Source organism: Colossoma macropomum, unplaced genomic scaffold (genome assembly GCF_904425465.1).
Source record: "Colossoma macropomum unplaced genomic scaffold, Colossoma_macropomum, whole genome shotgun sequence".
NCBI classification, from domain to species: Eukaryota; Metazoa; Chordata; class Actinopteri; order Characiformes; family Serrasalmidae; genus Colossoma; species Colossoma macropomum.
Window position 1 is genome coordinate 611,543 of NW_023494808.1, and position 130,093 is coordinate 741,635.

The following is a 130,093-nucleotide window of genomic DNA, read 5'->3' on the forward strand; positions in this document are numbered from 1 at the left end:
AGGTCAAACATAAACAATCACTACCCTGTTTTTTCTGATACAATTTACAACAACATAAGATGATCTGGGTCTATTTACTCTAAACATCCATCTGAGGAAATGATTTCTCCTTACAAATCGATACTTCCATGACTACATAATACCTGTGACTGCCTAAAGATATAATCACGCGTGATCTACTAGGCCCAATCACTCAAAAAAAAAAATATATAAATATTATAATAATATTATATTATATAATATAATAATAATATAATATATATATAATATATTATATATATATAATAATATATATATATATATATATATATATATATATATATATATATATATATATATATTCACTGACAAAAGTCTGTACATCTATGTCTGCATTATCAGTGTGGTTAGCTAAGAGACATATCCCAAACAAATTCATAAAAAACAGGCAAGTTTTAGTTCTTTATTCAGTCCTTGTTCATACAGCTTTCACACAAATCAATACTGCAGTTTTGTTAAGTAATTATTTTCCAGTACTCTTGGTAGCACATTAATAGTTTCATCTGGCAGGTTTCAGAATGGGTGTTAAAAAGAATGCATATGGTTTTTTTTTCCCTTAACCCTGCAGAGAAGGTGCAGTGGTGATAAGTCTTATTGAATTGACTGTCAATGCAGATTAGAAATTAAAATGAGGTACAAACTGCAACATCTTAATTCACCTGCTCTCAGAATAACCAAGATGTCTGTATCAGAATTGTGGTGGGCACCTATAGATTGAAACCCTTTGGTCCATGTCCAGAAGCATTTTGGAAGGTCTATCAGAAGAAAGTATGAATGAGTCCAGCCTACTACATGTAAAATTCACCAAAGTTCAGCCGGTCTTGGAATGCTTCTGCCACCGTAGTTTCAAGCTGAACGTTTGAAGCCAGAGTGACCTAGTCACAAAAATCTGAGAAATTTGACTCAGTTCAGAGGGGCTGTCAGTCCCTGGAAGGTTCAGTGTGCTCCCCCTCTACTTCTGACCAAACCTGAAACTAAACAATGTCCCCCAGGGCTATTCCAGCTTCTCTTAAGTCAATTTCAGACATTCCTCACATAAATAAGTATGAATGAATGGGCTGTTCAGAGCTTTGTTTGTAAGCCAATTTTCAGAAATACTCAGAAAAAGCACGTAATTCTTCCGGTGTTCCACTGTTCCCGAGGTCCATGTGACATTGCAGAGGCGTGTCAACCATGACAGCCCTACAACATCCAGAGCCATAATCTCATCCACCCATGGTGCTTTGCCTCAAAGGAGCTTGGCAACTACCTGAGAAGCCTTTGGCCTTTCTTTGGCCTGTCTATTAGGTTTAGGAGTTCCACAGAATGCTCTTTCCACCGACCGACAACATCCTCATTCGAAGTCAGATTTTCTCGAGCCCTGTTAAATACAGCTTGAGCGAAGCCATTATGACCACTCCTGAGTCGCCAGACAATTGTCCAGAGCCTCCTGGAAGCCAACCTAAAGGCTTATTCCATGTTCTGGATTTTTGAGAGCTCAACACCTCTCTTCACCCTAGTGTCCAAAACATATGGTGCTAATTCAACTGAAATGACAGCAAAATTGATCATAGACCATTGACCCAAAGAGCTCTGGTACCAGGTACACTTATGAACATCCCTGTGTTCGAACTTGGTGTTGGTCATGAACAATCCAGTCCTTCTTTTTGTGGCCCAACTTTGTAAATTTTTTTTGCTGAAGAAGCAGAACTCTCTAATGTAATCAGCTGCCATTCTTTGTTCATGTCACAGTAAAATGAGTTGTGCATTCTTGTTCAGTATTTCAACAGCTGTTATACTGACCTGTCAGTTCACTAGTTGTTAACTGTCTGTCTTTAAGCCTTCTTTAAGATTATTCAGGAATTAGCCTTTTTTTCAACTCTAATTTCTACTGAATGTTATCTTTCAACTTATAAAACCCCATCACGGATTAAAATTGTCTTCTTTCTCTCTTGCTTCCTGAGTCTTTCTTGTAGAACTACTGATACTTAAATTATTAAAAAACTTTCAGGTGATTCTCAGTTGATTATCAACCACATGATGGTTAGGGTTAGATTTAGGAGTAGTTGTAGCTTAGTTTGAGGGTTGGGGTTAGATTTAATACAATATTTCACACTGTACCTCACATTCAGTTGCATTTAAAAACAACTGAAAATCTTTAGCTAAACATGTAGGACTGGTGTGGCTTCAAGTTTTCATTTCAGTCATGCAGAAACACACCTGGTTCCACTTGTGTAATTAGTTGCTTTTTAGTCTTTAAAACACGCGAGTTCATAAGGTACATAAGGTGTGTTCCTGCTCGATTGGAATGTAAACCTGCAGCTTTTGCGGATATGATTAGTGACCCCTGCTCTAGACGATGTTTTTATATAGTGCTATTTGTTTAATTTTTAAACAATATCCGTACCTCTTAATGTATGAAACCAATTTATAAGCCATTTAAAGCTTTTAAAACATTTTTTCTGCCATTTGCCGTGTTTGTAGAGGGGGCTCTAAAGGTGTGGTCTGCAAAAGAGCACAGTGTTCTCTGCCTCCACCTCCTTTATTAAATGTTTTGTGTGTTAATGTCACTGTTCATTAGCTAAAGTTGTGTCTGTGTGTTTATTATTTTACTTTTTGTGTTGGGCTGAGGGTTAGTTAGCATCTTGTGTTTACCATAGAGTGAAGAGCTATGGCTATAAGTGACCTTTGCCTTTTCTGCTGGTGTTAATAAAGATCATGTCTCATCATGTCTATCACAGTTTTATTCATTGTAAGTTTGGATGGAAATGTTCACATTGGATGGAGATTTATTTGTAAAAGTCAACAGTACTGTTGTTGGCAACATGCAAAAATTTGAATATTTTGTAGCACCTGAGGCAGGTTGCAATTGCAAAGTGACTTTTTTAGGGGCATTCAGATATGATGGTCAGATGGTCATATGGTCATAGCAGGCAGGGGTCAACATACAGGCAGGCAGGAAAAGACGAATATCCATACCCAAAAATGAGAAAAAAAGCAAGGGTCAAAACCAGTGAAATCCAACACAAAAACCAGGCTCAGAACTCAGGTAAGTTACACAGGTAGCAACACAGAGACTTTGCAAAAACATGGTGGAAACAAAGGGGTATATAAACCAGTCCCAAAAGGAGCTGCATCTGTGTGGGAGAGGAGGAGAGTGGGTAGAGCCTGGGAGAGTCCAAGTCAGTCTCCCCAGAATGGGGGTGCATTTTTTTAACAAATAAATGCACTAAAAATTTACTTGGCTTTGGATAATGCACTCGATTTTTATGCATGTATTTGTTGACAAACATTCAAGAGTGTAAAAACTATTATTTTAAGGTTTATTTCAGTCTGAAATGAAGCACCAGAAACTGGCATTCAGAGCACCTAAAAAAGTTGGGGTTCTCCTGTAAAACTTGGATTCACCTGTTTAGTCTAACTCAAGGAAAGTGCAGGTCTACCTGTGTTTGGTGCATTCAGTGTGGACTATAATTACACAATGCCTACTAGAAAAGGAAAGGTGTGCTTTAGCTTTGTTTACTTCATGCTGATCTTCCTATTTGGAATCATTCACATTCCAATGCAGTCCCTCCAAATGCTGATAACTGTGGTCAGCAAACTACTAGACAAGACCTTTGTAAACCATAGTTAGCTAACAATAGGCTATAGCTGTAGCGGGGGCGGGGGGTTAAAAGGCTGGTGGGGGGTGGGAACTCTTGCTGAACCAGTTCTTCGTGGGAATCTTGAGCAGAAGAGAAATGCTGTCATTCAAGTGCTTCCAAAGCACGTTTCTATACTGACTCATACTCACACTATAACAAAACTGACAAGATGACAAACACCCAACATCTTAGGCAGACCTCAGACTATATCTGAACAAACACAAGAGCTGCTCCTCCCTTTATTGTTATGTTTTATAGCGTCACCAATAAGCTCATACACATGCAAAGGTTGTTTTTGTTTGTGTCTTTTACCTGGCACAGAATACAAACAGGATTGAAAAAGACCAGCAAGGAAATGATGAGGCTTTGAGAATTACTTTTGTGTGTTACATTCAAAATATCTTTAAACAATTTCTAGTGGTACAAACTAGTGGTACATTTTTTATTCCTTAAATGGTCAGGGCCCACCTGCAGGCCCAAAGATTCATAACACACTTTTATAACCTAAAAATAGTTTAACCAGTTTGCATTCGAGTTCTTTGGTATGTAGTAAGCCTGTGATTTTAAAGAGGTTAAAGTTTAATGGCAAATTCCTCATCCAATTAAAACATAAATACAATTTTCAGTCAGTGTTCAGGCCTCATCATACTAGAGAGACAGCATTAATTATTCATTAGTGAAGATAATAATTATATTCTTGGACCAAGGCTACGTGTCTTGGCTGGCTTTGCCTGTTCTTAGTGCAGCATTTGACACCACAGACCACACTGTCCTACTGTACAGCCTAGGAATCCTTGTTGGGGCCACACGAATAGCCCTCTTTTAGATCCAGTCCTACATAACTGAATGCTATCAGGTCATTAATGTAAACGTCAAAGTGTCCATACATATGAAAGTAGCATTATACATGTTACCACTGGGTATGTTTATCCATAATCATGGCATCAGCCTTCACTCCTATTCCAATGATATACGATTGAATTGGATGATAAGACTGAGGACTGTTTAAAAGAGAAAAAAGACTGGATGTCGAGTAACTTCCTCCTACTCAACTCAGACAAAACAGAGGCTCTACTTCTTGAATAAAAAGCTGCTAGAAGCAAACTGTCTGATTTAATGCCTTCATAAAGTCTTCATAGCTTCAGTTGCATCAGGTATATCTGTGAAAAACATTGAGTCTGCTTCAATGCACATATAAGTAATTTTACTAGAATAGTAAAAATATAGTTTAATATCTTGAACATACTGCTAAAAATACCTTACATGATGCAGAATAACTAGTTCATGCCTTTATAACTTCAATTGTTGGATTGCTGTTATGCCCTGCTGTCTGGATGTTCTAGTAAGTGCCTAAGAACCTATAAGATGCTGGTTCTCTGTTAGTACCTACACTTATGGAAGTTACACCAGGGGTACAGTCTTCTCATACAAAGCCCCTCAGCTTTGGAATAACCTTCTTGTCAATGTTTGGGACTCAGACACAGCCTCAGTTTTTTTAGTCTAGACTGAAAACCCACTTGTTGAGTCGAGCCTTGTAATAGAGTTTTTCCACTGGATAAATGGTGCAACTCTGGGGGTTCATGGATATAGAGTATTTTGGTAAACTGAGAATGTCAGTGCTGTCATCCTGCCACTCTGTTTGTTGATGGTGGAGCAAAGGGGGACTGATATCTCAGGGAACTCTCGTGTCTCTGGTACCTACTGGCTCTTCCATTTTAGCTAAGCTGCTAAAGCTTGGCCTGTCACTGCTTGCACACGATTGATCCTAGCACTGCAAGATCAACTTTGACTGGGTGCTGCTGCTTGCCTTCACTGTCCAATCAGTGTTCGGGCCTCAGACAGCCTCAGTTGCATCTGGAGCCAGAAAAGTGCTGCTTTGCTAGAAAACCACACCTGAATGTGGCATGTGAAATTGAAAGCCTCTGTAATGGAGGGTTTAGTGAATTGTCCATCATTACTTTCACTTTAACTCCTGGCCAGAGTCTGTGTTTGGGGTGGTGACAGTTAATCCCTACATGGACTCAAACCAAAACTGTTAGACACTGTACTCCTGCCTCACAGTAGTGGCTTGGACCTGGAATTCAGTGAGGCTTTTTTGGACAATGAACAATATAAAATGCACTATAAAAAATAAGTCAAAGATGAAATTAAATCATCTCTCACCAAAGAGACGGAACGTGACTGACAAATTAAGCATGAACATCAAAATACTGACAGCAGACTCTGCTTCCTTCTTCTGTTCTTTCATGTATTTCTAATTACTGATTTACTTGTCTAGCGACATACCCACCACCAAGCACAATCATATATGCACATTTAGAGTTAGTCATGCAATCTGATCTACTATACCAGATTAAAGGTGTAGATGCATTTAAAGCATGGTGCATGTGCAGTTACCACCTAAGGGACACAGGCATCTGAGTATTCCAAAGCAATTAGCAAAAGTTGTAAGACATCAAGTCTAGTCACGGATAGGATTTAAATCCGCAAAGCTGTGACGAAGAGTATGTGATCACCATATTACCACTGGAACAAGCGAGCAGCCCTAACACCTAAGCCAACAGCAGAACATCCAAACCGCATTGCAATAAGGAATATGCCAGGCTACTCCAACAGACATAACTGTACCCTCATACCATGTAAGCCAAGCAAACTAACCCGACACCAGCAGTTAGTTGAAAGTAGGGAGCAACCAACTAAACAAACCGATGGACACAGCTAACCAAGAGAGTAAATATTCACTCACCAACCATGCCGTGAAGGTGCTAAGGCAGCTGGAAGGGTTTGCAGCAGGCAGCGGGATCAGCAACAGTGTGCTTCCCCAGACCATTGAACCGTTTAGGCTGTTGGGGTGCACAGCAGAAGAGCAAAGGCCAGTAACAGTCAGCTTTCCCAAAACAGTCCAACAATCCAGTGTGTTCAAATATAGGCAATCCTATAGTCCAGAGATTTCAGAGACCAGGCAGGCCAGAGCTGAGCAGGACTATGGACCCCAGTCTCCCCTTTATGGTGTGGGTCTGCTGGCATGCTTGGCTGCTACTTCCACAGGCACTATACTGTTTGTCGTTATCATTTTTTTGTCTTGTCCTATCTGTTGCCCTAACCCACTGAACTGCTGAATTGTCTGTAGTGTTGAAATGTATAGAGATGCTAGGTAGCTAACTGTAGCTGGCTTCACTTTTCCTTTGCACAGGTTTATCTGCCTAATGAACCCACTCTGAATCACGTAAGGAGGCTATCCTCTTGGAGCTTCCAAGACCATCATGAAAACGTATGAGTGTATCAAACTTTAGCACCAAAAGTGAATGATATGGCAAATCTTGTCTACTTATTTTCCATTTTCTCATGGCAAACAGAAAGTCATGGATGCTAGCAGAAGAAAAACACAGTAGGCCGATCTGATGTACCTAGAAAAAGAAAATTTTAAAAGGATCTCTCAGCAGCGGCCCTTAGGACATTCGGAGAATTCCAGCTCAGGGCCAGGTTTGGTATGCTGTAGAGCCTTATCCAGCCATGCTTGGCACAACTACCAAAATCTGTGACTCGTCTACAGAGGCTTTGGTTTTTTTAATTTGGGTTAATGCCATGGAAGTCATGTGAAGTCTCCCAAGTATGGCACTGCTAGTATGTACATGAATGGACAGATGAGGATGAATAACCGTGCAACCAGGGCTTTGCAGGCAGCCTTCTGTTTTTGCTAATTTAGTTTAATTATGAATGTTCCTCAAAAGTATCATGTTTACTTTATATCCTTTGACTTTATTTATACTTGTCATGTAATAGTTGCATTGAGTCTTTTTTCTTTTTTTTCCACTGAATAGATGCTAGTGCTCTCCCATTTAATCATTGCAAATTCCATTAGGTAGCTGATTCTTCCCCATCACACAATGCTACCAAGCTGGGAGAAAGAGACCCACCCAGAGGGAGGGAGAACAATGATCTCTTGGACTCCTGGAAGTGTCATCACAGGAGACTGCAACTGCAATCTCCTGATGACAGGCCCAAAGCTAGTTATGTATCTGTAGCCTATTTTAAAGAAATGAAAGCTTTAGCTAAAGTGCTGCCAGGAATTCTCTAATGCTACGTCATTCATTCATTGGTCCTGATCAATCACTGGCCTACACTGGTCTTTAAAATGACTCGACCTTCATACCTATTCTGCTGTTTTCAGGTGTCTATGTTTTGACCTTCCCCTACTGCCTTCTCTATCCAGTAGGATTAGCAAGGATCTCAGCGCTCCAAGACCTGCACCAAGGACGAGGCCTGCGCCAAAGACTGAGTCTTTCTGGCAGAATTATCATACACCATATTCACTTTGGAACTGGTGGAGAAACCTCATTGTCTTTACTTACATTAAATCTTGTTTTTTTCATAATTCCCCCTTCTACATCAAGTAATTAATGGTTGCTTGTGGAAATTTGTGAGAATTTAACTACTTAAATGTCTGGCAGACCCTTAGTTTACAGATGCTCGCAGAGGAGGCTAGTTTCATGAGCTTTATTTACAAAGGGGCTGTCGAAAACCAAAAAGACAATTCTAAAAACCAGAGATCCACAACAGAGCCAAAGGACAAGGCAAACAGCAGAGTCAAAAACAGAAAACATACATGGAATCTGACTTACAGACATGGAGAACGACTCGGTACACACAGCAAAGTATAACAATACTTTGCAAAGAACAGATACCAACAGCTTATATATACATGTGAACAGGTGAACATGATTAGAAATCCAGAAAGGCTGAACGGTGATATGTGGATCTTGGGGAGTCCTGAGTCATGTGAGGGAGCGAGGGGTTCTGGGAAATGCAGTCCGAGGTGGCTGTAACTGAAGAACAAGAACATAGCAAATAACAATGTAAACAGTCTGTTCTAGGGGGGTGCAAGGCTACAACCCCAAAAGTCCCTCTCTGTCTAAACAAAACATTTTCTGAATTATATTATTCATTTTTTCATCTCAATGTTCGATCCATGTACATCAAGGTTCATTCAATATTGATATATATTGATTGAATATTGATATATATGGATTGAACATTGATATATATTGAATGAACATTGATGTACATGGATCGAACATTGAGATGAAAAAATGAATTCATAAAATGTTTTGTTTAGACAGAGAGGGACTTGTTGTTGTTCTTCAGTTACAGTGTGTGTATGTGTTTACTCTGTTATTTTGTGTCCAGCTCAGAGTTAGGGAGAGTGTATTTGTGTTTGGTGACCATCAGAAGAAAGAGCAGGGCTAGGAGTGACCTACCTCAATTTTCAGTTGCTTTTCAAGTGGCACTGTTTTCCCTTGCTCTCAATGAAAGACCGTTTTTCAAACAGAAGTTATGGCCTCATCTGACTCTTCTTCTGCACCATGTCAAATTATGTATATATTGAAACTCCACCCATCTGTGTCTTCACATCATGTATTAGCCACTCTCAGGTCACTCTGTCCACGGGATCACTGTGTATAGATACTGGTCACTTTATCAGAATTCCCTTCCTTTAAGCTCCACCTGGAGTTTGTTATGCCCATTTATTGATGTACAGTTTTTCTTGGCCATCCTCAACCCTTCAACAGCGACTTCCTTTCAATATATTTCAATGTTCATTCCATATATATCAATGTTCATTAAATATTTCCTGTTTGGCTTGCCATAATATATATATATATATATATATATATATATATATATATATATATATATATATATATATAGTATAAAATATAGTATAAAAAAATCTTAGTTCTCTTATTGGGAAATCTCATGCATTATAAAAAAATCTCAGGTTTATTAATGTATTTACATGTACAGTTGGAATGCTGTGCAACATGACTGACATCTTGTGGTCGTCTGCTGATACTACTGACTCTACGGACTAACTGGAGTGCTACAGTGATGACGTTCATGTTTAAATGTGTTTATATGTCAGTGTGTTTTAGATAGATAGATGTATGCCTGTATGTCTTTCCAATTATTTTAGAGACCAGTTCATTTTAAAATCTTCATAATTGAAATATTCAGAACCTGAGAGGTACGCAAACAGAAACAGTTTGCATCATACTCACTGTATCTGGACAGGTCGCAAAAAAAATCAAAATATATGTAACAGTACTGGGCCTCAATTACTTGTGTCATTGGGAACTGATTTAGATGCAGATCCTGTTTCACTGATTAAAGGCACTGCTTTTTATTCAGGATTTTACTTATTATACTGATCACACAGTAGGCGCTTATGCCATTAATCACAAGATGACAATGCTTTGTGAAGTAAATGACATTGTATTGACATAAGTGGCCTTGATAACACAGTTACAAAGCATCATTCCTACGTAATGGAACTTAAGGCAGAGGTCTAGAAGGTCATTTAGGTTCTAGGTCATTTAGAGCCTTAAAAACTAGGATCAGGATTTTACAGCAGATCTGCTCTTTGAGAATGCAGTTTATTTTGAGCTGACATGATTCCTCATACATTCCTCCTCTTAGGCATCAGATTCAAGGATGCTGATTGGCTAAATTTGTATTGCTATGTACGTATGTTGTGTCAGCAATGGTCAGCGATTGGCTGCACTGCTGCTCTAAAAAGAGAGGGAATACAGAGGAAGTTAATTTCCCCCAATATATTTTATATATTAGACATTATTGTGTATTTTTAACACACATTTCAATTAAGTAGTCGCTGATTACTAAAAAATGTGTATTTAAAAAAAATAAATAAAAAACAACAATTTCCACCAGGGAGGGCGACGCCCCTAGCACCCTCTATTGGCCAGCTGCCACTGTTTAGTATTGTGGGAATTGTTTGTGGTGTCCTTAATGACCAGTGTAGGCCTTGTTCTCCCTTCATAGCTAGAAAAATCGGGGAGTGGTAGAAATTGAGGGTCTATAGCATTAAAAGCACTTAGCTGCCTGCTGTTGATGCTACTTACCCAACTGTTCTTTATTACCGTTACACCCAGTCACTGTAGTATATTTTATTACGTAGATTTAAAAGCCATTAATTTTGTACTAGAGTGGAAGTTCTTTTTTACTCAAGTAATATTTTGCATGATATTTGTTTAGGTATAAGTATGTAAGTTCAAGAGTAAAACAGTCCTCCATAGGACCGATGAATGGGGCTGTTAACTAGGCCTTTGTCTTACAATCTCCACTACTTGCAAATTAAGCTTTACAACAGTGTTGGAACAAATGTCCTTCATTGTAGTTTAAGGCCCTGAATGTCACTGTAATGTCATTTATTTAATAAAACATCTTCCTCCACCCTGTAAATTTGTTTACCTCAGCTGTTCAGAGCTCTATAAAACAGTTTTAACCTTTAGAACAGGTGGAACACACTCTGTGTGGAATGAAGCAGGACGGACCCAGCAGTGAAATATACTGTCACTGTTCATAGTTCTTAAAAAGACAAGTTTAGCAGGCTTTAGTGAGGAGATCACTAGCCTGCTGTAAATTTCAGTTTGTTTGAATGTTAAAGCTGATGAAGAAATCGTAGATGAAGCAGAAAGCAGAAATTATGCACATGCCAAATTAAATCATTTAATTGTACTGCATTGTTTGTTTATTTATATATTATTTGTTATTTATTCTTTCTGCTCTGTATATACTAATTATTGTCGTTTATTTTCCCACATTAAAATGATAAATAATAAAAACAGACACATGGGTGCAGGCCCCTAACAAGCAACTTATTCTTACATTTTTTAGAAGCAATGTTTGTCATGCATTGTTGAACTGATGTCTCTGTTTCTCCTGACCTGTCTGTGTATAAATACCTGTCTGTTTGAAGAGTTTCTTTGCGAAGTATTGCCGACCTCACCCACTGCGTACTGAGCATTTATCTCTTTGTCTTATTTTCCAGAGTGTATGACCCGTTTCTCGACTTGTGACTTTGGATTCTCCTGTTTGATATTGTTGTCTCGGACTGGCTACTGTGTTAGTTTTTAACCTTCGCCTGTATTTGACTTACTCTTTTCAATTAGCGCCCATGTTTCTATTTTTGCTCTTCGTCAGTCTGACCTGGTTTGGCTTTGACACTCTTTTTGTTTGTCCACTCATTGTTATATCTGCGAGCATCAGTCAGACATTTGTTACAATGTTTTATAATGACTAAATTTTCTTAAAAGTCCTCACTGAAAGGTTTTTCCCCACACTGTCAAGCTGTTAAATAACAATGACACCTTTGTCATAGCTGTCAGGAAGTCTTCACCCTCAGGCTCTCTGTTCTGAAATCTTCTGGCACCTTTTATAACGCCTGTTGTCACAAAGCACCTTTAAAGAAGTCCTGGTGCAGATCTCTAATGAGCAAACCAATAACCACAGTCTCTAAAGAGGCATTTAGAAGAAACCTTGAGAAACCCTGATAATCGGTGGTGTCTCTTTGAACTGTGCTCCTTCTGCCTGATATGATGTTGATGCAAGATCATGCTATGATTCCTCTTTCTCTCTGGACCTGCTTGAACGTTTTGGAACCATCTGCATGAGCCGTTCACACACAAGTTGCAATGAATCTGTTTGGTCCAGAGATGCTAATGAATTGTCTACTACAACGTTCTTCTCAAACTTGTGACTGCTAAAATGTCAACTTCAAGTAGTCAGTAGTAGTTAAAGTGACCAAAACTGCCTTCTTTCACGCCTTCATCACATCCAGGTTAGATTACTGTAACGCTCTGCTTTCTGGTTGTTCCAGCCAAAACCTTAACAAGCTTCAGATAGTCCAGAACGCTGCAGCCAGAGTTCTCAGCAAAACCAGGAAATTTGACCACAGTAGCCCAATTTTGTGTACCTTACACTGGTTGCCAGTTAAATTCTGCATTGAGTACAAGATTCTTCTACTGACGTATAAAGCTCTGAATGGCCTTGATCCTCAGTACCTCAGTGACCTTATTTCCTATTATCAACCGACACGCCCACTTAGATCACAAGGTGCTGCTCATTATTAGTACCCAGAATAAATAAAGTTACGTCAGGGGGAGGAGCCTTTTCATACAACGCCCCCCAGCTTTGGAATAGCCTACCAGTCAGTGTTCGGGATTCAGACACAGCCTCCATCTTTAAGTCTAGGCTAAAAACGTACCTGTTTAGTCGAGCTTTTGGTTAATTTGTTTTCCTAACTATGTCCCTCTTATCCCCCCCTCCCCCTTATATTATACTGGGGGCGTGGACCCGGATTCTCTGTAAAGCTGCTTTGTGACAACATCTGTTGTAAAAGGCGCTATATAAATTAATTTGACTTGACTTGACTTGACTTGCCTTCTTATTGCCAAATTACATCCGTTTTTAAGTCAAAAAGAGGCTGAGAAGCTCATTCAAGCTTTTACCTCAGTAGACTGGACTCCTGTAATGCTCTGTTTACAGGTTTTCCAAAAAGTAATTTGAGAAACTATAGCTAATTCAGAATCTGCTGCCAGAATTTCAACCCAAACTGGCATGAAAACATATCACTCCTGTTCTAGCAACACTGCACTGGCTCCCTGTACCCTTAGAATTGATTTTGAAGTCCTTTTACTTGTATACAAAGCTCTTAACGGTTTACCACCTTCTGATGTCACTGAGTCTCTATTGCTTTGTCCCTACCTCAGGTCCTCCACAGCCAGTCCATTAGACATTCCCATAAATTTGGGAAAGCAGTCTTCCTCTACCTCGCACCCGAACTGTGGAACACTGTACCAAAAAGTATCAGAGAGACTCAGTGGACATTTTAAACCTAAAACATTCCTTTTTAATCAAGCTTACAAATTGACAAAATGCTCTTTTTTGTTAATTAATGTATTTTATCTATTCTTTTAATTTTTTGTTTTTATTTTCAAACATGTATTGTATACATGTTGTATTTTATTGTAACTTATTTTGTTTAAAAAATGGATAATTTTGTGCCCTTTTTCTATTATTACTTTTATTTATTGAATTTTTAATGAATTGTTGATCTATTCTTGATTATCCTTTTACTTTTCTTTCTGTTATTTACTCATCTTTCTTTTTTTTATCTTTCTCTGTTGCTTTTACTGTAAAGCACTTTGAGCTGCATTTAATGTATGAAAGGTGCTATATAAATAAAACGTGTTATTATTAAGCAGCTTTATAAGTAACACCCCCTCATTAACTCACTCCAATTTGTTTCTTGATGTTGTACAACTTGCTTTAATATGTAAGATGAGTTACTGTTTTAACTCGATTCCTTTTCTTTCCCTCTTTTAGGAACTTTTCCTGCTGCTGTCACCCTCAGCTGTTCACTGTGTGTCTGGTAAGATTCTTGTAACACCAACAACCTAACTGAGCATTTTGGACATCAGAGCTACAAAAGTATACTAAATTTCCAAAAGTATGTGGACACCCAAACATATCACTCCAAAACCATGGGCATTAATATGGAGTTGGTCCTCCCTCTAACATCCTCCACATTTCTGGGAAGGCCTTTCAAAATTTGCTTCCACTCAGCCGCAAGAGCGTTAGTGAAGTCAGGCACTGGGGTAGAAATGTACTGCTCTGTAATGTGTTTAGTGTTGTGTTGTATGTCATTATATTCTGTATTGTGTGTCTGTACTGTGACTGTATTTAGAACATTCTCTTCTGCCTATTCTTGTTTATCCCTACATGGTCACGTCTGTCACACCTGTCACTTGTCATATCTAGGCTAAGACTAATCTTGGCATCAGCCCATTGTCTTACAAGCTGGCTAGATGTCTGGTACCTGCACACAAACGAATAAACTTCACTTCTGCAGACATCAGGCTGGTTCCCCTGGTTAAGTCAGGGTTCGGATTCTTCACTGGTAATAGGTGCTAAGGCCTGGGTCACATCCCAAAAGTGATGAAGTTCAGGGTACAACATCCATTCATTGCTTTGTGCAACTTTACAGTTGGCACTATGCATTCAGGCAGGTACCATTCTCCCAGATTTGTAAGACAGGCTGTCAGATAGCAAAGTGTGATTCATCACTCCAGAGAGCACATCACTGCTGCTGAGTCCTGAGCACATTACCTTCAGGGACAGTTTGGCACTCACTTTGGAAGACACTGAGCTCTTCAGTGCCCACTCTGCTGTCATTGTTCATCTGTGGAGACTGCACATGTCACGGGAAGGTCAGGGAGCGGACCCAAGAGCAGAGAGGAAAACCCGTGGGAATGGGTCTTAAACAAAACTGATAAGTGGAAATATTGAAATATAAAATATGGACTTATTTATTCACCTTCTTGGTATTTCTATAGTATAAGGGGGTGTAATAAATAATGTTGTGGAGACGGTGAGTGTGTTGTGCACAGCTGGAGGAAAGTAACTCCCAGCTGGATTCAAAGCAGCGACCCTGGAAAACGTGCCAAACGGTGTGACTCAAACAAAGGATTAATTCATGAAACCACCTAAAATGTCCAAACCAAAACACCTTTTAAAAAGACAGATGAGAAGCTGACTGTATTATAGCCTTCGTTTTCCTTTTTTGTCTTAAATCAGCACATTCTCTCTTTTTTCTTCTCTCCCCCCCCCCTTTTAGTGTAGATACAAACCACTGAGCACTGTACCAGTCACCCCTCTACACAGGAGTAACAAGGGTGAGCTGTTTACCACAGCCTTACATGCCAGTACCAACAGGTGCGCCTTGCTGGCACTGATTAAACCTTAGTATTCAGAGATTTTGAGTATCCTGGAATAACAGTGCCTCGCTGCTGTCGCCCTCTGCTGGCAGCACAAGCTGTATGCTTGATTTAATGCACCTAATCAATTCTAGTGCATGTTGGGGAATCAGCCACCTTTCTTCTCATGGATTCCCAGTCAGACTGAGATTCATACACACAAAAAATTAGGAGACTACCTCTGTATCTCCAGCGAACTGCACATGAACAAAAAGATCAGTCTGGGTATCACTGTGAACTTCCATCATGCTTTGGTTCCGTCTGGTTACCCAAATAATCAGTCTGCCCTTTTGTATGCTAACACCACATTCATCAGTCCATTCAAAGTCCTGAGGGTAACTAGGTAATCAGGTCAAATATTTCACTTCTGTGTTTCCTCTCAGGTTGGTGGTTTTGGTTCCTTTAAAGGACGTGACTCTTTCCAGGAGGGGGCAGTCAGAGGTAGTGTCAGGGCAATTAAATGATTTTATAAATCTTTTTTCCTTTCTCTGCCTATTTGATCCACTTTCTCCCTTTCACAGTAGATTGTTGGAGACCAGAGAGGAAGGAGAGAACGTTCCTCCACTGAGAAAACTGTTCTTTCATTTCTTGCTAGCAGAACATGCTCCTGCGGATTAGTACGGTATAAACTGACCATACAGCCACACTGAGAAGTCTGCTGGCCTCAACCACAGTGGGATCCAATGAACATCACTCCGTCGTGGCCAGAGTGACGGGCTGGAAAAATGGATTTACAAATCCCTACTTTCTCTTTTTATTTGTAACATTTTCCAACTGAAATGTTATTTGTAATTGTATTGCTATTTAAATCAAGATTTAATACAAACACATTTTCATGGAACTGAGTTTAGTCAATAGAAAATAACTGTGTAGGTCTGTATTTAAATTTGAAAACAGTTATGGTCTTGAGAGAATAGGAGGAAGAAGAGGAAGGCCAAACCCACAATCCTAGTTCATAAAATACAGAGTAGAATGATGCATTATTTACCACTTTTCATTTTCTAATTTAAAGTAAGATTCATTTATTTGTGATTTTTCACTTTATTGCAATGAAAAGTGCTACTAATTGCACTAATAAGCAACACTCTTGAAAAAAATATTTGCATGTTAATTTTATTGAGAATCAATGTGAAGTTAAATAACAAAGTATAGATTAATCAGGGATAAAACATTTCATAATTGACAATCATTTTATTTTAAGAATAATTTTTAAATTTAAAAATTTAAGTTAGTCCCACTCCAATATTTAGAATCAATATAGAACAACAGATTAATTACGCTAAAATATTAAGAAACAAAATGATCAAAGACCTATGAAAAATACATAAATATTACTAGTATTTTTGATTGCATAGTAATAAATACATAAAACAAATCTAATACCTGTGAAAAATTAATTTTTAAATTAAATTAAAGTGCAGTATATTAAGAATATTAATACTCAGAAAAACATGGTGAGTAACTATAACATGGACATGGTTACAGTGCCCAGTGTGAGTGAAAGTAATGAGGCTGTTAGATGGTTATTGTAGTGTGTGCAGTGTGATGGTCAGAAGTCCTACACACAGAGAGATGAGCCACAGTCCTGAACCATGATGTACAACACCTGAACCTGGAACACACACACACACACACACACACACACACACACAAACACACACACATTAATGTCAGTTACAGCACTCAAAGTTCACTTCAGTTCAGTTTCTGTTCCTCTCTCAGTACATAATGGGCACTACGGTCACTACAATAGTAACGTGATATGATATGAGGAATATAATAACTGTTCCAGTGATGAAAATAAGGAACTTAAATCTTATCAAAGTGATAGCACATAACAGTGGAGAGAATGAAGTGGAACCTTACTCCTTCTGAGACTGACCCTTTTGAGGAACAGTGTCTTACCCTGAGCTGTAGCATTGACTGTGTAGTTGGTCTGAGTGATGGCGGTGTTAGTTAGTGGTGTCATAACATTAGTGATGGCTGCAGCTGTAGAGCTGACGGGGTCGTCTTTGCCTCCCACAAGTCCGATGTTCAGGGTGGCCAACTCCGTCTTGTACTGCTGAGAGATCCAGGACTGCACGGCTGTGGTGTTCTCAAAGAGCTTCAGGCTGTCCAGGTTCATTCCCAGTAGATCACGCACTGTGGTCACACTCAGGGCCTGAAACACGAGCGCAAATATAATACACTGTTGTATTGATGCTGTTTCCACAGATTGTTTTGCAAAGTACTGAATTTCCTCATGGATCCTGGTTTAAAACTAAAACTTGAGAAGTCTGATTTCTGCACCTCTTTTCATTACCTGGTATTCAAGGTCATGTCTGGGTGTTTTAACCCAGGTAAAGAGAAAACAAAGAGAACACAAAGGCAATTGTGGAACTCCCCAAGGCCCCCTCAGGCGAACAGGTGAGGCAGTTGCTTGGTTTAGCCAGTTATTACAGAAAGTTTATCACAGTCATGCCAAGATGGCAGAACTGAACATGTTTTATCACTTAAAAAGCTCTTGTTCATGAAAACTGTAAACGATGGTAAACAACTTTGATTTTTCACTTTTCATACTTCTATTTTCTAACATTGTGAGAAAATTCTATTTCTGTTGTAGACAACTGTATTATTATTTCATACCGTGAGCACAGCAGGGTTCAGACTCATGAAGGTGTTGATGTCCATGCTGACGTTCTGAGTAGAAAGAGCTTGTATATCATCCACAGGAGCTCCACCTAAACACACACACACACACACACACACACAAACAGACAAGCAATCTTAATTTAGGAAGACCTGTATGAAAACAGATAGTGAAAGAACCTGTATCCATTAAAGATCATAAACATGAACCCAGCCCAAGCTGTGCATGAGACAAATTAACTTGGCCTGTTTTATTAAGTGCTTTCCAATAGATTCTGATTCTTAGGGGTTATTTCACAAATCAGGATTTCTCAGTTAGCCAGATTACTTAAGCCCAGAGATAAGGATTGTCCAGTAGGAATGTCCTCCAGCTGTTTTCCTATTAAGCAAGCTTGACTTTGAGCTTAAGTTAACTGACTAAACCAAGAAAACCTGCTTTGAGAAACTACTCCCTGGCAACCGAATGAAGAATGAGGCTTTATCTGTTCGAGGACCCATTTGTTTGTTATTGTTCTTTATTGTCCAAGTACTCTCAGTCTTTGCCAACACCATTCGCATGTATGAAGAACAACACACAAGACAACAGCCTGGACAGTTCTGATCTTTGTAGAGACACAATGTTAATAACTGATCCAAGTAGGCGGAAGCTGGCCAACACTTCTACATCTTCACCATCAATGGCAAGTTATTGATGTTTCTTGCATCCTCAATCATCTTTCTCAAGTCCTGCTTCTCTTATAATATGTTCAGCACACAGGTTGGACAAGTACGGTCACAGTGGGCAGCAGTTTCAAACTCGATATGGAACAAGTCTGTTAGTCCATTTTCTGTCATGACTGTGGCTTATTGATCAGTGTTCTGCAGAGGTTCCTCATTACAGGAACAATGAGATACTCAGGACATCCTATAATTTCACCAGGTCAACACAGTGGAAGGCTCTGCTGTAGTCAATGAACATGTTGACATTCATTTTGAATTACTTGTTTTTAATTACTTGTTTTTTTTACTTAATCCTGGGATTATTTAGGTCCAGATGTGATCAGTTAATGTATTATTACATTCTTTTGAGGCAAAAAGGATGTTTACCAGCTAGAAGCAAAAATTATACACATCATGATTTTATATCATGTATAAAAATCATGTATATCAGGATAAATGTCACCAACTGGCCACTTCATTAAAACCACCTCCACTTTCTACACTCATGTCCATTTAATTAGTTCCAGCAATGTTCTGGACCCTCACAGAGCAGGTACTATTTGGGTGGTGGATCATTCTCAGCACTGCAGTAACATTGATGTGGTGGTGGTGTGTTAGTGTGTGTTGTGCTGGTCTGAGTGGATCAGACACAGCAGTGCTGCTGGACTTTTTAAACACTGTGTCCACTCACTGTCCACTCTATTAGACACTCCTACCTTGTCAGTCCACCTTGTAGACGTAGAGTCAGAGGCAACAGCTCATCTGCTGCTGCACAGTTTGTGTTGGTCATCCTCTAGTCCTTCATCAGTGGTCACAGGACGCTGCCCACAGGACGCTGTTGGCTGGATGTTTATGGTTCTCAGTCCAGCAGTGACACTGAGGGGTTTTGAAACTCCAGCAGCACTGCTGTGTCTGATCCACTCAGACCAGCGCAACACACACTAACACACCACCACCATGTCAGTGTTACTGCAGTGCGGAGAATGATCCACCACCCAAATAGTACCTGCTCTGTGAGGGTCCATGGGGGTCCTGACCACTGAAGAACAGGGTAACAAAGTATGCAGAGAAACAGATGGACTACAGTCTGTAACTGTAGAACTACAGATTAAAACTATATGGTCAGTGGAAGTCACTGCTCTGTCGTGGTCCATAACATTGTTGGAACTGATAAAATGACAATGAGTGTGGTGGTAGTATATTGTATAGCATTAGTCTGTGTGTAAGTTATGTATATTTACCCAGATAAGAGTTGATGAGCTGGTAGAATGATGTGGGGTCACTGCGTTGGGCGCTGAATGAGGAGTTGGCGATGCTGTACAGCACTAATTTCTGATTGATGGAACATGAGGATACATTCACAGAGTTTGCTTTCCTGCAGAAAATAAAAAGAAAACTTCAGATGGGTGTATTTTACGGAAAAGAGCTCTACAACTCAAATCTGTGATATTCCTACATTGGTTACTGGGTGTGAAACATCATGAAGCTACAGATGAGAAAGCACTAAAATCTGTAGACCAATGAGATCACATAGAACATCCATCCAATTCTTCAAACTATTTTACTCTGAGGTGATCACAGCAAAAACATGCAAACATTCCTGTTCAAAGTGTCATGTCTCATCAATATTGACTTGCAGTTCGAGATTAAGCACAACACAATTTGTAATCAAGCAATTAATCTGAACTGCTTTTTATTGTCTGTGATTGCTTTTATTTATGGATGCCCACATTTGCACATCTTTACTTGTAAGCATTAATAAAGTGCTTTGAGCTCTTGGAGAAGAAGCTATATTTAAATAAAATTATTATTGTCTTTTTATTGTATTATTATTGTCATTCTTGAATTAGCAAAGCAGCCATATGGAATGTTCATTTTAATATTATGTTGTGTACTTGGTCCTACAATAGAAAATTTGTCATTTTGCTGCCTAATTATGCCCAATTCTGGGAGCAGCAGTGTTGCCAGCAGGGCAGTGCCACCTAGGGCAGTGTGGGGAGGGGGGCTTTGGGTGCCTTGCCAGGGTATACCTGGTCAGTGGTGGGATTTGAGCCCACAACCTTCCGGTTGACGGCTCACTTTTCCTACCACCAGACTACTGGCTACTGGCTACCTCCTCCCCCACCCCTCCTCACCCCCCTCACCCCCTCACCCCACCTGCTAAAAGGAAGTCCTCGATATAACATACACATATCTGTGTATGTTATATAATTCTGATATGCGTGTACTTACCTCAGGCTGTCAGCAGTGATAGTTTTGAGGACGCTGACATCCAAAGAACAGAGGTTGGAGCCGATTGCATTTATCTCAGCACTTCCCAGAGTGTTACCAGCCACACTCAGATACCTCATAATCACTGCAGCACTCTACAACACAATCACAATCACAATCATATTAATCAGTTTTCATACAAACTTACAAAAAATCATGCAAAAAACAGGGTCCGGATTCTCCATGTTACCAGCTCCTCTTTACATATATCTGTGAAATCACAGCCAGCAGTAATAATCATCCGATACCTGTAGTAATGTTTCTAACCCACACTGCAACACCAAATATTCCAGTACATCCCACATACAAACACTTGTAGATGTGCTACCTGCTCTGAGGTCCAGTCTCCATTATCTGGGTTCATCAGAGAGGACAGTGTGTCAATTGTGGTGATGTTCCACTTGCTGATGTCATCAACAGTGGCCACACGAGATGTGTAGCCCAGTAGCTGCACCACACTCTCTGGAAGGCCTGATGGGTACAGCTGCAACACATACACATCCTGTCAACAACTCACAAACCACAACTCAAAACACTAGAATAGGTAGAACTTGATCACATGCATGCAGCATCATACAGACGAGTGACAAATTAGAAGAAAAACCTGAATAAATGAGCGGAGAAACATAACGAGTGCAGATGCTTTGAGACAAGTAAACTGCTGCTGATACAATTAAATAGCCAATGAGTAGGCCCAGTTGACCTCAATTTTGGATCAAGACAGCTCAAAGTGATTGTGAAAGAGATTGTTTTTGGACATTGGGCAGGAACTTCAGTCACAAAGACAACTGACTAGTGCCTCAGCAGGAACAGTAATATAATAAATAATACATAAAATTGGTATAGCAGCTTTTACAACATCAAAAACACTAAGACTTGGAAAAAGAAGTGGTCTAACGTTTAAGAGCAGCAGCTTCTGAAAGACCTAAGAGCAGCTGTTCCTCAGGTTACTCAGCAAGGACAGTCTATTCACATCTACATAGAGCAGGACATTACTAAAGTAGAGCTGCAGTGCTTAAATTCCTTGTTACAAAGGTGAATGACCATCAGAGAGGTTAATGGTGTAAAAACATCAACACTGGTCTACAGAAATGTGGAAAACAGTAATATGGTCAGATGAGTTGTCCTTCACCATATTCTCCACAAGTGGGCAAGCGCATGTGCAGCGTAGACCAAGAGGACATTACAGACCTGAATGCTTGACCTCTACAGTGAGGGGACTAGTGGACCCAAACCATGTAAGCAACTTGCCCCGCTTCCCACCCCACAGCATAACTGAGCCACTTATGTTGTGGGGGAAATTTGCTGGTACGGTTTGGGTTCAGTGATGCCCCTAGGAACAGTGCTTCTTAAACTATGGCTTGCAACCCAGTTTGGGTCGTGGATGTGTTTGTGCTGGGTTGCGACATAAGGAGCTGATAGCAATTAGCCAGTTTTAAGAAGCTGTAGTATATTACTTTTCTTTGGATAAATCACAAATATCTTACCAACAACTGTCTCCTGTGACAACTAAAACAATTAACTATATAATACTTGTATAGGTGCATTGAACATATATTGATACCAAACTGTAACCAAAGCCAAAAAATTATTACTTATAGCAATAATTTTCCAATAATTCTCTTCTCGGGCCCCCATTGGGTATCAGTTTTCTATTTTGGGATTTGGGTCACAGACTTTAAGAACCCTTGCTCTAGAAGGAAAGGTCACTGCAAATCTATACACTATTTACTCTGACTGATCACCTTTATCCTACACTGAAACATCTCTTTCCTGATAAAGAGTTGTCTCTTGGAGGATAATGCCCCTACAGGACATGAGGGGTCACTGAACAGTTTGGTGAGTGTGAAAATGATGGAAATTATATGTTACAGCCTTATCAGTCACCAGATCTCAACCCAGTTGAACACCTATAGGGAGACTCTGGAGCCTGCATTCTCTACCACCATCATCAAAACACCATTTGAATGAATATCTTTTGGAAGAACAGCGACCCATCCCTCCAGTACAGATCCAGTTCCTTGTAGATTCTATGGCAATGCACACTGAAGCTGTTCTGGTGGCTCAGGGTGGCTCAACACCTTACCAAGTCTTCTTTATTTGCTTTAATTTGTCATCGTCAACATACAAACCAACACACACTGTCAGTAAGTTCAGATTACTATACCTGACACACACAACCACTCAAACAACCTAATCAACGCTGTACTGTTCATACTGATATTAATGCTGACCTGGTTTAGTTTGTTCAGAATGACTGCCAGGAAGCTGGTGTCTATCACTTTCTCAGTGATGGCTGCCAGATTGTTCTTTAGGAATGTGTTGTCCAAACATGCATCAAACTGGGTGAAGTCGTAGCCAAGAGGGAATGAGGGATCTGCAATTGCTGCCTCTGTGATGTTGCCTGTAGTGCATGCTGTCAGACACAGAGAGAGTAAGAGGTTTTGGGTATAGTGGGAACCAGGAAAAAGAAGAAGTCACTTTCGCTATACTTTTTTTACTTTGTAACGAGGTCAGCTTCAATGCCCCAGGTAGCCACCAGAAGATGGTGCCTATCTAGAACTAATTAAAGTTGGTCACCTAAACCTGTGCTCTTGAGACTGCACACTCAAGTCCACATCTGAGAAGTCATAAAACTATTTCTTACAGAAAAGAGATTTCTTATACTAAGCTTGTTAGCTAGTTAGCTCTTACAGGGGAGTGGTTTATTTTCTGAAACTGTTGGATGGCCTTCACTTTAGTGCGAAGACAAATTCATTGGATAGTTTTTGTCTGTAAGGCAATAACTGGTCAGCTTCCTTCTTATTTGTCTGCATTCAAATCAACAAATAAGTCTTAATACAATTTACGTTCTAGTAGTTATATTCAGCTGGATGTTCCGATACGGCAAGGCAGCTTTTAGTTACAGAGCTCCAACTGCATGGAAGGATCTGCAGAAACATTTGAAATTGGAGCAGTTTATTTCCTTGAGCGAATTTAAGATGATTGTTAAACAGCTGTATCATTCTGTTTGTTCTTGTTTTTAGCTTGGTTTGGATCCTGATTTGATTCTGTTGGTTGTGGTCGCGTTGTTTCTTTGTTGATTGTTTTGTGTGCTGCCTTCTTGGCCAGGGCTCACTTGTAAAATAGATTTTTAATCTCAGTGTGATTACCCTGGTTAAACAAAGGTAAAATAAAATAAATAAATAAATAAATAAATATTAAAGAACTGAGAGACTTGGGTTTAACCCTGGCTTTGGATCACCAGCTTAGCCACAAGAGACATTCAGCATTGGTGGACTTGACAACAATCTACAACCCCTGTGTGTCAGTGTGTGTTTATACTGCAATGTGGTTACCTGTTATTGCACGTCCGCTGACTTTGAAATTAATGTTGAATTCTGTAAAGAATCTCCTGAACTTCAGTATCTGGACCTTCTGCTTCCTCAGCAATGGAATGAATGACTTCAGGAATGTTTTCTTTGTAGTCTTCAACACACAAACAGGAAAAGGGTTTTACATAAGACATCCAACTATCAGACAATGAGCCTTCAGAAAACACTTGATAAACAAAGGAGAATGAGTGCACAAAGTGGAAATAAACTATTATGAAATGAACAGGTTTACATACAGAGCTAAACTGGTCCCAGAAGTCTCGTTTGAGGTAGAGGGGCAGGATGCCCAGCTTGTTCAGAGTGTCTACATTCCATGATGAGCGATTACTGCAGATAAACACAATGTGTATATATAACAACAACCAACAGTATATAGTATAGTTTATTTCAATCATGCCTACAATCACTCATGTTGATATTGTGCTGAAAAATAAAACCATGGGTAAAACTTACAACATATTTTGAAACATGTTTCTTATTTCTACAGCTTTGTACCATAAGCACAAAACATATCTATATCTATCTATGTATATCTATATATATGTATGTAAATGTATGTAGTTTAAGGTCTTTCTCACCCATAAGGAGTGTTGCCAGAGTAGAGCAGCGTCTGTACAGGCGGTGACCTGAGAGTCAGAAAGGTCTCCACAGTTCTTCAGTTTCTCCAGGATGAGTGGGTCAGAGTTCTGGATGTAGATGGGATCCAGTGTGCAGACCATATTACCCAGAACCTCCACCTGAGACCTGCTCAGACTTACACTAGATATACCCTACAAGAGCACAGACGACAGAAGAGTGTGAGAAGGGCTGAGAGTGTGCTTGTGTACAGAAATCAGTATCTATATTTAAGAAAGACACAAAGGATGCACAATAAAAGACAACTAGGTTGTCTTACAGTTGTAGAAACCTGAGCTCCAGTAGGAGCTGATTGAGGCTTGAAAAAAAGTGTGCACATCAATTCTCGGAAGAGGAATGCATCAATATGTTGCAGACCAAAGGACACTGTTAAGGGACGGCAGGGAGGCGGACCCAAGTGCAGAGGGGAAAACCCATGAGAAAGTGTCTGAAATGAATTTATTGAGGTGATGGAGTGTGAATTTGGTGATTGTGCACATTGGAGTTGAGGTGGCTCAGAGCCAGACTCGAACTGCCGGGAAGCACAGGCAACAATGGGAAAAACACCTCTACGAATGGGAAATAAAAAAGGCGGGGAAAGGGCAACAAAATGGGGACGCTGAAAGCACAGAGACTTCATGTTTCACCTGTTTGGTGTTTGTGGAACAAACACCTTTTGTATGGCTTGGAGCCATGCGTTGCTCAAGGCTTCTTTTGGTTTTTTAAGTAACTTTGGGACAATTTCCTTCTTTTGTTGTTCCCAGCCTTCTTTCCTTTCTTTTTCTTTTTATTTCCTTTTCTTTTCACTTAAATATCCACCTGGGCTAAGTACCGTACCGGTCACCCCTCTACAGAGGTGTGACAAAGGGCTGGTGTTTGTCACAGCCTTAAGTAGTCCACAGGTGTGCCAGGTTGGGCCTAATCAGCCCGAGGGCTTCTGGGAATTGGATATCCCTGAACTTATGGCATCTCACTGCCGTCACCCTCTGCTGGCGGCTGGCTGCAGAGGCTGGGCCCTTACAGACACCTACTGGTATGAGGCTGCATACTGTTGTGCTGGTGTAACTGTAATATTATGTATTTACTTAATGCTGCTGTAGCAGACAGTGCTTGGTATACACAGGGGCAGCCATGTGGGTGAGCCAGAGGATCAGAAGTAGACTAAAGACAATGAAGTACATCTATCTTTAATATTAATAATATTATTTATGGTTTCCAGTTCCCACAGTGAGGGGCGACACCTCAGTGGGACTGTGAGCAGAAAACATGGGGATATGAGCATTAAAAAAAGGTGCAAAGCTGGACTATAATTTGAGTTTTTTAAAGATCTAGCTCAAGTTATTTTTAAGCCCTCTTTAGCTCACTCCTTGTCTGGTCTGCTGTGTTCTCTGAATTACCACAGTTACACATAAAACTTACTTGTATCTTCTCTGTTGTTGCCTGAGGAAGAGTTTTGACTAAGAATTCACCCCGACAGTAAATGTTTTGTAGCTTGACTGGTGTGCCATAGCCTTTCAGTGCCAATAAAGTGTGTAAACATTTTGAAAACATAAACATTGTGAAAACACTTTTCTTACTTTAGCATTATAAGTGGTCTCTCAAGTTTTGAGATACTGTGTGGGTATGCAAAGGTATATGTTTTACCAGGCAGTTCTGTGCATTCTTGAACAAGATGGACTGTCTGCTGAGAACACTGGAAAGAACCGAGAAATCTGCTCCAGCCAGAGCACCGAAATATGACTTGCAGTTCAACTTCTGCACCTTTTCATAGCTGCAACGCACAAACACAATAACACATAACAGATAAACAGAATCCACAATAGTATACATACAACCAACTAAAACAGACACATTCGGTAAAGGTTGGTAAAAGAAAAAGATCATTGAAAAATTTTCTTATGGTTAATTAGCTTAATAAGTCTCCCTGTCTAAAACTACAATTAGTCCAAGTCTCCAAAACTACAATTAGACAACACCTCCATGCCAAAGATTTATTTGAAAGGCATGCCAGAGCTTTTCCTTTCATCTAAGCACAAACTAAGCGTGTGGACTTTGCTAGATGCTACTTGAACTTTGGAACAGGGATCTGTGTTATTTAGGCCTGTTTTTCCTCCAAAGGTCCTGGGAACCTTGTTAGGATGCATAGCATTATGGACTCCATGAAGCACCAGGAGATTGTAAATGAAAATAAACCTGCCTCTGCCAGAAAAACTAAAACTGGGTTGGAGTTAATCTTCCAGCTGGACAATGATCCAAAACAAATGTCCAAATACACACAAAATAGACCAGCATTATAGGAGGATTAATTGCTGTTATGTTAGCAAAGGGAGTAACACAAAGTGCTAAATACAGGGGTGCCTATAATTTTGGTTTTGGTAAAAAATATTTCTGACAACAGTTTTTGTTTTTCTGAGATTAAATTTACTTCATTTTTCTTTACGTCTTTAATGTGAGATTGAACTATTGATGAAAAAGCTTTCTTCTGGCACTCCTTGTAATAGTTTATTGGCATGAAGGTGGCAGTTCATAAACTTGTAAATTAATTTTAGACTCTGATCACAAACACAATATTTTTTGTAATTTAACAGAAATAGTGTTTTCGTTCAAAATGGCACTTTCTACAACTGCTAAGCGTCTGTTTGCCTGATAGTCACTTTAGTATTGAATGCATGTCTAATGCAGAATAAGCATCGTGTATGGATAAGTTAATAACTACAACCCTCTTCATGTTTTCTTTAGTATAGTTTACATACAGACAGCAGTGAATACTGTGTTTGTGTTACACACCTGTAGTAGAGAAGCATGTCAGAAGGTAAATCAGTGAAGTTCAGAGATGAATCGTCTTTCATGTAGTTGTACATGCAGGTCAGCTGCAACACAGAACACACTAAGTTACATCATTGTCATACTAGACATGCTCTTTCACATCCTCCTTCACTGACTCCAAAATACCACCTCACTGTCCCAACCAGTACTAATCTGAAGTCTCAAAACAGTAAGACAGTCCTAAAAATATGACTGTTTTTGGGACACTGTCCTGATGACACTTAATTCTGGAAAACACCATCGACTATAAACACCAGCCCACTGTAGATCAACCTCCCTGAGAAGATGGGCTTTTAAACCCAAGCTTTCACATTTTAGCAAAACAGAACCACTAGAGCCTTGCATGACTGGCAGCATGGCGTAGCTGTAGTTCAGCTGGTGCTGGCTCTGAAGAAGGCAACCTTACAGACTGACTTTGGTCTCACTCTGGCAGAGCAGCAACCTACTTGGCTCTAATAGTGGCAATAAACAGATGCTCTATGCAGCAAATAACCACAGCCAGCATGAAGGAACAAGTGGCCAGTTGGCATCACCAAGAAAGAGGAAGCCTGAGTGCTTTGGTTGATTTTCACTACTGCACACTACCCATAAATCAATGCTTCCACCCTTAAGAAACCAATTGCTTCTTGCCTTCTTGTAGGCATTCACGTCAGAACATCTAAGACAGGACACTCATCTCATCACATCTGGGGCAGTCGTGGGCTGGAGGTAAGAGAACCAGCCTTGTGACAAGAAGGTCGCTGGTTCAATCCCCTGAGCCGACCGTACGTGAATGAAGTGCCCTTGAGCAAAGCACCTAACCCCCAACTGCTCCCCAGGTGCTGTGGATAGGGACTGCTCACTGCCCCCTAGTGTGTGTGTGTGCATCCACTAGTGTGTATGTGGTGTTTCACTGCACTTTTCAGACCCTACTGCAGATGTACGCCTGTATTTAATCGGTAGAGGACAATCAATGCAAAACCAGCCACCACTAGTTGCACAAACTGGTAGTGTTAGAAGCCTAATGTGTATGTGCACCCTCTTTTTGCACAGCCTTCTTTGAAAAGCATATCCATTAGGAAGAGAAGGGGATTGATTTGCATTTTAGCTGTCATATAGCCCATAAACTGTGCGTTTAGGCTCATGTGCCAGTTTCAAGCACAACATGTGAGCAGAATGTGTCTGATTTTTGCCTAAAACTTGCACAAAAGGCTCAGTACATCAGGCCTTAATATCAGCAGAGTGTGTATCAGACTGTATGTACCTGAGACTCTTTCAGGAGGACCTTGCTCCTGCCAGCACGTGATCTACAGGCTTTCACCAGCTGTATGATTTTCTGCCGTGGTAGTTTCTGAACTGAGCTGCAGGTGAATCCCTGCAGTATTGATTCTGACAGCCTGCAGGGGGAGACACGTGCACAATTAAAAACAAAAACCTGTAAATTTTAGTACTGAAAATGGCAATTAAATGACCAATGTGACTAGACAACCAAAGACTCTCGCATTTTCTGCTTTGTTTGCGTTCACTCACTCTTCTGCATTGTCACTGGCGCTGGCCACTGAGCTGAACAACACCACAGCCTAGAAAAAGAAAACAAACAAAAAGACATTTAAACATTTATTGGATTTTTCATACTTATACTTCAAGCAGTGTTACATCATTGCTACAGAAAACAACGTATTTTGAGTGCATGTGTTCTGTTACCTGTTCTTGTCTCCAGCTCTTCTTGTTGATGAGTGTAACATTAACAGAGGTGGGAGATGACAGTAGCACAGGTGGGATATACCCTGCCAACGCATCTGGGACATTCTCCACCACTTTAGTCTGGTCTACAGAGACAATCTGGGAGACAAGGTGGGAGAAGAACTGACTGATGAAATTTTAGTTGATTTTCTTGTAGAGTAAACTTTATAAGATTCTTCAGAAATGAGACAGCATGCATGGACTGGTTGACTGTGATAATTTCTAGATGTGTCTAGCAGAATTATTTGGATTGACAGAATTCTGTAGAATGTGTGTACTTGTCTATGAATGAGTACCTTCTGGACGTATGTCTGTTGCAGAACCACTGGTGCTGACAGAATGTTGTTGATGAACGTTGGATTCTGGGATACAGACAGAAGCTCAGTGGATGAGATGTTGGAGAGGACTGCTGAAGGAACGCCTCCTATGAGTGTGCCCAGGGTCACCAGGGAGGAGCCTTTGTTGATCTGTCAATCAGTAAATCAATTCTGATTAAATATTCAGCCAGTCAGCTTTAATTTGAGGCTATGGACATTAGGTCAGAACGGCAACATCTCTGAACAGCAAGTAGAGATCTGGTATTATAATTTGGCGGAAATGTAACTCTTCTATTATAGTACTCCTAAAATTCATTTAAAGTATGACTTGATAAATGAAAACCTGTATACAGCTACAGCATCTGCCCCCACAGTCAGAAACATCTTCAGAAAAGTCTTTAAGCCCAGATTACTGCATAAACAAATGTTGATCGAGAAACATGTCCTAATTTAAGAAATCATGTTCACCCCAAATCTCTCCAGGACATTATGTATATAAAAGGCTGTAATTCCTGTATGGTTTACCTGATACAGAGAAAAAATACTACTAAATTACAGCTAACATTCTTAAACCTCACAGACCTTGTCTATTTTTATATCCAATGTGCTGGTGGATAAAGCTAAAACAAAACAAATAAAAACTAATATTTTTGGACTGTACTGAAGGTAAGAAAATTGTGCAGGATGTAATTGCTTGAAGTTATGTACCCCGTTTTTAGATATAACAAACACTCAACAGACTCTCAGTAACATCAACACCATATCAATGATGTAGCACATGTGAACCCATGTAGATCATCAAGAGACTTCCAAGCAGGTAAGTAAATAAAATTGGTTTCTAATCTGCTTCATTCATTGAATTCATTTCACATCTGTAGATGTTTAACCGAGAGGAACTGAACATTAACAGGTTTAATAAAGACCATCACCATCCTCAACAAGCTGATACAGACACACAGACACCATCCTGTACCTGGAGACACACTGGATTAGGGTTTGGCTAAGGTTAAGGTTAGGATTAGGGCCACTGTTTGAGTTAGGATTAGGTTTTGAGTTAAGGTTAAGGTAGGGATTAGGATTAGGGCCGACGTGAGGGTTAGGATTAGGTTTTGGGTTGAAGTTAAGGATTGGGTTTAGGATTAGGGCCAGGGCGATGGTTAGGGTTAGGTTTTAGGTTGAGTTTGGGGTTACTTTCAGGATTAGGGCCAGCGTGAGGGTTAGGATTAGGTTTTGCGTTGAAGTTAAGGATTGGGTTAGGATTAGGGCCAGGGCGATGGTTAGGGTTAGGTTTTAGGGCCAGGGTGAGGGGTTAGGATTAGGTTTTGTGTTGAGGTTAAAGTCAGGGTTAGGGTTAGGGTTAGGGCCAAGGTGAAGGTTAGAATTAGTTTTTGTGTTGAGGTTAAGGTCAGGGTTAGGATTAAGGCCAGGGTAAAGGGTAGAATTAGGTTTTGGGTTAAGGTTAATGTCAAGCGTAGAATCTTGAGGCACACCATAATTAATATCTTAATATCTTCTGAAGTAATGGACCCACACTAACAAAATATATTTCAGGTAAATGTGTACAACCATCATAAGACAGTTTTAGAAAAAATCTGTATAATGTACACTCACGTTAAACCCTGCAGTAATGATGCTCTGGATGATGTTGTTGACCTGACCCTGGTTCCAGCCTGTGATGACGCTGAGTACTGGCAGGGTACTGTTAATGACACTGGGGGTAGCACCGCTTATCTGGCCCTCAGTCAGACCAATGCTCTGGTTGCCGAGCGACTGGATGGTGTCCGTGGACAAAGTGGGGAAGTTTGCCACAAGAGCTGCTGTGACCTGAGTGAAGAGGAGGATTATGGGCAACTCACATTATTAGAGAAAGACTGGTTAAGAAAGAGACTGATCACTGAAATGGTTAAAAAATTGGCTCGATTTACCTCTGGACTAATTTGTTGGCAGGATATTCTGATACTCTCAAGGATGGTCTGGCTGTCTGCAGCTCCAAGAGACGCAAACATGGAGCCAGGAGCTCCACACAAGAGCACACCTGGCAATCTAAACAAAAAACACAAGCTCAAACAGATAAACACCTATATGTACATAGACACAAACAGATGTACAAATAAGTTAGGATTCTGGATGTATAGCTGTAGTATTTAGTTTGTAGTGTGGTACCTGAGGGGACTGAGGTTAGGATTCTGGATGTATAGCTGTAGTATTTAGTGTGTAGTGTGGTACCTGAGGGGACTGATGTTAGGATTCTGGATGTATAGCTGTAGTATTTAGTGTGTAGTGTGGTATCTGAGGGGACTGAAGTTTGGATTCTGGATGTATAACTGTAGTTATTTAGTGTGCACTGTGGTACCTGAGGGGACTGAAGTTAGGATTCTGGATGTATAACTGTAGTTATTTAGTGTGTAGTGTGGTACCTGAGGGGACTGAGGTTAGGATTCTGGATGTATAGCTGCGTGCTGTAGTATGTAGTGACATCGGCTGCAATCCCCGAGTTGTTAAACAGCTGAAGATTCTCTGAGTTTTCCAGAAACACACTGATCTACAGAACACAATCAGACTCAGTAAGTTATAAAAACATTATGTGTATGGTAGTGTGTGTACACCATTTACTAGTAACATAAATAATTAACATTCAAAGTAGCATGTACACGTGTGTGTGTGTGTGGGTTTGGTTGTGTTACCTTGCTGTCTGATACGAAGGACTGGAGGTCAGTGAGGGAGATAAAAGTGATGAAGAATCCAATGTTGTTAGCAAACCATGCAGTGGAATTCAGAAGAGGATCAGAGGAGTTATAGCAGCGGGGAGAGCCATCTGGAAGGTACCACAAAAACACAGACATATACTCTACAGTACAGATAAATATACAGTAAAGACACAATGAGGAGAAATGTAGCTGTGCTTACCGCTGCTGTTCAGATAAGCCTTTATAGAGCTGTACACATCAGCTGGGGTGAAATCAGTGGCTGAGTAATTATAGTTCTTCCCCAAGACTGACACCCTGCTCATAAAATACAGTAGTCATTTTCTGCAGAAATTAACTGTTTTAAATAAAAAGATGTCATTATTTGTGCTCAAAAAACATTTTAACGCTGCAATGAACAAAGACTCACAGTTTCCTGTATGACAGGCAGGAGGCGCTGCTGAGCTGGGTGGGGCTGATGAGCTGAGAGCTGAGGAAGGGCAGGTACTGAGCCAGTCTTACATTAAACCACTGATCCACCTCATCCTGAGACGAGGCGCTGAGAGCACGAGACCAAACGCACCCCAACGTCTGTCTGCCCACAGCTGCAGATACAACCGGCTGCTGCACAGAGAAACAGATGGAAAGAAGAAGAGAGAAGGAGAGATTTACATATGGATCACTGCATTAAATAACTCTCAGAGAGTGAAACTGAGTGAGAAACAGCAGAAATGAATGAAAGAAAAGCTGTACCGTCTGCAGGTACTGGTTGGTGCTGTTGTAGTTGTTGAGGAGCGTGCAGAGATCTGACCCGTTCCTGACTGTGTTCGGCCCATTTAAAAACTCATACAGTTCTTTCGGAGAGATGGAGCTCAACAACTACAGGACAGAGAGGAGAGCAACACAGTCATTATACTGAAAGAGATATGTGGATACATTCTCACCATTACTGACTGTTTAAGTCATGGACCATTAACTAATGTATTACTGAATGACTCATTGACTGTATTTCTAGCTGAATCCTGCATTTTCCTCAGCAGTACCTCTTGCTGTCGGTTGGCTGGTATAACGGACAAAAAGGCACTCAGGTCAGGAAATCCAAAACTGAGGAAGGAGTTCTTGAGGAAGACATAGAAGCTCCCTCCACCATAGCAACCCAAACTATTTGGCCCTGTGGAGCATAAACAACATAACAATCAAAACCAAATCTCAATGTGTTGACTTTTTTGTTTTAATTAGTTCTTATTAATTTGTGAGCAAAGGGCATACCTGTAAGGAGTTCCTGGATGTTGCTGTAGATTTGAGTCTGTGTGTCGCTGTTGAAAGATGATCTCAGAGAGTCCAAACTGCTCACTCTGTTACAGCACAGGAAGAAGTTCATCACAGTCATGCTACACAAACAAGACACACACTTCTTCCCTCTCTTTTACTTTTTACATAGGCCCATATTAAACATTCAGCAGAAACAAAATGCTGCATTATTTCTGCTCTTAGAATATTAAACATAATCCTAGAAACATTAATTGTGTTTCTGAATGTGTTTCTTACGCTGCCTGTCTGGTGTTGCAGCTCCTTCCTTTTATGATGTTGAAGTATGGTGTTACATCTGCGGCAGAGAGGCTGGAGAGGAGGGGCCTGAGCCGAACATTCACCCACTGCAACACTTCTGAATCAGGCACTGCTGAAGAGGACAGACCACCTCTTGCCAGAACAGCCTGGAGGAAAGCTCCCTTCACCTCACTGGAGTACAGTGATGCATTCAGCTGAGATAAAGAGATTTCATCACACAAACAAGGAGAAGGAATTAGAATTACATCACGAAAGTCTACCGGCTCACCTCTGTTCATCACTCAAACCGGCATCGCATTACTGGACTCATCATGCCTCATATTTACTCTTGCCTTTATCTTCATAGTGTCTGTTTGCAAAGTTTCTCACTTTGCTTGCAGGTTACCTTCTCCTGTCTCCTGTCTCCTCAGCACTTCTAGATTTGGCACGTTAGGCAACTTTATCAGCATTGACCTGGTACACACTCTCCATATATCAAGTTGTCCCCAGTAACCACTCGTTTTCATACAAGTTCTAGATGGCAGATTGGTCACTTTGATCTCCAAACTTGTGTGCCTCAAATTAAAGGCCATTCAGCACCACAAGGTGGACACTATGAGTACCTCATTATGCCGTTTGGTTTGTAAATGCACCAATGGCCAAAGGCCACAACTGCGAAAAACTCCAAAAGTTCTTGAGGTTCGCCCATTTTTATCAAAGACGTTCAACAGGAACATCGGTACTGTGGCAGCCCTACTCACATCTTCTTTAAGTGGACATATCTGCAAAGTGGTGAGGATGGACAAAGTAACTACTGCCTTTCTCAATTTCAAGGTACATTTTAACACAGTATATTCAGAGTTCTGGTGGCCTGCTATGATCTGATATGATGTGAGTACCTATGGTCACTTCTGTTCAGTGCATGCCACCATAAAATCACTATCCAAAGCTCACAAAATTCAGCCCCACTATAGTCCCATTCCTGATAACACAAGAATCACAAACATATATCTCTATTTTGTTAGAGACCTGCCTACATTTGACAGATACACTATCCTACATGTGGTTGTCAATAGAGTCATGCCACATCTGCTTTTCGTCCATGCCAACAGACCTCCATGTGGTTGAGGCCATGTTCCAGCAGGTATTCTGAGTATCTTGGTCTTCCTGAGGACATTGTTTACAACCAGGGTCCTCACTTCACCTCTCAAGAAAGTAGACGGACTGGGGATCTCTGTCAGCCTCACTTCAGGATACCACTCAGGCAAACGTACTCATAGGCAGTGGATCAGTTAAATCAGCAGTTAGGAAGGTTTCTGTGTATCTGATGCAAGCAGCAACATGAGTGATCTCAATTTCTATGTGTACAGAGACAACACACTGAGGCACTCTTCGAATGGATTAACACCTTTCTTAGTGTCACCCCAGTGGCCTTTTCCCAAGGAATCCAGTCCAGACAGCCGATCTTGTGGTTGATGGATTATTTCTGCAGGTCTGAAAGGGTTTGAGAGGCTTCCAAAGCACAGCTACAGAGAATGGTTTGATGGCAGAAAGAACTGGCTGACTGCCAGCACAGTGTACCTTTCATATCTCATATTTTCTCCATCTGCACTGATCACAAGGGATTGGAACCTCCATCTGCACCTGAGTTTGTCAGCCTCTGCCAGCTGCTGTTTAGGGCCAATGTGGCTTTCTATATAATGCAGTTGCCACAGAACTATCTTCTGACTTATCTATCTGTACCTAAGCTTGAGACACATGGTTCTTCTGTTTACAAAGTGAAGATCCTTCTAGACTCCAGGCATCACAGCTAACCCTCAGCCTGACCCGCTGACTGATGTGCCATTTCCATGTGCACTGTCCTGTTCCTTGCAGCATTCTGAAGCTGGAGTCATTCATCAGGTGGGAGATTCTATTGGACTCTGCGAATTTTACTGCCTCTCTATGGCACTCTGCATTGCTGGTCTGCTGATCAGTGGCTCCTCACTGCTGCTCACCTGCATCACTTTACTCAGTTAAGTACTCAATCATATATACCCCATACTTTCCGTTATGTTTCTTCATGAAATTTGTGAGTTTCTGAGTAATTTCTGCTTGCTGTGTATTCTCAGGTGTGCAGTGATTAGACAAATCTAGTGCATGCATTCTGCATTTTCCAATAGGAGGAACTAAAGCACAACCTCAACCTAAAGAAAGAATGAAGGACTGAATTAGTTGACTCCAAAGAATGGACAAGCATCTGCTGAGAATTGGTAAGTACCAGTATGTTGGGAGTGACGATGTCAAAGAAGGAGGCAAACTGGTTTGGGCTAATGGCTGCCATCACAGTGTTTACATCCTGAGGATCATGGAGTTGAGAGGGGTTGGAGCAAAGCTCTGCCAGCTGAGATGAAGTCAGAACCTCTGCTGCCTTCACCTAAAAGAATGAGAGAGAGAGAAAGCATGTGTGGGATGGAATTAGAGACTGAGAGGAAAGAACAATAGCACATATTTCATAAAAGGAGACATTTCAGGTACTAAAGCGAAGAATTTGAACAGCAACTGTGTTACTATTAAAAACCCAGTTCAGAAATTCATAATAATCACAAAACAGCTTTTATAATCTTTTGTTTCTTTGACTGTACTATCAGAACACTTATCAGAATGTGTGGTGAAAGTTGTGTAACTCACCCCATTGAAATCACTCTTGAGACTGATGATGTCAGAGAATGAGGCGAAACTCCTGAATTGGCCAAAATTCTTCACCATCCAGTCAGAGTCATTGCTCACTGACTGCACACAGGACTGACCTGAAAAACGGGGTTATATTACTTGGACCACTACCTCATACACACAAACAAACAAACAAATAAGTACATGCAAACATTTAACAAACCTTGGCTGGACTGGTACTTGAGGTAGTCCACTGTGTAACTGAAGACAGTTTTGGACTGTGTTGTAGACAGATCACTGTACACGTTATCAAGTCCTTTGACTCTGCAAACCCAACCACACAAAAATGAATTAATAAATGACACTACATGGAAGTGCATTGTGTGGATATGCCTATATGTATGCATATGAGGCCTTTTCTAAATTAAAGTGTTTATTCCTGTAGACAAGACTGTGCATGCAAACACAGACATGAGTGCATGTAGAGTAAAAACTCACATTTCCCTGTAGGAGTCGCAGCTGATGTTCTTGGGAATGACTGACAGGGAGCTTGGACCAATCCCAGGAAGGAAGAGATGGAGATAGGTCTGGAACCACAGGGCAAAGTCCTGTGGGCTGAAGGTCTGGGAATTGGCGCACCAGAGCTAGCAGTGTCATGTTCAGAATAGGGTCTGACACTGCTGTAGGGATTCTAGTCATGTTCATCTGAAAACACACAGCATTCTGGGTGAGACAGGCATTAAAAGTTGATACACTGGACAGCATCATTCATTGTGTTTAGTGGGATTATTGTGTCTTTCAAAGCTTAATATATTCATTTTTGAAAGGCTATTAAAAGTATGTGCCTGTTTGTGGACACAAGATGAAGAACACCTGTACATGTCAGCAGATCAAAGATACTCACCTGTACTGCACTCTGGCTGAAGGATGTAAAGAAGGTGTTAAGTTGTTTCTGATCTGAAGACTTGAGCACACTGCTGAACACCTCTCTAACCACAGACTCATTTCCCATCACTCCTGAACCTGGCTGCAGGATCAACTGTGCCTTCTGTTCACCGGTCAGTACATCTAACACCGCCACCTACAGGACAAAACATGCACATCATATCTTCTTTAGTTACTGAAGGAGGGGTATTCCACAAAGCAGGATTTATCCTAAGCCATAAATAAGGACTGTGATATATTACTAACTGGTTATCTTTGATGAAAATATTACTGATATGAAAAATAGCGGTAAAATGTACTTGTTAACTGTAGAAAAAATTACCATAGTAAAAATAAAACAAAAACAAAGTATAAACCAAAAGTATAATATACAAACTAAAGTAGAACTAAAAACAAAAACTAAACAAAAATCAAGAAGTAAACAATTTGGTTTTGTATTTTCAGTGCATGAAGGGAAGTTTAGAATTGGACCCCTTATGGGTTTTTAAAGAAACTTGCAGCCTAGTTTTGCAAATTCTCTTGTTGTGCAACTTTAGCATTGATGAAGGAGCAGCCTTCACCAGTACTGAACAGAACTAAAGTCCAGTTTGGGATTACTCTGTATACAAGCTGGTTTCTGACTGAAGCAGATGTTTGAAAGGAGCAATGCTAAAAGGAACACTAAAAAGAAATAAAGGAAACCACATTTTGAGATGCTCCCTGTGTGCATGAGGGGATGCATCTGAACATCATAAGTCTGAAGACATATTGATATAAATGCTGTTAGAGACAAAGGGGTCACTAAGACTGTGAGTATGAGTATATTACCTTAATGAATTATGTTTGTCAGTTTATACATATAAAAATTGTGTTTGAGTTGTAACAAACATCACTTGTAGTGCATAGTTTTGTAGTTCACATTGAAATTGTGCATTATGAACTGCTTATCCTACCATTGTCAAACACCTTCTAGCACAGCTTTCACCATAACGCTAAAAACTAAAACTGAAACTAAGTAAAAACGTGAACTCTTGCTTTCCACAAAATAAACACTGAACTAAAACTACTAATGCTCCAGTAAAAGTACAAAGACACCGTAATCAAAGACAAAACTAATTTAATTTTCGAAAACTATAACAACCCTGCTATGGAAATTCTCCTTTGTAAAAAAATCACACAGATCGACTGAGCTGTGCTTAAAAGCAATATAAGGACGATGGAATGTTGCGGCTCTCTTCAATAAAATTTTATGACACTAAAATAAAACTGCTGTCAGATCAGTGTGCTCTTCGAAGTGAAAGAGGCTAATTTACCCCAGAAATGTTGAACTGTGTCAGCTGAGCGTAGGACACATAGCTGGAGAATTGGCCGAGGTTAGCAGTGAGCCAGTCTGCATCCATCTGGACATTCACTCTGCAGGCTGCATATGACAAATGAATGTTATGTTAGCAAAGCTTGTAGTTAAGGAATATTGATGTTGGTTTTCACTGTGTCTAGTGTGATGGTACTGACAGGTAACATACCTGGTTGATTAATTTGTTGTATGTATTGCTTCAGGTGTGCCAACAGAACAGCCACAATTCCCTGTTTTACATTTTCTGGCATTTTTGCAGAAACACTGCTTAATCCCCGAACACTGGAAGGAAAAGAGAAAGCTGATTTTAAAAGAACAATCAAAGGTACAGAGACACAAAAGTGCACAGGAACAAGACAGCAATCAAGTCACCTGATGTGAACTGACATAATTTCGTAAAGCAACCTATGTTGTGCACCCAGTCCCCGCCTCCAACCCCGCCATTGTAACAGAGTCTTTTCCTGTAATGCTTGATGCCACTAAAGAATACAGAGCAATGAATCTGAAACCACTCATCAATACAAAATCTCTTCAGATTAAAAAAACTTAATTATAAGGTATTTGACCCATTTTAGTGTAGACTTTGACAAACATTTTGGTTCTCTATATACTGGAAGACTTAATGGAGTGCTTCATGCCATGTACCGTAGGAAGGGTGCAACATCTTTAGAGGAAAAACAGCCTAAAAACTTGAGAGATTTTCCACCATACTTACCAGGACGGATGAGGCTCTGTTCTTTATAAACATCCTTCTTTTTATGCCACTATAATTGTGACTAGCAAACCCCAGATGCTCATATTTGTGGTTAGAGTTTGTTGGTATGGAGGTGGCATCTAGCTGTAATTTTAAAGACCTACTGCAAATCTCCCATCATGGTCTTTAGAGAAATGTTTGTCTCACTAAACATCTTCCATATGGTGGGCAGGGATAAAATAAACATGCAGGCATATTCATTATGGCTCTGGTGGTTTCACACTTTTAATTATTTTCAGGTGTGTAGCCATTGGCTGATTCATGCAGGTCAATGGACATATTTAATTTGTGTATTTTCTAATTTTCCCCATGTTGATGAATGATGATTAAGGGAATTTGGCCTCTGTATCACCTCTTATTTATAACCCAAGCCATTTTTTCCATGATATTATCTTACTCATCTTTGCCAAGGGTGCCAATAATTATAGAGCTGACTGCAAAATAGCATATTTGAATGTTAGTTTAATAATGGAATGTTCCTTTAAACTCAGTATATCATATGAGGACCAAATTTATTTAATGTGTTTTCACAACCTAAAGAAACAAATGTCTTTAATTCTAACTTGAACTGGACAAATGAAAGATACCAATGCACTCACATCACTCGGTAGTTAGTGCAGTTGGTGTTGCTGATGGTTGTTACTAGCATCTCTGCAGTGAAACTAGGAAGGACAGGGTTCAGCTTGACCTCAAACCACTTGATCCAGTCAAGGGTTTCAAACTGTGGAAACTCAATGCTGATGATTTTAAAGGTTCGCTTCATCATCACATCTCTCACAGCAGGGATGATATCGGCAACCTGCTGAGAAACAATGCAACAGGTGGGAATGGTACTTGAGGTGAATGCCTCGGGTCAGGTCACAGATGCCACCCTACTGCAAAGCTTGTTTGTGCTACAGATTCAGATAGTGTAAGCATGTCACTTACCTCCTGTTCAGTGAGGGCTGTGAAAAACTCATCCACATTCTTGAAAGCATCGCCTTTCTCTAGTCGATCGAACACCTGGTCCATCTGACTTGTGCTGTTCAGTGCTCCAGAGGTCAGAGTGAGTTTGGCTGCTTGGCTAGGGGTCAGCAGGTCCAAAGAATCTAACTGCAACATGACACACAGACCAGTGGTTAGTGCCCAGGCCGACACATGACATTAAACCCACAGTCAATGTACAATTGGTGCAAGTCTGATGTTACTCACGCTGGAGAAATTGGTATTTAGACTTTGAAGTTGTTTCAAGGTGACATAAGCAGAGAAGTTGCCAAAGTTCTTTTGCTAGCCAGTCACTGCTGCCAGAAGTGCTGGAAACACAACTGGGATCTAAAATCGTAACAGAGGAGCAAGCAACACAATCAGAACATTAATGCTTTCAGTTAGTTAAGTGTCACTTTTGATGAAATAACACAAATATCCTTAAAAAGGGAAAACTGGTCAACTGTCAGTTAAAGTAACATTGCTGTTTAAATACCTGACAGGTCGTCTCTTGAGAGGAAGGGATAGATGAAATCAGTGACGACAGACATTTTTTGATTCTCTTCCATAAGTGTTTCCTGCATGCTAAGAGCTTCCACCCTAAGTTGGATGAGATCATAAGTTGTGATAGACTGCTTGCATTTTCTTAAAAAACTTAATGCCATAAATCTCAGCTGTGACATTCCACTAGCTATACTTACACAACTTGGTAGGTCTGACAGCTGAACTTCTTGGAACTGAGACTGGAAAGGAAGTCTGCAGACACTGATGACAAAAATGGTCTGAGCCTCATCTGGAACCACTTGGTGATGAAAGTGGTATCTATAAGCTGTGCAGCACTGAAGTTGTTGATTTTCACTTCACCGATTGCATCGAGGACATATGGGTCAGGAAGACCCGTGTTAAAGGTCTGAAAGAAGCAGTATATATTTAATATATGATTCAAAAAATTGTTTCTTACTTACTAAGTGCTAATCAACAGTACATACCATGCTGGAGCACTTATCCAGTGCTTCGTCCAAAGACACTGAAAATCTCTGGAAGAAGAGCGTCCAAATTTCTTTGGAGTAGACCATGTTGCTTTCGTAATTTGCATGTGAGAAGTGTGGTCAGATCATTGGAGGACAGAGCAGCAACCTTGAGAGACAAGAATGTGCAAGGAAAGACAGAAAGAGAGGTTTATGTAGTTGAGTAATTGGCATTCTGTTACTTAAAAAGGGTTTGACCTATGGAGATATGTTTTGCATCCAAGACTCACTGATGAACAGGCATAGTCAGCGATACTGAAGTTGCAGAGCACTGCAGAGAGACTTCCTGACAAGAGCTGAGTCTCAAGCAGATGACTGTGGAGGAAAAAAAATTATATATATATAAAACATCAAATACATTTGTAAAATATCATCTCTTAATGTTTCCCACTCAAAGCTCACCTGTCTACACCTTGACAAGCATTTTTTGCTGCTGTGGTAGCTCTGTTAGTGATGGCAGTAGTGGTACTGAGGCCAAAATTGGCAGAAGATGCAATTCCAGTTGGGGTGGTGATGTTGAAACTAGCAATGGTCGTGGAACCAGTGCTGATAGTGACAGTGGTGTTGACAGTGGTGGCTGTTATAGTTTCATAGTTGGTAGGGACGCTGGCAGTGGTTTCAGTGATGCTGGTGTTATGTACTTCGCTGATACTGACAGTGGTCATGGCACTGTAACTGATGACAGTGGTACTGGCAGTAGTAGGGGTGGTGGTTAAAGCAGTGGAGTCATTATTAGTGACTGTGTTGTTGATATTTCCATTTAGAGTGTTTACAGTGGTGGTGTTGACACTAGCTGTGATTATGGTGAAGCTGGCACTGGCAGTGGTGTTGAAACCTGCAGTGGTGTCGAGGCTTGCGGTTGTGGTGTTTGTGTGGCTGGCAGTGTTGCCAACATTGCCATTTGTGGGGCTGACAGTGGTGGGGCTGAAACTAGTAGTTATGATGGTCGTGTTGGCACTGGCAGTAATGTTCAGGCTTGCAGAGGTGGCATTTATGCTGGTGTTGTTGACATTGCTAATTATAGGACTGACAGTGCTGGTGTTAGCACCTGCCGTGATGATGGTGGTGTTGGCACTGGCAGTAGTAGTAGCAGTGATGTTGAGGCTTGCAGAGGTGGCATTTATGCTGGTGTTATCGACAATGCTATTTATAGGACTGACAGTGGTGGTGTTGACACTCGCAGTGATGATGGTGGTGTTGGCACTGGCAGTAGTAGTGGCAATGATGTTGAGGCTTGCAGAGGTGGCATTTATGCTGGTGTTGTTGACATTGCTAATTATAGGACTGACAGTGCTGGTGTTAGCACCTGCCGTGATGATGGTGGTGTTGGCACTGGCAGTAGTAGTAGCAGTGATGTTGAGGCTTGCAGAGGTGGCATTTATGCTGGTGTTATCGACAATGCTATTTATAGGACTGACAGTGGTGGTGTTGACACTCGCAGTGATGATGGTGGTGTTGGCACTGGCAGTAGTAGTGGCAATGATGTTGAGGCTTGCAGAGGTGGCATTTATGCTGGTGTTGTTGACATTGCTAATTATAGGACTGACGGTGCTGGTGTTAGCACCTGCCGTGATGATGGTGGTGTTGGCACTGGCAGTAGCAGTAGCAGTGATGTTGAGGCTTGCAGCGGTGGCATTTATGCTGGTGTTATTGACAATGCTATTTATAGGACTGACAGTGGTGGTGTTGACACTCGCAGTGATGATGGTGGTGTTGGCACTGGCAGTAGTAGTGGCAATGATGTTGAGGCTTGCAGCGGTGGCATTTATGCTGGTGTTGTTGACATTGCTATTTATAGGATTGACAGTGGTGGTGTTGACACCTGCTGTGATGATGGTGGTGTTGGCACTGGCAATAGTAGTGGCAGTGGTGTTGAGGCTTGCAGAGGTGGCTTTTATGCTGGTATTGTTGACACTGCTATTTATAGGATTGACAGTGGTGATGTTAATGCTAGGCTTAACAATGGTGGTGCTGGCACTGGCAGTGGTGTCGAGGCTTGCAGTGATGGAATTTATGCTGGTATTGTTGATATAGGCATTTACGGGACTGACCGTAGTGGTGCTGACATTAGCAGTGCTGGTAGTGTTGGCACTGACAGTAGTAGTGACAGTGGTATTAAGACTTGCAGTGGTGGCAGTTATGCTGGTGTTATTAACATTGTTATTTATGTTGTTGACACTGGCATTTATTAGGCTGACAGTGGGGGTGTTGAAGTCTGTAGTGACGGTGGTGCTGGCATTGGCAGTAGTAGCAGCATCAAAGCTTGCAGTCGTAGCATTTATGCTGGTGTTATTGCTATTGCCCTGTACAGTGTTGCCAGTGGTGGTGTTGATGATAGCAGTGATAATGGTGGTATTGGCACTTACAGTGAGGGCGGCAGTGGTATGGAGACTTGCAGTGGTGGCATTTATGCTGGTGTTGTTGACATTGTCATTTATGTGGCTAACTGTGGTGGTGTTAACGCTAGCAATGTCAATGGTGATGTTAGCACTCACAGTAGTAGTAGCAGTGTTGAGGCTTGCAGTGGTGACGTTTATACTGGTGTCATTGACACTGACATTTATAGGGCTAATGGTAGTGGTGTTGACAAAATCAGTGACTATTTTGGTGTTGGCACTGGCAGTAGTAGCTGCAGTGATGTCAAGGTTTGTGGTGGTGGCATTTAGGCTGCTGTTGTTAAGACTGCCATTTATGGGGCTGACAGAGGTGGTGTCATCACTAGCAATGATTATGGTAGTGCTGGCAGTGGAACTGGCAGCAATATTGAGGCTTGCACTGGTGGCATTTATTCTAGTCTCACTGACATTGACATTTATGGGGCTGACTGTTGTGGTGTCGACAAGATCACTGATTACTGTAGTGCTGGCATTGGCAGTAGTAGCTGCAGTGATGTGAAGGCTTGCAGTGGTGGCATTTAGGCTGCTGTTGTTGATACTGCCATTTATGGGGCTGACAGAGATGGCATCAACACTAGCAGTGATCATAGTGGTGCTGGCAGTGGAACTGGCTGTAACGTTGAGGGTTACAGTGGTGGCATCTCTGCTGGTGTCATTGACATTGACATTTATGAGGCTGACAGTTGTGGTGTTGTCAAGATCAGTGATTATTGTAGTGCTCTCACTGGCAGTAGTAGCTATAGTGATGTCAAAGCTGGCAGTGGTGGCATTTAGGCTGCTGTTGTTAAGACTGCCATTTGTTGGGCTGACAGAGGTGGTGTCATCACTAGCAGTGATCATAGTTGTGCTGGCAGTGGAACTAACAGTGATGTCAAAGCTTGCAGTGGTGGCATTTATGCTGATGTCATTGACATTGACATTTATGAGGGCTGACAGTAGTGGTGTTGACAAGATCAGTGATTATTGTAGTGCTCGCACTGGCAGTAGCAGCTGAAGTGATGTCAAGGCTTGCAGTGGTGGCATTTAGGCTGCTGTTGTTGACATTGCCATTTATGGGGCTGACAGAGGTTGTGTCTTTACTAGCAGTGATCATAGTGGTGCTGGCAGTGGAACTGGCTGTAATGTCGAGGCTTGCACTGGTGGCATTTATGCTGGTGTCATTGACATTTATGGGGCTGATACTAGTGGTGTTAACAAGATCAGTGTTTACTGCACTGCTCGCACTGACAGTAGTAGCTGCAGCGATGTCAAGGCTTGCAGTGGTGGTATTTAGGCTGCTGTTGTTGAAACTGCCATTTAGGGGGCCGACAGAGGTGGTCTCATCACTAGCAGTGATGATAGTTGTACCGGCAGTGGAAATGGCAGTGATGTTGAGGCTTGCAGCGGTGGCATTTATGCTTCTGTCATTGACTTCAACATTTATGGGGCTGACAATTGTGGTGTCATCACTAGCAGTGATCATAGTTGTGCTGGCAGTGGAACTGGCTGTAATGTTGAGGCTTGCAGTTGTGGCATTTATGCTGGTGTCAGTGACATTGACATTTATGAGGCTGACAGTTGTGGTGTTGACAAGATCGGTGACTACTGTAGTGCTCACACTCGCAGTAGTAGCTGCAGTGATGTCAAGGCTTGCAATGGTGGCATTTAGGCTGCTGTTCTTAAGACTGCTGTTTATGGGGCTGACAGAGGTGCTGTCATCACTAGCAGTGATGATAGTGGAACTGGCAGTGGAACTGGCAGTGATGTCAAGGCTTGCAGTGGTGGCATTTATGCTGGTGTCACTGACATTGACATTTATGGGGCTGACAGTAGTGGTGTCGATAAGATCAGTAATTATTGTACTGATTGCACTAGCAGTAGTAGCTGCGGTGATGTCAAGGCTTGCAGTGATGGCATTTGGGCTGGTGTCATTGTCATTGCCATTTATGGGGCTGACAGAGGTGGTGTCATCACTTGCACTGATCATAGTGGTGCTGGTAGTGGAACTGACTGTAATGTTAAGGCTTGCAGTAATGGCATTTACGCTGGTGTCATTGACATTTATGGAGCTGACAGTTGTGGTGTTGATAAGATCAGTGATTATTGTACTGCTCGCAATGGCAGTAGCAGCTGCAGTGATGTCAAAGCTTGCAGTGGTGCCACTTGGGCTGGTGTCATTGACATTGACATTTGTTGGGCTGATTGTTGTGGTGTTGACAAAATCAGTGACTATTGTAGTGCTCACACTGGCAGTAGTACCTGCAGTGATGTCAAGGCTTGCAGTGGTGGTATTTAGGCTGCTGTTGTTGAAACTGCCATTAAGGGGGCCGACAGAGGTGGTGTCATCACTAGCAGTGATCATAGTGGTGCTGGCAGTGGAACTGGCTGTAATGTTGAGGCTTGCAGTTGTGGCATTCATGCTGGTGTCAGTGACATTGACATTTATGAGGCTGACAGTTGTGGTGTTGACAAGATCGGTGACTACTGTAGCGCTCACACTGGCAGTAGTAGCTGCAGTGATGTCAAGGCTTGCAATGGTGGCATTTAGGCTGCTGTTGTTAAGACTGCCATTTGTTGGGCTGACAGAGGTGGTGTCATCACTAGCAGTGATCATAGTGGTGCTGGCAGTGGAACTGGCAGTGATGTTGAGGCTTGCAGTTGTGGCATCTCTGCTGGTGTCATTGATATTGACACTTACAGGGCTGATAGTAGTGGTGTTGTCAAGATCGGTGATTATTGTAATGCTAGAATCGGCAGTAGTAACTGCAATGATGTCAAGGCTTACAGTGGTGGTATTTAGGCTGCTGTTGTTAAGGCTGCCGTTTATGGGGCTCACAGAGGTGGTGTCATCACTAGCAGTGATCACAGTGGTGCTGGCACTGACTGGAGAATAAACAGTGGTTTTGATGCTGGTAGTGGTTGTATTAAAAATAGTCTGTGTGGTAACATTCAGATCAGTGCTGTTGATAGTGGTGGTGTTGACACTATCGACTGTGGTCACAGTTGTGTTTGCACTAAAAGTGCTTTTAGTACTAGAATTAATGGCAATGACAGTGACACTGGAAGTGTCAGTGCTGTTCAGGCCAGCAGTGGTGGTAATACTACTTGTACGGATGCTGGCAGAGGTAGTGATTGTGTTGGTTGCAGCTGCAGTAGCAGTGACATTTGTATCAACACTGGCGTAGGCATTGTTCTCATTGTTGGAAGCAGTGGTGCTGGTGCTTGCAGTGGGTACTAGTTATGGTGTTGTTATAATTATTACTGTCTATGTTGACAGTGTTGGTGACGGGTACAGATGTAGAGATGATGACATCAGGTATACCCAACAGCAGGTCAATATTCAGGGTGTTCAACTCAGACTGTTTCTGCTGTTTCTGCCAGGACTGAATCACAGAAGAGTTCTCAAACAGCTTCAGATCAGCCACATTTGCCCCCTAAGAGATCACGCACTGTACTCACACTCAGGGCCTGAAACACAAATACATTTTTGTTTCAGTATAAAACCCAGTTCTCAATATGTATTATTTTAGCTCTTTATTGCATATTGACTAATACCAAAAATACATTTTATTCTTTTGCTGTTTCGCACCATAATGACATCAAAGTTCAGACTTAAGAAGATATCGATGTCCATGCTGATGTTCAGAGCAGAAAGAGCTTGTATATCCTCAAGAGGAGCTCCACCTAAACACACACACACAAGTCAGTAAATAGAATATACTTTGTTTCCAAGCTGAGTGAGTAACTCAAAGAAACACATAAAAGTCCCTTTACATATATAAAGAAAAAAAAACAACAGAATTATGAAGTGGAAAGTATTCACATAGCACTGTTGTTTTTTTTTATTTGTCATTTTCTGGAATATTTGTTATGTTTTATAAATACCTCATTATATTGCTGTTTTCCATAGATTTTAAGTAATCAAATCTGTGAAAATGTTGATTATGCTTTTAGCTATTTCATACTACTTTGTTTCTAAAGCACATTTAACAGTGCCAAACTCTTGAGAGAAATTGTGTAAAAAATTACAAATCCATTAATGGTCTTACAACAAACCTCAACTGAGAAGATCCAATACACTATTTATGTTCCACTTTATTTGGATAGCCCCAGTGGATTATCTACAGATGTTCAAACTGATAACAATATAGCTGGTGATTCTCAACACGGTTGAATTTCAGCAGTGTAAGGGTTAGGAATTGGACCAGGGTTAAGAATTGCACAAATTAAGAAGAATTTAACAGATAATTTGTTGGATAATAGTTAAACGCAAAGTAAGCATCTATAAAGCATCTACAATTTCATCCAAATACAGTGTTATCATTAAACTTTGTTTTGGTTCATTCAAACATTCTGTATTTTCATATATCTTAAATATTTTCTATGTAATTTTTATCTTTTTTATATACCATTAAACTATATGTCTTGCTTTTAGGTCAGTATGCGCACAGAAGTTTTTATTGTGCAAATTAAAAAACTGGTACGTGGTAAAGTTATTCTACTCTAATTTCTGGATTAATTTGAATCACAGGTAAGTACTGATGAGTTTTATGGATGTTGGGCACTGAAAAAGGACTTAACTGAAATGTGTTTGTTTGTGAGTTTGCATGTGGGTGTTTTACCCAGGTAAGGGCTGATAAGTTCGTAGTATGTTGTGGGGTCGCTGAGCTCAGTGCTGAATGAGGAGTTGGCGATGCTGTACAGAATTGATTTCTGATCAACAGAGCACGAGGATATATCCAAACCATATACATTCCTGCACAGAGAAGAAGAAAGAAGGCTGCATGTGTACTTCACCTATACAATATGCAATAGACCACACATGATATACAACTTATGAAGCATACTTTAGGTGCAGGTCTGAATATACGTACCTGTCTACTCATGGGCATATGTGTGTGCTGGTGTACTTACCTCAAGCTATCAGCAGTGATGGTTTTGAGGACAATGATATCCAAAGAACAGATGTTTGCGCCGATTGCAAATAGTTCAGCACTTCCCAGAATGTTACCAGGCACACTCAGATACCTCATAATCACTGCAGCACTCTACAACAAACAATCACAAACATTCATTTTTCATACAAACTTACAGTTGTATGCGAAAGTTTGAACCCCCTGTCAAATACCAGGTTTTTTCCACATGCAAAATACCTTAACAAATTCTCTACAAGGAGCAAACTGAATTAACTTAATGATATGTTTCTGCACATTTTTGTATACAATTTATACAACCCCATTTCCAAAAAAATTAGGACGCTGTGCAAAATGTTAATAAAAACAAAATGCAATGATATGCAAATCATTTAAACCCTATATGTCATTTACAATAGTGCAAAGACAACAACTCAAATGTTGAAACTGAGAAATTTCATTGTTTTTTGAAAAATATATGCCTATTTTGAATTTGATGCCAGCAACATATTCCAAAAAAGTTGGGACGGGGGCAACAAAAGGCTGGTAAAGTTGTGTAATGCTTAAAAAAAAACACCGGGTAGTTAATTGGCGACAGGTCAGTAACATGATTGGGTATAAAGGAGCATCTCAGAGAGGCGGAGTCTTTCAGAAGTAAAGATGAGGAGGGGTTCACCACTCTGTGAAAGACTGCACCATCAAATAGAGCAACAATTCAAGAATGTTTCTAAACATAAAATAGCAAAGAACTTTTGCTTTTCATCATCTACGGTACATAATATCATTAAAAGATTCAGAGAATCTGGAGAAATCTCTGTATGTATAGGACAAGGCCAAAAACCAGTATTTGCTGGCCGTGATCTTTGGGCTCTCAGGCAGCACTGCATTAAACAGACATGATTCTGTAGTGGAAATCACTGCATGGGCTCAGAAACACTTCTGAAAACCACTGTCTGTGAAAACAGTTCATCACTGCATCCACAAATGCAAGTTAAAACTCTAAAATGCAAAGAGGAAACCAACTATAAACATCTATAAAGATCCAGAAATGCTGCCACCTTCTCTGGGCACGAGCTCTTTTAAAATGGACTGAGGCCTGTGGTTCGACGAATCAACATTTAAATTTCTTTTTGGAAATCATTAATGCTGTGTCCTCCGGGCTAAAGACTACTAAGCTTGTTATCAGTGCACAGTTCAAAAGCCAGTATTCATGATGGTATTGGGGTGCATTAGTGTACATGGCATGGGTGATGTGCACATCTGTGAAGGCACCATTAATGCTGAATGATATATACATGCTTTGGCAACATATTATGCCATCCAGACGACGTCTTTTTCAGGGAAGGCCTTGCTTTTTTCAGCATTACAATGCCAAACCATCTCTGCATTAAAATGTGTAACTTATTAACACTTAGAAAATCAACAACATGGAATTTGACCAGGGGGGCAAACTTTTGCATATGGCTGTATCCAAAACACAGCGCTTCTGCAAAATATAGACTTCTTCAGCTGGTTTCACCATGTTACTAGCCCCACTTAGTGGATGTCTGTAATCAGCAGTAATGATCAGCTGGTACCTGTAATAATGTTTTAGCCCACACTGCAACACAAAGAATCCAGTGTATCCCACACATATGCACTTGTAGACATGCTACCTGCTCTGAGGTCCAGTCTCCATCATAAGGGTCCATCAGAGAGAACAGTGTGTCAATTGTGGTGATGCTCCACTTGTTGATGTCACTAACATTGGCCACACGAGATGTGGAGCCCAGTAGCTGTATTACACTCTCTGGAAGGCCTGATGGGTAGAGCTGTAACACATACACACCCTTCAAACACTTACAAACCACAACACTGTAATGGAAACACCTTGAACATATGCACACATCATCACAAAACACATATCATATTCAAATCAACACACACTGTCAGAAAGGTCGGAGAGCTGGGCCGGAAACATACTCATGCACATCAACACACTCCATAAATAAAAACATGTACACTATAGATTGTGCCTGCAACATACAGACAAACTGACCTGGTTTAATTTGTTCAGAATGATCATCTGGTAGGTGGCATCTAGCACTTTTTCAGTGATGGCTGCCAGGTTGTCATTCAGGACAGTGATGTCCAGACACAAATCAAACTGTGTAGAGTCATAGTCATAAGGGAACGCCTCATCTGCAATCGTCACTGCTGTGATGTTGCCGACAGTACAGTCTAAAGAACACACACATGCATGCATTATACACAACCATCTACACAGACCACACGTTTTCATTCACATCACAGATACAGTGGTGCCTGTTGATACCTGCAGAACGTTTGAATCTGACGGTCATGTATGCTTTAAACAATCTGCTCAGCTTCCACTTCTGGGTCTTCCTTTTTCTCAGGAATGGCAAGAATGATCTGAGATACCTTTTCCTTACAGGCTAAAACAACATGAACATACAAAAATAAATTAAAACAACACACCCTATGTCATACACAGAATGTAAACTATGACTATAGACTGGCGATGTGAAACAAAAAATATGCATAAATAAATAAACATACCGAACTAAATTGACTCCAGAAGTCTCGTTTGAGGTAGAGGGGGAGGATGCCCAGCTGCCGTAGAGTCTGCTGATTCCATGCTGAGGGATTTCTGAGAAAAAACATGAGGTGTGTTTGAGACTTCCAAACACTTCCATACACTCTATTTTTTTTGACACACATTCACAACATACTGGGGCAAATCAGACTATCAGATGTCTTTGACTGGCTCTTCCCTGAGAAAGTACTACACAAATTCTGAATTCTGAGGAATTCTAAGCAATTATTTCATTAAAACTAATAATAATGTTCATTATTCTGTGTTTATCTGTTCCCTAAAGTTTGTTTGCTCCTTGCATGGTTTTGCCAAACACTGATTTCTTGTTTTCTTTACAGGGTTAAGTTTAGACTTCATATCAAATCTAGTGGTCTCAACTGCTAACATGATAATTGTATTTTACTTTATTCATTTTGATAATGCAGAGGATTAATTGAAAACAGCATTTGCATCTATCTTACACTCAGCTGACTGCAGTGTGGCACAGTGACTACTGCAACCTTACCCTGTCAACATGGACAACAACCCTATTCTCCCCAGACCACAGTAATCTCAGATGATTACCTTGTCTCATATGGACTCAATTTTATTATATGCTCATCAACACTATTGGGTCAAGTGTATTACATCATGCTTCATAGCTAGTAGTTTTACTGAAAACTAACATAATAAATATTATAATAAAAAAAAATAATATAATAATAAATCTAAAGTAAATGCTACAGTCAATTCTGATCATTGGCTTCTTGTTTCTCAGCTCATTAGTCTGGGTATACACTCACTGAACACTTTATTAGGAACACCTCCTTGTTTCTACACTCACTGTTCATTTTATCAGCTCCCCGTACCATATAGGTGCACTTTGTTTTTCTACAGTTACAGTACGCTGAGAAACAGATGGACTACATTGCAGAACTACAAAGTGTTCCTATATGGTCAGTGGAACTGATAAAATGGACAATGACTGTACAAAGTGCTTGGTAAGTGTTTATGCTCTATCAAGTTTGTTTGTTCTCAATGCCAAGTAGTTTATCGCATGTATACGCCGAATGTTAAATGTTGCCCCTCAACAAAAAAGGTCTCAAAATGTTAAACACATATAAAGCAATCTTTAAAAGTTTCTAAATACATGTGCCAAAAGCACATTATATTAAAGTTGTTTCTCACCCATAAGGAGTGTTGCCAATGTAAAGCAGTGCCTGTATAGCATCGACCTGAGAGTCAGAAAGATCATCACAGTTCTTCAGTTTCTCCAGGATGAGTGGGTGAGAGTTCTGGATGTAGGAGGAGTCCAGTGTGCAGACCATATTGCCCAGAACCTCCACTTGATCGCTGGTCAGACCTGCACCAGATATACCCTACAAGAGCACAGATGAAGTATGAGTGTGAAACAGACTGAGAGAGTGTTAGTGTGTATGAGTTTGTGTTTCACCAGACAGGAGTGTGTTTCTTAAAACAGTTTTTTTGAATTCATGTCAGTGAATATGAATCTGAATATAAATGACTGTGTGCATGTTTTACCAAGCAGTCCCGTGCATTCTTGAACAAGATGGACTGTCTATTGAGGACGCTGGAAAGAACCGAGAAATCTGCTCCACCCAGAGCACCGAAATATGACCTGCAGTTCACCTTCTGCACCTTCTCATAGCTACAATAAACACAAAATAAAACAGATGAAATCTTCTGGTTTACAGGAAATATATTTAATGCTTTAAAGACAGGGTTAGAGAGAGAGAGACTAAGATTGACTGTGTGTGTGTGTGTGTGTGTGTGTGTGTGTGTGTGTGTGTGTTTGTTACACACCTGTAATAGAGAAGCATGTCCGAGGGGAAATCAGTGAAGGTCAGAGATGAGTCATCTTTCACATAGCGGTACATGCAGGTCAGCTGGAACACAGAAAACCCACCATTAAACCAATGTTATATCAGCTGCTCCTTCTACTTACACAATGATAATGTGGTAAATTGTCTGTCTATTCATATTGACTAACACTGAACCAAAGGGCTACAGTTGAATATTAGCCAAAATGGCTAAACTGGCACATTTACAGATGTTTATTAATGTTAATTGTCTCTGAATATCAGACTGTATGTACCTGAGACTCTTTCAGGATGACCTTGTTCCTGCCTGTACGTGGTCTACAGGCTTTCACCAGCTGTTCAACTTTCTGCAGTGGTAGATTCCTAACTGAGCTGCAGGTGAATCCCTGCAGTATCGACTCTGACAGCCTGCAGGGGGAGACACACACATACAAGCATCACACAGAGACAAACAAAGATGTAATGTACAGCCATGTATTCAATTAAAAAAAAAACAATTATAAGGAAGTTTTCAGAACCAAAAAGAAAAAAGATGAAGACTAAGCTGTGGAGTTAGTGAGGTTTAGTTTCTGAGTTTGTCAGAATCATGGTTAGCCAGAGCTGGGGTTAGTCAGGGTTAAGGTTAGTCTAGGTTAGTCAGGATCATGGTGTATATGCGTAAATATATGCATTGCAATTATGCTGTGTTTACTTCTGTATTTTGTATTTTTTTCCTTATAGGTTTTAGCACTGGCTTAGGTTTTTTGCAGCATCTTAGCTCAAGGGTAGTTTGGACTGTAACCTTTCTGTACTATCTAGGATACGTTCTCTAAGTATAACCTTATTAATATGCTGTAATGCAAATGTAAATATTATTGTAATTCATGGTTACTCAGGGTCAGGGTTAGTTAAGATAGGTCAGGGTCATTTAGGGTCAAAGTAAATCAAGATCAGTCAATTATTGTTATTATTAGCCAGGGTCAAGGTTAGTCAGGTTATTCAGGGTTAGTGTTAGTCGGGGTCAGATTTAGTCGGAGTTTGTCAGGGTTAGTCTGTGTGAGGGTTAGTGAAGGTTAGTCATGGTTAGGCACAATTGGTCAGGGATAATCAGGGTCATGGATAGTCAGGGTAGGGGTTCGTCAGTGTTAGAGTAAGGGTGAGTCAGGGTCAAGGGCAGTTTATCAGATACTGTCAGAATCAGAGTCAGTCATGGCTAGTCACGGTAAGTTGGAGTTACAAATTAACAGCTTTGAAAATACATGCATATTGCAATTCTATCGTGTTCTCTAGTTATTGAATTAGTGCAGAGTTAGACCGAGTGGCCATATCTATATCCTAGTCAAAGTTCATGCAATGTTTTGAACAGTGACTGACTGAAAAAATGAGTAAAGTACAGTTTATTTGAACAACAGCGTTTTGAACTGTGTCGAACACAGATTTACATAAATCTCTGCATGTGTGTGTGTGTGTGTGTGTGTATGAGTGTGCATGTGTGTAACTCACCCTTCTGTATCCTGAGTGGCTCTGGAAACTGCACCAAACAGCACAGCAGCCTGGTAAACAAACACAAATTCAAACAAGTAAACAAACAGGTGTGGTACATGAACTCTTGCTTTTTACAGGTTAGTATTTGGAACGTGTGCATGTGCGTGTATTATATGTTACCTGTTGTTGTCTCCAGATCTTCTTATTGATGAGTAAAACATTAATTGATTTCAAGTATACCAGTAGTACAGGTTGGATAAACGCTGCCAATGCATCTGGAACATTCTCCACCACTTTGTTCTGGTCTACAGAGACAATCTAGAATAAAGAGCAAGAGAAGAACTTTTCCTTTGCTGCGTTTTCTCATTTACAGCTTGTTTGTGTGAGCCTGTTTCCCAAGTATGGACATGTTTCTGTAAAACCTTTCTGATAGCTTCTGGTAATGACTGGGATTCTGGGAAATATTCAAGTGAATCCATTCATACATGTATATATACTTTCTATTTATTACTGGCAGAAAGGGACAGAATGTGTGTATGTGTCTACAAATAAGTACCTTCTGGACGTATGTCTGTTGTAGAATCACTGGTGCTGACAGAATGTTGGTGATGAATGTTGGATTCTGGGATATAGTCAGAAGCTGAGTGGGTGAGATGCTGGAAACTGTTGCCGAGGGAACGCCTCCAACGAGCGTGCCCAGAGTCAACAAGGAAGAGGCACTGTTGATCTGTCAATCAATAGACCATCCAATTAGAAAACTGATACATCAATTATATAAACTAGCAACATATTAAACCTGCTGTGAACAGGTTTCCCAGACAGCGAGCATATATCGGTGCGCTAGCTTGATCAGGTCGGCACCCCGCTGACTGTTTCCCACTCATGGTCCACCCTCAGACCACCAGGATTATTGTCCTGTACAAACTACAAACTCTAGTTTTTAATCTCCTCAAAGAGATTTTAAATGCACATTTTGTAAAATAAACTAAGTCAAACATTACAAACAAATGAGAGGAAAAAAAAATAAAGATTAGGCCTGATATAAAATGATTTTATAGAAAACGTCACTGACACTGAGCTAAATTAAAATTATTTACTAAACTAATTTATAGTATAACTAAAGAATGGAAATAAAAAAGTTAACTGGACTGTGGGTGGAAAATGAAGGAATGAAAAGTGGAATTTTGTCTAATACTCTGCTTAACCACCGTTGGCCTGCCCAGAAAACACTGAGCAAAACGCTAGGGGTCCAACAGCTCTGCCATTAGCGGGCCGACAGTGGCCCACTATCGTCTTGCTATCAAGGTTGTAGGGGTCTGTAATAATGTACAGAATAATGTTCCACAAAACAACAACAGCAACAACAACTTTTTCATCTTAGCACAGATTCTTTAAGCAGCATTTTCATAAAACAACAATACAAACAATATAAAGACCAGCAGCATTATATGGATGTGTGATACACACTACTAACAACAGAGGTTCACCCTGCGTTCACACAGGCAGCGACATTGCACCTCTTGTCGCCCAAATCGCTGGTTGCTCATTGCCTGTGGGCGTTTCTGAACTTGGTTGCCATGGTTTCACTGACGTCAAGCACAAATCAGATGCATTCCCGCGAAAAATATAAATCCTGGCGAGGAATCGCTTGTGTCCTTATTTTTACTTAATCCCTGTGTCTGTGCAGTCAGTCTGTGCGAAAAACGGTATGCGATCTTTGCGTTTACTGTCTATTTGCGGCAAAAGCAGCGCCGCCGTTACTCGGCGGAGATAAAGTGTGTACTACGCTGCTCAATGCTCAGTTCTTATTGGTTATCGCCACATCGCTTCACTCCTTATTTGCATAAAGTTAAACTCTGCTCAACTTCGCCGCGGCGCTGACTCCGCCCACTTCGCGTCTCCAACGTTCACGCCGCCTCCTGTCGCCGGAAATCGCAGCTCTCATTGAAAATGAATGACCTCCGGCCGCCTCACATCGCTGCCGGTGTGAATGCAGGGTAACTACCAAAGTAACCTATTGGAATGAATGTTGTTGTTGCTGTAAGAAGATCTAAGATCTTCCCTAGACAGCGGGCATATATCAGTCCACTGGCTTAATAAGGTTGGCACCCCGCTGACCGTTTGCCACTGTTGGTCCCCCCTTGGATCACCCAGATTACTGTCCTGCAGACAAGCTGTAACTATTTTTAGTTCTCCTCAAACAGATTTTAAATGCACAGAGATGTTTATTTTAGAAAATAAACTAAGACAAATATTACAAACAACTGAGAGAAAAAAAAAATGACCTGATCCCCATTCAAAAATAAACGTACTGCAGGGAGCAGAGTGCACTCACATTAAAGCCTGCACTAGTGATGCTCTGGATGATGTTGTTGACCTGACCCTGGTTCCAGCCTGTGATGATGCTGAGTATGGGCAGGGTACTGTTTATGATATTGGGGGTAGCATCTCTTATCTGGCCCTCAGTCAGACCAATGCTCTGGTTGCCGAGCAACTCGATGGTGGATGTGGATAAAGTGGGGAAGTTTGTGACTAGTGCTGTTGAAACCTGAGAGAGAAGGAAGATTGAGGGTAACTCAGCAATTCAGCGAGAGGAGAGAACAGACAACCAAACAGTTAAGTAGGGAGACAAATATGACTTGAAATATGGAAGATGACTTGCTATGTATGCCTATTTATGTTTTGATGGGCTGACTGACTACACTACATTATTGAGACATATTACCTCTAAATCAACTCCACTGCAGAATTTGTTGATGCCCTCCAGGATGATCTGGCTGTCTGAAGCTCCAAGAGACACAAACACAGAGCCAGGAGCTCCACACAAGAGCACACCTGGTAGCCTTTACACAAACACAGACAGACATAAAAGCATGCTTACACAAAAATCATTAAAAAAGAAAGAAAATCAGTTAGTGGGGGTAAATGTTTATTTATAACCACCATATTGTGTATTTTGTTAAATAGGAGGTTGAAGTTGGGATGTGTAACTGTGTACTGTAGTATTTAGTGTGTAGTGTGGTACCTGAGGGGACTGAGGTTAGGATTCTGGATGTATAACTGTGGTATTTAGTGTGTAGTGTGGTACCTGAGGGGGTTGTAGTTAGGATTCTGGATGTATAGCTGTAGTATTTAGTGTGTAGTGTGGTACCTGAGGGGGTTGTAGTTAGGATTCTGGATGTATAGCTGTGTGCCGTAGTATGTGGTGACGTTGGATGCAATTTCTGAATTGTTAAACAGCTGAAGATTCTCTGAGTTTTCCAGGAACGCACCGATCTACAGAAGACAATCAGACTCAGTAAAATATAAGATCAATATGTGTGTGACAGTGTTTGTGTTCATAAATTTTGACTGACTGATGTGTTAGCAGGATCGTTGATTTTAATTATCCACTGTGTGTGTATGTTACCTGACTGTCTGATACAAAGGACTGGAGGTCAGTGAGGGAGATGAAGGTGATGAAGAATCCAATGTTGTTAGCAAACCAGGCAGTGGAGTTCAGAAGAGGATCAGAAGAGTTATAGCAGTGGGGAGAGCCATCTGGAAGGTACCACAAAAATATATATCATATATGTGTCACATATAGACACATATATGACGTAACTATGTACTCAACAAAGGTCTAGCGTCTCCTCAGCAAAGATGAATATACAGTGAAAAAGAGAAAGAGAGAGAAATGTAGCTGTGCTTACCACTGCTGTTCAGATAAGCCTTTATAGAGCTGTACACATCAGCTGGAGTGAAATCAGTGCCCGAGTAGTTATAGCTGTTCCCCAGGACTGAGACCCTGCTCATAAAACACATAAATACAAATATTATTAGGATTTTATATATATATATATATATATATATATATATATATATATATATATATATGTTATAGGAGGTTAGGATTGTGGTTGTAAATGGGTGGTCTGTGCTGAGAGAACAGTTTAATGCTGCATTAGCCTGGCAAGCTAGACGTATGCATATTGTTAAAGATCAACCTGTAGTGTGGTGAAGAACTGCTACTTTAAGACAGTATTTTCTCACATGCAGAACAACCAATTAAACAGCATTGTTCTTGTATGACATGCTGGGGGCAGGCAATGGTGTTACAACAAGACCCACACCCGCAGAAAACAAAGTGTTGTACAAAAGCTCAGTGGGCTGTTTCAGTAACACAAAAGAATTTGAACAAATTTTGCAGGTGGAATGCTAATGAACTTTTTTCGAATGAGTGACTAATTTTTGCTCTTAAAGGTTCACTATTTTCACATCATGTAGCGATGGCAGCTGCTTGCTACTGCTAACTGGTTAACACTTAACCTGATAAACCAAAGCTTGTTTCCCATCAGACTGATAAAAACTGGTGCATTTAAGTGCAAATAGCAACTCTGGGACCTACTACAGTTCGAAAACAAAGTTGAGAGAACAGTTTGACGCTACACCAAACCAAGACTCACAGTTTCCTGTATGACAGGCAGGATGTGCCGCTAAGCTGGGTGGGGCTGATGAGCTGAGAGCTGAGGAAGGGCAGGTACTGAGCCAGTCTTACATTAAACCACTGAGCCGCCTCATCCTGAGACGAGGCGCTGAGAGCACGAGACCAAACGCACCCCAACGTCTGTCTGCCCACAGCTGCAGAGACAACCGGCTCCTGCACAGAGAAACGGAGGGAGGAAAAAGAGAGAAAGAGACAGAAAAGAGAGATTTACATATGGATCACTCCATTAAACGACTACCAGAGAGAGAAACTGAGTGAGAAACAGCAGAAATGAATGGATGAAAAAGGACACAGCTGTACCGTCTCCAGGTACTGGTTGGTGCTGTTGTAGTTGTTGAGGAGTGTGCAGAGATCTGACCCGTTCCTGACTGTGTTCGGCCCATTCAGAAACTCATACAGTTCTCTTGGAGAGATGGAGCCCAACAGCTACAGAGCAGAGAGGAGAGCACCACAGTCATTATACAGAAAGAGATATGTGGATAAACTCTCACCATCACTGACTGACAGATTTATTCATGGACTGGTTACTACTGGTATTACTGAAGGACTTACCAACTACATTTTTAACTAGCAGTATTGCTCATTGACTAGCTATATTAATGATAAATTAATTGATTAACCTACTGATAAATAGAATTACGGAATGTCTCGTATTACTGAATGATTCATTATCAGCCTTAGCTATAAGCAATATTTCTGAATGACCTCTGACTGTATTGACTGGATCATTGATTGCACATTAATTGACTAGTGTCATTACTGAATGATCCATTGATTGTACAACCAACTAATGGTATTTCTAAATGACTGAATAACTCTGTTACTGACTGGCTGTATGAGAGATTGGTTCTGTTACTAACTGACTCTAAATCTTGCATTTTCCTTTCAGCTTTAAAGTCAGCAGTACCTCTTGCTGTCGGCTGGCTGGGATGAGGGACAAAAAGGCACTCAGGTCAGGAAGTCCAAAACTGAGGAAGGAGCTCCTGAGGAAGGCATAGAAGCTCCCACCGTGATAGCAACCCAGACTATCTGGCTCTGTGGGTCACAAAACAGCAACCGAATCATCAAAACAAACGTCTCTGTGAAAAATGCATCTCAAAAACATATATTCACAAAGACACACACACATGGATACAACGATATGCCATTTGAAACACACAAAACACACACCTTGGCTGAACTGGTGCTGAAGATAGTCTTGTATGAAACTGAAGATCTGCCCAGATTGTGTCAATGAGAGGCCGCTGTACACATTATCAAATCCTTTCATGCTGGAAAAACAAAGAATGAGATTAATCAGAGATTAGAAATGGTACAGAGAATTAAAAAAAATGGAAACAAACAATAGTTTTCAAAGAAGGTGAGCACACATAGGCAGATCTAAAAGCGAAATTTGATAAAGTCAAAATATAAAAAGAGGACGAATCATAACAACATAAAAAACAAATCAGTACTTTTAATTGCATGCATGCTATAGCAGTGTTAAAAAACATGTAACCGTGACACCAAAAATATGAATCCAGTTTTCTTTAGCACTAGGGTGTACATGTAAATGCTAAAAAAAAATATTTTTATTGGGTAAGAGCTCACATTTCTCTGTATGAGTCACAGCTGACGTTCCTCGGGATAACTGACAGGGTGTTAGGACCAATCCCAGTAAGGAAGAGATGGAGATAAGTCTGGAACCACAGGGCAAAGTCCTGTGGGCTGAAGGTCGGGAATTGGGGCACCAGAGCTAGCAGTGTCATGTTTAGAATGGTTTCTGACACTGCTGGAGGAATCCTAGTTATGTTCATCTGAAAACACACAGCATTATGGGTAAGCGCTCACTTAAAATAACATTAAAAGGAATTTAACATTGAAAAAGTATGCTCCACTTCAAGTGCTCTCAGCAGCTCTAATGTTCAGTAATTGTCAGACAATTGCTAATGGACATCAACAATATCTGCCCTCATCTGACCACCTGACTATCATTTTTTTTTACAATCAAGCTGAATTTTGATTAGCATAAAAATACCTTAACACAGGGGTGCCCAATCCTTATCCTGGAGTTCTACCTCCCTGCAGAATTTATCTCCAACCCTAAATTGATACTTGATCTAGGTAATGAAGGCCATTAGAGGCATCTGAAAATTAGTGCCAGGTGTTGGATCTGAACCCTCCAGGGTGGTAGTTCCCTAGGACCAGGATTGAGCACACCTGCCTTAACATATTTGGTTTTGCAATTTCATCTTTTAGACATTTAATTTTGATAAAAATATTGCTCATTTTGTTTTGGCTTCCAACATGTTAAATATTTCTAATCCTTGAATTAGAAATGATCAGGATGATGGCTGTGGACGATCAGGGAGCCTTTTCAGTTCCTGTTTATTCCACAATACATTCATAATATTTCTCCTTTGACATGTTTCCTCTACATAAATCTTCACAGTGATACAAATTCCACTGATTTATCTACAAGCAAAAATATGGCCACCCTCAAGCACGTGCTATGACCTTGTCTGCAGATATAAAAACTGAAATCTGTTTGTTGCATAAATATTCAAGGCTCACATATTAACAACTTGTACAGCCATCATTCGGCACAGCTTTATTGTTTAGGAAACATTATCTCTCAATTCACTAGCAAATTAGCAGCAGATGGTTCAGATTGAAAAGGTGACGCCTATTGGATTGCAAATTTCAAACTGCCACAGATTTGAAATGTGACTGGGATAAGGAACTTGACTAGTATGTGGTAACACTTGCACTCTAAGCGCAGGCCATTTTTACTGTTATATCCCTAATTGAGTCAAAGCCAATTCAAAACAACAACTATCACAAATTGCTATAAAGCTGGAAAGGGAAAAAAGGCAGCATGTCCAACCAATGACAGAAATGAAGTCAGCCACAGTTTCTGTTCAAGCTGCCACTAACAAAACATTATTAAACAGCTCACTGCCCTTGAAAGAGATGGTAATGCATTTCCGGCCATGGACGGCTATGATGTACAGAATATAGAGCAAAGGCTTAGATGATTACACAGCTCTCAAAAGCGTTAGACCCTTAGGAGACTGTAAGATATTCGCTTGCAGGATTTCACTGAACTGGGCTCCATACATAAGTTGCTTTATTAAAAAAAAGACATCCATGAACATAAGAAGAAGCAGGAAAACAAATGAAGTGAAAACATTAGCGATGGTCATGTAAAAATTAAGAATATTTACAAAAAAGAGGCAAATTGTCATTGTTTAAATTTTTTGATCATCTGTGCAAGGCAAAAGAACTGAAAGCAAAAGAGTTTATAAATGTTCTTTCTAAAACTTAAAAACACTAAGGGAAAAAGTTGATAAAGAGGAAAAAAGGTGACACAAACCAATACAGTGACTTTGACAAAAGTCTGAAAGAACACATAGAGCTGCTCCTCTCCAGAGGATGAGATTATTCCCGTCATCAATTCTTTCACCAGCGTCTCATTCTCTAGAGCACCAGTTGATGGATCTAGTAGCAGCTCTGCTTTCTGTTCTGGAGAAAGCAAGTCCAGAACCACCACCTAAAGGGGATAAAAAAAGAAATTGTGTTGAAGGTAGTTTTCTATCCCAAAATCATCAACCTCCAACGCTGGGTAAACGCTCTACAAATCTAGCCTGTTACACCAATGTCAAGAAAACACAAAACAAGCACTTACCCCAGAGATATTCAATTCTTTAAGATCAGAGTAGTCTGCTGTTGTCGAGAACAGACCCAAGTTGACACTCAGCCAATCAGAATCACTCTGGATATCCTTTCTGCAAACTGTTCAAACAAGGAGCAAAAACAAAAAAAAAGGACAACGGCACAGGTTCAGGTCATATCATGAGGTCACTGCATCTAAGAAACAACGACTGCGAGACATTATGCAAATGCATGCGTGGCAGCACAAGCGTGCGGAAGGGTACCTACCTGGTGTGTTTAGCTGTGCAGCAAGATCCTTCAGGTATTTCACTAAAACCTTTGTTATGTCCTCCCTGTTGCTGGCAGTCATTTTATAGAACACAGCACTTATTCCTGAAACACTGCAAGAAAACAACATTGTCTTTGATGAGAGACAGACTTCTCCACGGTTCCTCAACCTTCTTCCCACTGCCACGTCCCTTTCATTTCTACCTTGTGTCGGTACAATATTGGATAACGCTGCAGAATCACACTTTTCAAACTACAGACTCACATCACTCGGTAGTTAGTGCAGTCGGTGTTGCTGATGGTTGTTACTAGCATCTCTGCAGTGAAACTAGGAAGGACAGGGTTCAGCTTGACCTCAAACCACTCGATCCAGTCAAGGGTTTCAAACTGTGGAAACTCAATGCTGATGATTTCAAAGGTTCGCTTCATCATCACATCTCTCACAGCAGGGATGATATCGGCAACCTGCTGAGAAACAATGCAACAGGTGGGAATGGTACTTGAGGTGAATGCCTCGGGTCAGGTCACAGATGCCACTCTACTGCAAAACTTGTTTGTGCTACGGATTTCAGATAGTGTAAGCATGTCACTTACCTCCTGTTCAGTGAGGGCTGTGAAAAACTCATCCACATTCTTGAAAGCATCGCCTTTCTCTAGTCGATCGAACACCTGGTCCATCTGACTTGTGCTGTTCAGTGCTCCAGAGGTCAGAGTTACTTCAGCTGCTTGGCTAGGGGTCAGCAGGTCCAAAGAATCTAACTGCAACATGACACACAGACCAGCGGTTAGCGCCCGGGCCTGACAGACAACGTCAAACCCACAACTCACGTACAACTGGTGCAAGCCTGATGTTACTCACGCTGGAGAAATGTATATTCAGTATTAAAAGCTCCTCCAAGCTGGCATAGGCGGAGAACTTGCCAAAGTTCTTTGCTAGCCAGTCACTGCTGCCAGAAGTGCTGGAAACACAACTGGGATCTAAAATCGTAACAGAGGAGCAAGCAACACAATCAGAACATTACAAACAAATCTTATTTCATTGCATTTAGTTGACCAGCAATCTAACTTTGGAAGATACAAGACCATAAAAGATGCTAAAGAAGAGAGGACAGTTCAGGTGTTCAAGCAACATTTCTCCAAGTACCTGATAGGTCATCTCTTGAGAGGAAAGGATAGATGAAATAAGTAAAGATGGACCATTTCTGTTCCTCTTTCATGAGTTGATCTTGCCTGCTCAGAGCCTCCACCCTAAGTTGGATGAGAAGAGATCAGATCTTGGGATGGATGCTCATGCTTTTTCTTCACAAACTTCATGCCAAAAATCACAACTGTGGTGTCCTGAAATTCTCCTGGCCATACTTACACAACTTGGTAGGTCTGACAGCTGAAGTTCTTGGAACTGAGACAGGAGAGGAAGTCTGCGGACACTGATGACAAAAATGGCCTGAGCCTTTCCTGGAACCACTTGGTGATGAAAACGGCATCCGTAAGCTGTGCATCGCTGAACATGTTGACTTTCACCTCAGCAATGGCATCAAGAACATCTGGGTCAGGCAGACTGATGGTGAGGGTCTGTAAGAGAAAGTACATATCTCAATGTACAATTACAACCAAAGCTTTCCTTTTCATTGCAGTACTACTCCTCGTTTCCTACCATGTTGGAGTACGCATCCAGGGCTTCATCCAGAGATGCTGCAAACTTCTTGAAGAAAACATTCCAAAGTGCCCTGCTGTAGTTCATGCTGCTGTCCAGATTGCATGCCAAGACTTCAGCCAGATCGCTGGAGGACAGAGCTGCAACCTTCAAACACAAGATCGTGTAAGCAAAAAGACAACTTTCTGTGGTCGCGTGACTGACAACATGCTGCGTAACAGAGATCAATGCGAAGACAGGCATGCCGCAAATGCTTCATAGAGGCCTTACTGATGAACAGGCGAGGTCAGAGATGCTGGAGTTGCAGAGCTGAGCAGAGACATTTCCAAAGGAGACTTGAGTCTGAACTGGATGACTGTGGAGAAAAAGAGTCCATTATATTACCTGTAACAGTTTTCACAAGTCCATACTTTCTGAACCTTTCAAAACACCAAGACTCACCTTCCTGCACTTTGACAAATGTGTGCTTCTGTAAAAAAAAAAAAAGAAAACTCATCAGCATTTTTGCAGCACTGGATCTGGAAGGTTAGACATTTTAAGAAAGCAACATTTCGATCACTTACCATCTACTACTGTCTTCTTGCACTGAAGAAACAATAAAAACATAGGGCGATAAAGCATGTTAGCGAACATCCATAGCTTTCTGTGCCTTAGGCCGTGTACAGTCATAAGATAATGCACATAATAACAGAATATCACTTACCACTCCAACAGGGAAGGGAGCTGTACAACCTAGGGAGGAGCAAAGAAAATACGTCATTCGGCCGATGGAAGGAAGGAAGCTAAAAAGGCACTTACCTCTTTTATGGAATATGAAATAGTCCCATACCTTTTGGCAAAGTCTGGCTCAGCATTTCTCTGCTTGATCTGAGTTCCTGTCCAAGGTCGAGTGGAAGAACTGCAAGACTCATGTCCATGCCCTTCAGACTGTGTTAAACAGAAAACATTCAGTTTCTCCATCTTTGTCCCCAACCATCTGAGCCAATAACTCTTTCAAAAATAATCCAAGAACAAGAAAAGGAATCAGTCACTCACATTGCTTTATAGGAGTCACAGCTGAGGTTTCCAGGGATCACCAGCAGCCAAATGGGTTGGAAACTGGCCAGTACAACAAACAGATTCACTTGGAACCACAACTCATATTCACTTGGTTGGAAGGTGTCAAAGTTGGGAGCCAGAGCCGTCAAAGTCATGTTCAGGATTGCGTCTCTCACAGCTGCGTTTTCAATGAAGTTGATTTGTTCCTGCAGAGGAAACGGTTCAGTGGGTTTAAGATCACTGTGGGCACTTTAATGCAAGACCACCATCTTGGTCATTTTTCAGTGTTGGCTCATGTCACGTTTACTTTTCAGAGACAAACAGCTAACCTGCTTGGTGATGCTGACAAACATCTCAAAGAACACATAGAGCTGCTCCTCTCCAGAAGATGAGATTATTCCCATCATCACTTCTTTCACCAGCGTCTCATTCTCCAGAGCACCGCTGTTTGGATCAAGTATCAGCTCTGCTTTCTGTTCTGGAGAAAGTGAGTCCAGAACCTCCACCTAAGGCGTATAAAAAGATGTTGCATTGAAGGGCATTTTTCTATCGCTTTAATTGTGGTGCCATCATTTGCTAGAAAACATCAACCTACAATGCTGGGTAAATGCTCTACAAATCTAGCCTGTTACACCAATGTCAAGAAAACACAAAACAAGCACTTTTACCCCAGAGATATTCAATTCTTTAAGATCAGAGTAGTCTGCTGTTGTCGAGAACAGACCCAAGTTGACACTCAGCCAATCAGAATCACTCTGGATATCCTTTCTGCAAACTGTTCAAACAAGGAGCAAAAACAAAAAAAGGACAACGGCACAGGTTCAGGTCATATCATGAGGTCACTGCATCTAAGAAACAACGACTGCGAGACATTATGCAAATGCATGCGTGGCAGCACAAGCGTGCGGAAGGGTACCTACCTGGTGTGTTTAGCTGTGCAGCAAGATCCTTCAGGTATTTCACTAAAACCTTTGTTATGTCCTCCCTGTTGCTGGCAGTCATTTTATAGAACACAGCACTTATTCCTGAAACACTGCAAGAAAACAACATTGTCTTTGATGAGAGACAGACTTCTCCACGGTTCCTCAACCTTCTTCCCACTGCCACGTCCCTTTCATTTCTACCTTGCGTAGGTACAATATTGGATAATGCTGCGGAACCACACTTTTCAAACTACAGACTCACATCACTCGGTAGTTAGTGCAGTCGGTGTTGTTGATGGTTGTTACTAGCATCTCTGCAGTGAAACTAGGAAGGACAGGGTTCAGCTTGACCTCAAACCACTCGATCCAGTCAAGGGTTTCAAACTGTGGAAACTCAATGCTGATGATTTCAAAGGTTCGCTTCATCATCACATCTCTCACAGCAGGGATGATATCGGCAACCTGCTGAGAAACAATGCAACAGGTGGGAATGGTACTTGAGGTGAATGCCTCGGGTCAGGTCACAGATGCCACTCTACTGCAAAACTTGTTTGTGCTACGGATTTCAGATAGTGTAAGCATGTCACTTACCTCCTGTTCAGTGAGGGCTGTGAAAAACTCATCCACATTCTTGAAAGCATCGCCTTTCTCTAGTCGATCGAACACCTGGTCCATCTGACTTGTGCTGTTCAGTGCTCCAGAGGTCAGAGTTACTTCAGCTGCTTGGCTAGGGGTCAGCAGGTCCAAAGAATCTAACTGCAACATGACACACAGACCAGCGGTTAGCGCCCGGGCCTGACAGACAACGTCAAACCCACAACTCACGTACAACTGGTGCAAGCCTGATGTTACTCACGCTGGAGAAATGTATATTCAGTATTAAAAGCTCCTCCAAGCTGGCATAGGCGGAGAACTTGCCAAAGTTCTTTGCTAGCCAGTCACTGCTGCCAGAAGTGCTGGAAACACAACTGGGATCTAAAATCGTAACAGAGGAGCAAGCAACACAATCAGAACATTACAAACAAATCTTATTTCATTGCATTTAGTTGACCAGCAATCTAACTTTGGAAGATACAAGACCATAAAAGATGCTAAAGAAGAGAGGACAGTTCAGGTGTTCAAGCAACATTTCTCCAAGTACCTGATAGGTCATCTCTTGAGAGGAAAGGATAGATGAAATAAGTAAAGATGGACCATTTCTGTTCCTCTTTCATGAGTTGATCTTGCCTGCTCAGAGCCTCCACCCTAAGTTGGATGAGAAGAGATCAGATCTTGGGATGGATGCTCATGCTTTTTCTTCACAAACTTCATGCCAAAAATCACAACTGTGGTGTCCTGAAATTCTCCTGGCCATACTTACACAACTTGGTAGGTCTGACAGCTGAAGTTCTTGGAACTGAGACAGGAGAGGAAGTCTGCGGACACTGATGACAAAAATGGCCTGAGCCTTTCCTGGAACCACTTGGTGATGAAAACGGCATCCGTAAGCTGTGCATCGCTGAACATGTTGACTTTCACCTCAGCAATGGCATCAAGAACATCTGGGTCAGGCAGACTGATGGTGAGGGTCTGTAAGAGAAAGTACATATCTCAATGTACAATTACAACCAAAGCTTTCCTTTTCATTGCAGTACTACTCCTCGTTTCCTACCATGTTGGAGTACGCATCCAGGGCTTCATCCAGAGATGCTGCAAACTTCTTGAAGAAAACATTCCAAAGTGCCCTGCTGTAGTTCATGCTGCTGTCCAGATTGCATGCCAAGACTTCAGCCAGATCGCTGGAGGACAGAGCTGCAACCTTCAAACACAAGATCGTGTAAGCAAAAAGACAACTTTCTGTGGTCGCGTGACTGACAACATGCTGCGTAACAGAGATCAATGCGAAGACAGGCATGCCGCAAATGCTTCATAGAGGCCTTACTGATGAACAGGCGAGGTCAGAGATGCTGGAGTTGCAGAGCTGAGCAGAGACATTTCCAAAGGAGACTTGAGTCTGAACTGGATGACTGTGGAGAAAAAGAGTCCATTATATTACCTGTAACAGTTTTCACAAGTCCATACTTTCTGAACCTTTCAAAACACCAAGACTCACCTTCCTGCACTTTGACAAATGTGTGCTTCTGTAAAAAAAAAAAAGAAAATTCATCAGCATTTTTGCAGCACTGGATCTGGAAGGTCAGACATTTTAAGAAAGCAACATTTCGATCACTTACCATCTACTACTGTCTTCTTGCACTGAAGAAACAATAAAAACATAGGGCGATAAAGCATGTTAGCGAACATCCATAGCTTTCTGTGCCTTAGGCCGTGTACAGTCATAAGATAATGCACATAATAACAGAATATCACTTACCACTCCAACAGGGAAGGGAGCTGTACAACCTAGGGAGGAGCAAAGAAAATACGTCATTCGGCCGATGGAAGGAAGGAAGCTAAAAAGGCACTTACCTCTTTTATGGAATATGAAATAGTCCCATACCTTTTGGCAAAGTCTGGCTCAGCATTTCTCTGCTTGATCTGAGTTCCTGTCCAAGGTCGAGTGGAAGAACTGCAAGACTCATGTCCATGCCCTTCAGACTGTGTTAAACAGAAAACATTCAGTTTCTCCATCTTTGTCCCCAACCATCTGAGCCAATAACTCTTTCAAAAATAATCCAAGAACAAGAAAAGGAATCAGTCACTCACATTGCTTTATAGGAGTCACAGCTGAGGTTTCCAGGGATCACCAGCAGCCAAATGGGTTGGAAACTGGCCAGTACAACAAACAGATTCACTTGGAACCACAACTCATATTCACTTGGTTGGAAGGTGTCAAAGTTGGGAGCCAGAGCCGTCAAAGTCATGTTCAGGATTGCGTCTCTCACAGCTGCGTTTTCAATGAAGTTGATTTGTTCCTGCAGAGGAAACGGTTCAGTGGGTTTAAGATCACTGTGGGCACTTTAATGCAAGACCACCATCTTGGTCATTTTTCAGTGTTGGCTCATGTCACGTTTACTTTTCAGAGACAAACAGCTAACCTGCTTGGTGATGCTGACAAACATCTCAAAGAACACATAGAGCTGCTCCTCTCCAGAAGATGAGATTATTCCCATCATCACTTCTTTCACCAGCGTCTCATTCTCCAGAGCACCGCTGTTTGGATCAAGTATCAGCTCTGCTTTCTGTTCTGGAGAAAGTGAGTCCAGAACCTCCACCTAAGGCGTATAAAAAGATGTTGCATTGAAGGGCATTTTTCTATCGCTTTAATTGTGGTGCCATCGTTTGCTAGAAAACATCAACCTACAATGCTGGGTAAATGCTCTACAAATCTAGCCTGTTACACCAATGTCAAGAAAACACAAAACAAGCACTTTTACCCCAGAGATATTCAATTCTTTAAGATCAGAGTAGTCTGCTGTTGTCGAGAACAGACCCAAGTTGACACTCAGCCAATCAGAATCACTCTGGATATCCTTTCTGCAAACTGTTCAAACAAGGAGCAAAAACAAAAAAAGGACAACGGCACAGGTTCAGGTCATATCATGAGGTCACTGCATCTAAGAAACAACAACTGCGAGACATAATGCAAACGCATGCGCGGCAGCACAAGCGTGCGGAAGGGTACCTACCTGGTGTGTTTAGCTGTGCAGCAAGATCCTTCAGGTATTTCACTAAAACCTTTGTTATGTCCTCCCTGTTGCTGGCAGTCATTTTATAGAACACAGCACTTATTCCTGAAACACTGCAAGAAAACAACATTGTCTTTGATGAGAGACAGACTTCTCCACGGTTCCTCAACCTTCTTCCCACTGCCACGTCCCTTTCATTTCTACCTTGCGTAGGTACAATATTGGATAACGCTGCGGAATCACACTTTTCAAACTACAGACTCACATCACTCGGTAGTTAGTGCAGTCGGTGTTGTTGATGGTTGTTACTAGCATCTCTGCAGTGAAACTAGGAAGGACAGGGTTCAGCTTGACCTCAAACCACTCGATCCAGTCAAGGGTTTCAAACTGTGGAAACTCAATGCTGATGATTTCAAAGGTTCGCTTCATCATCACATCTCTCACAGCAGGGATGATATCGGCAACCTGCTGAGAAACAATGCAACAGGTGGGAATGGTACTTGAGGTGAATGCCTCGGGTCAGGTCACAGATGCCACTCTACTGCAAAACTTGTTTGTGCTACGGATTTCAGATAGTGTAAGCATGTCACTTACCTCCTGTTCAGTGAGGGCTGTGAAAAACTCATCCACATTCTTGAAAGCATCGCCTTTCTCTAGTCGATCGAACACCTGGTCCATCTGACTTGTGCTGTTCAGTGCTCCAGAGGTCAGAGTTACTTCAGCTGCTTGGCTAGGGGTCAGCAGGTCCAAAGAATCTAACTGCAACATGACACACAGACCAGCGGTTAGCGCCCGGGCCTGACAGACAACGTCAAACCCACAACTCACGTACAACTGGTGCAAGCCTGATGTTACTCACGCTGGAGAAATGTATATTCAGTATTAAAAGCTCCTCCAAGCTGGCATAGGCGGAGAACTTGCCAAAGTTCTTTGCTAGCCAGTCACTGCTGCCAGAAGTGCTGGAAACACAACTGGGATCTAAAATCGTAACAGAGGAGCAAGCAACACAATCAGAACATTACAAACAAATCTTATTTCATTGCATTTAGTTGACCAGCAATCTAACTTTGGAAGATACAAGACCATAAAAGATGCTAAAGAAGAGAGGACAGTTCAGGTGTTCAAGCAACATTTCTCCAAGTACCTGATAGGTCATCTCTTGAGAGGAAAGGATAGATGAAATAAGTAAAGATGGACCATTTCTGTTCCTCTTTCATGAGTTGATCTTGCCTGCTCAGAGCCTCCACCCTAAGTTGGATGAGAAGAGATCAGATCTTGGGATGGATGCTCATGCTTTTTCTTCACAAACTTCATGCCAAAAATCACAACTGTGGTGTCCTGAAATTCTCCTGGCCATACTTACACAACTTGGTAGGTCTGACAGCTGAAGTTCTTGGAACTGAGACAGGAGAGGAAGTCTGCGGACACTGATGACAAAAATGGCCTGAGCCTTTCCTGGAACCACTTGGTGATGAAAACGGCATCCGTAAGCTGTGCATCGCTGAACATGTTGACTTTCACCTCAGCAATGGCATCAAGAACATCTGGGTCAGGCAGACTGATGGTGAGGGTCTGTAAGAGAAAGTACATATCTCAATGTACAATTACAACCAAAGCTTTCCTTTTCATTGCAGTACTACTCCTCGTTTCCTACCATGTTGGAGTACGCATCCAGGGCTTCATCCAGAGATGCTGCAAACTTCTTGAAGAAAACATTCCAAAGTGCCCTGCTGTAGTTCATGCTGCTGTCCAGATTGCATGCCAAGACTTCAGCCAGATCGCTGGAGGACAGAGCTGCAACCTTCAAACACAAGATCGTGTAAGCAAAAAGACAACTTTCTGTGGTCGCGTGACTGACAACATGCTGCGTAACAGAGATCAATGCGAAGACAGGCATGCCGCAAATGCTTCATAGAGGCCTTACTGATGAACAGGCGAGGTCAGAGATGCTGGAGTTGCAGAGCTGAGCAGAGACATTTCCAAAGGAGACTTGAGTCTGAACTGGATGACTGTGGAGAAAAAGAGTCCATTATATTACCTGTAACAGTTTTCACAAGTCCATACTTTCTGAACCTTTCAAAACACCAAGACTCACCTTCCTGCACTTTGACAAATGTGTGCTTCTGTAAAAAAAAAAAAAGAAAACTCATCAGCATTTTTGCAGCACTGGATCTGGAAGGTTAGACATTTTAAGAAAGCAACATTTCGATCACTTACCATCTACTACTGTCTTCTTGCACTGAAGAAACAATAAAAACATAGGGCGATAAAGCATGTTAGCGAACATCCATAGCTTTCTGTGCCTTAGGCCGTGTACAGTCATAAGATAATGCACATAATAACAGAATATCACTTACCACTCCAACAGGGAAGGGAGCTGTACAACCTAGGGAGGAGCAAAGAAAATACGTCATTCGGCCGATGGAAGGAAGGAAGCTAAAAAGGCACTTACCTCTTTTATGGAATATGAAATAGTCCCATACCTTTTGGCAAAGTCTGGCTCAGCATTTCTCTGCTTGATCTGAGTTCCTGTCCAAGGTCGAGTGGAAGAACTGCAAGACTCATGTCCATGCCCTTCAGACTGTGTTAAACAGAAAACATTCAGTTTCTCCATCTTTGTCCCCAACCATCTGAGCCAATAACTCTTTCAAAAATAATCCAAGAACAAGAAAAGGAATCAGTCACTCACATTGCTTTATAGGAGTCACAGCTGAGGTTTCCAGGGATCACCAGCAGCCAAATGGGTTGGAAACTGGCCAGTACAACAAACAGATTCACTTGGAACCACAACTCATATTCACTTGGTTGGAAGGTGTCAAAGTTGGGAGCCAGAGCCGTCAAAGTCATGTTCAGGATTGCGTCTCTCACAGCTGCGTTTTCAATGAAGTTGATTTGTTCCTGCAGAGGAAACGGTTCAGTGGGTTTAAGATCACTGTGGGCACTTTAATGCAAGACCACCATCTTGGTCATTTTTCAGTGTTGGCTCATGTCACGTTTACTTTTCAGAGACAAACAGCTAACCTGCTTGGTGATGCTGACAAACATCTCAAAGAACACATAGAGCTGCTCCTCTCCAGAAGATGAGATTATTCCCATCATCACTTCTTTCACCAGTGTCTCATTCTCCAGAGCACCGCTGTTTGGATCAAGTATCAGCTCTGCTTTCTGTTCTGGAGAAAGTGAGTCCAGAACCTCCACCTAAGGCGTATAAAAAGATGTTGCATTGAAGGGCATTTTTCTCTCGCTTTAATTGTGGTGCCATCATTTGCTAGAAAACATCAACCTACAATTCTGGGTAAATGCTCTACAAATCTAGCCTGTTACACCAATGTCAAGAAAACACAAAACAAGCACTTTTACCCCAGAGATATTCAATTCTTTAAGATCAGAGTAGTCTGCTGTTGTCGAGAACAGACCCAAGTTGACACTCAGCCAATCAGAATCACTCTGGATATCCTTTCTGCAAACTGTTCAAACAAGGAGCAAAAACAAAAAAAGGACAACGGCACAGGTTCAGGTCATACCATGAGGTCACTGCATCTAAGAAACAACAACTGCGAGACATAATGCAAACGCATGCGCGGCAGCACAAGCGTGCGGAAGGGTACCTACCTGGTGTGTTTAGCTGTGCAGCAAGATCCTTCAGGTATTTCACTAAAACCTTTGTTATGTCCTCCCTGTTGCTGGCAGTCATTTTATAGAACACAGCACTTATTCCTGAAACACTGCAAGAAAACAACATTGTCTTTGATGAGAGACAGACTTCTCCACGGTTCCTCAACCTTCTTCCCACTGCCACGTCCCTTTCATTTCTACCTTGCGTAGGTACAATATTGGATAACGCTGCGGAATCACACTTTTCAAACTACAGACTCACATCACTCGGTAGTTAGTGCAGTCGGTGTTGTTGATGGTTGTTACTAGCATCTCTGCAGTGAAACTAGGAAGGACAGGGTTCAGCTTGACCTCAAACCACTCGATCCAGTCAAGGGTTTCAAACTGTGGAAACTCAATGCTGATGATTTCAAAGGTTCGCTTCATCATCACATCTCTCACAGCAGGGATGATATCGGCAACCTGCTGAGAAACAATGCAACAGGTGGGAATGGTACTTGAGGTGAATGCCTCGGGTCAGGTCACAGATGCCACTCTACTGCAAAACTTGTTTGTGCTACGGATTTCAGATAGTGTAAGCATGTCACTTACCTCCTGTTCAGTGAGGGCTGTGAAAAACTCATCCACATTCTTGAAAGCATCGCCTTTCTCTAGTCGATCGAACACCTGGTCCATCTGACTTGTGCTGTTCAGTGCTCCAGAGGTCAGAGTTACTTCAGCTGCTTGGCTAGGGGTCAGCAGGTCCAAAGAATCTAACTGCAACATGACACACAGACCAGCGGTTAGCGCCCGGGCCTGACAGACAACGTCAAACCCACAACTCACGTACAACTGGTGCAAGCCTGATGTTACTCACGCTGGAGAAATGTATATTCAGTATTAAAAGCTCCTCCAAGCTGGCATAGGCGGAGAACTTGCCAAAGTTCTTTGCTAGCCAGTCACTGCTGCCAGAAGTGCTGGAAACACAACTGGGATCTAAAATCGTAACAGAGGAGCAAGCAACACAATCAGAACATTACAAACAAATCTTATTTCATTGCATTTAGTTGACCAGCAATCTAACTTTGGAAGATACAAGACCATAAAAGATGCTAAAGAAGAGAGGACAGTTCAGGTGTTCAAGCAACATTTCTCCAAGTACCTGATAGGTCATCTCTTGAGAGGAAGGGATAGATGAAATAAGTAAAGATGGACCATTTCTGTTCCTCTTTCAAGAGTTGATCTTGCCTGCTCAGAGCCTCCACCCTAAGTTGGATGAGAAGAGATCAGATCTTGGGATGGATGCTCATGCTTTTTCTTCACAAACTTCATGCCAAAAATCACAACTGTGGTGTCCTGAAATTCTCCTGGCCATACTTACACAACTTGGTAGGTCTGACAGCTGAAGTTCTTGGAACTGAGACAGGAGAGGAAGTCTGCGGACACTGATGACAAAAATGGCCTGAGCCTTTCCTGGAACCACTTGGTGATGAAAACGGCATCCGTAAGCTGTGCATCGCTGAACATGTTGACTTTCACCTCAGCAATGGCATCAAGAACATCTGGGTCAGGCAGACTGATGGTGAGGGTCTGTAAGAGAAAGTACATATCTCAATGTACAATTACAACCAAAGCTTTCCTTTTCATTGCAGTACTACTCCTCGTTTCCTACCATGTTGGAGTACGCATCCAGGGCTTCATCCAGAGATGCTGCAAACTTCTTGAAGAAAACATTCCAAAGTGCCCTGCTGTAGTTCATGCTGCTGTCCAGATTGCATGCCAAGACTTCAGCCAGATCGCTGGAGGACAGAGCTGCAACCTTCAAACACAAGATCGTGTAAGCAAAAAGACAACTTTCTGTGGTCGCGTGACTGACAACATGCTGCGTAACAGAGATCAATGCGAAGACAGGCATGCCGCAAATGCTTCATAGAGGCCTTACTGATGAACAGGCGAGGTCAGAGATGCTGGAGTTGCAGAGCTGAGCAGAGACATTTCCAAAGGAGACTTGAGTCTGAACTGGATGACTGTGGAGAAAAAGAGTCCATTATATTACCTGTAACAGTTTTCACAAGTCCATACTTTCTGAACCTTTCAAAACACCAAGACTCACCTTCCTGCACTTTGACAAATGTGTGCTTCTGTAAAAAGAATGAAAATTCATCAGCATTTTTGCAGCACTGGATCTGGAAGGTTAGACATTTTAAGAAAGCAACATTTCGATCACTTACCATCTACTACTGTCTTCTTGCACTGAAGAAACAATAAAAACATAGGGCGATAAAGCATGTTAGCGAACATCCATAGCTTTCTGTGCCTTAGGCCGTGTACAGTCATAAGATAATGCACATAATAACAGAATATCACTTACCACTCCAACAGGGAAGGGAGCTGTACAACCTAGGGAGGAGCAAAGAAAATACGTCATTCGGCCGATGGAAGGAAGGAAGCTAAAAAGGCACTTACCTCTTTTATGGAATATGAAATAGTCCCATACCTTTTGGCAAAGTCTGGCTCAGCATTTCTCTGCTTGATCTGAGTTCCTGTCCAAGGTCGAGTGGAAGAACTGCAAGACTCATGTCCATGCCCTTCAGACTGTGTTAAACAGAAAACATTCAGTTTCTCCATCTTTGTCCCCAACCATCTGAGCCAATAACTCTTTCAAAAATAATCCAAGAACAAGAAAAGGAATCAGTCACTCACATTGCTTTATAGGAGTCACAGCTGAGGTTTCCAGGGATCACCAGCAGCCAAATGGGTTGGAAACTGGCCAGTACAACAAACAGATTCACTTGGAACCACAACTCATATTCACTTGGTTGGAAGGTGTCAAAGTTGGGAGCTAGAGCCGTCAAAGTCATGTTCAGGATTGCGTCTCTCACAGCTGCGTTTTCAATGAAGTTGATTTGTTCCTGCAGAGGAAACGGTTCAGTGGGTTTAAGATCACTGTGGGCACTTTAATGCAAGACCACCATCTTGGTCATTTTTCAGTGTTGGCTCATGTCACGTTTACTTTTCAGAGACAAACAGCTAACCTGCTTGGTGATGCTGACAAACATCTCAAAGAACACATAGAGCTGCTCCTCTCCAGAAGATGAGATTATTCCCATCATCACTTCTTTCACCAGCGTCTCATTCTCCAGAGCACCGCTGTTTGGATCAAGTATCAGCTCTGCTTTCTGTTCTGGAGAAAGTGAGTCCAGAACCTCCACCTAAGGCGTATAAAAAGATGTTGCATTGAAGGGCATTTTTCTCTCGCTTTAATTGTGGTGCCATCATTTGCTAGAAAACATCAACCTACAATGCTGGGTAAATGCTCTACAAATCTAGCCTGTTACACCAATGTCAAGAAAACACAAAACAAGCACTTTTACCCCAGAGATATTCAATTCTTTAAGATCAGAGTAGTCTGCTGTTGTCGAGAACAGACCCAAGTTGACACTCAGCCAATCAGAATCACTCTGGATATCCTTTCTGCAAACTGTTCAAACAAGGAGCAAAAACAAAAAAAGGACAACGGCACAGGTTCAGGTCATATCATGAGGTCACTGCATCTAAGAAACAACAACTGCGAGACATAATGCAAACGCATGCGCGGCAGCACAAGCGTGCGGAAGGGTACCTACCTGGTGTGTTTAGCTGTGCAGCAAGATCCTTCAGGTATTTCACTAAAACCTTTGTTATGTCCTCCCTGTTGCTGGCAGTCATTTTATAGAACACAGCACTTATTCCTGAAACACTGCAAGAAAACAACATTGTCTTTGATGAGAGACAGACTTCTCCACGGTTCCTCAACCTTCTTCCCACTGCCACGTCCCTTTCATTTCTACCTTGCGTAGGTACAATATTGGATAATGCTGCGGAACCACACTTTTCAAACTACAGACTCACATCACTCGGTAGTTAGTGCAGTCGGTGTTGTTGATGGTTGTTACTAGCATCTCTGCAGTGAAACTAGGAAGGACAGGGTTCAGCTTGACCTCAAACCACTCGATCCAGTCAAGGGTTTCAAACTGTGGAAACTCAATGCTGATGATTTCAAAGGTTCGCTTCATCATCACATCTCTCACAGCAGGGATGATATCGGCAACCTGCTGAGAAACAATGCAACAGGTGGGAATGGTACTTGAGGTGAATGCCTCGGGTCAGGTCACAGATGCCACTCTACTGCAAAACTTGTTTGTGCTACGGATTTCAGATAGTGTAAGCATGTCACTTACCTCCTGTTCAGTGAGGGCTGTGAAAAACTCATCCACATTCTTGAAAGCATCGCCTTTCTCTAGTCGATCGAACACCTGGTCCATCTGACTTGTGCTGTTCAGTGCTCCAGAGGTCAGAGTTACTTCAGCTGCTTGGCTAGGGGTCAGCAGGTCCAAAGAATCTAACTGCAACATGACACACAGACCAGCGGTTAGCGCCCGGGCCTGACAGACAACGTCAAACCCACAACTCACGTACAACTGGTGCAAGCCTGATGTTACTCACGCTGGAGAAATGTATATTCAGTATTAAAAGCTCCTCCAAGCTGGCATAGGCGGAGAACTTGCCAAAGTTCTTTGCTAGCCAGTCACTGCTGCCAGAAGTGCTGGAAACACAACTGGGATCTAAAATCGTAACAGAGGAGCAAGCAACACAATCAGAACATTACAAACAAATCTTATTTCATTGCATTTAGTTGACCAGCAATCTAACTTTGGAAGATACAAGACCATAAAAGATGCTAAAGAAGAGAGGACAGCTCAGGTGTTCAAGCAACATTTCTCCAAGTACCTGATAGGTCATCTCTTGAGAGGAAGGGATAGATGAAATAAGTAAAGATGGACCATTTCTGTTCCTCTTTCAAGAGTTGATCTTGCCTGCTCAGAGCCTCCACCCTAAGTTGGATGAGAAGAGATCAGATCTTGGGATGGATGCTCATGCTTTTTCTTCACAAACTTCATGCCAAAAATCACAACTGTGGTGTCCTGAAATTCTCCTGGCCATACTTACACAACTTGGTAGGTCTGACAGCTGAAGTTCTTGGAACTGAGACAGGAGAGGAAGTCTGCGGACACTGATGACAAAAATGGCCTGAGCCTTTCCTGGAACCACTTGGTGATGAAAACGGCATCCGTAAGCTGTGCATCGCTGAACATGTTGACTTTCACCTCAGCAATGGCATCAAGAACATCTGGGTCAGGCAGACTGATGGTGAGGGTCTGTAAGAGAAAGTACATATCTCAATGTACAATTACAACCAAAGCTTTCCTTTTCATTGCAGTACTACTCCTCGTTTCCTACCATGTTGGAGTACGCATCCAGGGCTTCATCCAGAGATGCTGCAAACTTCTTGAAGAAAACATTCCAAAGTGCCCTGCTGTAGTTCATGCTGCTGTCCAGATTGCATGCCAAGACTTCAGCCAGATCGCTGGAGGACAGAGCTGCAACCTTCAAACACAAGATCGTGTAAGCAAAAAGACAACTTTCTGTGGTCGCGTGACTGACAACATGCTGCGTAACAGAGATCAATGCGAAGACAGGCATGCCGCAAATGCTTCATAGAGGCCTTACTGATGAACAGGCGAGGTCAGAGATGCTGGAGTTGCAGAGCTGAGCAGAGACATTTCCAAAGGAGACTTGAGTCTGAACTGGATGACTGTGGAGAAAAAGAGTCCATTATATTACCTGTAACAGTTTTCACAAGTCCATACTTTCTGAACCTTTCAAAACACCAAGACTCACCTTCCTGCACTTTGACAAATGTGTGCTTCTGTAAAAAGAAAGAAAATTCATCAGCATTTTTGCAGCACTGGATCTGGAAGGTTAGACATTTTAAGAAAGCAACATTTCGATCACTTACCATCTACTACTGTCTTCTTGCACTGAAGAAACAATAAAAACATAGGGCGATAAAGCATGTTAGCGAACATCCATAGCTTTCTGTGCCTTAGGCCGTGTACAGTCATAAGATAATGCACATAATAACAGAATATCACTTACCACTCCAACAGGGAAGGGAGCTGTACAACCTAGGGAGGAGCAAAGAAAATACGTCATTCGGCCGATGGAAGGAAGGAAGCTAAAAAGGCACTTACCTCTTTTATGGAATATGAAATAGTCCCATACCTTTTGGCAAAGTCTGGCTCAGCATTTCTCTGCTTGATCTGAGTTCCTGTCCAAGGTCGAGTGGAAGAACTGCAAGACTCATGTCCATGCCCTTCAGACTGTGTTAAACAGAAAACATTCAGTTTCTCCATCTTTGTCCCCAACCATCTGAGCCAATAACTCTTTCAAAAATAATCCAAGAACAAGAAAAGGAATCAGTCACTCACATTGCTTTATAGGAGTCACAGCTGAGGTTTCCAGGGATCACCAGCAGCCAAATGGGTTGGAAACTGGCCAGTACAACAAACAGATTCACTTGGAACCACAACTCATATTCACTTGGTTGGAAGGTGTCAAAGTTGGGAGCCAGAGCCGTCAAAGTCATGTTCAGGATTGCGTCTCTCACAGCTGCGTTTTCAATGAAGTTGATTTGTTCCTGCAGAGGAAACGGTTCAGTGGGTTTAAGATCACTGTGGGCACTTTAATGCAAGACCACCATCTTGGTCATTTTTCAGTGTTGGCTCATGTCACGTTTACTTTTCAGAGACAAACAGCTAACCTGCTTGGTGATGCTGACAAACATCTCAAAGAACACATAGAGCTGCTCCTCTCCAGAAGATGAGATTATTCCCATCATCACTTCTTTCACCAGCGTCTCATTCTCCAGAGCACCGCTGTTTGGATCAAGTATCAGCTCTGCTTTCTGTTCTGGAGAAAGTGAGTCCAGAACCTCCACCTAAGGCGTATAAAAAGATGTTGCATTGAAGGGCATTTTTCTATCGCTTTAATTGTGGTGCCATCATTTGCTAGAAAACATCAACCTACAATGCTGGGTAAATGCTCTACAAATCTAGCCTGTTACACCAATGTCAAGAAAACACAAAACAAGCACTTTTACCCCAGAGATATTCAATTCTTTAAGATCAGAGTAGTCTGCTGTTGTCGAGAACAGACCCAAGTTGACACTCAGCCAATCAGAATCACTCTGGATATCCTTTCTGCAAACTGTTCAAACAAGGAGCAAAAACAAAAAAAGGACAACGGCACAGGTTCAGGTCATATCATGAGGTCACTGCATCTAAGAAACAACAACTGCGAGACATAATGCAAACGCATGCGCGGCAGCACAAGCGTGCGGAAGGGTACCTACCTGGTGTGTTTAGCTGTGCAGCAAGATCCTTCAGGTATTTCACTAAAACCTTTGTTATGTCCTCCCTGTTGCTGGCAGTCATTTTATAGAACACAGCACTTATTCCTGAAACACTGCAAGAAAACAACATTGTCTTTGATGAGAGACAGACTTCTCCACGGTTCCTCAACCTTCTTCCCACTGCCACGTCCCTTTCATTTCTACCTTGCGTAGGTACAATATTGGATAACGCTGCGGAACCACACTTTTCAAACTACAGACTCACATCACTCGGTAGTTAGTGCAGTCGGTGTTGTTGATGGTTGTTACTAGCATCTCTGCAGTGAAACTAGGAAGGACAGGGTTCAGCTTGACCTCAAACCACTCGATCCAGTCAAGGGTTTCAAACTGTGGAAACTCAATGCTGATGATTTCAAAGGTTCGCTTCATCATCACATCTCTCACAGCAGGGATGATATCGGCAACCTGCTGAGAAACAATGCAACAGGTGGGAATGGTACTTGAGGTGAATGCCTCGGGTCAGGTCACAGATGCCACTCTACTGCAAAACTTGTTTGTGCTACGGATTTCAGATAGTGTAAGCATGTCACTTACCTCCTGTTCAGTGAGGGCTGTGAAAAACTCATCCACATTCTTGAAAGCATCGCCTTTCTCTAGTCGATCGAACACCTGGTCCATCTGACTTGTGCTGTTCAGTGCTCCAGAGGTCAGAGTTACTTCAGCTGCTTGGCTAGGGGTCAGCAGGTCCAAAGAATCTAACTGCAACATGACACACAGACCAGCGGTTAGCGCCCGGGCCTGACAGACAACGTCAAACCCACAACTCACGTACAACTGGTGCAAGCCTGATGTTACTCACGCTGGAGAAATGTATATTCAGTATTAAAAGCTCCTCCAAGCTGGCATAGGCGGAGAACTTGCCAAAGTTCTTTGCTAGCCAGTCACTGCTGCCAGAAGTGCTGGAAACACAACTGGGATCTAAAATCGTAACAGAGGAGCAAGCAACACAATCAGAACATTACAAACAAATCTTATTTCATTGCATTTAGTTGACCAGCAATCTAACTTTGGAAGATACAAGACCATAAAAGATGCTAAAGAAGAGAGGACAGTTCAGGTGTTCAAGCAACATTTCTCCAAGTACCTGATAGGTCATCTCTTGAGAGGAAAGGATAGATGAAATAAGTAAAGATGGACCATTTCTGTTCCTCTTTCATGAGTTGATCTTGCCTGCTCAGAGCCTCCACCCTAAGTTGGATGAGAAGAGATCAGATCTTGGGATGGATGCTCATGCTTTTTCTTCACAAACTTCATGCCAAAAATCACAACTGTGGTGTCCTGAAATTCTCCTGGCCATACTTACACAACTTGGTAGGTCTGACAGCTGAAGTTCTTGGAACTGAGACAGGAGAGGAAGTCTGCGGACACTGATGACAAAAATGGCCTGAGCCTTTCCTGGAACCACTTGGTGATGAAAACGGCATCCGTAAGCTGTGCATCGCTGAACATGTTGACTTTCACCTCAGCAATGGCATCAAGAACATCTGGGTCAGGCAGACTGATGGTGAGGGTCTGTAAGAGAAAGTACATATCTCAATGTACAATTACAACCAAAGCTTTCCTTTTCATTGCAGTACTACTCCTCGTTTCCTACCATGTTGGAGTACGCATCCAGGGCTTCATCCAGAGATGCTGCAAACTTCTTGAAGAAAACATTCCAAAGTGCCCTGCTGTAGTTCATGCTGCTGTCCAGATTGCATGCCAAGACTTCAGCCAGATCGCTGGAGGACAGAGCTGCAACCTTCAAACACAAGATCGTGTAAGCAAAAAGACAACTTTCTGTGGTCGCGTGACTGACAACATGCTGCGTAACAGAGATCAATGCGAAGACAGGCATGCCGCAAATGCTTCATAGAGGCCTTACTGATGAACAGGCGAGGTCAGAGATGCTGGAGTTGCAGAGCTGAGCAGAGACATTTCCAAAGGAGACTTGAGTCTGAACTGGATGACTGTGGAGAAAAAGAGTCCATTATATTACCTGTAACAGTTTTCACAAGTCCATACTTTCTGAACCTTTCAAAACACCAAGACTCACCTTCCTGCACTTTGACAAATGTGTGCTTCTGTAAAAAAAAAAAAGAAAATTCATCAGCATTTTTGCAGCACTGGATCTGGAAGGTCAGACATTTTAAGAAAGCAACATTTCGATCACTTACCATCTACTACTGTCTTCTTGCACTGAAGAAACAATAAAAACATAGGGCGATAAAGCATGTTAGCGAACATCCATAGCTTTCTGTGCCTTAGGCCGTGTACAGTCATAAGATAATGCACATAATAACAGAATATCACTTACCACTCCAACAGGGAAGGGAGCTGTACAACCTAGGGAGGAGCAAAGAAAATACGTCATTCGGCCGATGGAAGGAAGGAAGCTAAAAAGGCACTTACCTCTTTTATGGAATATGAAATAGTCCCATACCTTTTGGCAAAGTCTGGCTCAGCATTTCTCTGCTTGATCTGAGTTCCTGTCCAAGGTCGAGTGGAAGAACTGCAAGACTCATGTCCATGCCCTTCAGACTGTGTTAAACAGAAAACATTCAGTTTCTCCATCTTTGTCCCCAACCATCTGAGCCAATAACTCTTTCAAAAATAATCCAAGAACAAGAAAAGGAATCAGTCACTCACATTGCTTTATAGGAGTCACAGCTGAGGTTTCCAGGGATCACCAGCAGCCAAATGGGTTGGAAACTGGCCAGTACAACAAACAGATTCACTTGGAACCACAACTCATATTCACTTGGTTGGAAGGTGTCAAAGTTGGGAGCCAGAGCCGTCAAAGTCATGTTCAGGATTGCGTCTCTCACAGCTGCGTTTTCAATGAAGTTGATTTGTTCCTGCAGAGGAAACGGTTCAGTGGGTTTAAGATCACTGTGGGCACTTTAATGCAAGACCACCATCTTGGTCATTTTTCAGTGTTGGCTCATGTCACGTTTACTTTTCAGAGACAAACAGCTAACCTGCTTGGTGATGCTGACAAACATCTCAAAGAACACATAGAGCTGCTCCTCTCCAGAAGATGAGATTATTCCCATCATCACTTCTTTCACCAGCGTCTCATTCTCCAGAGCACCGCTGTTTGGATCAAGTATCAGCTCTGCTTTCTGTTCTGGAGAAAGTGAGTCCAGAACCTCCACCTAAGGCGTATAAAAAGATGTTGCATTGAAGGGCATTTTTCTATCGCTTTAATTGTGGTGCCATCATTTGCTAGAAAACATCAACCTACAATGCTGGGTAAATGCTCTACAAATCTAGCCTGTTACACCAATGTCAAGAAAACACAAAACAAGCACTTTTACCCCAGAGATATTCAATTCTTTAAGATCAGAGTAGTCTGCTGTTGTCGAGAACAGACCCAAGTTGACACTCAGCCAATCAGAATCACTCTGGATATCCTTTCTGCAAACTGTTCAAACAAGGAGCAAAAACAAAAAAAGGACAACGGCACAGGTTCAGGTCATATCATGAGGTCACTGCATCTAAGAAACAACAACTGCGAGACATAATGCAAACGCATGCGCGGCAGCACAAGCGTGCGGAAGGGTACCTACCTGGTGTGTTTAGCTGTGCAGCAAGATCCTTCAGGTATTTCACTAAAACCTTTGTTATGTCCTCCCTGTTGCTGGCAGTCATTTTATAGAACACAGCACTTATTCCTGAAACACTGCAAGAAAACAACATTGTCTTTGATGAGAGACAGACTTCTCCACGGTTCCTCAACCTTCTTCCCACTGCCACGTCCCTTTCATTTCTACCTTGCGTAGGTACAATATTGGATAACGCTGCGGAATCACACTTTTCAAACTACAGACTCACATCACTCGGTAGTTAGTGCAGTCGGTGTTGTTGATGGTTGTTACTAGCATCTCTGCAGTGAAACTAGGAAGGACAGGGTTCAGCTTGACCTCAAACCACTCGATCCAGTCAAGGGTTTCAAACTGTGGAAACTCAATGCTGATGATTTCAAAGGTTCGCTTCATCATCACATCTCTCACAGCAGGGATGATATCGGCAACCTGCTGAGAAACAATGCAACAGGTGGGAATGGTACTTGAGGTGAATGCCTCGGGTCAGGTCACAGATGCCACTCTACTGCAAAACTTGTTTGTGCTACGGATTTCAGATAGTGTAAGCATGTCACTTACCTCCTGTTCAGTGAGGGCTGTGAAAAACTCATCCACATTCTTGAAAGCATCGCCTTTCTCTAGTCGATCGAACACCTGGTCCATCTGACTTGTGCTGTTCAGTGCTCCAGAGGTCAGAGTTACTTCAGCTGCTTGGCTAGGGGTCAGCAGGTCCAAAGAATCTAACTGCAACATGACACACAGACCAGCGGTTAGCGCCCGGGCCTGACAGACAACGTCAAACCCACAACTCACGTACAACTGGTGCAAGCCTGATGTTACTCACGCTGGAGAAATGTATATTCAGTATTAAAAGCTCCTCCAAGCTGGCATAGGCGGAGAACTTGCCAAAGTTCTTTGCTAGCCAGTCACTGCTGCCAGAAGTGCTGGAAACACAACTGGGATCTAAAATCGTAACAGAGGAGCAAGCAACACAATCAGAACATTACAAACAAATCTTATTTCATTGCATTTAGTTGACCAGCAATCTAACTTTGGAAGATACAAGACCATAAAAGATGCTAAAGAAGAGAGGACAGTTCAGGTGTTCAAGCAACATTTCTCCAAGTACCTGATAGGTCATCTCTTGAGAGGAAAGGATAGATGAAATAAGTAAAGATGGACCATTTCTGTTCCTCTTTCATGAGTTGATCTTGCCTGCTCAGAGCCTCCACCCTAAGTTGGATGAGAAGAGATCAGATCTTGGGATGGATGCTCATGCTTTTTCTTCACAAACTTCATGCCAAAAATCACAACTGTGGTGTCCTGAAATTCTCCTGGCCATACTTACACAACTTGGTAGGTCTGACAGCTGAAGTTCTTGGAACTGAGACAGGAGAGGAAGTCTGCGGACACTGATGACAAAAATGGCCTGAGCCTTTCCTGGAACCACTTGGTGATGAAAACGGCATCCGTAAGCTGTGCATCGCTGAACATGTTGACTTTCACCTCAGCAATGGCATCAAGAACATCTGGGTCAGGCAGACTGATGGTGAGGGTCTGTAAGAGAAAGTACATATCTCAATGTACAATTACAACCAAAGCTTTCCTTTTCATTGCAGTACTACTCCTCGTTTCCTACCATGTTGGAGTACGCATCCAGGGCTTCATCCAGAGATGCTGCAAACTTCTTGAAGAAAACATTCCAAAGTGCCCTGCTGTAGTTCATGCTGCTGTCCAGATTGCATGCCAAGACTTCAGCCAGATCGCTGGAGGACAGAGCTGCAACCTTCAAACACAAGATCGTGTAAGCAAAAAGACAACTTTCTGTGGTCGCGTGACTGACAACATGCTGCGTAACAGAGATCAATGCGAAGACAGGCATGCCGCAAATGCTTCATAGAGGCCTTACTGATGAACAGGCGAGGTCAGAGATGCTGGAGTTGCAGAGCTGAGCAGAGACATTTCCAAAGGAGACTTGAGTCTGAACTGGATGACTGTGGAGAAAAAGAGTCCATTATATTACCTGTAACAGTTTTCACAAGTCCATACTTTCTGAACCTTTCAAAACACCAAGACTCACCTTCCTGCACTTTGACAAATGTGTGCTTCTGTAAAAAGAATGAAAATTCATCAGCATTTTTGCAACACTGGATTTGGAAGGTTAGACATTTTAAGAAAGCAACATTTCGATCACTTACCATCTACTACTGTCTTCTTGCACTGAAGAAACAATAAAAACATAGGGCGATAAAGCATGTTAGCGAACATCCATAGCTTTCTGTGCCTTAGGCCGTGTACAGTCATAAGATAATGCACATAATAACAGAATATCACTTACCACTCCAACAGGGAAGGGAGCTGTACAACCTAGGGAGGAGCAAAGAAAATACGTCATTCGGCCGATGGAAGGAAGGAAGCTAAAAAGGCACTTACCTCTTTTATGGAATATGAAATAGTCCCATACCTTTTGGCAAAGTCTGGCTCAGCATTTCTCTGCTTGATCTGAGTTCCTGTCCAAGGTCGAGTGGAAGAACTGCAAGACTCATGTCCATGCCCTTCAGACTGTGTTAAACAGAAAACATTCAGTTTCTCCATCTTTGTCCCCAACCATCTGAGCCAATAACTCTTTCAAAAATAATCCAAGAACAAGAAAAGGAATCAGTCACTCACATTGCTTTATAGGAGTCACAGCTGAGGTTTCCAGGGATCACCAGCAGCCAAATGGGTTGGAAACTGGCCAGTACAACAAACAGATTCACTTGGAACCACAACTCATATTCACTTGGTTGGAAGGTGTCAAAGTTGGGAGCTAGAGCCGTCAAAGTCATGTTCAGGATTGCGTCTCTCACAGCTGCGCTTTCAATGAAGTTGATTTGTTCCTGCAGAGGAAACAGTTCAGTGGGTTTAAGATCCCTGTGGGCACTTTAATGCAAGACCGCCATCTTGATCAGTTTTCAGTGTTGGCTCATGTCACGTTTACTTTTCAGAGACAAACAGCTTACCTGCTTGGTGATGCTGACAAACATCTCAAAGAACACATAGAGCTGCTCCTCTCCAGAAGATGAGATTATTCCCATCATCACTTCTTTCACCAGCGTCTCATTCTCCAGAGCGCCACTGGATGGATCAAGTATCAGCTCTGCTTTCTGCTTTGGAGAAAGCGAATCCAGATCCTCCAACTCAAGGAAATAAAGAAAAGAAACAAAAGGTATTTCGTTTTCCTTTCATTTCAGTGCTTTCTTTTGACAGAAAACACCAGTCTCCAGTGCTAGATTAACGCTGCATAATTTCAATTTCAAATGCAACGTTTTTTAGTTTCCATGTTCAGAGCTACAAACAAAAAAGAAAAACAAGAACATTTTCTCACCATTGAGAAATTTCCATGAAGATTTTTCAAGTCATTCAACGTGGCGAAGATTGAGAAATTGCCTAAGTTGTTTTTCATCCAGTTTTTACTGTTCATGCTACCAGCAATACAGCCTTTTGGATAAAAATTTAATATGTAAGTAAAATTTACATATTCATTTAAAATATAAATTTTATATAACATGCTGCATTGTGTTTTAAATGTCTATTCAGTACAAAGCAAGAATTGTGCATGTTTTAAATTTTTGGCAAAAAAATTATTGACACCTGATTTTCTGGAGAGGAATGGGATGATGAAATGAGTGTAAAAGGACATTTGTAGCTCATTTCTCATTAGAGTGATTTGCTGGCTTAATCTTTTCACCCTGTAATACATAAGAACATGAATTAGTTTTGCAGATTATGGATTATATAGAATATGTGCTTTTGGTGTATTATAGGTTTGTGATTTCTTTTTCTTTTGGTTTTGTTCTTGTTTTATACTCTTTATGTCGATTAAACATTCCCCTGTAGATAGTTAAATGCTAAAACTTTGACCCTTTTGTGATACTTTGCAGGCCTTTTGCCACAAAGAATAGTTTACAAAACAATATCTTTCTTTCATGTCACCAAGGATACACTTCTTTCAGAAATCTGCAGTGATTTTTCAGTGATTTTCCCTGAATCTTCTACCTAACTTTGAAATTGAGTTTGAAAAACATTGGACATGCCCCTCCCCAAAAACCTAACCCCAATGCAAATCAAGTGTGTATGTGCTTGTTTGTATGTATAGTTACATATGCTTACATTTCCTGGTAACTTTCACAGGTGAACTCCTTTTTGCTCAGCTCTGACATGAAGGTGCCATTGATGATTGGAAGGAGTGGAAGGAGCCTAATACAAACCCACATCTGAATGAATTCAACACTCTTCAGATTTTCTGGACTCAGAGTGTCTAAAGCTCCAGTCATGGAAGCAATATCACCTGTTGATGGAGTCTCACCCTGCAACAGAAATAAACTTAAAGCATTATTTATATTGAACAGAAGACAGGAGTTGAGACTGACTTGACAGGTCACGGTTAATGACCATTGTAATGCTTGCAGAGGAATTCATTATTTCTTTCTTTTTTTGTCAACTGTCTCACCACCACTTCTCGTGCCCTGGGTTGTATAGGTTTCCCCTGTGACACCAAATCTTTACATGCTGAAAATTACTCCATAGGACAGCTGAATATGGACTGGGTAATGTGCTAACTGCTCTGTTCTGTGTACATGACATACATGACAAATTCACTCACATTGCTCTTTATCAACATGGAGAAAGTAACTGAGCTGTCCTGCATGCCCAATGAGAGTAAGGCCAAAGGTGCAGCTGAGTTACATGAGAGCCCCACGTTTAAAGTCTGTGTAAAGTAAAATCTCGCAGCCACCATCGGGGCCCGGGGGACGGGCGCATGCCACAACCATAAATTATCTAGCACTGAATAGTGGAGAAAGTTTTTCAATGTTTTTCAATATATCTCGGTTTGGGATTGTGTTTGTGTTTGAAATCATGACTCGATGATGCACTGGAGCATGACGCCTCCTCTAACACTATAATCCTATAAAAACCAGAGCGCATTAGCATCAGTGGTTCTCCCAGCTTTATTTGGCTAGATTATGTTAGTCAGTAATACTTGTTGCTAACTTGCATAAATGGAAGGAAAAAAAAATACCATTCTGTTGCAGGCTGCTAGCACTGCTAGTGGTTTCATTTCAACCCAAGAGAGGCTTTGCTGCTCACCCTAGCGAGCTAATGGATATGCTAACGTTAGTACGAAGCTGAAACTGGCTTTCTATCCACCAGCGTCTTGTTCAGACTTTTTCGTTCTACCTTAAACAGTGCAGCAGTTACATGCTGGCAAACATGAAAGTTGAATCAGCTTTATTATTGAATTTTCCCGTTCCATCTTAAATGGTGCAGCAGTTTCACTCTGGTGAACACAAAGCTGAAGAGGGGCTGCAATTTTCCTGCAAGAGAGCGTGGCTCTTCAGTGGACACACACCCAGCGTTTCAGAGCAGAGATTACTGCTTATTTTTTTATCATTTTTTATACTTGACATTTTTCTGTGATGCGACACACAGAACATGTTTATTTCTGCTTTACACAGACTTTAATTACAAACAGGCTGAAGCGAGAGACCAGGTTTGCAAAGGTTCTAAGCACTGTGACATTAGTAAGCGGCAAGCAATAAGAAACAAGGACACAGTGACACTGATGCAAAGCACTGCTCGTATGAAATACAGCTACTTGAGTGCAAATAGCTTCATCTTTTGGAGATTCTTCATGAATGAGTGAGTGCATGAGTTAAAAGATCAATGAAGTCAATGAAGTCTAAATAAAAAAAGCTAGTAAATGTGTTAAGTCAGTGACCCCAGTGGCAAATTGCAGATACAGATCATTTCACATGCTGTTGAAAGAATAGGTAGTCTTGAATGTTTTCTTACAAGTTGAACAAGGACTTTTATTGTTGAAGTAATGATCTGCCCAAGTTCTTTTTGGAGGATGGAGAGTTTTTCACGGGGGAAGCTAGCAGTGTTTGCTGTCATGCACTGTAAATGGCCTGTGATACTGTCCACTGCATTTAGAATCTAAACATAAAAACACACAAATTAAACAACTGCAGGTTTTAATGTGACATATGGTGCTCACTTTGAAGTTTCTGCTCTGCTTGACAGAATGATAACGGAACAGTAACATCCTTCTTCACTTCTCAGGCAAACATCAAACAAACAATACAAAGCTAACAGAAAACCGATGTAGATCCTGAAGGCGAGCAGTCCAAGTCTACTGAAATATTCTTCTTGCGATAAAGATGAAAATTCACTCTTGATTCATGTGACTATAAGAATGCATGTGTAGACAGACTTAAAAAATAATGATCGTAAAATTAACATGACCATGTTACAGTGGGGTTTCAACTGTGATTCTGGTAGCTTTGACAAGAACAAGGTTGTGTTCTATATTGCTATAATAAGGAACTGTTTTAAATTGAACCATTTCAGAAAGTTGTAAGTTGTGTTATTCTCACTTCACCACTAGATGATGTTATTTAGCAGCTTATTCTAAAATATTAGTTGACCTAACTTTAGTCTTCATATGTTGAATATCACTCCTGCCAGTTATACCACCATAGTGTTCTGTGTGTGTTTATGCATCTGTGTGTATATGTGAGAGACATCTTACCCAAGAGCTGGCATAGGTCACATTCGAAGGACTGCAAGTAACTTGAGTCAAATTGGTGGTGGTGGAATTGGTGGTGGTTCTGTTTTAATTAGAATTTTTTTTTTCATTTTAGAAAAATCTGTATGCATAACATAAAAGGAAAAATAATGCAAAATAAAATGTGCAATTGAAAAACACACACCCATTGTACAGACTGCATGGTTCCATTGTTGTTGCTGAGGTGGGGGTAAATTAACATTTTATTAATATTTCTACAGCACAATACAATACCTTAGTAAATATTCCTTAGTACATATGACAGTCCCTTACACCATCAATGATTTCTTACACATTATACAATAATCAATAAACCCAGCATACAGGAATTATAACAGGTTCAGCAGTATTAGCAGCTTTAGTAAATGTTTAACTACTCTTACCATTGAGTTGAGTTGAATTGCACTGAAAGAAAGTACAACAAAAATATGACACTTGCACAGGTTGCCTCTGCTCATTCATTTATTCTTTATGTTATATAAATAAACATACAACAACAGTGATTCATATGTTTATGTAAGTTTTATTGTCATGCTTGCAGAATGTCTTGCATGCTTTGGTTCAGTGATGACCAAACTTACTCCCGGAGATCTCCAACCCAAAGCAACCCCACTTAATCTACTACCCTACTAAGCCCTTGATTAACTCAGTGAGGTGTGTTAGATTTGGGTTGGAGGTAAAACGTGCAGGACGACAGATGTCGAGGAGGAGGATGGGTGACCACTGATTTAGATTGAAAATTTGTTGTATAGTTTTGGAGTTTGAAGTTGTCCTATTTCTTATTTTGGCAAGCAAAGTTGTTCTTTATAACGCCCTCTCTGTGGCCTTACTGCGGTGACAACTACATAAATGCAGTTTCAGCAATGGCCTACTGTCCAAAATTCCTTGAAATACAAGAGAGGAGCAATCAGAGCGGATGGTTTTGTTTACAGCTGTGTAGCCAACATAGCTGAGAGGAAGACATGCAGATATTAACCATTAGAAACCTAAAATTTCAGGGAATTTTTTGGGTCAATTACAATTATAATTGCACTTATAAAGTATTTACATGTGACAGTTACACATGCCATATGTTGTTATTTTCAGGAGACCCTGGGTTACTCAGATATGCCATTGTTTGACATGTAAATGCTAACAGAAATTTGATATCTTTATGAATTTGGGTAATTTCTGATCAAAAATGTACCTAGTGCCTGCTAAATTTTGTATTTTCTTAATTATAGAGATCTTGAAAACAAGTGGAATTGTAGTTATCTTTTCAGAAATTGTTAGTCTGGAGTGTCTTTTGATGGTGATTCATTCTGTTGGTTATTATGAGTAAAAAAAACAATTAGCAAAGGCGGACATGTTTTTTATTGATTTTCTGTCCTCTTGTATTCATGCTTAGTGCTAAAACACAGCAAGACAGGCTTTATTTTTAATTACAAATTGAGTTGCATATTTAATATCAGATACTTTTAATACTCAAAATCAATGTAAACTGAAAGCCCTTTGTTTATAATATGAAGGCTAAAAGCAGAGATATAACAGTAGCGAGTGGATGGTGAGGCAGAGTCTGATGACTGATTTGATGTGTAAATCATGTTTTAACCCTTTGTTGGAATATGAAGGCCAAACAGCAGAGCAATAATATCAGGATTTTATGTGATTTTCCGAGCCAAATTTACTCACTGATGCTTGTTAGGCGCGGGTCTGCTGAATGTCCTGATATGTGGATCATGTTTGTATCTTAAACCATTCTGAAGTTATGAAGGCTAGAAGTGACCTACCATTCTGCCCGCAAATTGCGGTCTCCGGGTTAATTTAACTAAATTTGCTGCGCTTCATTATACTTGAAATCTGGCATGAGCCACTGCTGACAAGCAAATTAGCTCACTTAAAACCACAAGTATAGGAGCACAAAGAACTCAACTAAGTCGGACGTAGAAGCTGGCCAACAAGCTGTGTCGCAAGCTAGCGATGCTAACTCTTCAGCAAGTTCGAACCTGCTTGACTCTGGGCTTCGTCAGGTGATAAAGGAAATCACAGACAATCTTTCCAAAGTGATAGATGAAAAACTTGGACCTTTATCACAAGTGCTTCAGATTCATGGAGAGACACTGAATGCTCATGAAAAGCGCCTTACCGAAGCTGAAGCCAGAGTGTCAGCGGTGGAAGATGCTGTCACCCCGGCAGAAAAACGATTGAAAGCGCTGGAGAAACAGGTGCGCAAAATGGCCGAACACATTGATGACTTAGAAAACAGAGGGAGAAAAAAGAACATTCGTATTATCGTGTTCCGGAGGAGGTGGAGGGAGACCAGCCAGTTAAGTTCTTCGAGGCATGGCTTTTAGATCTCTTGAATATTGAAACGGCGATAGGGAACATAAAGATAGAACGAGCCCATCGGACAGTGGCTCCCAAGCCCAACTCGATTCAGCGCCCGCGTCCTGTCCTCGTAAGGTTTCACAACTACACTGACAAGCAGCGTGTGATGGATGGATGATGCAAGGAAGATTGGAAGCAGTGGACACAAGCTCATGTACGTAAATTCGAGGGTATTCATCTTTCACGATTTTTCAGCTGCTACTCTATGTAAGCGCAAGCGATTTGACGAGGTGAAGAAACGGTTCAGGGCCGTGGGCGCAACTTACATGCATCTCTATCCCGCTTCACTTAAAGTGGTGCATGATGGCCTTTCCAAAGTGTTCGATGATCTGGCTGAGGTTGAGAAATTTATGGTTTCCTTGAATCAGCTACCGACGTCTCAGCAGGTTGAGTGAGTCATTACCCAACAGTAAATAACTGAGCTCGTTCATTTCTCTGTTTAGCAAGTGTGCATTGCTTGTATTACTTTTATGATTACTTTTTGAACATGTGTTGGAGAAATGGACAGTCAACTTTAATGCTGGAGCTTGGACTTTAGTGCCTCTGCTGTCTTTCCTGTGGAGTTCCATGATAAGAGACGTTACTGTGACCCTTATGTTTGCCTATAGGGCTAGCTCTCAAGGTAGAGTGCAGGTTTATATGTATTATAGTTGTGTGTTCGTTGTTATTTCCCAGCTTATTTTTATTTTGAAATACGTTATGCTGGCTTACAGATTGCATAGTTTGATGTTTAGAGACTTCTTTCTCTATTTTCTGTTTCTGTTAAGAAAATGGCTGCCAACGTAGTGAATTTTCGTACTTTGAATGTCAAGGGTATCCATACACCTATCAAAGGAAGAAAGATCTTAACTTTTCTTAAAAAAGAGCAAGTTGATATTGCTTTGTTGCAGGAGACTCATTTGGATGATACAGAACATTTAAAACTGCAGCAGAATGGTTTTGGGCAGGTCTTCTTTTCTTCATTCACTACTAGGAGTAGAGGAGTTGCTATACTGCTAAGGAAAAACTTACCTTTCAAACTGTTGTCCTGTGTTAAGGACAGTCAGGGTCAATATTTGATTGTGAAGGGTATTTTGTATGGGGAGGAGCTGGCTATTATGAATGTATATTACCCCCCTGGTCATCCATTTGAGTTTCTTACCTCTGCTTTTTCGAAATTGACTGACATGAATGTTAGTAATTCAATTGTTGGGGGGGTTTTAATTGTCATTTGAACCCTATGATAGATGTCTGGAGAGCCCAGCATCGTGCAGATAGAGAGTTTACCTTTTTCTCAAACCTTCATAAATGTCACACGAGAATAGATTATTTCTTTATCCCTAGTAGGCAGCTGCAATGTGTAATTTCTAGCTCAATTGGTAATATAACGCTATCTGACCATGCACCAGTTTTTCAGAAGGTTGAGCTGCATGATTCACTACCATAATCCAGACATTGGAGACTTAACCCCTCAATTTTGAATGACCATAAATTCCTAGCATACTTTACATCAGAATTAGAATCATTTATGTCTTTTAACTCTCCGTCCACTGACAATCCATCCTTGTTATGGGAAACTTTAAAGGCCTTTTCACGAGGGGTCATTATATCTTATACATCATATAAACAACGTAAGCAGCACGAACAACAAAAAATATTAGAAACCAAATTGAAATTAGTAGAAAAGGCTTATATTAAGAATTGATCACCAGCAAGATTGAAAGAAATTACCGCCCTGCGCTCAGCTTTAGATTCCCTTCTGACAAAAGATGCAGAGGTGAAAATAAGATTTGCTAAACAACGTTTGTATGAACATGGTGATGAGGCAGGGAGATATCTGGCATACCTTACAAAGAAAAAGGCAGACTCTCAAATCATATCTTCAGTTCTTGATGTGCAGGGAAACATATCTCAGGAGGCTAAAATTATTAACAGTACTTTTAGGGAATTTTATAAAAGTCTGTATAAGTCCAAATTACCTTCGGATGCCCTAAAATTAATGGATGACTTTTCCTCTTCCCTTAAGCTCCCCACTTTAACAGACAATCAGAAATTGGCTCTCAATTCTCCAATCTCCAAAGAAGAGGTGCTCAGTGCTATTAAGAAACTGCAATGTGGTAAGGCCCCTGGCACAGATGGACTTGGCAGTGAGTTTTATAAAGAATTTCAGAATCTCTTGGTTGACCCATTACTGAATATGTTTAATGACTCGTTTGTCAGGGGTCTTCTGCCTACATCCTTACGAGAAGCTAATATATCTCTGATTTTGAAGAAGGGAAAACCACCAGAGGACTGCACCTCCTATAGGCCCATTTCTCTTTTAAACATAGACTTGAAGCTTCTCTCGAAAATATTAGCAGCCCGACTGGAAAGTTTGCTGCCTTGTATTATTAAAGAAGATCAGACTGGCTTTATTAAGGGCCGTAACTCCTGTAATAATGTTCGCAGACTTTTCAGAAAAGGGCTGTAGATGGGATGGTGATTTCATTAGATGCGGAAAAGGCATTTGATAGCATAGAGTGGACATACCTTGTATATACTTTACGTAAATTTGGATTAGGTGAAAATTTTATTAAGTGGGTAAAGGTTCTTTACAATAACCCTATGGCTGCGGTTCTCACTAATGGTTTACGAACTGATACTTTTAGTATTCAACGAGGCACGAGACAAGGCTGCCCACTGTCGCCTTCCTTGTTCAATTTAGCAATAGAGCCGTTAGCTGAGGCAATAAGAACAGATCTTAACATACATGGTTTGAATACATCCAAAAAAGAACACATAATCACATTATATGCTGATGATATTTTGATTTTTCTCTCTAAACCACACACATCAATCCCTAGCCTCATTAGTATTATTTCCAAATTTGGTCTCTTTTCAGGTTATAAAATCAATTCAACTAAGTCCATAGCTATGCCCATGGGTAGCTTAAAACACACACCACAAAATCCATCACCTTTTCCTTTTCAGTGGTCAGAGACAGGCTTTACATACTTGGGAGTATTCATAACCCCTAAATTTAATCAGATATTCAAAACAAACTTCACTCCATTGGATCGTATCAAACTAGATTTGGAGAGATGGCACACTGTCCCTATCTCTTGGATAGGCCGTATAGCATTGATAAAAATGAATGTCCTCCCAAGACTGCTTTACCCTATACGGATGATTCCAGAACTTTTCCCAAGCAAGTCTCTTAAAACTCTAGATAATTGGTTCAGTTCCTTTATATGAGCTAAGAAGAGGCCACGACTGAAAATGGCAGTTTTACGTCTTCCGGACGTGAGAGGGGGTTTTGACTTCCCGGATATTAAAAAATATCAGCTATGTGCTCACTTACGTTTTACATATGATTGGATACATGAAGACAACTCTTCTTTGTGGTTTGATATCGAAAATTCACAAACAAAATATCCCTTACGAAACTCGCTATTTCTTAGAAACTTTAAGTCAGTAAGAAGCTCCTGTGAGAATCCCATGGTAATTAACACTGTTAAAGCATGGAGAGTTATCATGCATCTGGAAGGTAGATCCAAGCTGACTTCTATTCATACTCCTATATGTGATAATCCTGACTTTCTTCCGGGTGTTACAGATTCTCATTTCCGTTTTTGGACGTCGAGGGGTTTTTCTCACCTGAGGGATTTATTTGAAGGGTCCACACTGATGTCATTCAGTCAGATATCTGATAAATATGCCATTCACAAACATGACATCTTTCGCTTTTTTCAGATAAGGGACTTTGTAAGAAAGGACACAATGCTTCACCTAGATATGCAACCCTCTCAGATAGAGAGACAGCTTTTTCTGCCCAAACACAATAGATCTACTAGCTTCTTTTATAATATATTAAGAGAATATCCCAACGCTAACACTCATTATTTGAGGAAGGTTTGGGAAACTGAACTTGATATAGAGATAGAGGAGGATGTGTGGAACAAGGTTTGGAAGAATGCACACTCTATCAGTATCTGTAATAAAGCAAAAGCTATCCAGTTTAAAATCTTACACAGAGCATATATATCTCCAGGTCACTGCAGTAAATTTAAAAAGGGTTTTTCTCCTATGTCTCCTAAATGTAAAGCGGAGGTAGGTAGCCTCACCCATTGTCTGTGGACTTGTTACAGAATTAAAACATTTCAGGGGGAGATCTCACAGGAACTGTGCAAGATTTTCGGAACCGATGTAAGGATGGACCCATTGTGTTTATTGCTTGGGTTGCCAAATAATTATATTTCTGACCTGTTTAAAAAAAAATCTGTAATGTTTTAACATTCTGTGCAAGGAAATGTATTTTATTACAATGGATAGCAGATAAAATACCCTCCATAGCAAGCTGGCACAGAGTTGTTTTGGAACATGTATCTCTAGATTACTTGACACACCTGTTACGCTCAAAAACAAATGTCTTCTACAATATTTGGGAAGCTTTTCTGCTGTATATTGGGTCAGATCTCTCAAGTATTCTGGTGAGAGCACTTGTATAGGTTACTGTGGCATTTTGATATGTTGATCAGCATAAATATTTACGTATGTAAGCTGGGGCTGTGTTTTCATTTATTTATTTATTTATTTATTTATTTTTTGTTATGTGTGTATGGTGTATGCTTGTTATGTTGAGAAAGATTTAATAAACATAATTATAAAAAAAAAAAAAAAAAAACCACAAGTATGATCATTATGCCAGGTGTGGCACATGCAGAACCTGCATATCACAGGTGTCTGTTACAAATTAACACATGTAAACCAAGCACCCTCAACATTTCCTGCCCTACAGGTCTGCACGTTGTCAATATCACCAAAGTGTATATATACACCGATCAGGCATAACACTATGACCCCCTCTTTTTTTCTATGCTCATTGTCCATTTTATCAGCTCCACTTACTATATAGGTGCACTTTGTAGTTCTACAGTTACAGACTGTAGTCCATCTGTTTCTCTGCCTACTTTGTAAGCCCCCTTACACCCTGTTCTTCAGTGGTCAGGACCCCCATGGACCCTCAGAGAGCAGGTACTATTTGAGTGGTGGATCATTCTCAGAACTTCAGTAACACTGACGTGGTGGTGTTGTGTTAGTGTGTGTTGCGCTGGTACGAGTGGATCAGACACAGCAGTGCTGCCGGAGTTTTTAAACACTGCGTCCACTCACTGTCCACTCTATTAGACACTCCTTGTAGATGTAAAGTCAGAGACGATAGCTCATCTGCTGCTGCACAGTTTGTGTTGGTCATCCTCTAGTCCTTCATCAGTGGTCACAGGACGCTGCCCACAGGACGCTGTTGGCTGGATATTTTTGGTTGGTGGACTATTCTCAGTTCAGCAGTGACACTACGGTGTTTAAAAACCTATATAGTAAGTGGAGCTGATCAAATGGACAATGAGCGTAGAAACAAGGTGTATTATAATCGGTGTATTCATCCAAGATATAACTATACAGAACTTTTTACTTATTACTTCAGAGCAGAGGTCTTCAGCTCCAGACACTGAATCCTGTTTCTGTTCCTGTATTTTGTAGTCACTGGTAGTTAATGTAGTTAATTGAGCTGTTAACTGAATGTAACTGATTGGATAACTACAAGTTATTACAAAATCCAGGATAAGAGACTGGAGGTGAAGACCTTTGCTTTCAGTGGCACGTTTCCTAACTGTACTAAATTTAGTTGTTGGACATTATTGGGTTAACTTGGTCAGATTCTGAGGACACGAAACACACAGAGATGGTCTTACCTGTGCACTGACCAGAGCTGACCAGCATCCTAGGTAGAAAAAATGTCATTACTATTCGTAATAATTAAGTGTGTCTTTTACATCTATGATAAATATTCTCAAGTGACTGATTCATACCACCCAGAACAGCGTTATTACACATTCGATTCACATTTTCATATTTGTCCCTATTTGATGAAATGAAAATGTTGGCTGATGTATCTCACCTATGCAGAGAGCAGAAAGGATGAGTGCTCTGCTGATGATGATGTTTTCTCTCATTTTGGTTTCAATACCCTCACCAGCTCATTGTTCACTAATCCTAAAGGAAAGTGGCGACAAAATTCAAGAGTCTGTGTCTTATTAAGAATAAGCAACGTCGTATTTAAAAGGAATGTGCCCAAAAAAAGTTTTAGTCCAATCTTGTCCACAAAGGGCTGGTGTGGCTACAGGTTTTCATTCCAACAAAGCAAAAGCACACCTGATCAATTGTTTTAAGGAAGATTAAACAAGTGGAATCAGGTGTGTTTCAACATGTTTGGAATGAAAACCTGCAGTCACACTAGCCCTTTGTGGACAAGACTGGACACCCCTGGCTTAGATGTTTTATCCAGAGCATTCAATACAACATATATCATTAACCACTGGAGTGTTAGAAATGTTTATTCCAACAAGTGTCATTCGCTATAAAAGGTTACATTGGCCAATTTGGCCCAAGTTAGCTAAAGTAGCCTTTATGACAGATGAGGTCTATTAGAATAAGCATTTATAAACATTTATGTAGGGTTATGTCTGTTGTAATGAAAAGCTTATGTAGGTGTCATATAGCCCTATAAACAGCACCCTACAGTAAAGTGTTACCCTTTTATTTATGTAAGGCACAATGAATTGCCTTTGTGTATAAAACGTGCTGTATGAATAAACTTGTCTTGCCTTGCCTTGCCTACACCATGGTTCAGTGACTATTATTCCAGTTAGGCTATCATCAGAGTTAAGAAATGTTGGAAGGTCAGATTCCAAAATCTCATGTATTTTGCCTATATTTGATTGAAACAACAATGGCTTTAGCAATACCCAACTGTGGCCTCTGAGTGAAAAAATCCATATAAAGATGATGCAGTGCAGCCAACATTATTTGCTAAAACGTGTCTTCCAATATCTTAAATTTGAACACCGTTTGTACACCGGTGAATAACACAAAAAGTAGAATGTCCTGACTAAAGTGTTCACCACCGAAACATCAGGGGTATCACAATACACACATTCATGTAGATGTTTTGATATGGGGCTTGCGGTACAATAAACACTGTGAATCAAATACAGAGATTTACAATTATAAAAATATTTGAGTGTGCACTAAAAATGCACAGACAGGTTTGCAGTGGTTTAACCTTTAACACACAAGTTAAAACAGGCTTCTTTTCTTCAGAACTTGAAGAATCAAATTAGTTATAATTTTATATTAATACTTACACATTGTTGATCAAAATAGATCTTAAATGTCAGCTGCTACATAGTTCTCATTTCACATTAAACCGGTTCGGTCAAAGCTCAGCTGAAAAACCTGCCCCATAATTATCACAACAGGCATGAACTCTACTCCACTGAATTCCATTTAGCTTAGCAATTTCACTGTGGAAATGACTGCTTGATTTATGTATGTATGTCCCTGGTTATTAATGATAATAGTAATACAAACCTTAATTACATGGTTTAGCTTTACACTTTTTCAGTTATAGGGTACAAAATGCTATTTACACTGAATCTATACTTAATCCATACTTAATTATTAGGTCACACTTTTTGTTCTTTGAAACAATTTTGAAAATTATTACAGTGTTTTTAATAATAGTACATTTCTTTTTTAGTGATCACATAGTTTCCACACTGGCACAACATTTTATTGCAGTTATTCACATTTTTTTAACACTTACCATAAGTAGTCTTTCCTGTGTCATGAACTCCTTAAAAACTATACACACAAAACAAATGATGTATTAGGCAGCGTTTACTGGTATAAAGTGGTAAACTTTAATATTTGGGTAATAATAGCCTGTTAAATATGGAAAGTTAATCATTATTTAATATGTTGTTAGCGATTGCTAAGAATAGTTATATAACAGCTGCAAATGCATTGATAAATGCTTCCATTCCAAGTATTAGTCATTTACTTAGTTCTGACACATAAACAATTCATTATTAATTTGGGTATAGAAATCTAAGCATTAATAATAGTTTAATGATTATTATGTGGTTTAGTTAATTATTATTTATTTACACTTAACTGCTAATACATTTTCTTGAAAATTTAACAGTTTACTTAGTTGCATACAAATAATTCATAATTCCTGTGAACGCTACTTAGTAATGATCAATATTTTATTTGAAATGATTAAGTGGTAATTTATTATGTTGCTAATGTGGGATTCATAAACTTTTATCTAATATTTAGTTAGTTTGGGTTAGGGTCAGGCAGTATAATTATGATTGTATTTCAATATATCGAAATATTGACCAATATATTAGAAATATCACATCAAATAAACATCTAAAAAAATAAGTGTGGTCTTGAATTCATACAAACTTGTGAAAAATAAACAAGTGCAATTTTCCATTTATTACGTTAGCTGCACTCCAACTAACTGAACGGAAACATTACCAACACACTTTATAGCGCATGATTTCTATAATAGAGAGCGATTATGTAAGCAATGATGGTTGTACTGCCTGAAATCACCTACATGGTTACCTAAAAATATTACTAAGTTTAGTGATACATGTATAATACATGTACATGTATTACAGAAGCATATCTCATTTTAACCATATGGAATCTTATCTCAATTTACACATCTACACTGTTAGAAATGAAGGTTCTGTTCAGGTACATTTTTCATTCATCAAGGTACAAACAATGTAAATGTTCCCTCAAAGGTACAACAGTGGTTTTAAGGTCTGATTGTGAACCTTAAATGCGTTTTTCCAGGTGAAAAGTTCGTATTTGTACCTTTTCATAACCGAATGTTTCAAACAGAACAGTAAAATAAAAGCTTGGAGACGAGACGGGGTGTGTGGAGTCAGTACATCTTAGAACATATCATTTCAGTGGATTATGGTTCAGTTATGTTTCCTGACTAAAGGTACTGAGATGAACCCTTGAGGGTCCCACACCAGTGACAAGAGGGGGACTGACCCAGTGACAGTTTATCACCTTTATTACTGAGAGTGTAAAATGGTTCATCAAGGGTTCTTTAGTAAAGGTCATTGGTTCTGTGTAGATTCATGAAATCTACATAGAACCATTTCATGCACTAAAAAGTGTTGTGCTACTGTTATGATGTCAAGGCTACAATGCCCAACTGTATGGACAAAAGTCCAAATTTATCATTAAATTCATGTTATATAGATCAATGTACGCCGTAGAACCATACACAGCACATTCATGTAAAAAACTCTAAACTTTGTTTAAACTAAAACTAAGTTTGGTAATCAATTCTTACATGTGTTACCAAGCAACCGACGATACATGCATGTAACATAAACATTTAATTAAAAAGGTTGAAAGTGTAAGTTAGTTAGCTGGCTGAACATTAGTAGTTGTCTAACTGACTAAATTACACATTTCAGACAATACCAAGAATTAATGCGTTTACTGGGCCAGGCGCAGTTTAGATAGCATCAGCTCAGACAACTCGCTTGCTAAACTGTCTTACAGGTGAAGGGGTGGTGGAATATCTACATAAGGAATGGTTGGGGTAAAGGATAATTAGATACTTTGACAGCTTGTGAGCAAATATTTCTATTAAGTAATCTTTGAATGAATTGTGTTTTTGCATTCAGCCTTTCACTCGTGTCTTGTCAACTTGACAAACGTTCAGTGCAATTTTTATAATTAATTATTACTATTTTGTTTAAATTATAAATATATTAAACATTTGGTCATGGTTAACAAATCATTAATTAAATGGCAAGATAATTAATACTTAATCCCAGAAAAAAAAATACAGACAATAAATAAGTTCATTCTCATTCATAATTATTATCAATGCTTAAGATTTCAAGTTCTATAGTTTTTAAGCTATGAGTTGTGAGTATTAAACCACTAAACTGCCAACAAATTACAGGATTAGGTTGTAACAATCTATTATTTGTATGTCACTACGTAAGTAGTTAATCATTTAAATTCTAGCACATGTAGCAACTATGTAATTATTAACAGTCATTAGCAAACTATTACATAGGTACATAGGATGTTTAGGTTGTTATTCATGTTATTAGAAAGTCTATTTAAGTATTTAATATTTATATTTACACAGACACAATATGTGTAGATATTAGTATAAAAGAAGTGCTTACCTGTGGTAAGGTATACAGGTGTGAATGAAGCAGGAGGCAGGTAGTAGATGCTGAAGTGTGCAGGGAGGGGCAGGGCTGCTGTGGGACATTCACAGTATCAGTCAATCCGCCCTGCTGTACCTGCTCACCCCTCAGGCCTTTTCTTTTCAGCACTCACTGAACAGCACCAACCAGCATTCTCATGCTTATGACTCTTTTATATAACCGGATGTTCTAATTTAAAGTGTTAACACTTCATGCAACGAAAAAGTACAAAATGAACTAAAAAAAACACTGTATTGCAAAGAAATATATGTATGTTTTGTCTCCAAATTTCAGGGAAAATGACAGGTGAGTAAAGAAGGCCTCCACAAAACACCTTTTAAAAAAAATGGTTCGGGTTTTGTTTTAAAACCATGAGTTCTATACTGAACCATTTCATGCTTAAAGGATTCTTTGCATGGTGAAAATGGTTCTTCAGACTGATTTACAATGTGCTGTATATGGTTCTATATAGAACCTTTTGAAAAATGGCTCCATATAGCACCAGAAAGGGCTCTGCTATTGTTAAGTCAACCTTGTATGCAATAGCTGAACTATTTTTGGTGCTATATTTACCATCTTCATGAAGGTTCCATACAGAACTAAATACAACACATTCTCTATCAGTCTGAAGAACCAGGATGACTGACATGTGAGGTATTAAAGACAACATGCTGTCATACCCAGTCCAACAGGTGTGAACACCCAACTCCTTCTTCTACTATGTATCCTTTGACACTAAACTCCCCAACCATATGATGACAGCAGGACTTATAAAATGTTCTCACAGGGCATCAAGTTACAGTTCAGTGATTTTTCAAGTTGGACAGAATGACCTGTAAAATGCCACGCATTTTTAGTTGTTAGATTTTGGCACCTTGTCACTTGGGTGTTGTTCACATGCCATCAGTACATTTTGGTGTTTTCCAGAACACTATTCTGGGCAAATAAACCCACAAAAAATCCATTATGCACTCAGTGTAACCATTCAGTAAAACACAATTTATTCAAAATCAACACATGAATGCAGTAGTTGTTGCACAATTCTTTTAATATTACATTTACTACCCTTCAAATCAACTACACACCTCATCACATTCAGGCTGATTGTAATAGCAAAAATTATGGAAGGAAGTTTGTAATTGTGCAATTAATATACAATAAATGCACTGAGTTAATATGAAATCCTGTGACTGTGATTTTATCCTCACAAGTCTAATCATGTGGCTTTCCCTCACCACAAAGTCTTATACATAGCATTTTAGAGAGTCAGAGTCTCTCAGAAGCAAAGATGGGCAGAGCTTCACCAAACTGCACTTCCAGAAATCATTGTCTGTGAACACAGTTCGCCGTGCAATCCACAAATGCACGTTAAAGCTGTATCGTGCAAAGAAGAAGCCATATCATAACACGATCCAGAAACGCCGCCGTTTTCTCTGGGCCAAAGCTCATTTTAAAAAAGGGCTGAGGCAAAATGGAAAACTGTTCTGTAGTCAGACGAATCAAAATTTGAAATTCTTTTTGGAAACCCCAGACACTGTGTCCTGCGGACTCAAGAGGAGAGGGACTATCCAGCTTGTTATCAGCGCACAGTTCAAAAGCCTGTATCTCTGATGGTCTGGGGCTGCATTAGTGCCTATGGCGTGGGCAGCTTACTCATCTGGAAAGACTCTATCAATGCTGAACAGTATACAGAGGTTTTAGAACAACATATGCTCCCACCCAGACAGCGTCTCTTTCAGGGAAGGCCTTGCATATTTCAGCAAGACGATGCTAAACCACTTACTACATCCATCACAACAGCAAGGCCTCACAGAAGAAGAGTCTGCAGTCCAGACCTTTCACCAATAGAAAACATTCGGCACATCATGAAACAATAATCTGGTAAAGAAGACCCAGGACTGTTGAGCGGTTAAAATCCTACATCAGACAAGAATGGGGCAACATTCCTCTCCCAAAACTCTAGCAACTGGTCTCCTCACTTCCCAGATGTTTACAGACTGTTGTTAAAAGAAGAGGGGATGCTACACAATGGTAGACATGGCCCTGTCCCGACTTTTTTGAGATGCGTTGTTTCCATCAAGTTCTAAATGAGTTAATGTTTTTCATGAAATGGTAAAATGTCTCACTTTCAACATCTGATATGTGTTCTATGTTCTATTGTGAATAAAATACGGGTCTATGAGATTTGCAAATCATTGCATTCTGTTTTTTACTTACATTTATTTACATTTTACACAGCGTCCCAACTTTTTTGGAATTGGGGTTATATTACCAATGTGGATTTGTGGATTTTTATTTCCGGCATGCCATTTACTTTAAAACGCCCTATAATGTTATATGTGTGCATTCACACAGATTTCAATATAGTCTCTACACATGAGAGCAATACGGCTTTAGTTGTTTTATTGCATACATAAAAGATATATTTTGTGGCACAAAGAGAACAGTATAGTGCACAATATAAGCATTGAAGGTAGTATTCGCAAAATGATAATGCACAAACAACAGCACCTTCATTACAATGTGTCTTCTGCTCCCACTGAGAGTGGGTAAGCACTTTCAATTAGCATAAGTGGTTAACGTCAGTTTAGTAACGTTAACACCTGATGTTGGGAAACAGAACGTCTCATGGAAGAGAGGAACATTTCAGTGATGTTAAGTACAGTGTAGTAAAATATGCCACACTTAGGTTCCAGGGGCCGTATTCCCCCAAGAAACTCTAAGGATTCAAGGTTCTGTATTACAAGGCCGTATTACAGAAACCTCTTTACTCTGAAATTTTATCTGTTTAGTCACTATTAAGTAAGTTCTTAAGTAATCTTATCCATTAACTCCAGATAAGAAAACAGTATTACAGAAGCACTCTAACTAGATTAAATCTCCTAAATACTGTCCTAACTTTAAGACAACTTAAAGAAAATCCCAAAGGTGTCTTACCACTAGTTTTAACCATCCGTTTCTATTGTTTTATGCAGTGACAGACAGCATAGTTCACTGTAACTAGCATAATGACGTTACATATAGGTAGATATTTAGCTAGGTATCAGGTGGGGTTTGGAGGGTTACTTTAAAAATGTATTCCATTACAAATTAGTGATTACCTGTTAAAAAAAGTAATTATAATCTAGATCAAAGAAATACTATATTAAGGTAATATAATCTGATTACTTTCGATTACTTTTGGATTATTAAATTTAACATAAACAAAAATTTTAAATTCAAGTTTCTTGTGTTCATCATTTAAAATTTATTTCTCACTGAAACAGGAACATATTCATTACATTAGCCGATTAACCGAGAAAGTAGCTGACAAATTAAACAGTTATGAAAGTAATTGTTGCAGCTCTAATACTGTTGTTCATAGCATAGACGTTTAAACTTACTACAACTGTGTGTGTGTGTGTGTGTGTGTGTGTGTGTGTGTGTGTGTTTGTGTATGTGTGTGTGTAACAAAGGGAGTTCCCCCAAGAAACTCTGAGGACTCAAGGTCCAGGGCCCGTATTACAGAAAATTATTTTTTTTTGTCTTAACTGAAGATTTTACAGGTCAAGATAAGACTTTTCATGAATTCGTATTACAGAAGCAAATCTGATCTGAATTTAGGAATCTTATCTTCAGCTTCTTATATCAAGTTAGGAAATCTTAACTTAATCAAAGTCAACAATCATCTGTCATGTCTGTTACCTAGCAACCGACCATACGCAGAGCTGTTGGAGTCAAAACAACGTAATAGCAAGTGAATATTTTTAGTTTAGATGGTGATACTGTAAGTGTCTGTAAAATAACTGCTGTAAAATGGATAAACAAAACAGAAGACCTTTAAACTTAAAATCCATGAACTGGAAGTTCTTTTAACATTGGTTGAAAAAGTTAAGCATATTTTATTCAGAAAATTTTTGTCCACATTAACGCATCAAGACAAGGACAGGAAATGGGCACAAATAGCAGAGAAGGTGCCTGCAGTGTCGAGAATTTATCCGACTGCAGAATCAGTAAAAAAAAAAAAAGATTCATCAATCTCACGAGTGAAACGAAAAAAAAGCTGCTGTACAAGCAAGTGAAATAAGGAAAATGGGTGGTGGGACCGGCGATGCTCCTATGCTAAGCCCTTTGGACACAAGAATTTTGGGCCGTTATCAGAAAAATACACTATGAAAGTATGAAAAAAATCAGGGTTTTCTTTTTTCCATTTTATTCGACCTAGGATTACTTCTGTTAGTCCTGTAGGTATTATAGATGTTACCGTTATTAATGCAGGCATTCCAGGTGGTTCTGAGGTGGGGCTGGAGTCCAAGCAGGAAGTTTGTAATAGTGACCTGACAACAATACAGCTGTCAGACCTGGAAGAAGAGAGACTGTCAGAGCATAATCAGATGATTGGGTATAAAAAGCATCCCAAAGAGGCTGAGTCTTTCAGAAGTAAAGATGAGAAGGTGTTCACCACTCTGTGTAAGACTGCACGATCAAATAGTGCAACAATTCGAGAATAAACGTTTCACAACATAAAATAGCAAAGACCTTTTGCTTTTCATCATCTACAGTACATAATATAATTAAAAGATTCAGAAATTCTGGAGAAATCTTTGTATGCAAGGGACAAGGCCAAGAAACAGTATTTGCTGGCCGTGATCTTTGGGCCCTCGGACAGCACTGCATTAAAAACAGACATGATTCTGTAGTGGAAATCACTGCATGGGTTCAGAAACACTTCTGAAAATCACTGTCTGTGAAAACAGTTCATCACTGCATCCACAAATGCAAGTTAAAACTCTAAAACGCAAAGAAGAAACCAATATAAACAGGATCCAGAAACGCTGCCACCTTCGCTGGGCCCGAGCTCATTTAAAATGGACTGTGGGGAAGTGGAAAAATGTCCTGTGGTTCGCTGAATCAACATTTGAAATTCTTTTTGGAAATCATGGACGCTGTGTCCTCCAGGCTAAAGACCACTCAGCTTGTTATCAGTGCACAGTTCAAAAGCCAGTATTCATGATGGTGTAGGGGGTCATTAGTGCACATGGCATGGGTGACGTGCACATCTGTGAAGGCACCATTAATGCTAAACGATATATACATGTTTTGTTAACATATGCTGCCATCCAGACGACGTCTTTTTCAGGGAAGGCCTTGATTATTTCAGCAAGACAATGTCAAACCACATTCTGCATGTATTACAGCAGAATTGATCCTTTTTAAAAGAGTCCGGGGGCTAAACTGACCTGCCTGCAGTCCAGATCTGTCACTCACTTATAACATTTGGCACATTATGAAATGAAAAATATGACAAAGGAGACCCTGAACTGTTGAGCAGCTGAAATGCTATGTGAAGCAAGAACCGGAAAACATTTTACTTTCGTGTCTCCTCAGTTCCCAAACACTTACAGAGTGTTGTTAAAAGAAGAGGTGATGAAACACAGGGGTAAACATGACCTCGTGCCAACTTTTTTGGACTGTTTTGTTGGCAATAAATTCAAAATGGGCATATATTTTTCAAAAAAAAAAATTCAGTTTCAACATTTGATATGTTGTCTGTAGTATTTTCATTTAAAAATATGGTTTGCTTGATTTGCATTTCATTATATTCTATTTTTATTTACATTCTGTACAGTATCCCACCTTTTTTGGAAATGGGGTTGTACATAAATACATAAGCTGCATTGGTTACAAATAAGCTACACTGATTACAGAATATATCTGTGTCTGGTTTTACTGTACAGCCAAAAAACTCAAGGTCAACACCTCAAGCCCAGCTGCACAACTGTTTGAGACAGAGAATTGAAGAGAGGGAGAAGCTGGAGTTGTGCAGGGACAGAGTGGCAATTGAGAGGGAGAGGCTGCAGCTGGAGAGAGAAAGACTGGCAGTGGAGAAGTCTTTACTGAGATTGTGCAAAAAGTGCAGTCAGTTGTTGAATAAGCTGAATTCTCAAGTTGAGCTCTGGCTTCGGTCCCTCCAGTTTTGGCCCTGAATCATACTCAGTGTCTGCTTCTTCTACGTCCACCTCAGGGTCTGGGAGATTTGCCATTCGGCACATTATGTAGGACTGCTGTTGCTTTTATCAATAGCACAGTCTTCTCTGATGAATATTTGAGGTAGTCTCCGCCTGTGTCATGGCACCTCCACCTCATTCATTTTGGACCTGTGGTAATCCAAGCTGTCATTTAGTCTTACTGCATTTCTGCTGGTGATTGTTCTCTGCTAACATAAGTCATCAGAAAAGGCTTTAAGGCAATTGCCCAGCAACCAACCACTCAGCCCTCTCGCCTACAGATCTGCACTGATTTCACTGCAATTAAGATTTAAACTTAGAATTGAATTTTAACCATAATTTTACAATTATGTTATGTTATTATTAATATAAATAATTTCAGTTTGAATCTAAACAATCAAGTCAAGGACACTCGGTCAAATTCCAAGTTTTGTTAATTTTCTAACTGAAAATAAGTTACACATCCTCTACAGAGAACACACTTCTGCACACTTTAATACGCTATTACTGTTTATGTGCTGAATTTAATATATTGTGAAACAATATAAAATGTGAATGCCACATTAAATGTTGTATGGTCTTGTTTTTTCCAATATCTAGTTTTTCCAAAATGCCATGTAAAACAGCCTTGTACCCTGTAGAGGATGTGTTAACACACTCAGTAAATCAACAACGTGTGTATACACACACACACACACACGCACACACACACACAGACCTATATATATACACATATATATAGTCCTCACACACACACAGACACATACGACTAATATGCCACTCTAACAACTACCTTGTGTTGAAAGTGAAAGCATCATGAGTGGAGCCAGGCTATTTTGCCACCAAATGCCTTATAATCATGTCTTAAGTGAAGCTGCCATAACAACAAAGCAGATCAGATAGCTTAAGAATTTTCTGTTATATACGGCCCCTGGTCCATACTCGTTTTACTGGAATTCCTAGGAGAAACAGCATACAAAAGGGAAACACCTAATGCTGCACTAGCTCTAGGCTCTCTCTGTTTATTGCTAGGCTCCCTGAAGCTTGTTACAATAACACCCAACACTGGCCTATCACATTAGTCTGGCTGATCTCAGAATAATAAGGATACCCCAATTTAAAAGTTCAAACACTTGGGCTGCAATGAAAACTCCTTCGTTGGGTATACTGGACCAGGAATAAGCTTCCAAGAATTTATGGAAACGTAGACCCTAACGGTGACAGATGTTATCATGTCCTATAGCATCTATACCATATGTTTTGGACTTGTCCTGCGCACTCTGCATCGAGGATGTAGTGTATTTTCTGAAACTCAAAAAATGAGGTACTCCCAGAAAAGCTCTATAAGTATTAGAAATATTTAAAAAAAATAGATTTTTTATTGAAATTTACAAAAGTTACAATTGTAAACTCTCAATTATTACATTGCATGGGGCCCATTTTTAGTCTATATGGACAAAGTAGATTTCTAAGATCTGACAGACACCAATTCGGTACATATAGAGTGACTTTCTTCTATTATTTCTGTCTTAGAGCTCTATTCCTGTGTGACTGGATTCCAATACAGTTTGGTAAATTTTCTGCTCAAGCACATCTGATTCAACTCATCGATGCTAGTAGAGAAATCACCAAACTGTGCTGGACACCAGCCCACATTCCCCCACCCTGTCTTTGAGGGTTGCCTCCTGCCTGGCACATGTATGAAGGACTAATATGGTAAATGATAAGGATCAAGATTAAGGACTTGCAAGTTTACACCCAGCTGCTGTGTTTTTTATTACTTTGTCTTCTCTGATGGTACTTGAATGTTGACATTTTTAAAAAGTTTAAACACTGAAAACTCTCAGTCCACTTCTCTGAGCTTTTGGAAAATCACTAAAATAAATAAAAAAGAAGCATTTGGGGCAATTTGGGGATGTGTAGCAAGTTCAGACCCAGAAAAATGTATCATTTGGTTTGCTGTGCAATTAAACAAAAATAACTCCAACCAACATTGTGGAGTCTTGGTTTTTATACCACTTGGCCCAGCAGACCTCTGTTTCACTTGTTTTTGACTAGACTTCTAAAATCACTAGCTTGTGGTTATGCATTTTTTAATCAGATATGTCATCAGTTGATATGTAAATGCTTACAACATTTTTATATTTTATAAATTTGGCCTCTGTGTGAACAAAATTTACTTTGTCTTCTACTCTTGTACATTTTTAAAAATTGATCAAGAAGTTGTGATTTTATGACATAACTACAAAAAGTGCAGGAACTGTGATGATGGGTCATTGTATGACTTAGCATTGCAAAAAACACATCGTCAGTGAAAAGCAGAAATAATTTTCATGGATTTGTTTTGCTTGGACTTTTACAAATGTCAGTGTACTGCTAAATTGAGAGTGGTCCACCATCCAGATATATCCAGCCATGAGAATATCTTTGGTCAGAAACTGACCACTGATGAAGAGCTAGAGGATGGCTAATTCTGTACATCAACAGATGGGCTATTGTCTCTAAATGTACACAAATAAGGAAGCTACAAGGAAGGGGTTTCTGATAAAGTGATCAATAAGTGTCCAGAGGGTTTAAAAACCATACCAGTGCCACACACATCACCATGTCAGTGCCACCGCTGTCCTGAGAACAAAACACCACCCAAATAATATCTGATCAACAGCGGTTCTGTGGTCAGAAACTGACCAATGATAAGTGGGATAAACTCTGAAGAACAGATGGACCACAGTCTGTAACTGTACAACTACATAGTGCACCTACATTAGGAGTTCCTAATATAATGGCCAATGTAGCGACAAGGTAGGTGTACCTAATAAAATCTAGCAAGTTAGTGAACAACTTAGTTTTTTTATATCATGCAGATCTTCCTATTTGAAAAGCCATTTCATGGACTGATCAAACTCTGTCAGATGTTCATGCCAACAAACTGGCATGTGCAATATGTAACATAAACAATATGGCATATTAATACAATGAAAACAATGCATGCAGCTAAAACAAACATCAATTTTTGGGTCAGCACCCAGTCCCCAGGGCAGCTGGACCAGTTCTTCATGGGACTCCCATCTTAAAGGAGAAGAGAAATGCTGCACTCCTGCATGTTTCTACACTGACTCACATTCATATGCTTTCACAGTGCGAAAGGACAGTATGCAGTTGAAATGAATGAGTGGACACACACCCATGATTTTAGGTGGAGCCTCAGATTGTATCTGAACAACATGAACTGCCTCTCCCTGAGTTGGTTTTGTAGCATCACAGTTCCAGGTCCAATACTGGAGACAGAAATAACATATTCAAGTACTTTCAAAGTAACATTTGTACTGTTTTTGATGTGTCAGTGACAAAAGTTTAGAAGATCAGAGTCTGGGGTCAACTTTGATACAGATGACTGGAAAGCAACCAGGTATTATTAGGGGGGTGGGTCATTCTCAGCACTGCAGTAACACTGACGTGGTGGTGGTGTGTTAGTATGTGTTGTGCTGGTCTGAGTGGATCAGACACAGCAGTGCTGCTGGTGTTCTTAAAAACTGTGTCTACTCACTGTCCACTCTATTAGTCAAAGTCAGATCAAAGTTTATTTATATAGCGCTTTTTACCACAGGTGTTGTCACAAAGCAGCTTTACAGAAAAATCCGGGTCCGAGCCCCCATGAGCGTCGCCAATGGCGACAGTGGCAAGGAAAAACTCCCTAAGAGCAAGAGGAAGAAACACTGAGAGGAACCAAGACTCAAAAGGGGAACCCATCCTCCTCTGGTCGACACCGGATAGCAAACAGCATTAATATAAAGTATTAGAGTATAAAACAGGAAAAACAGGTGGAGCAATGGTTAATAAGGTAGTTTGAGTTTATGAAGCAGCAGCAGGAGCGTCAGTTCATGCAGGTGAGATGCAGATCAGCCAACAGGGATGGTGCTCTGGTGACTCTAGCAGCTCAGGCAGACGTCGCTCAGGGGCTCAAATAAAGGGGTGTAGAGAGAGAGAGAGAGAGAGAGAGAGAGAGAGAGAGACAGCAAGAGAGAAATTGATTAACAGGACAGGTCCGTTTATGGAGAGATGTTAGAGAGTAATAGTGCAACAACTGATATTAGTAAAATGCTTGTGCAAACAGATCAGTTTTGGGTCTAGTTTTAAATGTAGAGAGTGTGTCTGAGTCCCAAACAGTAGTCAGGAGATGATTCCACAATTTTGGGGCTACATAGGAAAATGCTCGACCCCCTGCTGTGTTTTTTTTTAATTCTAGGATCCGTCAGCAGGCCGTTATTTTGTGAGCGGAGTGTACATGTGGGTTCATATGACAATCAATTCCCTAAGATACTGCGGGGCCATTTAATGATTTATACATTAAGAGAAGGATCTTATACTCTACACCAAATTTAACAGGTAGCCAGTGTAACGACAGGATTGGGGATATATGGTCAAAAAAAAAAGTGAATGAATGCGGTTCTAACAATGTTTGGAAACAGGTGTATCAAAGGAGAGACTGGAATTGAAGATGACGCCTAGATTTTTTACAGTAGTGCTGGGAATGATCGCATGGCCATCTAAATTTAGTTCAAATTTGCTTTGGGTCCAAGTAGTAGGATCTCAGTTTTGTTAGAATTAAGAAGAAGGAAATTGTTAATCATCCAGCTTTAGATATTTTAAACATATTCTTCAAGATTATTTAGATTTAGAGCCTCATTTGGTTTAGCAGATATGTAAAGTTGCGTGTCGTCCGCGTAGCAGTGAAAACTAACACTGAATCTGCGAATTAGGTTACCAATTATTAGACACTCCTACCTTGTCAGTCCACCTCGTAGATGTAAAGTCAGAGACGATAGCTCATCTGCTGCTGCACAGTTTGTGTTGTTCATCCTCTAGTCTAGGTTGGTGGACTATTCTCAGTCCAGCAGTGACACTGAGGTGTTTAAAAACTCCAGCAGCACTGCTGTGTCTGATCCACTCAGACCAGCGCAACACACACTAACACACCACCACCACGTCGGTGTCACCGCAGTGCTGAGAATGACCCCTACCAAGATTATACCTGTTCTGTGAGGGTCCTGTGGGGATCCTGACCACTGAAGAACAGGGTAACAAAGTATGCAGAGAAACAGATGGACTACAGTCTGTAACTGTAGAACTACAGAGTGAAACTATACGGTCAATGGAGCTGATAAAATGGACAAGGAGCGCAGATACAAGGAGGTGGTTTTAATGTTATGGCTAATCAGTGCATGTACTTTACTCAACCCGATTTAGTGTTATTCTGTACGAGTATAATAACATATATCTATCCAATAAAAAATAATAATAAGCGAAGACTATAATTTGCTCTGCATAAGAGCATGTGCTCAATGCATCTGTCATCAGGTGAATGGCATGCCATTGACAGAAAAGCATGCTCATTAAAGTACTGATGGAATGCTGTCAGTTCATGCACCTCTAGTTATTGACACACCTTTCTAGGAACATTCAACAATTCAGCACAACATCTACATGCATATATCCCTCCAACCTTTGGGCATGGATACTAAAATTTACCCAGCTTTCCCCCTCTTAACCCAAATGTAGTTGATCTGCCAAGATGTGTTTGTTGTCTGAAGTTTGCTTCCTTACTTTTAGAACCAAACAAGGCTAATGTAGCTAACAAATTTTCAGGTTCTCAGGAACTTGGCAGTGAAGGCAGACAGCTTATGAATTGATGAAAATATGGTTTATTTGAAAATACAGATGGATACCAGAGAGAAACTTTTCAATTCTGATGCAAAAGAGCAGAATGAGTCCTCTGGCAATGTAATGAGGAATACAGGCTTTATACAGATCCAAATTTAGCAATGGCTTTGTGACTAGGTGTGAAGTCAGGCCTCAGACAGTCTAGATCAATGGTTTTGAACCGGTGGGCCGCAGTGGTGCTGCTAGGGGTGAAGGCTTTTATTTTTTTATCACAATGTTTTTTTTTTACAATACATAGACATTTAAACAAATGTTATTTTGAATATGGCTATTAATTTGCAAGAACAGAATATCAAATTTAGGCTGACCTCATTTTTTTTTTTGGCAACACACCAGCTATGTTTACATGTGGAATTCATCCATCACGGATAAATTGTTACAAACAGGGTCCTTCAAAAAGAAAGACCCTGAGGCCGAAAAACCTACAAGTGAAACAGCCACCGTATCTCAGACTAAGAACACCAAAAAGACCTATGGTATAAACTGAAACCTGATATAAAGAGAAATGAAAAAAATACAGCAGAGCTGTTTGGATGTTTTTGTTGTACCGTGACGAAAACATACAAATGGGCAGAATGTCTTCAGGTGTCAATCTCCTTTGCTCCTCATGAAAGGGATTAAAAATATCATAATGTGAGTTTCTTTCCATTCTGGAAAAATAAAAAGAAGCACAGAGAGCTCGCTCAGGAGGTGGAATTCAAGTAGTGCGTTCCATTCTGGAGGCAGCTGTCTAACTATTCACTGTCTTCAAAGGCTCTTGTTGGGCAGCATTTAAACCGAAAAGGAACCTTAGCAGGCATCGCATTCGGGACAGCGCTTCAGAGGCATCATACATCATAACTTTCACTGCACTGTATGTGTTTTATCTGTTTACTCGCAGTCGCTGGTTACCTTACACACCCCTCAGTGTAAAAGGATGGCTCTGAATCTGCAGCAGCTGTTTTCCTGCCTTGACACTGTTGTGGAAATGTGTGTAAGAAAAACTGGCTGCTTTAAGGAGTCGTATCTGTTGTTAGATACTCCACTTGGCACCCCAGATGAATACAGATAATCATGACTACTAGTTTGTGAATCATTTCAATTCTTTCACTGTCCTCATCCACCTTAATGAACCTGCTTTATTTCTAAAACACAAATTATAAAAACTATGTATAATTTTGTCCTAAAAAAATGATCACACAGTCTGTTTAGCTGCTAGTATGCAGTTTATTTTATGCATTCTCATCTGATTTATGAGCTTCTAGCCTGAAATTTAGCCGTCAACATTCACCTCACACTGTTGTGACTATGTTAAGCACAGCAATACAAAACAAGTGGAGCAGGCAAAAATAAGCATTTGTGGTATTTATTTTTGGGCGGCAGGGCCTGGGTTCAATTCCCGGCCGGGTGACCAGGGTCCTTTCTGTGTGGAGTTTGCATGTTCTCCCCGTGTCTGCGTCGGTTTCCTCCCACAGTCCAAAAACATGCAGTCAGGCCTATTGGACGTGCTAAATTGCCCCTAGGTGTGAATGTGTATGTCTGTCTGTCTGCCCTGAGATGGACTGGCGACCTGTCCAGGGTGTATCCTGCCTTCTGCCCAATGACAGATAGGCTCCAGCACCCCACCGTGACCCAGAAGGATAAGCGGTTTAGATGATGGATGGATGGATGGTATTTATTTTTAAAAACATTTTATTTCTGATCTTCTACGTCATCCAGTAAGTTAAAGTATTTGTCATCGTTCAGGGAGAATGTCAGTCTGCGTTGGTTCTGCCGTGTTTCCTTCACACAAACATTCAGCGCAGACTTCTCCCATTGACCGCTCCTCTTCCAGTGCCTCTCCTCCACTGTAAAGTTAGTCTCTGAAGGCAGTTATGCTGCCTTCCCAAAGTGACAGCCTTCGTCTTGTGAGCACGCAAATGCTGCCCTAGAATGCTGCCTACTTAGACAGCTGCCTCTGGATTGGAACACACCAAAGATGTCTGTAACACAGTTTGAGCTGCTTTTAGAGATGCTAACACCATTCGTGAGAAAGCAGAAGGCAAACGAATCCAGTCACTGGCAAGAGTTTACAAATATAGAACAGCATGAACAAAAATTTGGTGTGCAAGATATGGTCAGTTCTACACAGAAACAAATTAATTTACTGTTGGCCAAAAATACTGCACGAATATATCACACTCTGTATGTAAAGGCCTCTATTATGTACAAGAATGGAAAACGAGTAACTGTCGCTCAGTGCTGAAAAAGGCCAAAAAAAGTACGCCGTCAGTTGGAACCTATCGCCGTCAGTTGGAATCATTTCTTCAGCATGTCATCCAAACATCATGTCATCATCACTCACTGGGTGAGTTAGAAAATGTTCAGTTATTTATTAGCATTTATTCTGTTGTATTATATTAATAATAATCTAAATTCAAACAAAATTGACAGGCTATATTAATTATGGTATTACAGTTGCTTGCATGTTAAATGATCTGTTCTACAAAATCATGTGGACAGTGGAAGCTTTTGTGGCTGGTTGTGTGGGTCACGAGTTAGAAAAGGTTGGAAACCTCTGGTCCAGATGATTCAGCAGTGAATATGGGTTTAAGGAGCTGCGATGTGAGGCTAAATTGGTTGATGGGGCTATTAGAATTACGAAATCAGACAAAATATCTAAATAAAGTAAATCAAAATTAAATATACATAAATGTGTGCATAAGCCCAAAAATACATAATCTATCAAAAGCCTGCTACTATCACTCTATGAAATAAGATCTTAAATAAAATAAAGTGCTTAAACTAGGCTATCACTGCAGTAGATAAGCAGTACCTAGATCAAACATCACGGAGGACCACCAAACCAGCCACTTATGGAGATTTGGCCTCAGACAACTCCAACCTGTCACAAATGTAAGCATCGTAACAGCATTGCAAATTCCACCTACAGCACACCAAAAATGCTACTTCAATAAAAGCTTCACAGGCATATCATTTTGAACAACATCCGAACATTACAGCCAATAATGAGTGCTAATAACTCAACTTTCATACAGAGCCCTGCTGGTGACACCTCTTCTTTATAAACATGAAGAATGGCCAATAATGAACTTAATAATATGTGAGAACGGTAACCTAATGCGTGGCAATGACTTACTAAGGCACAAGAACAAGACAATTAAGTCATTGTCATGACTAAATGCGGCGTAACTTTATAAGGTACTTAAAATATTATAATTACGTAAGGCTGTCTGCCCTTTCTGTCACCCTATTACCACGTCAGATCTTTCTGCCTGCGGCTAGTTGGAATTTCTGTGACGTTTCTGTTGTGGAGACGAAGGAGAAGAACAGGAACCACTAAAAACATACGTGAAGAAGTAAACAAAGAAGAAGAAGTCCCTTATTTTATTTTCTACTTGATTGTCTTTTGTCCTTATCACTGTAATTAAAATGAAAACTTTCTGAGGTGCTAGATCACAGGACGTCATAAGCATTATAATGTGTTTGTGTGAAGCACTTTGAATTAAGGTTGTGTATGAAAGGTGCTATACAGATAAACTTGCCTTACCTTCATATTTATGTTCCAATTTACAGGTTCGACAGTTGGAAAGGAAAGAGTAGTTTGAAAAAAATATATATACATACTCTGTGTACTCTTAAAATACAGGTGCTGCACCAAACTTACATTTGGTTATGGGGTACTTACCTTTGTTTTTGTAAACCTTAAATACTTACCTTTTTTCACTTCAGACACTAAACTGCACTGACCTTAAGGTGATGACATTATATATTTCTTACCTTTTCTGTCATCATCTTCTGTTTTGCGCTTTGATAATGATGTAAAAGGCTTTGTAACGTATATGTTTTTTGAACCAAGTTGAGATACATTACAATTATTCTTTGCCTTTTTCAGTGATCTGAAAAGAACAAAGTGAGCCACAGCAAGAACAGCTGAGAAAGAGAACCCACAATCCTCCACAGCCTGTTGCACTGCCCAGGGTTGTGGGCATGGCCACGAAATGCAGACAAAGGACCTCAATATGTCCAACAGTTGTATGCAAAACAGGAAGATCCAGACATTGTAAGGACCCCTAAAAGGACCCCAGGAGTGCATCCACCACTAGCCAGAATTTGATCCACATGTGTTTTATGCAAATTTTAAATGGAAGTGGGAAATATGGAATAAAGTCACCACAATTTGCATAAAAGTGTGTACTATTATTAATACATGGATAAAAAGACATGCAATAAATTACAATGGCAATGCATTTGCCTACTAAATAATTAAAAACACAAACAGAAGAGTCACATGACTGATCAGGTGTTCCATTTTTTTTGTCTGGATGTAGCTATGAAACATGACAGAAATCAGCAAGCACCAGTGGAGTTAAACTTACCTTGTTCTTCTGTGATATTAAAGGATAAACATACAGAAGGTGCTGCAGCTGATTAATGAACATTTCAGTAGAGTTCTCTGGTTATCTGTTATTAGTCATGCTGCTGTACATGGTGACAGTTCTGCCGAAGGGGAGAAATATCCTCCATGTGCCACTTCCACACAGTCATGTCAAGAGACCGCTTTCTGGACACTTTCCAAGAATGTGCACCTGAATGACACATGAGGATGCTGAAAATAGAGTCCATGAAAAACAACAGTAGGAATCAAACAGCATGTGAAGGGAAAGCCAACCAACCGGTCGATCATATTGTTTGTTCTGGCACACTTTAATTACTATACATTCAGAATTAATCTCGCAGGACACTGCATGTGAAAAGGGCCTTTCCACTAATGTTGTCACATCACTGGTCCAAAGAGCTTCCATCTCTGAGCTCTGGTTGTTAAATTTTTAAACCGTTTACTTTTATTGTTTTATCATTTTCCTATTACTATTATTGTTTTAGTGTTTTCTTCTACTTTATCATTTTGTTCTTAGCTTAATCAGCCATTTTATTTACTTACTTTTCTTATTAATTTTTAGTTATTTTTTATTTTTCATCTGCTTTATAGTCTGTCCTCATTTGCCTTATTTCTCCTAACGTTTTTTAATTTTTATTTTTATGTACTGTTCTAATAATAATTTCTTGGTCGTATTTTTATGATCACAAATTTAAATTTATTCTTTTTAGCCCCTTGTTTTTTGTAAAATGCTTTGCTACATTGTAAATGAGGATCACCCTCAGTGCACTCCAAGTTTAAATAAAGGTTGACTGATTGATTGATTGATTGAAGTTTTTACACCACTCCACTAGAATTTGGTGAAGATAGAGCAAAGGAAGAGTTGGGGTACCTACCACAAGGGAAAACGCTTTGACCCACAGATCTCCAAGGGGCTCTATGAGATGGATTTGTGGCACCTACCTTCTCCTCCCAGATTGGGCATAGTTACGTAGCAAAATGACAAATTTCCCTTGTACGACCAGAAGAGTACATGACATGTGAAGATGATTCACATAATAAACAGAAGGAGAAAAAAATAATATGGAAATACATCCATCAGCCATAACATTAAAACTACCTCTTTGTATCTACACTCACTGTCCATTCTATCAGCTCCACTTACCATATAGTCCCACTCTGTAGTTCTACAGCTACAGACTGGGGTGCTGGGGTTTTAAACACTGTGTCCACTCACTGTCCACTCTATTAGACACTCCTACCTTGTCAGTCCACCTTGCAGATGTAAAGTCAGAGACGATAGCCTCATCTGCTGCTGCACAGTTTGTGTTGGTCATCCTCTAGTCCTTCATCAGTGGTCACAGGATGCTGCCCACGGGACGCTGTTGGCTGGCTGTTTTGGTTGGTGGACTATTCTCAGTCCAGCAGTGACACTGAGGTGTTTAAAAACTCCAGCAGCACTGCTGTGTCTGATCCACTCAGACCAGCACAACACACACTAACACACCACCACCACGTCAGTGTTACTGCAGTGCTGAGAATGACCCACCACCCAAATAGTACCTGCTCTGTGAGGGTCCACTCACACAGCTCCTGACCACTGAAGAACAGGCTAACAAAGAAACAGATGGACTACAGTCTGTAACTATAGAACTACAGAGTGAAACTATACAGTCAGTGGGGCTGATAGAACGGACAGTGAGTGTAGAAACAAGGAGCTGGTTTTAAACGCTACTGCTGATTTAAGTATTTTTTTCTCAAAAATGTAAATCTAAGTTTCAATATTTACAGTCGCAGTCTCTGCAGTTCTGTAATATGACATTAGTGTGTAAGACTTCGAAATGTATATTAGCAGCATATTATATTTTTCATACTAAAATTAATATCTAAAATAAACATATTGTTAATGTCTTGGATACCCTCAATTATAAACTTTAAAAAAGCTACACTCAGAGTCGGTTATGGCATTTTTCCACTGCATAGTACAGCTCAACTCAACTGGACTCGCTTTTGGTACTTCGTCTTCCACTGCAGATATAGCGCCCTCTTAATGTAGCTGGTTGTCACATGAATCTGCCGTGATGTGAAAGAGACAAATTTTGTTCAAAAGAGGCAGTGAAACAGAAGACTGCTGAAAAAAAACAGGAGAGTCTGGGAAAAAACTACATCAGAGTTCAGACAACGAGGGTATGCTAACCCGGTAGCTAACATTAGCACGTGTTCAGAGTGATAATGACAGTTCTCTCCTGACCAATCAGCAGTCTGCAGTTATTCCATGTCACCTTTTGGTATCAGCTTGGTGATGCCAAAAATAGTACCAGGTACCAGGTTTGCCTAACGGAGAACCAAAAAAGCAAGCAGAGTCAAGTCAAGCCATGCAGTGGAAAAGCCGTTCGTATGTCACCACAGATGTTTATGTGCAGCTGACGGTGTGGTTTTCCTGTCTGTTTACTTAAAGGAGAATAACCACATCAAATGACAGATAACAAGACAATGCAAGATGCCACACAGTTCATTAAGTAAAATTCAGGAATGATTACAACCCACTGAGATCTTACAAGGCTACGTTGGGCAACGTGGAGATGAAAAGCCCAACAACTATGGAGGGTCTGTGGACAGCACTAAAGATTGTTTGTGAAGAAGTTCATTTAAGGGGCTCTTAGCATGAAAAGTTTAATTCTCACATTTTTTTCTTTATTAAAGAGTTTGATTTAGTTCGTCGTTAACCATCATTAATTTTATTTTTCCCCCTGAGGTCCATATATAACGTTTGTGTTGTTTTATGTATCTAAAACAGTCAGAATTCACTACAGGAGTCTCTGAAACTCTGCTCGCTGGTGTTTAAAACTTTTGACATCTAAACACCTTAAGAGAGCATTAAACTGTTTTAGTTGAGTTTATTTTCTTTTCTTTTTCCTTTATATTTACTTTCAATAATTTTGTTTTTTATTGTTTTTATAGCCCCACCCATTTAGCCTAAAGCAGTTAAGCCCTGCCTGTTCAGAGTGTTTCACTGCTTTTTGAATGAGTCATAATACAGAGCAACCAATAATGAAGATAATTCACATACATCAGTCTTAAAGGCAGAGTAACAGAAACTGTTTAATTCATAGTATTTGACTGTCATTAAATAGGCCGCGTCTCAATGTTGGTAGGTGAGCTGTAGCTCTGACTGTCCTCTGATGGAGCTCGTCTCATCACTGTTACTGCAGATACAGCCCTGCAGGTGGATAAACACCAACAACACAGACCAGAATGACCACAAAAAAAAAGATAAACAGATATGTAGACGTTTTTGATGCAATCTCCAGAAAAACACTACAAAAGATTAGATGATTAAAAACTAATTAGAGCAAAAACTGATTAAACAACTTCTAAGCTTCTTCCCACAGGCGGTCAGACTCATAAGACCCTCCTCCCCTCCCTTTCCTCCCTAAGGCTAAGACTATATATCACTTTATTTTGCAATATATATTGTCGCTTTGCAATATATATCATCGCTGTCCAGTGAAAAACATGTATCTCCATTATGGTGTGAAAATTTTATGATGATTGGACCAAAAGAAATGCTCCAAAACTGCTTACAATAAAATCTGGTTCCATTGACTTACATTGAAAGTAAAGAACGTTTTTGCCCTCTCCTGTGAAGTTACTATGTTGGAGATACTTGTTTTTCTTTGGACAGCGACAATACACTATTTTATTGTGTTTGTATTAATGTATATTTGGCCTTATTTATCTTTAATTTCTTTTTGTTTATGTCCTTGCTGTCCATTCTACAGCTGGTAAATGGTTTTTCATTGTGTTTAAACAATGACAATAAAGATCTATCTGTCTATCAATCTATTAAACCACACCTACAGCTGATAAACATCAGTGGTTTTCCTGTCTGTTCACATAAAGCAACCACAACAACATGTATGGCATACGAGCATGTTCGCAATGCTGTCTGACTGACGGTGTACCTTATTCCGCCTCGGCCGAGACTCAAGAACTCTCAGGGCTTTTCTCAAATTCTTAAAATTCTCCACCTTCTCCATCAAGCTGTGGGTGAGCGAGCTGGAGCAGGACACAAATCAGAAATAAAACAAAGTTACTAACATAGCTGTAGTATAAATCAGCATTTTCTGAATATGTAAACATTGTCACGTTCATTTATCACACTCAAATGAAAATGTAATGTCATATAGCAGTATATTCTACTATTCAGTGTCGCTTGAATATATTACACCGACATGTGGTTTACACAGAGATTTAAGATGCTCTATGATTAGCAAACTGAAAAATTACACAAAAGAAGCAGAAAATGCAAACTGGAAAATCATATCTGTTTCATGTAGTAACGTTCTGTGAGGGAGCTTTTAGAGGTGGACGTCTGGTTCCTATCACCACCACTGTGAACAATTCTGACTCTGTAAGTTTCTCTAGAACAGAATGTTTCACACCAAACCACTCTGAACCTCTCTGAACCGCTCTGTTTACATCTTGAAATCGTTCTTTACATTGATAGAGAATGTGTTGTACATAGTTTTATACAGAACCTTTTTGAAAATGGTTCTGTACAGCACCAAAAAGGTTCTGCAACTGTTGTAATGTCAGGCTTGTAACAATAGAAGAACCCTTTTTGGTGACATACAGAACTATATACAATAAATTCTCCATCAATCTGAAGAACCATTTCACTATACAAAGAACCATTTAAGCATAAAATGTTTCTATATAGGACTTATGGTTCTAAACAGAACCATTGCCTTTACTAAATAACCCCTGAAGAACTGTTAAAGTGGATCAGTTTACCTGACGCTAGCAAGTGGCTTTAATCTGCTAAGGTTAATACTCCACAGTTTCTGCCTGGAGTTAACAGCCAAGCTCACTTATTTAGTGAGTAAACACCTCAGATAAAATAAATATATCACTCACATTTTGGGCTAATTTATTAACTACTTTGGCTAAAAAGCTGGCAAATGACAGCTTTAGCTAAGGTTACTTCAGATATGCAGCTAGCTAGGTTAGCTAGCTAGCCTGTTAACAGTGATTTGAACAAATGTCTTAAAAATAAAGCTATATGCCTTCGAAATATACCACATAAAATGTCAAATGGACACTATTCTTGAATAAAATGCTATATAAACAGAAAGTACGTAGCTATACTGTCATATAGTGCTACCTGGTCCACAACAGCTTGATAATTTACCTCACGTTAGCAAGCCTGACAGAAAAAACCCTCAGTTAGCGCGTTAGCATTTCTGAGGAGAAAAAACTACACGATCGCTTGTACGTTTTTAAAACCACTCAGAATATTTTAACAAACATTTAAACATTTCGAAAAGCGCTTATTGGATATAATTACGTGTTAAAACGTTGGAAAAGAGCAGTTTATGTGCGGAGATGCGTCAAAAACTACATTCGTTTTTCCAACCATCAGCTAGTCAGGAGTGACGCTTTAAATTCAAAAAAAGTCCCACGCGCAGGTCCAGGAGCTCCAGTATGAATGGATGAATGAATGAATAAATAATTAATTAATAAATTAATAAATAAACACATGTTTCAGTATGTAGTAAATTGAATTATTGTCACTTTCAACCATAAATATTTTTTTATTATTTTTAGCTGCAAAAGAGTCTAAGTGAATATTGAAAGTCACTAATGTTTACAGGATTAAATCACATTTTTTCACATATTGGTATGAATGGTATATCGTTTTACTGATAAGCACATGAATACAATGCCAGTTTAAAATCAATATATAATTAATTAAAGTTAATGTGGAAAAAAGAGAAAAGAAATAAAACAGTAATTTATTTATAGTAAATTATTTTATCTCTAGAAACTTAAATAAATCAGAAAGTTTAAAATAGCAATCTCAAAGGGGAATTCCACCAGTACTTAAGAATTTCTACGATTGGTTAAGATGTAAACAGAGTGGTTCAGAGTGGCTTGATGTGGTTCTAGAGAAACAGAGTCAGAACTGTTCACAGACAGGAACCAGACGTCCACCTCTAAAAGCTCCCTCACAGAAAGTTACTACATGAAATGGTTATGAATTCACTGCCTGATGACTGAGACACTGTTTTATGATAGTTTAGAGAACTTAAACTCCATTCATGGTGGAGGGATACATGCAGGGCGCTGTGAGGCAAAATAGTCCCCAAAGAAAACTTATTATTTCAGGTTTTCCACTATTTTCCCAGTTGTTTGTTGTAACGTTATTTTGTCACTAGATGGCGGCAGACCTCTTTTTTCCTGGCTGAAGCTTACATAGTATTACGTAATCAAAGACAATATTGAACAGAATATGTCATTTCAATATAAGGGTAAAAGAAATTAGGTGGTGAGAGGTTGAACACTATGTGTTCTATTGTTTCCATATTCAGTTACATTTGTCACTATATAAAAGTTCCAAATGATTAAACGACAGTAAAAGACAGTGATTTTAATTAAACATTTCCCTTTGGAGAAACAAATTCAAACTGATTTAAATGTCCTGAACACAGTGCATCTCAGGACTGTGGTTGAATCTGCAGTTTTTGGGAATATATTTACATTTAATCCATAGACATGTATTCATTTCACAGTGCAGAGAGGGAGAACCAATATGGCTTCACTGTACTTTATAGTGACGTCATCAGCAATCTAGTTCTCTATCAGTATCTATGAATAAAGCGTAGCTGATGTGTGACGTATATGTTCCTGTGCCTTAGTGAGTCATTTCTATCTAATGCTAAAGCTCTGGCCACAAGGCTTTAAAGGGCACCATGCGGAAAGACTCTACTTTACACTCCAATTGTTGTGCTGATAGTAGAAGTAATGAAAAACTTTGTATTAAATTAGAAAGAAATGCAAAGTGAAAGCATTAAAAGCACCAGTGCTCTCAGATGTTTGGACCCCACTGTGTGTGTAAACACTCCAGCAGCGCTGCTGTGTCTGATCCACTCGTACCAGCGCAACACACACTAACACAACACCACCACGTCAGTGTTACTGCAGTGCTGAGAATGATCCACCACCCAAATAGTACCTGCTCTGTGAGGGTCCATGGGGGTCCTGACCACTGAAGAACAGGGTAAAAGGGGGCTAACAAAGTATCAGAGAAACAGATGGACTACAGTCTGTAACTGTAGAACTACAAAGTGCACCTATATAGTAAGTGGAGCTGATAAAATGGACAATGAGCGTAGAAACAAGGAGGTGGTCAGAATGTTATGCCTGATCGGTGTATATGTGTATATGTGTGCGTGTATTTGGCATTTCACGGACCAGTCGACTTTACTGTTCGGTGATGACGCTTTAATCTTGATGTTGACGAGTCGCTGGTCATGTGATTATGACACTAACAACACAGACGTCTCAGAGAAGACAGCAGGTGAGGAGTCTGGTGATTCCAGGGTCCTTATCTCCGGTTCCCGGAAGGCCAGGAATGCGATCCTGGGCTCGTTGGAAAGGGCATGTCACACTCTACTGACCTGTGGAGTTTGGTTTCATCACTGTTAATAAAATTTAACTGTTAATAAACATTAAAGAATGTATGTTTGTCTGTGTTTTAAGAGCACACTGGACCTCCCTCATCTCTCTCCACCAGTTTCCCCTTACTGTGAGTTACATCTCTGAATCCACACAGACACAGAACCAGAGTCCACACAGTGGGTCCTAATGAAGTCCTCAGGGCCCCCAGAAGAGCTTCTGTCTGAGAGATCCACGCCTCAGTACACACACACTCACACACACACACACACACACACACACCATACACACACACCATACACACACACACACACACACCACACACCATACATACATACACACACACACACACACACACACACACACACACAATACATACACACACACCATATACCCAGACACACACACCATATATACACACACACACACACACACCATACACCATACATACACCACACTCACCACATACACAACATATACACACCATACACACCATACACACACACACACACACACACACCACACACCATACATACACACACACACACACTCACCATATACACCATACATACACACACACACACTCACCATATACACCATACACACACACACACACACACACTGCAGCCCTGAGACACACACTCAGAGAGAGAGAGAGAGAGGAGAGAGAGAGAGAGAGAGAGAGAGAGAGACCACTCTAATAAAGACTCTGATTAGAGAACTATAACAGAGACGTGACGTCTAACAAAAACAATCTAGAGAAACATCAGAATAACGTCCTTTACTGAGAGATTTATCCAGATTCTCTGAATCCTTAATAATGTTACAGACTGTAGATGGTGAAACGTCTAAACTCCTTGAGAAACGTTCTTAAAATGTTTTATTTTCACTTACATCGTTTTTCACAACGTTGTGACTGAGCCTTTCATTTCACAGCCAATTATGACAGCATCACCTGTTACCTGTTTACCTGGAGAAAGGTGTTTTCGTTCATTCTAGAGTCTAGTCTAACCAAACTGTACAAATACACAATAATAATAATAATAATAATAATAACAATAAAAACTTGAAATTAGAGGTGAGCGATACAGTCATACATAAAAGCTCAAACTGTCAGCAGAGTGAATTTACAGCATCCAGAGTAAATAAAATAATAAAATTACCCAGCATCAAATATATCAGACTTTCTGGACTGTTGTCTACTTTTAGACTCTCAGTGAGGGAAATGATCTAAAATACACTCAATATATCTAATATTTCTCATTATGACACTGCTATAGGGCTAAAACATAATTATTCAGCCTATTTCTACACAATTTTACTTGTTAACAGTAATTTTTTAATGTTGTGAAATTATGATCCACTGGCAGATACACTACTGTTCACTCTTCATATTAATAATTATTGTATTATCAATCAAATTATCAAATAACTTTTACTGTGTATATTTTAATATTATAAATTCCAGATGACATTTTATTCAATTTTTCAAGATTTTGGGAACATTAGGATAAGATAATTGCTACATTACAATACTACAATTAACTATTTATAATCAAGTTATATGCCTCGAGATTTGATCACCATTTCTGAAATATGAGGCAGTTTGGTTATTTATTTTATGAGAACCTTATTCTGGACATTAATTTTATTAAAACCTTATTCTGGATGCAAATTTTGTTAGAACTTTATTCTGGACGTTAATTTTGTTAGAACTTCATTTTGGACGTTAATTTTATTAGAACTTCGTTCTTGACGTAAATTTTACTAGAACTTCATTCTTGACGTTAATTTTATTAGAACTTCATTCTGGATGTTAATTTTATTAGAGCTTCATTCCGGATGTTATTTTTATTAGAACTTTACTGTGGATGTGGATCTCATTAGAATTTCTGTCTCCATCATTATTATGTTAATAACTATGTTAATTTTTTACAACTTATCTGAAACATTTGTAGTTTTGTGTTGTATTAGCATCATGTTATAAAATTATTCATTTTATGCATGTTTCTGCAGCTAAAATGATTTTACACAATTAAAACCAGCGATTCCAAAATTTTATCAATAATTTCACACAGAATTTAAGTTTTTGAAATGAACAAATAGATCTGCCAATGGAACACAGTAAATTAATTAATTAAATCAGGTAAAATGTCTAGAAATAAGTCATATATTCTTCTAAAACAATCTGTCCTATCAGATACTCACAATGAGAAATTTTAAATATATTTATAACATTTAAGATGATTTCTGTAGCTAAGATTTCACTTTTGTAGCGTCAAATGTTTCAAAACATGGTGTAAAAATTCTAGAGGAACAGTTCTGCAGAGCTGCTCACTTTTAAGCTGAATTAGCTTTAATTTATGCTTCTTTAAAGATTAAACATCCTGTTTAGGTCAACAGACATATTTATAATGTAAACACAGTTAGCGCATCCTGAACACCAAGTGCACTGAGTTTTGTAGTGTGCAAAAATATGCTCTTATATTCTATTACAAAAACTTACAGATGCCAAAATCTCTGTTATATTATGCTGAATTGTTGTTTGTTAAATCTGGAGAACCTTGTTTTTAGCATTAATGCTTGTAGAGGGAGATTTTAAAAAGGACAATCTTTATAAAACACATGTCCCTGA

The 130,093-nt window shown here is 40.4% G+C and overlaps 4 protein-coding genes across 4 annotated transcripts; all 4 read right to left on the reverse strand.

Annotated features, from left to right (window-relative positions):
• Positions 1–16,374: 16,374 nt before the first annotated feature.
• Positions 16,375–38,937, reverse strand: LOC118797682. The gene is given in 33 exon segments (XM_036556958.1): positions 16,375–16,889; positions 17,183–17,438; positions 17,903–17,997; positions 19,846–19,979; positions 20,837–20,970; positions 21,204–21,359; positions 23,110–23,291; positions 24,214–24,343; positions 24,486–24,576; positions 24,828–24,865; positions 24,867–25,019; positions 26,509–26,635; positions 27,652–27,734; positions 28,934–29,066; positions 29,200–29,249; positions 29,374–29,511; positions 29,709–29,879; positions 31,341–31,553; positions 31,655–31,772; positions 32,147–32,271; positions 32,414–32,544; positions 32,637–32,731; positions 32,844–33,037; positions 33,167–33,292; positions 33,457–33,584; positions 33,683–33,768; positions 33,962–34,176; positions 36,222–36,377; positions 36,632–36,750; positions 36,837–36,937; positions 37,112–37,236; positions 37,518–37,694; positions 38,851–38,937. Coding segments are annotated over 33 exon segments (4,356 nt in total). The 3' UTR covers positions 16,375–16,800.
• Positions 38,938–41,333: 2,396 nt separating this feature from the next.
• LOC118797683 (putative GPI-anchored protein pfl2) lies at positions 41,334–44,872 on the reverse strand. The gene is made up of 4 exons (XM_036556959.1): positions 42,039–44,872; positions 41,867–41,951; positions 41,598–41,745; positions 41,334–41,518 (listed from the first exon to the last, which is right to left on the reverse strand). The coding sequence occupies exons 1-3, from the start codon at positions 44,870–44,872 to the stop codon at positions 41,611–41,613; spliced, it is 3,054 nt and encodes a 1,017-aa protein (XP_036412852.1). The 3' UTR covers positions 41,334–41,518; positions 41,598–41,610.
• A 2,329-nt stretch (positions 44,873–47,201) lies between these two features.
• On the reverse strand, positions 47,202–63,410 carry LOC118797684. Its single transcript, XM_036556960.1, is given in 29 exon segments — positions 47,202–47,445; positions 47,447–47,479; positions 47,601–47,695; positions 48,634–48,767; positions 48,926–49,059; positions 50,580–50,735; positions 50,963–51,144; positions 51,239–51,359; positions 51,484–51,574; positions 52,688–52,878; positions 53,042–53,168; positions 53,324–53,406; positions 53,616–53,748; positions 54,823–54,872; positions 54,985–55,122; positions 55,361–55,531; positions 57,140–57,352; positions 57,530–57,647; positions 57,956–58,080; positions 58,214–58,344; positions 58,497–58,591; positions 59,250–59,443; positions 59,591–59,716; positions 60,198–60,325; positions 60,461–60,561; positions 60,881–61,086; positions 62,646–62,822; positions 62,958–63,064; positions 63,212–63,410. Coding segments are annotated over 29 exon segments (3,930 nt in total). The 5' UTR covers positions 63,342–63,410; the 3' UTR covers positions 47,202–47,205.
• Positions 63,411–63,472: 62 nt separating this feature from the next.
• LOC118797685 lies at positions 63,473–89,578 on the reverse strand. Its single transcript, XM_036556961.1, has 104 exons — positions 89,534–89,578; positions 87,891–88,067; positions 87,559–87,767; positions 87,353–87,450; positions 87,227–87,255; positions 87,087–87,108; positions 86,969–86,996; positions 86,798–86,882; positions 86,528–86,674; positions 86,237–86,445; positions 86,018–86,121; positions 85,733–85,851; positions 85,468–85,632; positions 85,139–85,341; positions 84,874–84,986; positions 84,622–84,728; positions 84,283–84,459; positions 83,951–84,159; positions 83,745–83,842; positions 83,619–83,647; positions 83,479–83,500; positions 83,358–83,385; positions 83,187–83,271; positions 82,917–83,063; positions 82,626–82,834; positions 82,407–82,510; positions 82,122–82,240; positions 81,857–82,021; positions 81,528–81,730; positions 81,263–81,375; positions 81,011–81,117; positions 80,672–80,848; positions 80,340–80,548; positions 80,134–80,231; positions 80,008–80,036; positions 79,868–79,889; positions 79,750–79,777; positions 79,579–79,663; positions 79,309–79,455; positions 79,018–79,226; positions 78,799–78,902; positions 78,514–78,632; positions 78,249–78,413; positions 77,920–78,122; positions 77,655–77,767; positions 77,403–77,509; positions 77,064–77,240; positions 76,732–76,940; positions 76,526–76,623; positions 76,400–76,428; positions 76,260–76,281; positions 76,142–76,169; positions 75,971–76,055; positions 75,701–75,847; positions 75,410–75,618; positions 75,191–75,294; positions 74,906–75,024; positions 74,641–74,805; positions 74,312–74,514; positions 74,047–74,159; positions 73,795–73,901; positions 73,456–73,632; positions 73,124–73,332; positions 72,918–73,015; positions 72,792–72,820; positions 72,652–72,673; positions 72,530–72,557; positions 72,359–72,443; positions 72,089–72,235; positions 71,798–72,006; positions 71,579–71,682; positions 71,294–71,412; positions 71,029–71,193; positions 70,700–70,902; positions 70,435–70,547; positions 70,183–70,289; positions 69,844–70,020; positions 69,512–69,720; positions 69,306–69,403; positions 69,180–69,208; positions 69,040–69,061; positions 68,919–68,946; positions 68,748–68,832; positions 68,478–68,624; positions 68,187–68,395; positions 67,968–68,071; positions 67,683–67,801; positions 67,418–67,582; positions 67,089–67,291; positions 66,824–66,936; positions 66,572–66,678; positions 66,233–66,409; positions 65,901–66,109; positions 65,695–65,792; positions 65,569–65,597; positions 65,429–65,450; positions 65,307–65,334; positions 65,136–65,220; positions 64,866–65,012; positions 64,575–64,783; positions 64,356–64,459; positions 64,071–64,189; positions 63,806–63,970; positions 63,473–63,679 (listed from the first exon to the last, which is right to left on the reverse strand). Exons 1-104 carry the CDS (start codon positions 89,576–89,578, stop codon positions 63,473–63,475), a joined length of 12,534 nt encoding a protein of 4,177 aa, XP_036412854.1.
• Positions 89,579–130,093: the final 40,515 nt, after the last annotated feature.

Coding starts and splice junctions, on each gene's coding strand:
- LOC118797685 (XM_036556961.1), bottom strand. CDS start 89,578: ATGCAGGACAGCTCAGTTACTTTCTCCATGTTGATAAAGAGCAAT. Junction 74,806..74,905: donor TGAATATACATTTCTCCAGC/GTGAGTAACATC, acceptor GTCATGTTGCAG/TTAGATTCTTTGGACCTGCT. Junction 64,784..64,865: donor TGGATGCGTACTCCAACATG/GTAGGAAACGAG, acceptor TTTCTCTTACAG/ACCCTCACCATCAGTCTGCC.
- LOC118797683 (XM_036556959.1), bottom strand. CDS start 44,872: ATGATCACTGCTAGTGATGACACCACCTCTGTCAGCCCAACAAATGGC. Junction 41,952..42,038: donor GCTTGTCAAGGTGTAGACAG/GTGAGCTTTGAG, acceptor TTTCCTCCACAG/TCATCTGCTTGAGACTCAGC. Junction 41,746..41,866: donor CTGACTATGCCTGTTCATCA/GTGAGTCTTGGA, acceptor TTGTCTCTCAAG/GTTGCTGCTCTGTCCTCCAA.